The sequence below is a fragment of the Gasterosteus aculeatus genome, chromosome 20 (genome assembly GCF_964276395.1).
Source record: "Gasterosteus aculeatus chromosome 20, fGasAcu3.hap1.1, whole genome shotgun sequence".
NCBI lineage: Eukaryota > Metazoa > Chordata > Actinopteri > Perciformes > Gasterosteidae > Gasterosteus > Gasterosteus aculeatus.
Window position 1 is genome coordinate 2,716,723 of NC_135707.1, and position 128,217 is coordinate 2,844,939.

The 128,217-nt window shown below is 47.8% G+C and overlaps 8 protein-coding genes and 1 long non-coding RNA gene across 35 annotated transcripts; 3 read left to right on the forward strand and 6 right to left on the reverse strand.

The window, feature by feature from the left end:
- The first annotated feature begins 9,098 nt into the window (after window positions 1-9,098).
- eva1ba (eva-1 homolog Ba (C. elegans)) lies at window positions 9,099-18,080 on the forward strand. Of its 2 annotated transcripts, XM_040164239.2 has the most exons (4): window positions 9,099-9,384; window positions 15,897-16,058; window positions 16,873-16,963; window positions 17,049-18,080. In XM_040164239.2, exons 3-4 carry the CDS (start codon window positions 16,897-16,899, stop codon window positions 17,459-17,461), a joined length of 480 nt encoding a protein of 159 aa, XP_040020173.2. In that variant the 5' UTR covers window positions 9,099-9,384; window positions 15,897-16,058; window positions 16,873-16,896; the 3' UTR covers window positions 17,462-18,080. The 2 variants fall into 2 exon arrangements, with proteins under 2 accessions (XP_040020173.2, XP_040020174.2); XM_040164240.2 differs by lacking the exon at window positions 15,897-16,058 and having other exon boundaries at window positions 9,248-9,384.
- Window positions 18,081-18,370: 290 nt separating this feature from the next.
- On the reverse strand, window positions 18,371-26,311 carry sh3d21 (SH3 domain containing 21). The gene is made up of 16 exons (XM_040164238.2): window positions 26,116-26,311; window positions 25,480-25,637; window positions 25,332-25,389; window positions 24,975-25,084; window positions 24,653-24,743; window positions 24,508-24,569; window positions 24,389-24,428; window positions 24,059-24,153; window positions 23,568-23,669; window positions 23,217-23,268; window positions 21,904-21,954; window positions 21,720-21,834; window positions 20,964-21,123; window positions 20,677-20,879; window positions 20,281-20,344; window positions 18,371-20,146 (listed from the first exon to the last, which is right to left on the reverse strand). Exons 1-16 carry the CDS (start codon window positions 26,117-26,119, stop codon window positions 20,117-20,119), a joined length of 1,395 nt encoding a protein of 464 aa, XP_040020172.2. The 5' UTR covers window positions 26,120-26,311; the 3' UTR covers window positions 18,371-20,116.
- A 1,318-nt stretch (window positions 26,312-27,629) lies between these two features.
- thrap3a (thyroid hormone receptor associated protein 3a) lies at window positions 27,630-40,534 on the reverse strand. 3 transcript variants are annotated; one of them, XM_040164235.2, is made up of 11 exons: window positions 40,201-40,534; window positions 35,855-36,031; window positions 33,079-33,933; window positions 32,081-32,749; window positions 31,471-31,643; window positions 31,154-31,265; window positions 30,857-30,941; window positions 29,601-29,782; window positions 29,338-29,509; window positions 29,113-29,259; window positions 27,630-28,991 (listed from the first exon to the last, which is right to left on the reverse strand). In XM_040164235.2, exons 2-11 carry the CDS (start codon window positions 36,004-36,006, stop codon window positions 28,800-28,802), a joined length of 2,739 nt encoding a protein of 912 aa, XP_040020169.2. In that variant the 5' UTR covers window positions 36,007-36,031; window positions 40,201-40,534; the 3' UTR covers window positions 27,630-28,799. The 3 variants fall into 3 exon arrangements, with proteins under 3 accessions (XP_040020169.2, XP_040020170.2, XP_040020171.2); XM_040164236.2 differs by having other exon boundaries at window positions 29,338-29,506; window positions 40,201-40,525; XM_040164237.2 differs by lacking the exons at window positions 35,855-36,031; window positions 40,201-40,534 and adding an exon at window positions 34,611-34,802.
- A 5,536-nt stretch (window positions 40,535-46,070) lies between these two features.
- Window positions 46,071-48,736, forward strand: LOC120811208 (uncharacterized). The gene is made up of 2 exons (XR_005710318.2): window positions 46,071-46,958; window positions 47,406-48,736. It is a non-coding gene; the product is annotated as an uncharacterized LOC120811208 (long non-coding RNA).
- Window positions 48,737-56,334: 7,598 nt separating this feature from the next.
- On the reverse strand, window positions 56,335-79,189 carry map7d1a (MAP7 domain containing 1a). 24 transcript variants are annotated; one of them, XM_078094494.1, is made up of 19 exons: window positions 78,735-79,134; window positions 70,820-71,026; window positions 68,955-69,023; window positions 68,177-68,197; window positions 66,313-66,476; window positions 66,046-66,157; window positions 64,913-65,017; window positions 63,758-63,880; window positions 63,521-63,675; window positions 63,236-63,363; window positions 62,463-62,689; window positions 62,131-62,374; window positions 61,427-61,607; window positions 60,637-60,741; window positions 59,749-59,799; window positions 59,593-59,653; window positions 58,876-58,945; window positions 58,399-58,619; window positions 56,335-57,214 (listed from the first exon to the last, which is right to left on the reverse strand). In XM_078094494.1, the coding sequence occupies exons 1-19, from the start codon at window positions 78,763-78,765 to the stop codon at window positions 57,204-57,206; spliced, it is 2,286 nt and encodes a 761-aa protein (XP_077950620.1). In that variant the 5' UTR covers window positions 78,766-79,134; the 3' UTR covers window positions 56,335-57,203. The 24 variants fall into 24 exon arrangements, with proteins under 24 accessions (XP_077950620.1, XP_077950619.1, XP_040021563.2 ...); XM_078094493.1 differs by having other exon boundaries at window positions 58,399-58,622; XM_040165629.2 differs by having other exon boundaries at window positions 58,399-58,622; window positions 62,131-62,371; window positions 78,729-79,114.
- A 6,946-nt stretch (window positions 79,190-86,135) lies between these two features.
- On the reverse strand, window positions 86,136-97,058 carry LOC120810951 (mitogen-activated protein kinase kinase kinase 5). Its single transcript, XM_040165985.2, is given in 30 exon segments — window positions 86,136-86,685; window positions 86,795-86,871; window positions 86,960-87,060; window positions 87,681-87,793; window positions 87,902-88,127; window positions 88,215-88,320; window positions 88,419-88,604; window positions 88,749-88,911; window positions 89,473-89,641; window positions 89,733-89,934; window positions 90,386-90,543; window positions 90,630-90,735; window positions 90,820-90,956; window positions 91,574-91,701; window positions 92,194-92,327; window positions 92,471-92,555; window positions 92,722-92,817; window positions 93,262-93,311; window positions 93,570-93,674; window positions 93,767-93,917; window positions 94,013-94,172; window positions 94,394-94,506; window positions 94,667-94,837; window positions 94,951-95,057; window positions 95,535-95,703; window positions 95,808-95,998; window positions 96,389-96,528; window positions 96,602-96,936; window positions 96,938-97,040; window positions 97,043-97,058. Coding segments are annotated over 30 exon segments (4,095 nt in total). The 3' UTR covers window positions 86,136-86,588.
- A 724-nt stretch (window positions 97,059-97,782) lies between these two features.
- Window positions 97,783-100,588, reverse strand: snip1 (Smad nuclear interacting protein). Its single transcript, XM_040165248.2, has 4 exons — window positions 100,023-100,588; window positions 99,716-99,848; window positions 98,765-99,318; window positions 97,783-98,633 (listed from the first exon to the last, which is right to left on the reverse strand). Exons 1-4 carry the CDS (start codon window positions 100,181-100,183, stop codon window positions 98,372-98,374), a joined length of 1,110 nt encoding a protein of 369 aa, XP_040021182.2. The 5' UTR covers window positions 100,184-100,588; the 3' UTR covers window positions 97,783-98,371.
- dnali1 (dynein, axonemal, light intermediate chain 1) lies at window positions 100,050-102,807 on the forward strand. Its single transcript, XM_040165249.2, has 6 exons — window positions 100,050-100,834; window positions 101,087-101,148; window positions 101,223-101,392; window positions 101,504-101,667; window positions 102,008-102,175; window positions 102,277-102,807. The coding sequence occupies exons 1-6, from the start codon at window positions 100,751-100,753 to the stop codon at window positions 102,310-102,312; spliced, it is 684 nt and encodes a 227-aa protein (XP_040021183.2). The 5' UTR covers window positions 100,050-100,750; the 3' UTR covers window positions 102,313-102,807.
- Window positions 102,808-102,811: 4 nt separating this feature from the next.
- gnl2 (G protein nucleolar 2) lies at window positions 102,812-109,372 on the reverse strand. The gene is made up of 16 exons (XM_040165247.2): window positions 109,103-109,372; window positions 108,646-108,730; window positions 108,438-108,532; window positions 107,866-108,005; window positions 107,371-107,555; window positions 107,112-107,178; window positions 106,862-107,020; window positions 106,629-106,742; window positions 105,781-105,909; window positions 105,328-105,432; window positions 104,980-105,138; window positions 104,677-104,784; window positions 104,080-104,588; window positions 103,780-103,871; window positions 103,450-103,529; window positions 102,812-103,284 (listed from the first exon to the last, which is right to left on the reverse strand). The coding sequence occupies exons 1-16, from the start codon at window positions 109,164-109,166 to the stop codon at window positions 103,141-103,143; spliced, it is 2,235 nt and encodes a 744-aa protein (XP_040021181.2). The 5' UTR covers window positions 109,167-109,372; the 3' UTR covers window positions 102,812-103,140.
- Between the last annotated feature and the right edge of the window lie 18,845 nt (window positions 109,373-128,217).

The window sequence follows — 128,217 nt, forward strand, 5'->3', positions numbered from 1 at the left end:
CTCACACACACACACACATGCACACACACATGCACGCACACATGCACACACACACACACGGACTGCCCCATCCAGTGAATACTTTGTGGGCTTGTAATGTTTTATTTTCCTCACGTGTCCTGGCGTGAACTCAGCAGATTGCACGTCTGGCCTCGCTGAGCCTGCAGGCTGCACGTTCCCCTCCTCACCCCTCCTCACCCCTCCTCACCCCCAACGCACTGTCCAAACACTCGGCGATTCTATTTCTGGATGCTGAAAATCCACCACGACTCAACCTGAGCGCAGACGGGTGGTGACCAGGAGGCCTCCTGCAGTTTACTTTATGAAGAAGACGGTTTCTTTTTTTTTGTCCACAAGGAGAACATTTTCAAGGTGAAGAGTCCAATGCAACTATATATACTGTGATGAATGAAAGGTATTTGAACGTAATTAACAGTCCATGCAACCTGATCAGGGTGAATCATTTGGTCCGGAATCCATGGAGACAATTTTCCCAGCTAGTCGTTGTTCTTGGACGTGGACGGTCTCCCTCCATCCCTTCAGTTCCCTTCATCCTCATGTTACAGCTGATGCTGCAGCGCCTCAGATTGGATCCAGAACGAGTCGGGTCGCAAAGAAAATGAAGTCGATGTTGTGGGGGGTCATGCAGTCTTGGTCTGCTTGCTTTATAGTCGAGCGCCACAGCTGCAGTGCTGGAATTTCGTTCTCTCGGGGAGGGGGGGGGGGGGGGGGGAGTCTATTACATTTCAGCCATTGAAGCAGAGGACGGGGATCTGATGGAGTGAGCGTGGATCAGAACGTGTGAGAAGGACGGTGTGCAGTTAAAAAAACCACACGGGTTCTTCGCTCATCTAAAATCAGTGCAATTAAAAAGGTCGAGGATTGAACACGAACCGATAGCTGGCAGTCCGAAGCTCGCCGTCTCCTTTCCTCAGTCGGTGCAATTGCAGCATTATCACATGCCTGTTTTCACAAAATCCTGCATGCATTAAACTTTATGTCACACTTAAGCTTTGGCCTGCGGGGTCCTCGGGCCGTCCTCCTCGTCGCTGACAAGCATCGTCCCGTCTTTTGAGCAGGGAAACTGATTTGTGAAGTCTTGCCCGTTTATTTTCTTTTCGCTGCCTCAATGTAAACTCCCTGACGATTACAAGGCAGGCAGATGGTTTCCACGCCGAGGGAGTCGTGTTGTAGCATTCCCCTGTCAGCGGAAAAATGCAAACGCAGCGGGAACACGCTCACGTTCACGGGGATGTAAGCACTCGCACGTATGCGTGCACACACTTTAAGTACTGCTTGGTTCACTAAAGCGCTCTCCCAGAACTCTGAGGCCTTGATTGGTCAAAGTGCTTCAAAGGACCTTCTTTCGAAACTAAATTGTGGTTTCAATTTACATTTTGTCTTGAAGCTCGGTCTCCATCCACATACAGTGTCGTCTTATCCTGACCTGTCTGTGCAGACATGCTGTCATGTGAAGAACAAATGGTCCATGAGCTCTGCAGCTCTGTTCTGAGTGACAGTAATAATAGTGACGCTAACATATAATCTCGTCAGCACCTGAAGGAAGCAATAGATTAACGAGAGGGTTCTTTGAGGTGCGTTGACTGTGCATAAAAAGATCAGATTTGTCCTCCACTTGTCAGCACTTGTTCCACGGAGGAGGGGGTAAGTCATCAGGTTCTTTGTAGCTGCTAACTATGGTGTGCACGCATTCACTGAAGATCAAGACTAGATGTTAACAGATTAAAACTCTTCCCCCCTGGATAAAGCCTCGCGGATAAAGAAATCCTGCTGTCTGCTTCTTCTTTTTCCCGTCAAAGAAAAGAGGGTCACCCTCTTCTGAGCTTCTGAAGCTCTGTGAGAACGGAGACACCTGCTTCCCTAAAAACAACACGACGTTTTACGACCTCTTCCTTCATTCATTGAGTCCAAAAAGTGCAGCTCAGCTTGCTATCACATGTCCATGTGTGCGTGGACTGTAACTCCGGGGGCTCGTGTTCCGGCGAGGAGGTGAACGACCAGTAGGGCGCCCAGCGGCGACCACAGTCCGCACCAATGCCTCTGACGCCCCAAACTGTTGATTCAGTCGTCCATGAGTCAACAGTTCCCAGCAGAGGGGGGGGGGGGGGGGGCGGCAGGATGGAGGGACGGGGGAGAGGAAGTGCAATGGTGTCGAACGATTGCATGGGGCCCGAGCGGGTGACCCGCTGTAATGATTTGAACGCTGGCAGACGTTTGCGTTTGTGAACGATGCAAAGTTATGAGCCAATAAGGTCTGTTGCATGTGCATGAACGGGTCTGTAGCTTCCGCTCACTCGCACATCTTAAGGTGTCAGAGCCGTCTGATCACTAACAGTGGGATGTTTCCTTCGCAGTGCGATCGTCTTGCAAGGAAACGTCTCACACTTCTCTGCAGCACGGTCCGCGGGACGGTGTGACGGAGAGTTCGACACCTTTTTGCTTTGCTGGATTGTCGAGATGCACGTAAACGTTGTGAATCCGTCTACAACAAGTATTGTTTGTAGTGGTATTGATTTTTACTGCACTTCTCCTTTCACCTTTCACATCTGCTCTTTCCTCTCTTTCCCCTCCTGGCCTGTTTGGTCCTGTCCTCAGTATGCGCTGTGTGTGTGTGTGTGTGTGTGTGTGTGTGTGTTGACTTTCAACCTGGCTCAGCGTCACGGTGCCCACCAGCAGCTGTCTGTGCAACGTGTCATTATGTGGATTACGCTCCTCCGGGCTCCACCTTAATGAGAGGGAGGCGATGAAAGGCAGCATCTTGATGGCGCTGGCCTCCACCATCGGACACACGGCGCGCACACACACACACGCACACACACACACACAAAAACTCTCCCCCACGCAATCGCAAGAGGGCATCTTCATCTTCAGCCAAGCGCCTGTTCATGTCAGACCTTCACTGTGGGAAAAGCAATGAGTGGAGGCTGGTGTGTTGACGCATTATCCATAGCGGTTTGCATGTCATTATGTGCGGGCGTTTCAGAGCGCCGTGCTCCCCGAGGCGTTACAGTTGTTTGTGGTCAAGAGCGATGGATAAAAGAAAAAATGGCGGCCCGCCACACATCTCGGTCTGGTGTTTCACATCGGCTCGTTCCACGGCCGTCACGAACGCCGGCGAGGGCTTGTGTTTTTACTTGGTGCCTGTGGGACAGTTCAGGCTCGAAGACGTTGCGTCTAAAACTACTGGAGGTGTTTGTATTGTGTGTATATTATAAGGCTTCAGGAGTAACGTGTTCACCCATCCATTAAATAAATATATACATGAATACAAGAACCTCAATGTGCCGTCAATCCTCAAGATCCAGCTGTTACATTGTGCTCACCAGATGTGAAGCAGATGTGTAACACATCACTGAAACATGTGCAGTCCAATGCAGTCATTTCCCTCAGAGAAGATTTCTGTTTGCTAACGCACACAAATATTTCATGTTCATAAAGACACGAGAGGCTAGTGTTAGTGTGTTGTTTTTGTGTACATTAGAAGTGTCAGTGTGTTGTTTTTGTGTACATTAGAAGTGTCAGTGTGTTGTTTTTGTGTACATTAGAAGTGTTAGCGTGTTGTTTTTGTGTACATTAGAAGTGTTAGCGTGTTGTTTTTGTGTACATTAGAAGTGTTAGTGTGTTGTTTTTGTGTACATTAGAAGTGTTAGCGTGTTGTTTTTGTGTACATTAGAAGTGTTAGTGTGTTGTTTTTGTGTACATTAGAAGTGTTAGTGTGTTGTTTTTGTGTACATTAGAAGTGTTATTGTGTTGTTTTTGTGTACATTAGAAGTAGTGTGTTGTTTTTTGTGTACATTAGAAGTGTCAGTGTGTTGTTTTTGTGTACATTAGAAGTGTCAGTGTGTTGTTGTTGTGTACATTAGAAGTGTTATTGTGTTGTTTTTGTGTACATTAGAAGTGTCAGTGTGTTGTTGTTGTTGTGTACATTAGAAGTGTTATTGTGTTGTTTTTGTGTACATTAGAAGTGTCAGTGTGTTGTTTTTTGTGTACATTAGAAGTGTTAGTGTGTTGTTGTTGTGTACATTAGAAGTGTTAGTGTGTTGTCTTTTGTGTACATTAAAAGCGTCAGTGTGTTGTTTTTGTGTAGAAGTGTCAGTGTGTTGTTTTTGTGTAGAAGTGTCAGTGTGTTGTTTTTGTGTAGAAGTGTCAGTGTGTTGTCTTTGTGTACATTAGAAGTGTTATTGTGTTGTTTTTGTGTACATTAGAAGTGTCAGTGTGTTGTTTTTGTGTACATTAGAAGTGTCAGTGTGTTGTTTTTGTGTACATTAGAAGTAGTGTGTTGTTTTTTGTGTACATTAGAAGTGTTAGCGTGTTGTTTTTGTGTACATTAGAAGTAGTGTGTTGTTTTTTGTGTACATTAGAAGTAGTGTGTTGTTTTTTGTGTACATTAGAAGTGTTAGTGGGTTGTTTTTGTGTACATTAGAAGTCTTAGTGTGTTGTTTTTGTGTATATTAGAAGTGTTATTGTGTTGTTTTTGTGTACATTAGAAGTCTTAGTGTGTTGTTGTTGTGTACATTAGAAGTGTTATTGTGTTGTTTTTGTGTACATTAGAAGTAGTGTGTTGTTTTTTGTGTACATTAGAAGTGTTAGTGTGTTGTTGTTGTGTACATTAGAAGTGTTAGTGTGTTGTTGTTGTGTACATTAGAAGTGTTAGTGTGTTGTTGTTGTGTACATTAGAAGTGTTATTGTGTTGTTTTTGTGTACATTAGAAGTGTTAGTGTGTTGTTTTTGTGTACATTAGAAGTAGTGTGTTGTTTTTTGTGTACATTAGAAGTGTTAGTGTGTTGTTGTTGTGTACATTAGAAGTGTCAGTGTGTTGTTGTTGTGTACATTAGAAGTGTTAGTGTGTTGTTTTTGTGTACATTAGAAGTCTTAGTGTGTTGTTGTTGTGTACATTAGAAGTGTTATTGTGTTGTTTGTGTTGTCTTGTCTATTATTAGGAGTATAAACAGGATGCCGTGTCTTGATGACGACGGATTTATTTGTGTGTTCTGCTGACAATCACAACGTGTGATCTTCTCACCAGCGGTCAGCGGAGACGACGTGACGATGAAATCACAGCCGATGATGGAGTCTGGCGTCTCTTCGCGTCTCCATCAGCTGGGCTCTTCTTCGCGTTCACCAGCGTGAACGCTGTTAACGCTGCGACCCGAAGTTCCAGAGCGTCGATTCAATGAAGATGGAAAATATCAGAGAGGCGACGAGCGGAACGTTTCTCCTTCTTCTCGCACGGCCACTTGTTGCACTGAAGGATTTGTCGTCGCTAACTGTTGTTCTAAAGAATACATCCATCGATGTGTTTAGTGCGTGTCTGTTTCGTAACGCTCGACCCAACAGGGAGGGATGCACGCCTGAAGGAAGGTCAATGGGGGAGGCGAGGGGGGAGTCGGGGGGGGGGGTCACAAAGGCTCAAACATTCGGACAGTCAACAGATGCTCTCTCTCTCTCTCTCTCTCTCTCTCTCTCGGATGTCTTCTTCTCTTTCTGTTTTTCGGTCTGAACATCTGATCGTCGTGTCCCATTATAGCATCTGCCATTCTGTAAAAAAAAAAAAAATGAAAAAAGTTGTAATCCTCAAAAAATGCGCGCTGCAGTTTTTTCCTGCAGTGGAAGCCAAACTTTTGAATTTAGCGACGCCCAACAGACCGAATGTAAAGGGTCACGTGTCAGACGAAGTGTCCATAAAGAGTTCTGAAGTAGGGCTTCTTGCTAAATTATTGATAGTCTGATTTATAAGACAAGACAAGCAAAGACACTTGAGACAACGGTTCATTATTTTAATGCAGAAAGGAAAATGGAATCATTTCATTTGAGCGGCTTCCATGTCTGGAAATGGAAGCGTGTTCCTAGCATCAGCATTTCATGAAGAAGACGTAAACACGGTGCAACATTGTTCCTGCTTATTTTGGGGCATATACTTAGCATCATTCACAGTTCCCCCCTGTGGAAGAAAGCCCGTCATTATGCCTCATTTCTAAATAGATATGGCGTCTCGGTGCCGCTGGCAGAATTTGACCAGAGGTGGAAATAAATATTCATTATCTCGGACTGCAGCCGACCGTTTTCCTCTCCGCGGGGGTTCGACTCCCTCTCTGTGCTCTGCGCCACTTAATGTGACTGGCTGCTAATAAACTTAATCCGAGTGTGTAGAGGAATCCACTGTATCCTCTACATCCAGCACTTCAAGGCTGCAGCGGGAAGCTAACAGCTAAGCTCAGTAACATGCTCGCATGCACACAGAGAGCCATTCTTAAAATATGCGAAACAAGACGGGTTCATAAGAGAGTCGTGGCCTCCTGCGCGGCCGCCGTGATGTGCACAGCTTCAGCAATAGAAGCGTTATTTGAGCAGTTTGAATTCTATTTATATTTCACTTCCTCTCGTGACATTGAAACACCAACAGAGCACGAATGCAAGATGAAACCTGACTGTCATGATTTCATTTAATAAGAGGAGGTGGGGAGGAAGGGAAACCATGTCACCCCGTAACTTCTCCTCGACTTTTGCCTGATGGAGTGAGTCGGGTGGGGGGGGGATCACCTCTGTTATCAAACAGACCCCTCCCTTCAATGGACTTCTCTCTCTTCAGCAGGTTAACAATATGATATAAGACCATTGATGACATTTACAAGCACACAATGGTTTTACAAAATGGGGATCCCGCGTGTCCCATAAAGGAGCTGCTGCTGGCAGATATGCCTGCAGTGAGTCTGTTTTAGGTGTGTGTGGGGGGGGGGGGGGGGGACAAAAACAAAGGGTGTGATTACCTGAAAGGGAAGACAGGACCCATCTACGTTCGCCGAGGAGGTTTTAATGAGCAGTTAGCCAATGCCAAAGCGAGCTTCTTGACAACCTCCATTAAATAGACAAAGCCCCCCCCCCTCGTTCCCCCTCCTTGGTCTGCCTATTTTGATAACTTTTGATAACTCTATAATTAACATTGCACCTTGACGTAACGCTTCGTCTCAACGCGTGTTTACAGTTTGATCAGAAGAAGCACAATGGTGACCCTTCCATGTTCATCTCATGTTACAGATGAGTCATCAGCGGGCGCTGCTTCGTCCCGTCCCGTCCCGTCCTGTCCCGTCCCTCCGTTTGAGCAAAGGACACGAGGACTGAGCATCAGTCGTCCACATCGGATCAGCACTTTTCTCCAGGGAAGGAACCCGGTGGTTTGTGATCTGTTTGCACGTTTGCTTCTTTTCAAAAAGCTCTTTGCACCGCAACCAAACATCACCCTCACATCACACAAGGGCACCGCCCCCCCTCCCTCCCTCCCCCCACCCCTTTGGAAAACGAATGTGGGTGAGGCGAGACTGCAAATATTAACCCCGGTTGAAGACGGAAGTTGGCTATTGTTCCCCGGGAGCCTGCATCCAACGCGTCGCCTCGCTTCACGCCGGCTGCGTGGACGAGTGCTGTCTTGTTTAAATATCCACACTGCCCCCCCCCAACACACACACACACACACTTGTTCCCACCTGCGAAACAGAATCTCCCCACGTCATCGGCTCCACGCCGCTGCACCGCACCGCGATGCGCCGCGTGTTTGCATGGAACAGAGACACACGTGTCCTGGATTTCCTTTTCTTTCTTTCCTGTGTGTGTCTCTCCGCTCATCGGACCCCCGAGTGGTGCAAGTGGTGCAAATCAGCCTCGGGGACGGGGGGCGGACATCTGGCAGCCAGGAGAAGATCCGGGCAGGAAGGCGATGAACCGTGGCCCTCTCTGGAATCAGGGGAATCAGGGGAATCAGGGAGGACATGTGATGGGAAACCGGTCCAGTATTCCACGAGTATATCGAGTCGATAACAAGACGACACGCCCGGCTTCTTGGGTTTGAGGGAGCAGGTTTTGTGAGGGGAAACATGTGGGATGGAGAGCCGGACGTTCTTCCGAGCCCCAGCAGGGTGTAGCACAGTAACACCTCTGCTGAAATGAAATGGACGCTTGATTTCAGCTTCTCCTCCTTGCTTTTCAGGTGAAGAGTAAACGTCTCCCGGCCCTCCGCAGCGCTTGGTGGCCACCGGGATTTACAGCATGAGCCCGCGGTGACTCTCACGTCCCGGAGAGACGTCGGTTTGCGAGGCTGTTCATAACACGCAGGACTCGGTGTGCGCCGTGAATTCAAATTTTAAAAAACGTCCTGCAGTTAGAAGAATATAATTATCGTTGTTGCCCCAGTTGTTGATGGTTGATCATTGATGCAATCTGCCAAAAGGTTTTTTTTGCAGCCTGCAGCTGTTAGCAATTAGGATGTCAACTCCTGCAGCATGGGAGCTGACATTTTATTGAGATTACATGTTTGCTGTGTTTTGTGTGAGGCTGCTTCACCAAAACCATATGGCCTCAGCTTCATAGCTGCACCCTGCAGAAGCATTTCTGAAATGTGAAACTTAAGGGATTGTTCTTTGCATCGTGAGCATCGTGGCAGCAGAGGGCCGCTCCTAAAACGCACCGCGTGACAATATATCTGCATCTTTCGACATACAAGCTATTATTACCCTTCCCGTCAGCACGACGTAGTTAATGTTGCATGAACACGACTGAGTGTACATGAATAATATCAAGAGGAGGATAAATGTGTCTCTTTTTATTCTTCCTCCACATCCAAAAGAACCATAAATTATAACCTGCGTCCTGTAAAGAAAAATATATCCTCAGCTAGCCTAGCTTAGCACGAAGACTGCAAACCCTCTATTGTCGCCTCACTTTTAACTAAAAAAAGAGACGATTGTTTCTGCTTGTTGTAGACAAAGAAAATCACTTATGGTAAAATCGGTCTTTCACAGCAGGACGTCTCAGCTGCACATGTTGTTGTTTTCCCGTCACACTGAACTGTGCACGGAAAAATAAACTCAGACTCTCTGCCTGCAGTTGCTCTGTGCCGGTTTCCTTAACAACAGAGGGAAAGAACCCTCAACCCCCCCCAACACACACACACACACACACACACACACACACACACACTGCTCCCCCCCCCTCGTCCCTCCAGCTTGCCCTTTTTAGGCTGTTCCTCTTTTTTTCCATCTGAAAGGGGGGAATAGTATGACAGCTCTGCCTGCTGCTTGTGGGTGGGAGTCGGGAGAGAGAGAGAGAGGGAGAGAGAACTCTGTTACTCACCCAGTCTCCAACTTTGAGAGGAAGTTACCACCTCTTCCCCAGACTTTGTACACACACACACACACACACACACGCTCATCTGGGTTTTAGCAGAGCAGCAGCAGGGAATCGACCGGAGCAGAACAGGACTGCTTGTGATGCTCTGCTTCTTCCTGAATTTGGAGGGAAAGAAGGTTCCGCCCGAAGCCGTCTGTGTGGACCGAACCGTTTCAGGGGGACGTTTCTTTTCATCACGGACCGGTGAGTTTGACAGTTTCCCGTGCATGTGTGTAGTGCCGTAGAAACACAGCTTTGTGTCACTCTACTTTTACAATGGAGGAACTTGTAGTTTGTTTTGCATCTCATCAACTGCAACGTTGTTTACAAGGAATGTTTTAGACAACTTTTATATCTGGTTTCAATCACAGCAGCTCCAATACGTTTTTACTTGTGATTGTTTATATTTTCAATATTTTATTTTTTTAAGTGTGGTCCAACATGAGAGTGGTTAAAGCAGAGTAAACCTCTTCATAGAGCCCTTTTGCGAATGCTGTTATGGAATGTTAACTGAATCTCATTATGGTGTAACACACAGTTAAATAAGCAAAACACCCGTCCAAGCAGCGTAGTCCTCCATGTGTGTGTTTTCTGCGTGCATTTAATGTACCGTGGCCGAAGAGCAGCTGATGCTGCAGGTACAGTTGAGACAGGATGGCGAAGCCTTCCTGTGCAGCTGCTGCTGTCCGCTTACCTCGTGGTGATTGATTCATTGACACTCTTCTACACGCAAAACAAACATCCTGTCGCGTTATGTGTTTTTCGTAAGGCCAGAACGGCCGGGATGACAGAATGAGGCGTGTGCACATGGTGCACATGGTAGGCTACACATGGCACATATGGTGCACATGGTAGGCTACACATGGCACATATGGTGCACATGGTAGGCTACACATGGCACATATGGGGCACATGGTACACATGGTGCACGTGGCTTTGTTTCGTTTTCAGCTGTTCCCCCCTTTTTTTAACGTGGACTCACGGAAACACTCATAGGACAGCAGGTGACCATATGCTTCGTGCACCCGTAGCTCCCCCCGTCAGGGAAACGGCCAGGTGAGGGAGGAGGGAGGTGATGGGTGGAGGCGACGCGTGGGCCTCGAGCGCTCTCAGGGGGTCAACTTTAACTCGTCGCGTCCAGGTGGGCCGGCATCACCTCAGCGGCGCTTCCTCCGGGCGATCAGATAACCGCCCATGGGATGAGTGGGAATGGTTGGCTGAGAACCGGCTGGGACAAGGTCACCTCCGGGTTAAACACGCCAGCAGACTTTTCCTTTTCCCAGAACCCCTCCGACCCAGTTATCAGCCGGCCTTCCTTATCAGCCCCGAGGATGGTTGTTTTTGTCCGCTATTTACCCAGAGGTCATAGCTCAGACTGATTTGAACTGCGTGTCCAAATTCCGACCGGTACCAATCGGTGCGCAGGGGGAGATACCGAAAGTTTAACTCAACAAAGCTGAGATCATTCAGGAGAAAATAACCCCAAATAAACTCCTAAAGCAGAAAGCACATCCTTCTTAATTATCTACTTTAGCATAAATGGGATGATCTTCTACTAAATGAAGACTTTCAAGTCATTTTCTCAACAACAACTATAATAATCAGACCAGTCGAGTCGCACCAATCATCATCTTCCGGTTTTAAAACCTTCATAAATACACGTTAGACAATGAAATGATGGTTCAAATGTGAATCCTGAGCTTATTGTCACTTTTAAGACCTTTCGGCCTCCTGACCTCAGAAGCTCCAATCTCCCTGACGTTGAGTGACCAGGAGGATACGATGGAGTGACAAAGAAATCGAAGTTGATGAAATACCGTCTTGCAGCGCTCCCTGGTAGCGGCCTCACCGGTCCGGACGCTCGCCGGCCCACATAGACGTTCGCACGCGCACACATAGTGTACAAGCATGTAGCTAGACACACAAGAAGGCATTTGATTCGTGAATATTATGACTTCATATATTTAATACGGGTGTAAAATGGTATCAGTGAAACGGTGTTGTCCCAAAGTGAAGTTAGTCACAGTCTGGATGCAGAATCAAACGAGACAATCGACGCGATTCCATCGCTGAGAAGATAAGAAGCTCTGATATCTCTTCTTTTCTAGACCGTATTCTTCCGATCAGCCCCACGAGCAAATGACTAACACATGACATTCCTCAGCCCCGAAAAACAATGACAAAGTGTTAATTCCATCTCCTCCCCTGAGACACGATGCCGCCAGAAAAGACCCATGAGCAGTGGTTTCTGTTGGATCTGCTTTAAAAAACATGATGTCACTAAAAGACAAAAGAGAACACTGACTACTGAGCAGAGGTCTGTAGAAGTAATGCAGGTCCTTTGAACAGCAGAAAACAGGCCACCATCCTTCGCTTCTACTGCACAATACAAACCAAAATGTCCAACGGAATTTCTCAACCCCCCCAGCGTCACCATGTTCCCGAGGTAGAAGGAAATCTACAGAGCCAAACGTACAGAGGGCACACGCGTGTTTTGTGCCACGCCGTGATCCGCAGAGGCCGTGTAATTGATCCCGTGTGCGGCGTCGGGCGTGCTGCCGGACGGCGGCCCAGATCGATGAGAAGCCCTGAGATCACGCCTCTGTTTTCGTAACGTTTTTTTTTCATCACCCGAGGAATGTTCATATGAGTCAATATGAAGATACGGGAAAGTAGACGGACACACACACACAAATAAACCTCGGCAGCAGACACACACACACACTTAGATGACGACGGCGTGAAGGCGGGACATGGCATATCTTTGATTCGCGTAGCACAGCGTTCGGGCTCGGCCTCACATCAGGAACACATCTGGGTGCTATTACCCACTTGCCCTCACCCCACGGCTAAGTCCCATATCTCCCGTTACCTGCCACGGTCAACACAATGTGCTCCTCACAGGAGACGCGGCGCACTGTGGTGCGCGTTTCATGACCTGGAGATAAACAGGGATTCATCGGGGTCAAAGGTCGCAGTGACTCTGAGCCAAGCGGGCGTCACATCGGCGCACCGGGTTCGTGGTGCATTTACAACCTCAGCCCCGCTGAAAAAGTCAAATGATAACCAGCAGGACGATGCTCCACTGGTGAGATGCTTTGTTTACTGCTTGAAACGTTTTTTGTCCTTCAAGCAGAAGCTGCTGTTCATTGAGTCAAGAAACAAAGCCAAAAACGTCAACGCACAAAGGTTTCTCTCAGCACGATATCGAACAACACACCATATTCAATAAGCTTTGATGCCATTGAATCCTCTAACGGTACTCATTTGTCACGGTTTGAGTGCTGCACAACCAACGCAGGTTTTCATCTCGATGCTTTTCCAGTTAAAACACAATCAAGAGAAAACTTTAGAAGTTGGGCAGGATTCGAAATCATTGGAGCTGTTGGTCGTAGCAGCTGCTCAGCTGTGATTTAATGTGTGTTCGATTCATTGCTTTCACCCACAGCGAGTGTTGAGTGTTGATGAGTGGGTCTTTTTTCACGTCCCGATAATTGAGGTTCAGCGTTTTAACTGGCGAGGGTTGGCGTCACCCAGTCGGTGTGACCTCTGGCTGGAGAGAAGGGAGGAGGGCCACTCAAACCGGAGTCTGCTTCTCCTGCTCCTCGTCTCTCTATTCTCAAACACCTGGTCTTCCACACCGACGGCCCCCGCGTCCCCCGTCCTGCTTACGAAGCCACAGTTCTCCTCCAAGTCACATGACATGGAGGACTGGGTTTGCACGGCTTGAAACCCGAGAGCTTCACGTCCAGAGGAACCTGGAGGAGCCGCGGCTCTTACTTTCTACAGAAATGTCCATGGCAACCTTCTTGGATGGGAATAGAGCCTGCTGTGGCTGCGCCACCCCCCCCCCCGCTGAGGTGAGCTTCCACCGGCGCCTCGTGGGGAAAGTAAACGTTTTGGAGTTCCATTTTGATTTAGTGCGTGAAACCTTCTTCTGGCCCGATTGCAGGTGTGTGATACACGACTTTTAGCACATTACAGTTTTAGATTCTTCTGCAGTTCGAAGGTTGCTCAGCTCAGTTCTCCATGAGTCAGAGAGTAACTGTGCCAAGGCTGTGATTCAGTTTATCTTGGCGGAACATGCAGAAGTTTCAGAATTTGCACCGCGAGCTGAAAATATTGAATAAATTCCCCAGATTGGCTTGTTTGATTCTGTGCATCATTGAATCCCGACTGCTTGTTCTCAGCGGCAGCCAGAGAATCAGGGCAGGGACGCTTAAATGAACCCAATCCAGAGCAAAGACACTTCGTAAGATGCCATAAATACCAACGGCTAACGCCGTGACCTCCACCGGAGCCTGTGTGCGGACTTCACTTCATGTTTAAAACGTGATCACAATCAATATTTTCATTTTGCAAACCAGAGAAAGGCTGCACGCCGAGCCGGGAATTGTTGCGGCTGCACTGAAATTCAAGGTATTTAAAATATTCCTTTCTCCATGCGGCCTGGCGTGTGTCATCACAATGAGGAAAAAAACGCCGGCTTGCTCTCTTGTGTAATCTGAACTTTTCATCTTCGGGGTGTATAAAAGCAATGTGGCTTGACTCCCTGCAGAAATCCTGGTGAAGGGTTGTGGATTTCCCCATTGTGCAACGACAGCATCGTGGACGGGTTATGAAGGAAGCACTGGTGTGAGCTTCTATTCCGTTGGGGCGGCAACCAATCAATCAGCTGCAGAAAGCAGCTCATTCATTCTGTTTTTACGTACTTATCTCAGACAGCGACAGTGACCTGACGACCTGGATGTTGTCCCTGCGGAAAAGAGACAAACCCTGCGGGAAGGGCAGCGCCGTTGTGGTTTTCTCCAAGTGCGCGACGACGAAATACGGGATAGTTTGGTGCTTTTCTGCAGCTCCTCAAACCAAAACAGTTCACAGACAGAAATAGCGTTTGACCTCTTCTCGGGCCACAATGTGTATTTATGCTGCCGGCGGCCTGAAGACATTCCCCCGTCTGACCGTCCGTAAATAACCCGCCGCGGACATTAGCCGAGCTAACCAATGGCTTGTTTGCTGAGATTACTTTTTGTTTTGATTTAATATGGGATGAAGAGTTTTCGACGTGTGTTTCCTGCACTATTTAAGGCCTGTCAGGATGGGAGATGATTTAATAGGCAGGCAGGAAGGGGATGGCTGAGTGTTTGACCTCAGAATATGAGGCCGGGGAAGACAAACGATAAGCTAGCAGGGACAAAAAATAGGACTAAACATTAACGTCACAGAAGCTCAGACAAGGCGCAGAGTCACGTGCCGCCGCTTGTCAACCCAGTGGATTGTCTTTTGTTTCATGCGCTCCATCAAACAGCATAAATTATGTTTAAGATGTTTAAATGAGCTCCAACAGAAATGCTTTGGAACTATTTTTGGAAACTGCAGGTTTTCCGCACAAAAAAATATGAGCACTCCCCAAAAAATAAAGTGAGACACTTTACACTTTGTTACATTTTTGCCAAAGGGACAAAACCGCTAAATGTCTCATGGGTTTGTTCTTTTTTATTAATCAAGTCGCCATGGTTAGTGTCAGTAATGGATTACTTCAGGATCATTTGTTAAAAAAGACGGTTGGTTTCACTCATAATATTTACCAGGCGTTTTATATTGCAGCTTAAGTTTTAGTAAAACAAGATGGGACCAAATTCTACACTAAATTGCCGATGCATGTTGTAATTGAGGCCTCATTTTCAAGGCCGCGGGGCAGGGCAACATCTGCAACAGGAGAAGCCAGTTGGGTCCCTTTGCGTAAATGTCTGAAAGCTGAGTCACGGGACGGTAAGGCTCCATAGCGAGGAGAAGGCCTGTTCATAATTTTACCTCTTGACGAAAAACAAAAGGGAAAGGAAGGAAGCTGGACCGGAAGTCCGTGCGTAGCTCCGTCCCTACGCTGCTCTGCAGAAACAAAAAGGCCCATCGTCTCGCTCCTGCGGGGCGGGAGGGGGGGGGGGGCATGTTACCATAGTGACCCCCGTGTCGCTCAGCCCCCCCCCCCCTTCCCGAGCTCTGTCTCGCTCAGGCGCGTCGCAGTGTACACACAATGCAGCGAGAGTCAGCGAGATCTAAATCCGCCCTGGAAAGCACCGAGGCTCCGTTAAACCAACCACAGCTGGCAGGGGGACCGTTCACAGGCCTCCATCCCTCACCTGCCGCGCAAAGCACCAACCCCGCCAGCTGTTGTGGCCCTTTTGTTGGGTCTGTGAAAGTCATTCCGCGAGCCTGCATCCTGCTACGGATGTGAGGGAAGTTTTAAACTACGGATTTAAGCTCTTGTTGTACTAAAATTACAATCCTGTCTGAGAGAACATTTAAACAACCATGGCACTGTAGCTTTAACCGTATTTCTCCAACTCCAACTTCTGTGGCGCCCTGGTGCAGTCCAACGCGACGGCGGCATTGACTGCCCCCTGCGTGACGGACATTTAGTTTACAGTCAACAAAGCCTGGTTATAATACTAGACTTTGTGGCAGTATTGGATTGCATTGAGCTGCATTTGCGTCCCCGCAACGTGGAGAACGTGCATTCCTGGGTTTCCCCCCCCCCCCCCCCAACCCCCCACACACAGGCTCAGGGCGGCACAGTGGAACCAGTGAGAAGCGAAAAGCCTCCTGCCGGAGCGCGTATCCCTCCACGGCGCTGTTTGCATTGCAGACGCCTCACTGGAGTCTGGATCTAATGTGGCTTGACGTCGGCCTGTGTGTTGTGTTCGCTCTCTTCGCAGCGGCGGCCAAACGAACGCTTTAGCCTGAGGACCGAAGATCGCCGCGGGCCCTGCTCCAGCAGCGAGGCAGAGGAGGACAGAGGTCCTTTTGCTTCCATTATCTAACTCCTCTCACAGCGAGAGCTCCATCTGAGGACCCTGCTCCAAAAGCCTGGTTTTGTGGTGAGCTTTTTCCTTTTTATTTTACACGTTCACTTCTGCTTTTTGCGTGAGACTGTTTGTTGTGTTTTAAAGTCCATTAGTGAGCCGCATTACATGGGTTGAAGTGTGTGGTTTTATGCCGTCGGTAGTTTGGAAGTAAATGCAAACACAAGTTGAGGACATCCAGATGTTGTGACGTGACACGTGGTTCGACTTAGAGGTCAAGGTGCTCACGTCAGAGCGGGACGGCTTTAGAGTTCGCCGTCATTTCACGCGAGCGTTCATTTCTCTCCTCCACTGCACTCTTTGTGATTCATGGTGCAACACCGCCGGTGGGGGGGGGGGAAGCAAGCCAGAGTCAGCGGGATGGAGGAGTGGGAGGGCTAAACACCCGATAGGACGTCGGGAAGCGTGAGGATTCCCGCTTTGAAACACAATAGAGACCCTCAGACCGCCCGGATGCAATGAGGACGCGCGGCCTGAACGTCACGGACAAGTCAAAAACATGCTGCTCTTTGCCTCTGAGCTTCACAAAATCATCCGGGAGTCCCATCAGGCAGGAAGGAGTCCTGAAAATGACCCTTGACCCCTTGATGGAAGGCCGCCGCGAATCAGAGAAAACAGGCGCGGCAGGCGGAGGGCCGCGCGCCCCCCAACGCGTCGGTGATCGAGCCGCCACTTCAGGAGGACACAGAGGAGCTTTTGTTGGGCACCTGGAAGCGTCGCCCCCGTCCAACACTCAGCGGGTTGGACGCCCGGGCGCTGCTCAGAATGTGACACCGGAGGAAGGATGTTCGGGGAATAACAGTAGTGCCGCGCGTGTGTTGTTTTCCAGGTGGGAGGAAATTCAAAGGTCGCCATGGACGTGAAGAAAAAGGAGATGGACCTCCTGAGCAACAGCATAGCGGCATACGCGCACATCAGAGGTAAGTGCAGCGTCGACGGACGGCTCATGGCGAATGAAGTAGCAGCACTTTACGCCACTTTTCTCCATGTTGTTGTTTCCCCCAGCGAACCCGGAGAGCTTGGGCCTTTACTTCGTGCTGGGCGTCTGCTTCGGCCTGGTGCTGACGCTCTGCCTCCTCGTCATCCGCATCTCCTGCAAGCCGCGGGCCGACCTGGCCGCCGCCACGCCGGAGAAGAGGCACCGCAAGGACGCCAGCGAGGAGGACGACGAGGAGAGCGAGGAGGACGAGGGCGAGGACGGCGAGGAGGACGTGGAGGCGCCGGCCCCACCGCCCAGCACGGAAATCCCCGTATCAAACGGGACGCTGAGCGTCAACGTGTTCACCTCGGCCGAGGAGCTGGAGCGGGCTCAGCGGCTGGAGGAGCGGGAACGGATCATCCGCGAGATCTGGAGGAACGGCCAGCCCGACGTGCTGGGCTCGGGGACGGGCACCATCGGGAGAGTGCATTACTACTGAGAGACGCAAGGCTTCGAGGGGGGGGACAGACGTAGACCTCGGGACGGGGGGGGGCGTGTCCCCCGAAGCCTGTGAGACTCAGATGCAAGGCAGCGTCGTGGAGACGGGACAGCGGCGGTGGGACACTTTTACGCACTTCCCGCGTAGCGATGCTTTTTTTTTTTTTTTTTTTAACTGGACACGTGAAATATAAAGAGGTGTCTTGAAGACTGATTGGTCCATGTGGACAAGATGCAGTATGAATGTGGGCGCTGACGGGACACTCGAAGTGATCCGTCTGTTCACATGTACGGTGCTTAATGACGGTCGAGCTTTGTTAGAAGCGTAAAATGAAAGCATATGTTCGGACAATGTACTGTATGTATGTTGCAATGAAGAATCTTTTGTTTGCAGCGAGGACAATGTCCTCTTGGGAAGGGAAACACTCTCAGGAGTTGGGAAAAAGGAAGGAAGTTACACACAAACATATTAATCAATGTGGGGAGTCAAATTCCGCAATTTGACGGAAAGAAAATAACGATTGGTAACTTTAATTTATGAGGGAAATTAAATCCATGTTGTTGTTTTCAGGGTTAATTCCACCAAAGGAAATGACAGGATTAAACTATTATGCTCATTAGATCCTTTGCTGTTGTTTCTCTTCGTATTGCTTCGGGCCATTGATCTATAATCAAGGCTTAAAGTTGAGCGTTGGTGAACCATTTTTTTTTACAGACATGCACGGCCCCCAAAAGGCAAATCCTGCAGACATCCCCATGGCAACCAAGAGATCCCCCCGGCAACCAAGTCCAACCTGATGAAATTCAGATATTTAGGGATCCAAGATAATACTTTTTTTTTTTTTATGGACTTTCTGGACTTCCTGACAGGGAATCTTTTTTATTTTTCACATAAACAGAGATTGGCCCACACGTTCATGCATTTGGAATGATCATTTTCATTTGACAGGACGCAAATAAGATGCACATGTGATGAGAGAGGCGACATGTCCGTGCTATGAAACAATACATCAGTAAAAGGAAGCGAGCATCAGCTCCAGCAAGTCACACTTCTGAACCGCATCACATCGTGTGAAGCATCTCTGCAAAGGCACAGACGTTCCTTTATGTGAATTCAGAAACCAGAGAACACCACCCTGTAGAGCGATCTTTCACATTTGGCCACTGATTTAATTGATCACGTTTGATTATCGTGGCCAAATTTAAACTTGAATATAAAAGTGCACTAGCTTTGGGGTTATAGTTCCCCTTAAAAATGTTTTCTTTAATATGCTGCAGATTTATCGCCCACGTCCCGTGAGGTCATGAAAATAAACCTTTCTGCATTTCCCAGCTGCTGCCTGTGTTCTCCGTCAGCTCCGCTCCTCTTTCTATACTTCTTTTTTGGATTTGACCTCTAAGCTCAAAAATGCTCCACTTATCAACCCTCAGTTTTCACTTCTCCAAACAGTCCCAGCTTACTTCTTTCATTACAAATATATCACACTGCTGTCGAATGTAAATAAACGGTGTCCTATTATATGCAGCCCGTTGTATAAGCAGCATCCTTCATCACTGACAGTATAGAATAAGTTAGAGGTCCCTCGTTGAATAAATTAAGCTATTCACTTGTTTTTGCAGAGCTCCAGAAAGACCAAATAACCTTTTGTCCAGTGGAATTTATTTCACCCCCGTCTACGAGGGAATGTGCACTTAATGACCGTTACTCGACACAGATTTTGAAAATAGTTGGTTCCCAGGGAAGTTTTAGAAGTACCCGGTCCCTGATGAGTTACAGCTGTTGTCCAGATGCGGCTCTTCACCGCCACCGTTGGTGGAAAACCAAATCTATACTACACTCATTCAAGTTAAATGTCTTGACTTATGGTGCGTGAGAATAATGTCTCTAAATTCTCTTCTCTCCTTTGCATTGATCCGAGTTCAGGGTTTGCAGAGTGAGTCAGTTTTTCTACTCAACTGCAAGAAATGCAGCCGGTCACAAACTCCCTTGAACTCCTGATGTGTTTCAATGGTGATTTTTTAAGTTTGTTCAAAAAAGGCCTCCACCGATAACATCAGTGATTTGCGTACGTCTAAAAACATTTGTTCTTTTAAATTAAATGAGTTGTTTTGTATGGTCACAGCGTTCACTAAAAAGTTGACTCTTTATGTAGAATAGTCACAGTGCCCCCCAGTGGATTGATGCAGCATTACATTCTGCCGTAGAAAATCAGCTCCATTAACATTCAAGAAACAAAGCCCTTTTACATGACTCAAAATATAATTTTAGGTCTTTGCAGGCAGACAACACAGTATTTCCTATGGACTACTGCATAGACATGTGTTAAAACCATTAGAGACCACAGTAAAGGTGAAAATGCAAAATATGAATTTACAACCCAGAGTAATCGCATTAGAACCGACATGTGTCATTTCCAGCATTTGAATATGTAAAAGACCCAACCAGTTCATCATTTCAAAGTCTTTGATTATTAAGTTTCTCCAGTCGAGTGCAGGTTTGGGACCATCCTGTGTCCAACTACACCTCGTACTTCGGCCCTTGCTCGTGTTCCTGCAGTGGGACGGCTCGGTCGTCTTCTCCATCCCGATTGCACATCAGAAAAATGTTTATCCAGCACGCAACCCCCACATGACGCAGACGCAGCCCGTGTCGGGATTATTTCTTCCTCATATTGTGCACTTCCTCCTGCAAGAAAAATACATATTCTATTCAACAATACATTTTTACCACAGTCACGATCTTAACAACCACAGCTTCCGCATTATCTTCTCTGGGCAGAATGCCGAAGGCACAAAGTCTGATGGATGGAAGTCGCTGACCTGCAGCGTCTCTCGCTTGTTCCCCTCCGCCCGCAGCTCTTCTCTCACTTCCTGCATGTCTCGGCTGATGAAACGAGACAGAAAAGAAACGATGAGTTTGATTAAATGGGTCAAGATTTACACTACCAGTCAAGTCGTATGAATAAATACATTAGAAATGTAATACATTTATAGTAGCGATTAATTAGGTTGAAATAGAAATGACTTTCATATTATTCTTATCCCTCTAATAAAGCACGAGTAGCTTAGAAATGTTCCAAATACCTTTTCAAGTGTCTATAATAAATGTTTTTTTAGACAATAGTTATGATTCTTTTATTTTAAACATCGCTCAGCCAAACTAAGTCATCTCTCAGTTCGAATCATACCCACGTTAGTAAAAATGACAGAACTCACTCGTGTTGTCTCTGCAGCAGCTCCAGAGACATCCTCAGCTCTCTGATCTCGGCCTGCAGGCCTTCCACAGTTACATCTTCTTTATGGGTCACAGCTTTGGGCCCCACAGGGACTCTCGGGGGTGCCGGGGGCGCCGGTCGAGCCGGCGGCGGCGTCTTGGGCGGTTGATCCGGCTTTGCGGGCGACAGGAGATTCGCTGTATCCTGCGATGCATTTAGGTGGCTCTGTAATACCTTTCCAGTGTTTTCCAGCCCGTGTCATTCTGTGGCCAATTGGGACAAACTTACGGTAACCAGGCCTGACGGCGGCCTCCTGTTGGGGGGTTTGGCTCTGTTGGCTGTAGGATGGCAGAGCTTCTCGGTTTGCACGTCCACGCCATCAAACTGGTCGGCCTCTTTCTCTTCCGGTTGTTTCGGTGAAACGGAAGCCGCGTCCCCGTTGGTGGAGCTGAAAGCAAGATTTAAAGCGTAAAACGCAACCATTTATGTCAAGAACTCAAATGCGGGAATCCTTGTTTAGTAAAACTGCAACGTGCTGCCCAGAAGTCGATGTCCGGCTTTGTGCAGGTGCAGAGAGCAGCCAAAGTCTTATTTTGTCACTTTTACAGCTTCAATCAGGCCACAATTTGTTAAAATGAAGACCGTTCTTTTTAGCTGGTTCTCCAAGGCGGCGGCCTTTCTGTTGTCAGTTATTTTTTGTGCGTTTTGCTCAGGAAACAGGAAGCGGGCTGCTCTCGTCTGTTCGGGCGCGATCTGACTCATCCTAGAGTTTCCACAGAGTCCCTAAAAAGGTCGGGCATCCTGGCATTCTTCTGTAAGGACGCCATGGCAACCGGCGGCAGCAACCAAAACCTTTGCAACATCTAAAAAGGCCCCGCTCCGAGGAGGGGAAAGTGTTCCCGGCGTTTCCTGGAGGCCTTTTGCTTCGGAAAAGGTTGCAAAACGAATTGCTAGTCAGGTCTCTTGATTTGGAGTAAATCTTTAGCGGCGTTGCGTGGAGACACACAACGTCAGCGTCGCACATTTGGCGTCGGCACCACTCACTTGGGCGAAGCCTTGCCGGGTTTGTCTTTGACCGGCGGCGGGCTGGGCTTGAAGGACGGCAGCTTGACTCGGTTTGGAGGGTTACTTCGCAGGTCCTTAACCTGTGGTTTATCATCTGTAGGTGGAACGCAGTCAATTACCCCACCGTAATATGATTATTACTACAAGCTACGGCCTTTTATACCTTTTATCTTTGCAGGACCGGCTTTTTCCATCGCTGAGCCCTCGGTCTTCTCTGAGAAAGTAGAAGTGGATCATTAAGTTGCATTTGGACTGCAGTGTTTTATAGGCCACCCAGTAAGACGCTCAGATCCCAAACTGGGGATTTAGTCAAATAGTCACATTGAGTCCGTTGGCCAGCTTCAAAATGTTTCCCTAAGCAACAACGCTCGAGTGCTCTCGACCAACGTGGCGTCATTGTGCGTAACTATGAATACGGAGCATTATTTCATCAAGGAAATGAATTTAGATCAAATTATTATCCTTCAATCAAACGGCAATCTAGACCAGTGGCATGGGAAGGCACAGATGTAGCACACAAGGTCACAACAGCCCCCCCTCCCTCCTTTCAAGGGTCTCAACAAGTCCAACAGAAGATGCGGAGGAGCAATTTGCTGCACACGCACTGTGAAGCCCACTGCTCTAATGCATGGCCCATAGAACACATAGACAACAGTGCTATACTTTGCACACAGCGCTGCATAACAGGCCGCTCGAGGACACGGGAGGCCTACCTCAAAGCATCGCGCGCCGTTCCCCCCCCCCGAGCAAACAATCCACACAGCAGAGGCGGCTCGGGTGCTGCTTCTCGTGCCGGTTGTGAAAAATCTCTGTCAGAGCTCTCCTCCGCCCCCCAGCCCCTTGTTTCCTCCAAGACTCCTGAACTGCGTCACATGACCGGTCTAACCATCCCCCACCTCGCTGTAGTAGTTGGAGACTTCCTGTGAAATCTTCTGAGCGTTTGGAAAATCTGCTGTATTGTTGTGGCGCGTAGTTCATTCAGCTGACTTTGACTTTATTCCCACCGTTTCCTCCCCCACAGAGGTTTTTGATGAGCATACATGTTGAGTCTCCAATACAGGAAAGAGTTGAGGGCCTAATTTGTAAAATAGGTTTCTATAATAATTTGCAAATTTGCAGGAGAATGCCACCTGCAGCACAAACAAACCCACATCCGCCTGTGTGTGTGGTTTGCTGATGTCACACCTCTCTTTTTCAAATACAAAAACGTTGGCGAGGCAAATCGTAACATAGGAGTTGATTGTCACATTAAATGCAGTAGAATAAAAAATAAAATATTTGCCTCCAAATTCAAATAATAAAAAAAAAAGAAAGAAAAAGAGAAATGCATGAAATGTAAATACTTATTATTTAACAGTGAAGGGAGTTCAAGTTGCTCTGGAAAGACATTCTGGGGGACACTTTTGTCTGCTTTCCAGTCAGCGCTCTGCAGCCAGGAGTCACGTGTCAGAAGAGGACCCTTAAAACGTGTCCTACCTGGGACTTTAATGCTGTTGTTGCGTGCAGGCGGTTGGTTTAGGGTCCCGGACTGGAGGAAGAGAAACGAAACGTTCAGCAGGTCGGCAAAGCACGTCCCCCTTGTGAGGCGTAAAAGGCGTCTCCATTTTGCACGTCTTTTCCACCGAGGGAATTTTCAGTGAGTAATTCGGAGAGGATGTCAGAGACGATCCTGACTCACTGCAAACTTGTTAAAGAAACACACATACCAGCCAGCTGCAGAAAAACCCGTTTGCCCTTTGAGTGTATTCAGAACAACAAACAGATACGAGTAAATCCAAAAAAGCAAATCCATCGTTTAACGGAAAACGCACAGCACTCTTCACTCACTTGCAGACTGGTAATCGGTGGGATCAACATGACGAAGTTATCAGGAAAGAAGCCGCAGCGTCCGTTCAGCTCTCCTTCCCACCAGCCTTCATCTTCCGTTTCCTTCACATGGAGATTAAACGCTCCAATTAGAGGCTCAAACAGGCCACGGCCCTTTGGGACGACAAATCGCTGCACGAGGGGTTACCAAGCGGTCAAGCGAGACGTAGTCGTCTTGTTATCGACTTCATCGTGGAATGCATGGCAGACACGTCCGCGTGTGACACGCAGTTTCACATGCATGCGTGCGAAACTGCAAACACCGCGCGTCACCCTGTGCGGCGCGAGGCGCCCTCGACAGGGACCGGTCGGACTGGACGGACGGCGCGATGCTCCTGCAGCGACTTCGGGGAATGCACGTGCAGGCCGAAATACGCGAAGGTGACATACCAGGGGGGGGGGGGGGGGAAGCGGGGGTTGGAACGATGCCAGAACGCGGCGACAAAACAAACCTTTCTCAGCACGACGACGACGTCGCCCTTCTTCAGCGCCAACTCGTCGTCTGTTTTGGGCTGGTAGTCAAACATGACTTGGCAACACTCCACCACTGAGGAGAGAGACGCGGAAGGAGGACGCAGGTTCAAAACAGAAAAGCATGCGACGAGAAGAAGAACCTTCGACAAAGACGATCATCTCATCAGGTTGGTTTGCAACCGTCACACAACCGTTGTGACAGGGTGAAGATAAAAAAAAGTTGTGAACTTTGCCCCCCCCCCCACTCCCCCTGAGGGATGTTCCACCGTGAGCCCATTTCAGGTACGACCAATTATCACCCCACTGACCGTTTTTGGTTTTGCTCCGCACACTCGTCCTCTGAGACATCTGCAAAAGGGGACAAAAAGGTGCGTCAAGGCCAAGGTTCACCAAGCAATCCCCCGACGCTCATTTGTGCTCCGCGTACTTCCTTGTTGAACATCGTGTCCGAGAGCTTGGGCCTCGTCTTTCCCTCGCTGTGCTTTCCGTCTGCAAGAAGAGCACCAGCGACAAGGAGTTACGTCGGTTCTTTTCACGAGAATACGTCCACCGACAGAAGTTCTGGGATTTACCTTTAGGGGAAACGAAAATTTCCTTGACAAAGTTTGAGGGAAATGCGCCAACTTGGCCGTTTTTCACGCCCATCCACCACCCGTCTTCGATCTGTTGGGACGAAATAAGCATCGTCACGGTGCAACAACTCGGCGTTAAACCTTTAACACACACACACAGCCTGGAGGTTAATTATGAAGAGAATATAATCCCCAAACAAAAACACAATGCTTCCCCCCCGGTAACCAAACAGCGCGCCGCGGCCGCTCGGCGCCATTGTCTGGTTATCAGGAGATCAGGTGCGAGTGTTTGAGCAGCGATAAAAAGAGGGGGGACTCGCACCTCTTTGACGATCTCTATCGTCTCCCCCAAAACCAGCTGCAGCTCGTCTTGGCTGACGGGTTCGTAGGCAAACGCCACCTCGCATTTCCTCGTGTGCTTCGCCTGCTTTGCTGGAGAGCGAGAGAGAGGGAGAGAGGGATAATTGCAGTGGACAGCGTGACGATCCAGGAGGACACGATGGCGCAGGTCTAATCCCTCAAAAGGACGGCGCGGCGTACATTTACAGCCGGCCCGCTTGCAGGATTTGTGTGCAACACACCAACCTCAAAGTTACAATAGACCATTGTGAATAGCACAGATATTGACTGAACTCATTGAATCAATTTCAAATGAAGAGGCGTTATTAGGAGGTTGTACGTTTTCTGATGCTGCGGGGTTCCCTCTCGCCACTCCCGATCAAATAGACCGGCACCTCCTTTCAGGAAAAAAAAAGAAAAGGTGGCACACGGTGAGACAGGCGGACACACACGGTGCAGCAGCAGGACGCCGCGTGCAGTCGACCGACCTTGGCGAAGTTGGCGGGGAAGATGCCCCGCTTTCCCCTCAGCTCGCCCGCCAGCCATCCCTCCTCGCCGGCCTTGGTGACGTTTACCACCACGTCCCCCATCCTGACCGTGAGCTCGTCTCCCGCGTCGCCCTCGAAGTCCACCAGCACCAGGACCTCTGCAGGGGGGGCCCCCCCGCAAAAACGGGGCAGAGAGAATGAGGCGCTTTGCACGGAGCCCGGTAGGCCCAGTTCACGCGAGAGAGACGCGTTGGGACGTTCCCAGAGCGAAGGCGAACTCTGAGCCAGCGGAGGCCCACGGCAACGTTATCCTCCACAGTCATTCCTTACAAGCAGCGACACGTTTTCAAAAAAAAAGGTGGCGTTTTCCAGCAGCGTTGGAGAACATATCATTAAATCAGAGAGAAGTCTGCCAGCGTTTGTGGGATTTCCAATGGAAAAAAGAACATCTGGTACATGGAAACGCACAAATATAAACACTACGAAACAGCATCTATGCAAAGTTTTATTCGCATGCAAAATCTCAAATCAAATCACGTGACTAAAACCTTTTGATCTGTTCATTACTTTGATTTTCAGATCCTGTTGAGGCGATTAAAACATACACAACGCACAAGAAAAACAACCCCAACTCACCCATGTTCTCTTTTCGGTCTTTCTCCCTCAGATTTGAACGTGTAATTCCTTCTCAAAGCAACAAAAGCCACCCGAGAAGGAGAAGGAGAAGGAGAACCGAGAGAGAGAGAGAGTGCGGTTGCGTTATCTCAGACCGAGAGCCCGTCTTCCTACTTGTCAAACATTAACATTGGGCAAGTTTCCCCGAGGCGCCTCGTGACGAGTCAACAGAGGAGTACAAATGGTCACGCGGCGCAGAGAGGGAGGGGCCGGGGGGGGGGGGAGAACAGGTGAGGGGCCGAGCCAGAGAGGGGGGAGAACAGGTGAGACAGGTTTGCAGTCAAGAGGACAGCAGCTACTCGGTGAGGCTAAAAAAAAAAAGATTTTAAAAAAAGGAGCATGACGACAAATTCTCAAGCAGACGCCTTTGTGCCGCGCTCAGTCATGACGTCATTGCTCCGGTGCTTTGTCAAGTCTTCCCGTTGAATGTCGGTGAGCAGGTTCTCTTTGATTCAATCATCCGCGGTGTGTCAATGAGGCGGGTTGTCTTTTCTTATCATGAGTATGACAATGAGTATCGTGACTTTGTGTTTGTCGCGGGGGACGAACACAGGACACATTTACACACAGAAACGAATATTTCTTCCCCTCGGTTTTCAAAAAAAAAAAAGTTTCTGTTTATATGAACCCGCATAAATGCGGCCCCCCGGACGCCATCATAACTACGCCAAACCTGTGGTGGGCAGTGTAACGAGATGGATAAAGACATGCAAGCCAGTTTTCAGAAATCTCCACTTTGGCCGGAGTTTTTAGAAATGGTGGTTTTCCGTGATAAAACCTCCGTTTTTGTGTAAATGAAAGGCCAAAACGCATGAAAATATACGCGTTTTCCCATCGTGTAAACGGGGTCTCGGGCTGAGAAATGAACACGACACGTTATCATTGATAGAATCCTGCGCCAATCTTAAGATAACTTAGAACAGAAGCTGGTCGTCTGAGTGTGTGGGGGGGTTAGACTGGTGTTTCTAAAAGGTACCTTGACCCCCCACCAAAAACCTTCACCATACACATCCATTCAAACGGATCGGCCCCGCCCTGTTGATTGACTGGCACAGGTGTACTCAATCAACGGGATTGCACCTGGAGATCGAGAGTGAGGTGTCTTGTCCGAGCTGGACGTGTAACAGTACATCAAATAAATACAATGGATGTAAATACACTAAAGCCCATTTAATAACACCTTTTAATATTTCTGTCTGCGTTGGTCTTGATTTTTTTGAAGGTGCAGATAGTCAGACATCAGATCCCCCTCCTTTTGCCAGTTTATATTTATTTGCTGCAGTGTTTCTGGGAGAAATAAGTCTGTTAAGTGACATTTACAACCAGCAGATCGGCACCGGCAAGTGTTTATTCACTAGATGGACGGCACTTTGTCAACTTCCTCTTTGGTCAAACTGTAAAAACTGGCTCCCCATTAATGATAAACCTGAATTTCACTTACATACCATCAAGAAAAATACACCTCAAAACAAACATTGATGTCATCAGTGTCTCTTTTAATTTACATTCTCTAGGAAAAGAAAACAGTAAAAACAACCATTTAGAAAAGCAATATTTCCCAAGCAGGTAACCTTCAAACAATAAAACGAGAATCTCAATCTGGAGGCCGGCATTACACATAAGACCAGCGGACCCGCAGCAAGGCACAGGGACGTGTAATTCAGTTGGGTGGGCGCTTAAGCAAACAAAGATAATCCTAATCCTACACTTTTTATTATTCAGAATTATCAGATAAAAGCACTAAAAACGCACTGAAGCCTGTGATCTATAAACTTGTGTTGAATAAACAAATGCTCCTATCTATCACGATGGAAACACAGTGGAACACAACTACAGTTACACAACCGATTAAAACAGTACGGGAGAAAAGTTTGCAAAACGGCGAATAAAAAAACCCAGCGAAATCAACGGCATTTATTTGCAGACAAAAGTCCCGTCGAGCCAGTTAAAAAATATATATAATCACTATCAACATTACACATTGATTAGTGGTTTAGAAGATCAAGCGCTAATGGGACGTTAAATGTAGTTCTCCTCATAGTAACAGTCTCATGTGGTGTCAGTATCGAAGGACAACAAAAGACCGCCGAGCTTAACCTTTTGACCCCGTACAGTTTGGTCCCGCGTCAGATCAGGGGCTTTTGTCGAGCGGCGCGTCGGACAAACGGCGATGTTTTTGCACCAGCATGAACTACGGTGTACTCGTTCTAATCAAGACACAGCTCAAAACAGCACGCCGGCTTTTAAAAAAAATCATTTCCCTTGTAACCGTTTGCATAAGTAAAAAGGTACCGGCTCACTTGATCTTTGATTTAATATCTCTCGCTGCTTGAAAATGTCAAATTTAGGTAGTAATTTTCATTCCTGTGAGGAAGGAGTAAAATTCCAATCCAACCAATTCAAAGCAATAAAACATTTTAATATGAATCCAACTTTTAGCAATTCTAGCTTAAAACAGTGCTTCTACTAGTTATGACCTCGTGTGGGAAATCGTCCCGTCGAGTGAGCGCGAACATCCTACATCGAAATTAAGGCATAAAAGAGTCTCGATTTGCATTCTTGAACCCATTGCTGTGGATAAATATCCTTTCGGATTCTCGCGACGCGGAAGAAAATGAAGATTCCCACAGCGCTGCTTCACCGGCTCAGGTGTCCTCTCCGTCTTTGTGGTCCTGACGCGTCTCCTGGTGCTCGCCGTTGACCTGGAACTTGTTGTCGTCGGCCCATTTGGGGCCGCCGGTGTTGCGGACGATGAATCGCGCCCTCCCCCGCGAGAAGCTTCCGCGTCCCCGGCCGTCCGCCGCCTTCCCCTCGGCCTCCCGCTCTCTGTCGTCGTGCTGCGAGAGTAGAACAAAGGGGGGAGGAGGGGGAGAAGTTGAAGCTCGCGCTGGGTTAGAAGAAACGACCCCATTCAAACGATGGGAAACCGGAGGCGCGATTTGCGCGAATCAACCCTACCAGGAAGTATTTCCTTCTCTTCTCGGTGTGATCGGCGTCCCAGTCCTCGCTTTCGGGCTGCACGGCCACGTGTGTCGTCATGTTTCTGTGCGAAGAGCTTCCCCGGTAACTGCCTCCGTTCCAGCTCCGCCCGCGAATACGGACTTGCTGCGGTCAAACCAAAGGATTAGGAAGCGAAGTGAGGGGCCGTTCCTCTGTCCATCCGACATCACGCATTAAACTTACAAATCCTCCACGTGGCCTCCCCCGTCCCACCGGTCCCGTGGGCTCCGCTTGACCCGGCTGGGCCCGGTCGCAGCCTTTATCTTTGGGATCAGACGAGTCTTCTTTGCGGGACTGAGAGGCCTCGGAAGACGAGGAGGAACTTGAGCGAGGGCGCTTCTTCTGACTTTTCCTACTGGAGAAAGAGAGTCGTGGATGGGCGCCGTGGGAGACGCAGGTTAGAGGAACACATGGGAAGGTAACTGGCGCACGGCGGTCGCACGTACTTTGACCTTTCGCTGGTTTGGGAAAGCTTCTCCAAGGATCCGTCCCTGCTGGAATCTGGGGAATCTCCCACATCTCCGCCCAGATCCTGGTTAGAATCTCTGTCGTGGGCGGGACATTTTTTACGGCGCTCAATATCCAAACGAAGGTCCATCGGATCGCCTGTTATTTTTTCTCCGCCGTCCTGAGACAATCCAGAAAAAACAAAGCAAAACGTCGTGGACGGACCTTCGGAAGAGCACGCAGATGCAATCTATCTGCGCTCAGTCGAGCTGGTTCCTAAACTGCAGACGGCTCCGGAAAATAAAAGCAAGCTTTGCACTTTGAGGGGCGAAACCCAAAGTTTAGTATGTTTTAGGATGACCTTTATAATCTGATCTCCAAAGCAAAGTTTTAGATTGCTTTTTCTACCTTCAAAGCAGCTATTTAAATATAGTAGGAAAAGAAAAGGGAATCCATCACTGTCAACGTAGTCTGCTGTTTTATTGTGTCTTAAGGTTTAAAACGTCAAAGTGGTGCGTGCGGGAAAATCACACACACTTGCTCGTCTTCCACGTGCAGCATTACGCCCTGCAGCCGTTGCATGTGCACAGTGACTTGTTTCCTGTCTCAAGTCACAGTGAGGTATTTTCCTACTGAACTGACATCAACTGAAACAAATAGCTGCTCATTAGGTGGTAAAGCGATCTATGAACTTTGAGGAATGCTTTGGGAAAGGCCTAAACGTTTGGTGTGACTAGCGCGGTTCTTTGACAACAGGGAGGAGAAAGAACGCGAGACCGTTAATGCTCGTTTAGTCTCACTCACTTTAACATGTTTTAATAGTTATCTGCGCCTCGTGTTTGACCACGTGCCCACGCGCATTGATAAAGAAACATTGTGAGTGTTTGATTGAGAGTCAAGCACGTAACATGAGCTCAGGTGCATAAAGTGTGCTTGCGGTTGGTTAATTCCGTTGCTTATTTTTTATCAAAGAATACTTACGAAGACGTTTGCTTAGAGTCCTTTTGAACAGCTGTGGCACAGTGGCTTCCGTTTCTGAACTTATACGCTTCGTTTGCCTCGGTCAGGCTTGTGCCCACATTCTAAGCAATTCACCGTGTGTGAAGGCGAGATATAACCAACGACAAAGTCAAAGTGCCTCATTCAGCGTTTGTTAGACCTCCACAGAGTCGGCCTAAAGGCATCTGGGCTCGTTTGCTGTTCTTTGTTTTGTTTTGCTTTCCAACGTACTTCACTCTGCAAAATGTTCAGTCACCTTGTAAGTGCCATCCTCTGAGTTTTTCATCGCCTCAAAAAGCTGAGAGTGTTTCTGAAAAGCTCTCGGCGAAACGTCAATTCTCCTGCGAGGAGGAAACACAGTTAAGACGAGATGATCGAACCCACAGAGCAAAGGAAGCACCTCAACGAGAATGAAACTGACCTCCGCCCAGCGAGAGACAAAAAAAAATAAGCCGAGATGTTTTTGGTGAGAGAAATACCTGAAAGCTGTTAAAAGAGGAGGAGGAGCCCCAGCACGGAGAAGGTGAGCAGGTCACTCGATGGGCGACTCTACCTGTGTATCTCTGGGCTTTTCCTCGGCTTCGTCATTTCCTTCTCCGCGGCTCGTCTTTGGTACACGGTGAACCGCTCGTTTAGAGTCATGGCGGAGGATGCAAAGTGCTGAGCTGTGCAGGGACGAGGTAAGGAACAGATGTTAAAGGAGTAACTCTGCTGTGGGAAGTAAAACCAGAGTAAAGCACTTCAGCTCTGAATTTGTTTTTCCCCCGAACTGAGGATTTTGAACTCTTACCAAACCAAACATGGAGATATTTACTACTACGTTAGAATAGTCCGCCCTGGTAAAGACAGGCAGAAGACGTGAGGACCGACCTTTGACTTGGTGGACAATGGTGACGATGTGTTGAGCAAACAGCTCGGAGGGACTTTTCCGTACCGGAGCCGCTTGAACATGTTGAAAGATCGAGCGAAACTCCTGATCCTTTTTTGAGGACTGCACAAGATCTTGAGACAGCTGTCGCTCCTCCGCTAAAATATCCGAAGACCTGAACATGAGAAAAAAATGAATTATGTATTTTGCTTATTGGGAAGAATATAAATGTATCAAACTATAAAACAAGATTTAACATTTATTAATCGCGATTAATGATATTTATCATATATATGATATGATGTTATAGTTGTTGTTACAATGTTGTTTTTAATGAATGTTAAGTAATGAGTAATCACTCTAGAAAGCGTGTATTTCAGACACCGTTGTTTAATTATTAATGTTAAACACTAAACTACACACATTTGAAGTAATCAAAGGTACGTTAACTACGTTAAAATATTTTGTCGCATTAATCTCGGCCACATTAATCGCAGAGATTAACGCGTTTATGTTGACAACCTTAATCCAACCACATCAAACCAAAAAGATGATCCTCTCCTCGTGAAGCCACGTCTCCACCAGGGTCTCCAGACATTGCGTCATGCTCACCTCATCAGGCTATCTCCAAGGAAGTCCATCCTGACGTTTAATTTGGCTTCTTGCTTCCTCGACGACGTGAAGTCCTCTCCCCTGAGCTCTCGGTCAGAGCTCCTCCTCCTCGCTGGTGGTGGTGTGGAGGACGAGGTGGAGGGAGATTTTGCCACCTTCCTGGCTTTGCCCCCAACGTCGGGGGACAACCTCTCACATTTTCTCGCCAACTCCCTCTTGGCGAGGGCGGCCGCGACGCCCGCTGCTTTCCCCTGCTTTCGAGTGAGATGAACGTCCTCTGTGGCGTCGCGGTCGACCGCCCGCGAGAAGGTCACATTCTGCCACTTACCGAAGCGTTCATCAAAGAGCTCCCCGGCTGACTGAGGGACCTTGATCTTCGCCTTTAAGGACCCGTCCCCGTTGTGCCAGTCCCTGTGAAGCGGCTTTAGATGAGGCTTGTTCACCGCCTCTTCCTCCTCCTCCTCGTCAGCGGACAGAAAAGGAGAAGCCTTCAAAAAGCTCCTCAGGGACACCTCGGCATCGGGGTCCTCGCTGTACTTCCTGGAGTCCGAGATAATGGTGGATGGTTTGCTCTTCATCCTCACTTGCTCCATGTCCACGTCATTCGCTTCGGTGTTCTTGCCGTTTTCAAAAGCTTTAGCTTTTTTTTTTTTTTGCTCCTCCAAAAACCTAAACAACGACAAGAGATAAATAGTTGTATCTATCTGACCGTGCAACTTGTGAGACAATGAAAAAACTAGCAAGGTGTTAATGTTCAACATTTTGAATGTACTTTTTTTTCCCCCTGGTGTTTTTTGTGAAGAGTCTAATTTAATGCAAATTAAAAATGCAAATATTCACAATCTACCCTTTAATGGTAATCTGTTATGTCTACTCAATGTGACAGAGAAAAAGTCAGTGAGGCACATGACTCAAGCCATTATTTACCCCATATCTGTACATCTATAAAGTTTGTTTAGTCCTATGAAGCAATCAGAGAAGCCTAAAAGCATTCTTACTGTCTGAAGGCCACAGATATTGCTGTTTTATCTCCGTCCAGGTACTCCTCGCTGGAGAAGAAGTCGTAGCTGGAAAGCATCGGATTCAGACCTTCGTGTAGTATCTTTTTGGTCGAGGATGAACTACTACACGCCATCTTCCAGGAGGGGGCGCCGTTGCCGATGTCATTTGTGACCTTAGGGGAAGGACCGGACTGGCTCGTCGTTTGGCTGCTCTGACCAACGGCGGCAGCAGCAGCACAGCTTGCCCAGGGACTCGCTCCCTTTGGACTGCCGGTGCAGTTCCCCTCTTTGGCATCTCCTTCCAGCCCAGCGAGTTCCCCTGGCTCCTCGCCTCCCCCTCCTCCCCCCTGAAGCTCCCCGGGGGCACAGAGCTCCTCTTTCTCGTCTTTGGGGCCCTGGTTAGTCTGCGGCACGGTTGGCTTCCATTTGGGAGAGGAGGAGTGCGAGGAAGAGGAGGAGTGCTGGGAGTGCCTGGACAGCGGCGAGGGGGATCGGTCGGAGTGGTTGGGGGGCCCGCGGGGGGGGCTTCCCGAGCGCTGCTGGGGATTGTGAGGGCGTCCTCGCGGCTGGTTCTGCTGCTGTGGTCTCTCGGGGTACTGCTTGTAATTCTTCCAGTTGGGGCGGAAGTTGTTGTTGTTGTTGTTGTGGTTGCCGTTGTTGTTGTAGTTATAGCCGCCGCGCTGGTAGCGTCCGCGTGGGAAGAAGCCCCGCCCTCGGCCCCTGAAGTTGAACGGCCTCCGGAAGCCGCGGTGGAATCCCCGGAACTCTCGACCGTTGTGGGAGCCCCTCTGATACTTCTTCTCCCGGTGATGAGACGGAGAATGAGACCTGGACCACGACCGAGACCTGGAGCTGTGAAGAGGAGCACGTGGACGTCCCTTAATAGGTCACGGTTAATAGATGAGATCTCAAGAATAAAAAAAAATCCAATCTAACGGAGGACGTCCTGAATCGGTAACTCAAGCTCTGAAGATCCAAGACGCTCTCACAAAATGTAACGTACGAAGAGAACCGACACGGTGCAACCAGGTCACACAGTTTTTTGAAAGAACGAGATGTTGGCTATTGGTGCAGTAAAGAGAGGTGGAGACTATGAAACGATGAAGGCCCCTGAAGATAAGTGCACACAGCGACGACCACGTAGAGAAAGCTTGAGCTCACGTTCTGATGCAAAGTCGCACGAGGCCACACGGTGTCTCTGCTGCACTTCTGCTAAGAAACCTGGTGTCATTCTAGACGGCGAACCTCAAACACGAGCTGCAGATCGCACCCCTGATCCGGCAAGTCCTCTTCAATGATCTGGATCACGCCAGAATGCTCTTTTTAACCGCTTCCACAACTTTCCGCGGACCTCATTGAGAGAAAGTCCCAACGCGACTGAGACACGTCAAAGTAGTTTTTCTTTTTCAATGAGAGTCTTTTAACACAAAGACTTGCTGAAACGCGAAAGCACATTTACATACATGCCGGCAAAAGGGGCCAGAGCAGCATCGCACTACACGCAAAGACTATAAAAAAAAACGACTCACCCAGTATGTTTTTGCATTGGAATACAGATCGAGGAAAGAAAGCGGCGCACTGAGCCACACTGCACACCCACATTGAGAGCTACAGACACTTTGTCTCCTCTGGCCAACTGCAGCGGCGCACAGAGTCACATGGACCATCCGAGGGAGGAAAGAAGTCTTCTACTCCAATCCGCCATGGCTGCCTGCTACACTGGCTGCTCACTGTTACTGTAAAGTACTATAAACGTCTCGCCGTGTCACATGTGATATGACTTATCCGACTTAGGGGACTCCTTTCGTGTTTTGCTGCAGTCTGCATCTGTGGCCCGTTTAACTAGTGACTAATAGAATATATGGTAACAGTCTAAGGATTCGTTATTAGTCATCAGCACGTGCAACATGTTGGAGCTGTGTTTCTCCTAAGACATCTAGAGGGATCATACGTGTGAATTTTTGCATGCGGGCCTGCACAGTTCTGTGTGACCGCGGAGCAATTTGCACACGAGACCAGGAAGAATAAACCATTAGATCCCTTCCGTGTCCCTTCTTCGTGCTCGCTTCAATAAGTGCCGGCGAATGAGCCGCACCGGCATTTCGTCAACCTTCACTTCCCTCTTTTTTTTTCTTTTTTTTTTTCCCCAACATCGCATCCAGCAGATATCCAACAAGCAGGACCTGTCTGTGTAAGCAAACCAGCCGGCAACCAAATCCGCACCTTCTGAATGGAGATTTTCATGTGCCGACGAGGTCCGTGAATATGAAAATATTTTCCCACGAAACATAAACTGAAACAACGTCAATTAACAAAAGGCCCAATTGAGCTCTTTCTGAAACCAGAAATTTCCCCTCGATACCGAAGCGGAGGTTTGTTGTTGGAGTCCAACCGAAACGCATCAATACTCTTCACGCTCTCAAGGTCCATGAGAACCAAAGTGATAAGGTCGAGGACGAGAATCAATTCACATGTCGCCAGCGGGACAGCCCGACTGCAACAGGACACAAAGCTAACAACGCCGGCACAGTGGGTCTACCTGTTATCTTTTTACATGTCAGATCTTTAAGATTAAGAATCAGAGTAGAAACGGGATGATCGACACTGACTGTCGATCATGAAAAGGTTGATCCGCTGCACCTGCTGCTCCGTTGCTTCATCACACTCATTCTCGACACTGAATACGTTCAGCAGCCTTTTGCTCTCTAACTTCACCACACAGCCGATTAGCTTTGTTGAGGAAAGGAGGACAGTTCACAGAACGGGACCCTACCGGCGGTGGCGCTTCCTGGAGCGGGATCTGCTGCGACTCCTGGAGCGGGAGGTGGAGCGGGACCCGGATCGGGACCCGGATCGGGACCTGGTGCGGCTCCGGGACCTCGAGCGGCTCCGGGACCTCGAGGCGGATTTTGTGGCTCTGGACATGGCAGGGCGGCCGGCACACCTCAAGCTGTCGCACAAAAGGGCGGTTGCAGACGAGTCAGGAAGAAGATATATGTCCCATTACCATTCCAAGGCATTGGCTGCATAGAATAAACAGTAACCATTGACTATGACCCAGGAAGAAAACATCTAAATAGACAAAGTGAGGGAAGAGTCACGGATTGAGTAAAGATGAGTCCTCTGAGATGCACTTCAGAAGCTGAGGGAAGAATCGCAACAGCTGTGAAAGAGGGAGAAGGCGACCGTGCAGAGCATCCAAAAAGAAGCAGCTGTATTCGCTCGCTGCTCGTTTGCATAGTGGGCCGTCGTATGTGCGTCATCTGACTGCTATCAGTCGCGGTGGGCGGCGCGCTGGAAAATTGGGTGATGCTGAAACATTCGCTGTGCAGTTTAAACCCAAATGAGAAATACCAAAAGCGTGTTCGGTACTATTTTCCTTCACTCACTGGATTCCCTGCAATGATTTTCCCGTAAACAAGAGGCAAATCTCCACAATGCACTGCGGGCCTCGTCCACCACGGCACACTTCTCGTGCCTAAGAGAACACATATGGCTCGCGGTATTCCAGCCAAACGCCGATCGGCTGATCATTTTAAGGAGGTAATAACCAAACATGTGATTATGCCCCTGAAACGGCAGGCAAAGCCGCTGGGCCGATACAAGTTTGTATTTTCATTGTTCTTCGGCATTAAAGGTGCTGCTGACTGTTGAACTGGGCTGTGAAACCTGCATAGTTCACCTCACTAGATGTGGAAATAAGTTTATTTCCTCTGTAGCCAGTTTACAATGTAACATTTGCATGTGGTTTGGTGATCGGCTGTGAATCTGCAGACAGCCCCTGCACACGATCATCTATGACACATGATCCCCGGAGTGCAGGGCCAGGGGTCAAATAAAATGTTCTTTCATCCTCTTCAGGGACTTTTGGACGCAGGAAATTGCCGAGCGCAACAAAAGCAGCGCGCGCCATCGCAACGAGGGATCCCGGCGTGCCCCCGCAGCTACTACTTTGGAGAGCGCTGAAATGCATCCGTCCCGGGGCCGGGGCCTCCACCTCGCGCCCTGCGGGCTCCCCGCGCTCCTCCCTCCCTCCCGGCGGCTTGTTGTTTTTGGCTTCCACGGGATCATTTCCTGAGGTTCCAGCCTCAACAGGCCGTCGGTTGAGCTGACGGTGCACATTTCGCTCAGCCGTGCCCCTCTTTTCCAGCACATGGTGGAGAAAACGGAATGATGAAGGAGTCCCACCAAGTCTGCTTAATGTTGCTTTAGGGAGCAGGGGAAGTTGTTGAAGATTAGGAAGAATTTATTGGCAGAAATGGAATATACTGTTTTTATTCCCTTGAGCGAAGTATCTTTTTTGGAATGAGCCATCGACGTGTACGTACGGAGCCATTCTTCCTCAAGGAACCAGTCACGTCGCTTTGCCATAATTCTACCCGTTTTTTACAGCTCACAGAGGGACGGGTGCTCGATTGGTTGAAATTTGCACCGTCGCCACTAGATGCCACTGAATCTTTTACGCCGCTCTCTAAAATCGCATTGGATTTTTCTACATTCCTTGCAAAGGTTGAAAATGAAACATCATCAGAAACTCTGCGGCTCACCAGTCAAACCAGTTCTGAATATGTGCAGCAGATTCCCTGTGAGTAACTGAAGCGCCTCCGTGCATGCATCGCATCGCGCGACCCAGCTGGTGGTACGGAGCGGTGGACGTTTGTTTCGTTAGCGTTCCTCTAGCTGCTTGGTGGATAACCAGCTGCAGCTGTCCCGCCGCACGCTGTGTGGGCGCTCGTCCCCGAGGTCTGAGCCTCGTGGTGAGCCAAGTCTTTAGTCTCTCACCACTCGGTTTGCATCCAAAGAGGCCGTTACGCACATGTCCTACTGTACTCGTCGGGGGGGGGGGCGTGCGGCCTCCCCCCCCCCCCCCCCCCCTTTGCCACATCCTGAACGGTGAGCCGAACGCCGTTTGGGTTGTTAGGTGACCAAAAGGATAAACTTCCCTCACAAAAAGCATCATCCTGAAGTTATCTTCACCTGGTCACGCGTTAAAACAGGTCTGTTGAGTCGAGTTCTAATGCTGATGCCTAGAATAGAAGTTCAGGGGACACACACTTGATTAAGAGCCCCCCCCCCCTCCTTACGCGTATGGAGCGACAGCTGTGTAATCCTCATCAGCTGCCTATTTCGTGTAACAGCAGAAGTAGCCCTGATCAACAATGGTCCAGAAACCCGATACAGAGCTCAAAGCGTACGAGAAGAAACACCCCACTCATCGCTAAGACTCGGAGGCCGCAGAGGCAGCTGGAATCACACTTTCTATCTATACGTACCCCCCCCCCCCCCCCCCCCCCCCCCCCCTCCCTCACCAAAGCCTCAGCAACTGTCCCTGGCACAATCGTGCGTTATTGAAATGTGGCGGCCCCTCTTAGTGCTCCCCCAAGACTCTCCCGCGTGGCACTTAATGCATAGCGGAGCCGCTGGACGATAAACCCTTGAGCTTCCTTCGTGGGTAATTGAATAAAAATAGAAGCTTATTCTGGAACAGCCTGAACCACGTGACCAGCGAGTGTGTGTGCGCGCTGCGTGTTGTTTGCCTTCAGGGAGCCGCTGTAACTGCCGGCGAGACAAAACGGGTGATTTCACGCAGGGATCCGGCAGCACGACTATTTGCTCATCGTCCCCGATGACAGACGAGGACACCTTCGTGCGGGACGTTGTCCTCGGGTGAATCATTGGCGATAAAACACTAAGTGTTTGTGCAGTTTTATCGTCGTTTAGATGCATAGTTGAAGGGCATCGTCTGTCGCTGAGGCACCCCCCCCCCCCCCTACACACACACACACACACACACACATGCTCCTCCGCTGTCTGTCATCACCACATTTGTGGATCTCTGCTGCAGAGAAGAGGGAACCTGTCATTCCTAATGTCTCTCTATTTCGGTAAGTGGGGAACAGCCCCATCTGCCCCCCCCGCCCCCCCACCGATGACCACGGGTCGTAAAAAACATATTTCTAAAATGTGCACAGTTGTTTGAGTTTTCCAGCGTCTTTAAGTCTCAGCGTGAGAAACCGTTGGCGTGACTCGAGTTCATTTCGGGTCACATGTTGTTCAATCTTTCTCATTTTCTGCACCGGCTCCTCCAGACATTAAAATGTTGTGCGTCTTGTGTCAATGTTGGCAACACATTGAGGCCACATGCATTAAATGAAGTCTACATAAAGGTTATCTAATGCTACTTCTGTCTGTGCAACATGGGCACACCTTTGTGTGTCTACGTCAGTGCTGCTGGTGTTTGCTTCAGAGAGTCGACCTCAACCGAGACTCGCGGGAAATCACACGATAACGTTATCAACGTTTTCTTCTCTCTTGGGTCACCGGACGACAGGAATAGTTTCCTTTTTGAAGCGAGGAACCCAGGAACACAGGAAACTCTCCCGTTTCCCCGGAGTCTGAGACGCAATCCTTAGCTGGGATCGACATGTAGGGCTTGGTTCCAGGTTCTACATGGATCGACATGTAGGGCTTGGTTCCAGGTTCTACATGGATCGACATGTAGGGCTTGGTTCCAGGTTCTACATGGATCGACATGTAGGGCTTGGTTCCAGGTTCTACATGTTTACGGTGGGGGGGGAGGCAACTTGGAGAAACCTACAACCACAACAGCCGGAATAAAGTCAAGTCAAACAACTGGTGCACTGGGTTCCTCCTTCGGTCCTCCGGTCGGTTCAAGATCCCTAAACAAGTTCAAGACATGAACTTTGACTTCTGAGCCTCCAGCTAATTATTCGACTACTTCTCCACTGGTCGAATGACGTCACCTCCGTCCGAGGGGAACGCGTATCAGAGCCAGCGGGCTCGCGCGTTTGATTGGCGGCTCATCCTCCCGGAGCTTCCTCACGTGCACCCACCCGCACGCTCCGCTGTGCGTCTTAACGCACGCGCGGCGACGACGCGCTCATCGAGCACTCAACGCCGGGAGATCATGCGCGCGGTCACGCGCGTCACTGAAACGTGGATTCGCTGGTAAATGACGTCCCGCTTGCGGACGGTCCGCGTGCTGCCGCGCGACGATCCTTTTCCAAAACACACGATTGCGTTGACATGTGTCCCCCGTCCACGTCCCACCGTCCTGTAATCTAACGCAACGAATGGAGGGACGCGTGGACTACTCACCGGTCGGCGTGGTCCTTCGGTGTCTCCGCGTCACATCCACGCAGCAATCATTCCTCCGTCGTCTCCCGTTGTTTAGTTGTGCGCCCGCGCCGATGCGCCTGGCGTATGTCGGGAGCGTGCGCGCGCGTGCGTGCGTGCGAGAAAAGGGGGTGTGACGGCGGCTCGCGGGCTCGCGTTTCCCGTCCGCGTCCACGGGCGACTGGAGCGGAGTTCAGCGTTGTTACAAAGACACCACGGCGCGTGAAGAGGTCCTTTTGGTGACGTCACCCGTCCGAGCAGACGTCGGGTCCGTGATGGAGACGCGCTGTAGTCGCTGTCTGTCCCCGCGGGGGACGGAGCAGGACGGAGCGGGACACCTCCTCTCGGCATATTGGCACATTTATTGATGATAACGATACCCGATGAGAAACGCAGACATAAATACACACCTCGGTGATGATCATCACCTGTAGTTACCTAGTAATAGTTACCTTGACTAGGTGCATGAAAACACGTGATCCATTCAACTCTTATGAATAGATAGATAGATACTTTATTGATCCCTCAAGAGGGACATTTTGGTATCACAGCAGCATGTACAGGGAAGAAAATAGAATAAAAAGATACACATTATATACAATATAATAAGATAGAAATATTAAATTATTATATTAAATTAAATAAACTAAAACTGAAACTTATGTCAATGATAATAATTTGTAAAAGGAGAAGAGGAAGAGCCGCCACATCACAGCAGTACTGGGTTATTATTGTCATTATTTAGCCAGGGATGATTTATTGTAAAGTGTTAATAACAAACCATGCTTGCCATATTTAATGGAGTGTTTGTATTTGATGGTTTATTTTTCTTTCCCATTATTGTTCTCGATATGAATACCACGTGTTGTATGTAGATCGCTGTTGCAGCTATGCTCATTTTACAATATTCAAAGCACTGATGGCAGCAAGCAAACTATTTGCTATGTAAACATATAACGTGGCAACGTCCGGCTGAGCAGATACGTCACTTTGCAGAATTACAATTAAACCCACTTGTGATTCTTGTTACATCCAATTTGATGTTTTCTTATTGGCTCACAACTTTTACGCGTAATTTTAAGTCCAATGCTTTTGAACTCTATTCATTCAAGGGTGTTTTGTTATTTCATTTGACTTGAAAAGTATCGAATAATATTGTTATTATATCCTTTGAGAGTCACACAAGGCTTTGACTTGGCTTTGGCTTGTTTTCAATACCAGTATCAAGAATATTTTTGCATTGGAAATACATCCACCATTGTTGTGTGAGCAAAAACCGCTGATGCATCCTGGAAGCGCAGCTGAAGTGCTCATTTGATTAATGGAAAATGAGATTCGGTTTGTGTGACAGCACTTTGAGCGTGTGGCCGGAAGATGCAAAGGAGATTCGGCAGGAAGAAGAATGTTCGTGGCAACACGAGAGACGGACTGAGCTCCGTTTGAGAAGACAAAACACCAGCAGCCCACAACAACGTGTGACACGTGAGGTTATGCGTTTATAAATGTGACTTTCTAATCAACGGCTTCAGACTTCAGTGCTAATTTAGGTTATTAAAGTCACAAACCACAGACGTTTATTTGCCTTACATTCACATTCCCTCGAGCACGACGAGGACTCTTTTCCTATTAACCTTCAACGCTGTCTTTGCCGACAGCCAACAGTCGGCCCCCGGCTGCAGCCCCGGGGCCCCTTCCATCCATCCCTCCGTTAGCTCTGCATCGTATCACCACTGTCGCACGGGCTGGTTATTTTGGGCAATCTCTCTGACACCACTGATTCCACCTGCTGGACCTGTCCGTCTCCTCGCTGACACGCACGAACGTAGAGCTCCGGCGTTATTTCTAATTAACTGCATTCATAATCCCCCCCCCCAGGGGTGATGGACCTTGAGCCGCTTGTTGAGTAGAACTCACTCCTTGAGTGTGTGTGTGTGTGTGTGTGTGTTGTTGTTGAGCTGGATGTTGTAGTACTCTTCAAATCTGAACAACAATCCAATGTTGAAATGAGCAAATCCTTTCTTACATCAGGGTGTTAAATTGTTGCCGTTTTGTCAAAGCACGTTTAGTCGATTTAGTACAAGTCAACAGAAGGAGTTAAAGCCGTGCATTCAAAATCCTATTTAAGCAATAATGCACAAGGGCTGTCAGCTAAATGGAATTAAAGTCATTGAACGGAATGAGAAAATCCAAACTGTTGACTGGTGCTATAAACACACTCATTCTGCAGATGAATGGTTTTGGCATCAAATTGTTGGTACTGGTGCATCCAAAGCCCTGTTTTAAGGCTGTAGCCGTCGAGGTGGGGGGCCAATGATAACTACTGTAGTCTGACCTGCTTTGCATTTATTATATTATATCTTCTGTTATGTCCGATCTCCATGTGAAATGTTGTAGCCGTAACATTAACGACTGTAATGTAAAAAGGCAGAATAGAGTGGAAATAGCCTCCACCACAACCTAAAAGCCCCCCTTCCCCCTTCCGGGTCGCCCTCTAGCACACAACGGTAAGTCTGTCGGCCACACTGATGGTTTGTGTTCTAAATTCAGCTAATATTTGCATTGGTCGGGGGGGTCACATTTTGGTTCAGTCATTCAGATCCAGCTTCCTCACGCGGCATAAAACTCCCGGACACCTGCCCAGCGCGAGACGGATGTCTCCCTTGTCCCCTCAGATGTCAACGCAGCGACCAAACTGGGTCCGATGAGACAAACATGAAAGCGGGACAGCTGCTGGTGCGTCCCCGGCGATCCCACGACCTCGGCCCAGAGCCCATTAGCACCTTCTGGATGTTTCTGCACGGATGTTTCTGCAGGAATCCCAACCATCAGACCCTGCGTCAGCGAGGGGGGGGAGGAAGGCGGGAACAGAGGTTGCAGTAGTAGCTCTTTAGCGTGTGATTAGTTTTACGAATAACCAGAGACAGAAGGTAATAAAAATGGTTTCCAGCGATAGGAAATAGCAAAGACATTTTGTCCCTGAGACGCTGTCTCTAAAACATGTTGTTGAAGAGTTACTGTTGTCTTAGGTGAGATATCTAAAAATAATCTTTGAAATGTTCTGGCATCTAGCTACAGAACAATGTTTTAGACCCTAAAAGTTTCCACTGGACGGACAATACTCATTTTTTTTAGATAGCGAAACATCTGTAATACCTTTTCTGTATCTTGGTTCTAAGAGTGACGTCACCTTAATGTCTTTAGCTTCTAAATTCTTCTCTTTAGACATTTTCTGTATTATTTCTTTAGATTTATCTCATAATGAATATAGGTCTTATCCTATAGGTCCCACGTCATTGCTCACTGGCACTGATTCACATCCGTGTACAATAATAATTCCACTACTGCAGAAATACAAACATTTAATGTTGTTGAGAGGTTGAAATTCTTGCATGTGTTTCGTATTATGGGATTTATGGTCAAGGGACTAGATCTCGAATACGCAGCAGAGCACAAAACAATATGTTTCATGAACAAAGAGGCCAGTATGTTTAAAAGAAATGTGAAGGCACAGAATCAAAAAGAGAATCTGTCGCTACTCTCACTGGGATTCATTTTGACCATTTATTCCTTTCTAAATTACATATTGAATGTAAAATAATTACTGTGACTGGCATCCTTGTGGATTATTAGACACACGATATCAACCAGAATCGTGCTGGAAAAAAAAGAGCTTGGAGTTTCTCTCGGTTGCTTTTGTGAATGTTTTTTTTTTATTTTATTTTTTTAACCAGCAACCAATCACAGTTCCAGAAACCACATTCAAAGACAGTCACTGCACGCAATCTCAAATTTTGGTCTAATTAACTCAAAACAGCATGCGGCTCAGTTCATACTCCCTTTGTCTCAAGCGATACCGTAGCCGCTTTTTGTTCTGGGCCAGAACGTCCATAAGGAGAAGGACCTGCCCGCGCTCCTTTCTCCGGCCATCGCTGTCAGCAACGGATCCTCTTTCAACTAAATTTGGTTCTTAAGCCCCAACTTAGTCGGTGCCAGCGGCCGAGACCCAAATAGACGAACTCGTGTGACGCGGCACAGCAGCCTCATAAAGGAGCAGCTCTTCCTGCGCACGTTGCCCCGCGCGGCAGCTGGGTCAGTTGGAGTTACAGTGCGACCTGCGCCAAGTGGAGGCTTCTTGGTTGGAGGGGGGCGGGTGGGGGGGGGGGGGTGTCACGGTTTCCATGTATGAGGTTTTAATGAGACAGTACCGGGGTGGGGGTCGTGCTCAGAGTGTCGGCCAAACGGCCTTTTACGTGACTGGTGTCGACTGCCGAGCGGCGATGGAGCGCGTGCGTTCGGGGGGGGGGGGGGGGCGTTTCCCTCTAATGCGGTTAGATTTACGACGGCTTTGTCTGTGACCCGTCTTCGGAGAAAGGGACAGCAGGTGGTTAGGACGGACAAAGAGCCGGCGACGCCTAATAAACGACGAGAGAGTCAACGCGGGGTGTCCTTGGGCCACGCGGCGCCTCCTGTGGCATCTCCGTAAATACTGGAGAACTGGATCCAGTTTGTCGATTGCCCCTCTGCTATTTTACAGCTTCTCGAGTTTGATATTCCATCAGCGCGTCGGTGCAGAGAGCCGGGCTGTCTGGGCTCAAGGTGCTTATTACGCTCGAGGTGTGCTAGGTGACTATGGCAACACGTTGGCGAGTCTGACGGCGCTTTGCCACAGAGATACTGCAAAGCAGATGTTGTGGTGGGTCTCGGGGGGGCCCCCGCAGAGAGCTGACAATTTCCAACCAGTCAGTGCTGACAAAAGACCTTTAGGAGACATCCCACCTCGCGAATTCCAGACTATCTAAGCTCAGATATGGGTGAAGTAACAATGGTGATGGTAATCGTCCCTCCACACGTATTTGTTTGTGTGCGTGAAATGCACACGGGACAAAAACACCTGGGCTTCCATCTCAGCTCTGTTTTCTTAAACCCAAAGGAGCTTGATGGCCACAGGATGGGCTTTGTTGTGGAGAGCAGCTGAGGCTGACACCTTCCCCCCCCCCCGGCTCGGTCTCCTCTGACGCTGCAGTCAACAGAGCTTTTCCTACCGCCGCGCTCGTGCATTTGGTTTCTTTTACGGGGGGGGGGGGGAGCGCTTGCGTGCCCGTATCTTCCACCTGGGAGTCTTCCGTGGACGAAATCAGCGCCTGTGCGAATGCAGCCGACCTTTGGGGCCCCGTCTTTCTGAGCCGCCACTCTTCATGACGGCCTGTTGTCGGTTTCGCTTACGGTTAGCGTTCCGATGGAACATAATCTGGGGACAGAGAACGAGGCTGCAGATTCCATCATAAAACGTGCATATGGCAGCCTGACACCTTACTGACTTACTTAACCTTTTTTTAACCTTGTGGTACATTTGATGAACTTCTGCTGCAAACACTCACGCATATGACGAAATCTTGGGGAGCGGCTTATGGAATGATGAGGATCAAATACAGAGCAAATAAGCATAGGCGAAGAGTGTGTTTGTTCATTTACTCATTTACAAGTGTGAAGCAATGTGTTGATCCTCTCCCGCTGGTATTTATTGGAGGCTCTTTTTTTTAATCAAAGGTCACCTCCTTAGCTGTAACTCAATCATAGCAATGAATGAATGGATGGCATATTTGATGTCCTAGAGGTATGGGACCCGGGCCGGGATGCCAGACCCTTGGGCTGGTGTTTGCAAATGAGTGCCGTTGTTAGGAAACATAGACATGAAGAACTGCTTACTTCAACCACCAGCCTCCATATGTGACCAGACCAACATGCCAAACTGCGAGGACTGAATTACTGCTAAGAAAAGTATTATTTTTACTTGAAAACCTGTCCTAAAAGTAAAAATGATCATTAAGGACCATCTCATTTGATAAGATCATTAACGGCATTTATGGGTGAGACTGTTTTTGTTTTTTTCTAGGAGCAAGACTTAATACGTTCTTCGATACCTTGAGTTTTTGTTTAATTTATTAACTAAACATTAGTAATCTAATTAAAAGCTGAAGAACTCACCCTCTCTGTTCTGTTTTGAGAAATAACACTCGCAAGGTTTGGTTCACTAAGTGAAGGCAGATGCCCACTGCAGGGATTCACATGGACTCTACTACTAGTGGAAGGAACACAAGCATAAACACTCCTACAAATAAAAACAATACAATTCACATAATTGGATACACGCTAAAATAAATCTGCGTCATTTAACTGACTCTAAAAAAAGGCCTTCAGGAAATGGTGAGCAACCGAGGAATGCTTCTGCAGGACCACAGTGACTCATTTTGGGTGAAAAGAAAGAACACTCTGCCCTACAACTTCCGTTGGGACAGAACGGCGTCTGATGGGATGGCAAAGAGAGAACAGAACACGTCAAACATTCAATCATTTGCAGCCTGAGTCCGTTCAGCTCGCGGCAGAAATGCAGGAATGCGGCAATGAGGGTGCCGAACTGAGAGGCCTTCAGATCCTCCAGTCGCTGACCACGGGAGCCCGATGTTTCCCCCGTCGACACGAAATGGACCAAAGACGGTCAGACTGAACGTTCACTCGGCCACGAGTGGGTCGTCTTGCTTTTGTCGCGCGAGTAGCAGCTGATAGAAGTCAGTGTTTATCGAATCTAAAAAAAAAGTGTCCCCTTCCAACAAAGACCCTGCCGGCTGAGTTTGGGCGTAGTGGGCGGGGCTAAATGAGCCATGCGTTTCTATTGGTGGGTTCTACTTGGCTCTTGGCACACTAACGGGAGGTTGCAGCGATGAGTGACGTGTGACATGCAGGTACGTTTTTCATTAAATTGCTCTGTTTTGTCAGTTATTTGCACTTTGTTTGCACGTTGTTTGTGTTGTGGAGTTTCCTTTTTTTAGAGCAGGACCTGCAGGGCCGCTGTGTTGACATGAAGCCTCGGTTTAGCGTGCAACAAAGTTCTCTCTCTGCAGGGATGCATCAAACGCATTTAGACTGTTTCCACTCATTACTGGTCCTCGGTGTTGCTGTTCCGTTTACTTTGGCTCCATGAACGTTGTGTGTGGGACGGACTGACCTGAAGATACGAGTGGGGTTTGTTTCGGCAGACCTTAGCAGCCATTACATGAACCAAAGCACAGCGGAATGAACAGGAAGGCACCGCGTGTTCCACCTCAACCATCCCAAGCCCGTCTCTGTCTTTTGATGACGCCGCGGATCAACTCTCCCGCCGAACTAAAGCTTTTTTTTTTTCATAAAAGGCGCGTCTACGGTAGCGGGCGGAGGAGCGGAACACTTCGCCTTTGCAGCCAGTATGAAGATTGAAACCAGCGACCAGCTGTTCACAAGCCCACTTCTCGAGCTCAAAGAGGCCCTAATGGGATGCTGAGCGACATGCCAGAGCACAAGCTGCCGCTGCCACCAGCGGCACTTTCCAGCGGATTGAATATCGTCGACTGACAGAATGACAGATGCACTTTATTTCACCTAAAAAAGCCTTTAATGTAAATATGTACTTGTTTCTTAGAGTAATTGTTGCCCTCATGTGACCTTTTGTTGGCTGCCGGTTACAAACACGGCACTGGCTGCGGCTCGTGGTTACCGGACGTCACACAGAAGATCTGCAGTGTGCACACGAGTGCACAACGAGTGCCTCGAACTGAATGTCCTGTGATCCTGAGGAGCCCAGAGATATACGGCATTCATCATGCAACCAAAACGGCTTTGGCGACAGTTAAAAGGGACGAAACCGTTGACTTGTTTCGAAAACATCATCTGTGGGGATTTTCTGACGCTCTTGTGCGTGTTATCAAAAGAGGACGAGCCGACTTGTAATTGTTTTTCAGTGTGCTTGACCCCGGGGGAGAAGCACTAACGTATGAGGCGTAAGGTCTGTGGGGAAATCAGCACATGTCACACACACACACAAACACACACAACGTATTTTGCGTCGTGTCGTCTGTCAAGTCTTTGTTAAGTCGGTAATAAATAAGCCCGATGGGGATCAATGCTTTAACACCAATTAATACTTTTGTGTCGGCTTATTATTCTTGAGGACAAACATTAAATCCAAAGTTGTATCGCTTAATAAACCATTTCATGTGCAGACCTTTGTAATTATATTAACAAATGCCAGCGGATCAAATGACATTTGTCATGTTTGAAATGGAAATTGATTTGTTTCCAGTCTTCACACGTTCACACCTCTCAGGATCATGGCAGCGGTGGCAAGTCCTTCACTCAATAAGCCGCATACGTGAAGCTCTTTTTGAACGAGGGGAGGCAGAGATTCTGAGGAGGAGGAGGAGGAGGAGGAGGCGCTCGCATCCCATGTGATGTGCCAGAATCCCATGTGGGTTTGATTCCCTCTCACACTGTTACTTTGTGGTAGTAATTGTTTCCCAGAGAACTGAAGCCTTCACTGAAAGTACACACAAATGGTCGTGGAAAAGGAGCCTTAATCTGCATCAGATGGAGTGTAATTACAAAACATTCAGTCAACGCACTTATTCCTTGGCTGAAATATATTCTTTTGAAACTAATTAACACCTAATTTGGTTTTAACTTATTCATTAAATCATCAGCGTGCGGAAAGCTTTTTTTTTACATTTCTTGAATGGCAAACTTGGATGTTTAAATGTTACTCGCCTCGTGGTTTGCTTGGTTTCAACCTTGAGGAAATGGAAAATAGCGACATTGGAAATCTATCATTTCGATGCGAACTGAAAGAGTAGGAAGTTTTTTAGTTTTTTTGATTGTTTTCACATGTTGGTTTGGACAGAGGCCTTTGTGTACAATGCCCTCAATAGCTTTGTGAAGGCTGCCGAGGTCAGTTTGTTCCACGCGAGTCAGCTAACTGAGATAATAACTCATAACCTCATTCAACCACTGTAATGACAACTTACTTTTGACCTTAATGGAAAATGTTTGAAGGAAGGATGTAAATTGTTAAACTTTGTAGTTTCACATTTTCCTACTTTGTCACTGGATTGACCTTTAGCCGCCTCCGCTTCGTAGCTTCCCAAGTGCTTCACACCGTGTTCATTTGCAGTCTGGTGCTGTGGTCGTGACCGTCGGCTCATTGTGCTGCTCTTTACCTGGAGGGGTTGGAAGGACGCGTAACACGTCTGAAACGTCACGTTCATAGATTAAACCCGGTTGAGCTAACATTAGCCGGGTGCGCTAGCTAGCGTTAGCACTTCCATTCTGCACAATCCTCCGCTGAAGCGCATGAGTTCGAGCTATAGTTTTGTCGGCGGGTCGGTGTGTTACAGGAGGAAGGCGGAGGGTCAAAGTGGAATCGTGCTGTGAATTTATTCTTCCGCTATTACTTTGGTGAAGGAAATATGAAAAAAATGTCGCCTCCACTTCCGAAAAGAAACAGCTCCACCAGGACAAATCAAGCCTTCAACTCTAATTAATTTTAGCTTCTGGTCTTGATCCTCGTAGCTACAGCATGACATTTATTACATTCAGCAACAGGACACATCAGGCCGGTGGTAAAATGCTTTCTTTTTTTTTGTTTTCTATTTTTTTGTGTGGCAAAAACAGAGTGATCTCATTCTAAACCCATTCCAAGTGGTGCCAGGGGAAAATGCTTTGGTCTGAATAGACCCACTGTTCTGCTCCGTCCTGCTAGACGCCTACAACGCTCAGGGATGCTGGATCCAGACCTACTTTTGTGGCTTTTGGTTCTCGTCCTAGATTCAGTTAAGCTGCATTTCCCCCTTTTCTCATCAGTGCGACCGGTGCTGCAGAAACATGCACAGTCTGAATATGCACTCACTTTATTTTACACACAACGCAAAGATCAGCCACGTTTTGTCCCACTGGTCCCGTGACCCCTGTCACTCACGTTGACCCATGCAACATCTTTGAGCTCACTAACACATTTTACACAACGGGGCACAGCGAGACAGAGCAAGCAGCTTTGTCAGTGTTGCACCCAAGGCTGTAGGGATCCTATGGTGCTCGGGAATAGCAGCGGCGATATACTACACCTCTGGGAACTCGCAGAGGCACTCCGGAATTGTTCCTCTGATAATCAGGCTAAAGGATGGAATCATACCAGGTTCATTGGAAGGGGCACAGATGGTCTTAAATCGTCTCTCCGTTGTTTTTTGCTCTGATCTCAAAGCAACACATAAGTTACATAAGTTCGCCGTTGCTTAAGTGAAGCACGTGTGGAGTAATTTTATGCCAAAAGGACATCTCTGCTTTTTATTATTTGATGTGCTCCCGTTTGGCCAAGAGGATCGGAGTCATGCAACATTACTGCTAGCCGTGCGAAAGTCTGTCGCAGGGGAAATTCAAAAGATCCGGTTTAGTTAACAAGACGATTCTGGTCTTCGCCCAGTCTGTGTCTCCCTCGGCCCCATGAAGCCCAAGACTTGTACACAAGTTGGACTTCTTCTCTGCAACCAGTAGTCTTTGGGAAATGTTTTATCATCGTGGTGTGCGAAGCGGCTTTGGCTTGGTTTGTTCTCAGGGAGCGTTGAAGGAAGAGGAATAAAAAAAACAGATGCAACGGCTTGATAATTCATTTTGAACAGGGGATTGATAAACATCTGGACTGCTTTGTGAGAACAGGGTGTCAAATGAATCGCCCTGACTTTGACGTACGATGCCACGCGACTGTGTCCGTAATCCTTAATATCTGCACATATCTCCTGTAGGTCCCCAAAGCAAAGAAAAGCTGGGGGCAGGAGCTATGATGAGCTATGATCAGCTTTGTGCATTGCTTTTGAATTGTTGTTTTTTTAAAGACAATGAGATACACATGGGAACACACTGTGCTCCTCGTTGTGTTCCACTGCAATGTGCAATACGCACATTAAAATGTTTCCAAAAAAACACGTTGCTCCTCTCACTTTTTGGAAGCACCAAACACAAGCTTCTCTTGAAGCAAATACTCGTGTCTTAATTGATTTACAGGGCTTCATAATAAAATGCACTGTGTGTGCATACGCACACGCCCGTCTTGGCGTGTTGTTTTTGGAGTTATGCAAGTTCCCAAATGAAAGTCCAAAACTGTTTTAAAGTACCTTTGCCAACCCCACAGCTGTGTTGATGCCAACCCTGGGCAACTATGTCCTTGTGTGGCAATATCAGCAGGGGAGGGCGAGGGGGGGCGGTTAAAACCCTCCAGGACTCATAAACCAAGCCCTCAGGAGCTACTGGAAGTAATTAGGCCCATGCAACCCTAACGCCACTTCACCGCGCACAAAGAACAGCGCGTGGCGGCTTGAACATTGCGGGGCAGTGGAGCCGGTGTGGCGCAGACTCGGGGGTCAGCTGCCGCGTCGCTGAGCAAACAACACAATGAGAATCTGAGGGCAGCGGGAGCGGACGGGTGACTGCGGGTCACAAACCTGCCCCGCGGGGGGGGGGGGAGATCTCGTGATGCTTCTGTGAAAATGAAGCTACTCTGAAAAATGACGAGCGGAGGCTGGTGGGACGTCCCGCAGTCATCTGCTGGTGACTTTTGGTCCTTTCTGCGCGTCTTTAGACGGCACAGCCGCTCTACCGGTGTCAAAGCGATCGCCGTGAAATGTTGTAGGTGTGTGTGTGTGTGTGTGTGTGTGTGTGTGTGTGTGTGTGTGTGTGTGTGTGTGTGTGTGTGTGATGAGGATGAATCCTGCTGACTACAGAGAAATCTCGACGGGAGCTTCATATTTGTGGTTTCGATTTAATCTACTTTACACAACCAAATGACACGAATCAACTATTGTAGTGAAAAGTCTCAACCGCGTCTCAGTAAATTTCCTTGAAATTGTTCATGTCCTTGTGAGGTTTGGTGACCTTCTGACCTTTTAAGCTGCATCATCATCATGGGATCAAAAATAACAATTGTACAATATTTTGGTTTAAGGCCAAACTCCAATTATCTGCACTTTTTGTTATAGTTAATGATCAAATGTAAGCTAACAGGCACAACTCACTGCTAACATTACTGTAGACGAGCAGTATAATTACTGTAGATTGTTGTTTTTAATTTCCACACTGAACTAAAGTGAGGAGGAAATGCAACTGTGATAATAAAGGACACAATGGAGGCAACATTGCAGCCTGTGGTGCGTGTGATTTAAGCTTGTCACTCGCTTGAGTGAGCGAGAGGACTCCTCCTCTTCCGCTTGAGATGCATTTTCTTTATTGATCTAAAACGTATCTACGATAAGACTTATTGAACCACAGAGGGGAAATTACAGATTTAAAAGAATAAACGTGACACAAAACTGAACTTGGTGACATCGGTTTGATGAGTTGAGGTCAGTAAATGGAAGCAGCGTAAACGAGACCAATTTACAATCCGACGAGTAATGATATTAAATGTGTGTTTGCATGTGATGTAATACAACTATGTAAAACAACTTGTTATTAACATAATGTATAATGGGATGTATGATACGGTTTAACAAGCCGGTTCCTGATTGGTCCCTCTGAGAGACGCCTCGACGCACAATCAATCATTTGGGTTTATCAGCAAAGAGACAGAAGCTCACTCAGGAGCCTGACAGTCCCCCCCCCCCCCTCCACCCGGGACTGAAACTGATAAAAAGGGGATGTCGCATTCATTTGCAAAAAGGGGACTTTCCTCTCTGCGGAGTGAGAAACAGCTGTGTTCTCAAAATGTCCCGGAAAGCAGGCTGTTTATTTCATTTTAGTACTTTCAAAAGTGAAACAGGTGTTGGTTTCTTCTCACTTGCTGTTTCATGACAGTTTATGTAAACCTCTGTTTGCCCTTTTTTCTTCTTCTGTGACGCGGCGGCGGCGGATAGTGAAGCATCGCTTTGTTAACGGGAGGCTGACCTTTGACCCAGCGTGCTGTTAAACATCACCGCTTCCTCCCGCTGACAACTCAGGGCCGCTGGTCCATGGCCGCTGGTTGGAGGGCGGTTTCGGCCCCCCCCCCACCCCCCTCTTCTTTTCTCTGCTTCCTCAACCCCCCCCCCCCCTCTCGGACGGCTGCTCTCAGGTGTCATACAAACACACCCGCCGCCTCGGCCTCTGTTGTTCCGTCGCATTAGTGGAACGAAGGTGTACAGAGATGCGAGGCACTACGGGTGGGGCCGGTCCCAGAGTGGGGGAGAAGTTCTACTCTACACTGAGCCGGCGCTAACAGAGAGGATCTCCTTTCTGCTTTATATTTGGCTCCTCCTGTTACTCCTCACCACCCCCCCCCCCCCCCCCCCCCCTTTGGAGTTTCCCTCGATATGGAACAAAAAGAGAACCATCCAAAGGCCCTTCTTGTAGCTGGCGCGCAGCGTTTGCTGGGAATAATCCCGTGAACTGAAAATAACCGCGCCTGGGAGCTGGCAGGCTGCTGCTCTGTGTGCCGAATGGACGCTATCAGACTTTTAAGCTCCAAATTAAAGAGACAAGTGAGCAGTGAAACCAAAACTGCGTTTTATGGCAAATCTCCGGGGGTAGTTGCTTGGCTCGGTGGTTAGTGGGCACAGAGGCTCCAGGGATAATCAGCGAGAATCGGGCACTTTGTTTACCACTTTGGTTCACGGAAATTTCACATGATCATTGGACAAATTGCCTTGACGATTTGTCAAAATAATCATTTTTGTTAAGACTTTTTCATATACATCAAGACATTACATTTTAAACTAAACTAATACTTTTTTTCAACATACTTCAAAATACTATATCGTGATATTTAATTGCTTCTTTAGACGTATTATTGCGCAACTTTTAAACATTTGTCTGATATTCTTACATGCTATACTGTCACTGTTTTGTGATTTATTTTTTAACATACAAAAATGTTTAGGACTTTATAATAGGGGGGGGTTTTGTACTTGTATTATGAGTTTTTATTATTAGTTACAGGAGGCAGGAATTAGTTTTTAACATATTGACATTTTTTCCAAACATTTTTTGTCTTTACATAATTTTTTTTCCACTACGTTTTAACATCATTTTTTTAAACATTTTTTGAAATAATATATTTATTATATAATTTTTTTTTTTTTTGAGATTACATATTTTGACTTTTTTCCATGACATACGTCAACCTAAAATTTGACTTTTTAAAATAAATATCTTTTTACCTAATATATTTTGAGTTTCTTTCTAAACATTTTTTGACCTAATTTTCGGTTTTTTGTGTGTTTTTTCTTTTGGATTTCATTTCCCAACATTGAATTGCAATCATCCATTTTACTTTTACTTTTGTTCAACTTCGATACACTATTCCTGCGCATCGTCATACTATCTCCTGACTTCACGCGTAGACCTTCAGCTCTCATAACGTTATTGCAGAGACACCATTAAGGTCACCCTCATTTAGTGGAGCATCGTTCTTCCAGGAAGAACCTCAAAGAGTTTCTACTCCCCGACTAATCCAACAGCTGCCTGCTTAGACTCAGCCGCGCTCTTTCCCGAGTGACCACCCTGATAGGACGTGACGCCCCGAGGCTCTCTGGGAAACGTCTGAGGTCAGCTGCGGTATCAAAGCCCCCATCTGACGGGGGTGAGTGGGGGCTGTTCTCAAGTCTCCCCGTCTCCTGTCAGAATAGCTGGAAGGTCTCCGCTCTGACAGCTCGGGGCAGGATGGAGAAACGAGCTCGCCTGCTTGCGCCTGTCATTAATGTGATGCCGTGTGACAGATGCTGGAGAGAGCCTGTTGCTGAGCAAATAAAGACAGGTCAATGTGGGTGGTTGTAGGGGGGGTTGAATAAACGCTAAGCAGAGGTTGGGCCATGGGGCTTTGATGGTTACGATGTATGCGTAACTGTGGCAGCGGCGCTCTTATCTGGAGTGTGACGGAGTGGGCGCGCTCGCCATTCTGGGTTCTGCACATTTGCGAAATTCTCTGCGACAATGAGCTGGTTTCCAGAAGCAGGTTCTGTGCCGACTTGTGACTTGTTAGGATCAATGTCAGGCCCTTTACTGTGTTTTATATTGCGCTTAATACGAAGCCATCCATCCTCACCTGACATGATCTCCTTGGAGATCTTACTGTCCTCATCACTGAGGGGGGGGCGTTAAACCAGGACTAATCATTTTTCTTCACAGATCAGCATTAGCTTTTGGGTCCCCCTGCTGTCGTCCACTAGCTGAACTCAAGTATAAAGGGCTTTTCAGTCCTCATTCTGAGTTTCTTGGCGCTGCTTGGCCTGTAACTTTGCACTGCATCGTCGACACCTTCCTAAAAATAGTGCCCACTAATCCTCGAGCCCCCTCTCCCCTCTAGGGGGAAACGCTACACATTACCAGGGCCGCTCCACTCGGCCGTGTCCAGAATCACGGATTTCAAATGAATCTCCGGTTTTCAGCGGACATTCGGATTCTCACACTTGCATCGAACGCAGGAATCCAGAGAAATGGAGCGAAACAAAGACTTTTCTGCAACACGTTGAGCATCACCTCCTCGCTGCAGGGCTGCACCCTCTGGTGGGGTTGATGAATACAGCTTCTCGCAGCAGGTGGCCCACGGCGTGCTGAACCTGTCCGGTCGGCGCAGGATTGTGTCTTTGATTTCAGAGGACTGGCCGGTATTTATTTCCGTACATATTGCATCTTTTCTCACGTTAAAAGGGAAAATACTTGCCAGCACATTTGGACGATTGAGGGACAGTTTGTATGAATTGTGAGGACGATGCAATGAACCCCGTTTTCCAATTAAAACCACCATCCATCATTATGTTGACGGCTTTAAAACAAAACGAGGTTCTCACCGGAAATCTCCCTCACGTTCATCATCAGTCTCTTCAGGAAGGAATCAGATCATAAAGTCTTAGTTTCATTTTCATGAAAGGTCATTAGTTAAAACAGAGCTCTGAGAGGTTGTGTGTCGCCGGTGCGAGTAATAAACTGCAGTTGCCTTTCTCACGCTGCAGTAAGTCATCTAAAATCACTTACTCTCAACACGACGCCTTAGCGTTGAGGAGGAGAGGAGGGGTAATAAATAGTGTTTGCAGTACGAGGTCTCCCGCTGGCTCACACCGTGCAGAGGAAGGGGCGGCGGTGGAAACGGAATGCACCCCCCCCCCACCCCCCTGCGGGAGGTTGGTAAAAGGAGAGCCGAGCTGAACCGGAGAAGCTGAGCCACCGTTGTGGTGCGTCTCTAAAATGCGCTCGCAACGATCTGCAGGCGCTTCACTAAAGAACCGACACTTCATCGTTTGTGATTTCTTTTCTGCCGTAGTTCATCAAAGACCAAGAGACGAGGAGACAGCGGACTGGACAGCTTGCCTTTAATAAGACTTTGAGACGCTCCCACTGACGTAACGCACATCTGAACAACACACACAATGCACGGCATACACACGCATTGCAGACACACCGCGAGTCCGTGGATTCCCAACGCACAGGAGAGAGAACTTTAACACGCTTTGTCAGCTTTAGCCAGTTGTCAGTGGCGTAAATCCCCGTTTCTCGGGGGGTTTGACCTTAAAATGAGCCGTGGTGTCATTTGTGAAGTTGCACGCTCGTTATTACGACGAGTTCTGCGTGCAATCAATCGTGGGTTGAAATGAGCGCACACATTAAGAAGCTGTTGCAGCCATATTTCTAAATTTGGCTTAAAAAAAAAAAAAACTAATACAGGTAGCTTTATACAAACCAGGATGTATAATAGCCGTCTTTACTCTGCAGAGTAACTTTAACAGACTCCATTTCATTACAACTTTAAACCACAGACCTCCTTCGTCCATCACACAAGGTAATTTACATTATTCACAAATGTACGCAGCCTTTTATATTCATCTTTCAGTTAAATAACTAAAGAACAAAGAAAAAAAAAACACTTCCAGCTGACGGTCACTTTTACTCAGCTGTGCTGTAACGTGCACAGGATGACACTGTTGAGTATTAAGGTGCATGGAATCTATGCCACAAACATCTTTTACAAATGTTAACACTGATGCACCAACTTTTCTCCCCGTTCTCTTTTGCTCTCGAGTCCCCGCTCGTCCTCTCCTGTGGCCCGCTTCGTCCTCGGAGGGACCTAAGTTTGTATTTTTTGGGAAAAGGTCGACGCGGCACACAAAAGCCTCGGTGGGGAAGCTCCGCGGCGAAGGCGACGAGCGCTTCAACGTCGGGACATGTCACAGGACCTCTGTGGGGGGAGGGCACAAGAGCAAAAGGTTAAAGGTCAGCAGCCGCCGGGCATTAATCAACGCGAGGCCCTCGATGGGAGCGAGGAAACGGTCTATAAACCTCTGACCTGTGGACAAAACTAAACGCGGGACACGAGCAATTAACGCAAACTGCCTCCTGTAAGTGACGGCAGGGAAAGTGTCTGTAAAGGGAAATAAAGCCGACATGTGAAAACGGTTTGTGATCGAGCAGACCAAGAACATTCAAATAAAAACATGCCTTAAAATACAATGACGTCCAGGAAGCTGCATTCATTCCAGGTCTTGCACGTTAATAAAACTTTAACTTGGAGTTAAAAGTGTCCCGGTTTACAGGAGTGAAACATGAGAAGGGAGGCCGTTCACACCTGATGAGACTGTTAATTTGCATTAAAAGGTGGAGGAAGTTGGGTGATTTCAGGAAAGATGTCGGTGGGCAGTTTGCTTTACTCAGTATTTGGGCTAACAGGTGAGGATTAAGCTCTGGCTGTGGGGCGCTGCGGGCTGGAAGGGGGTCGGGCGAGGAGTGATTTGCAGTTCAACGGCCCCCGGGCTCTCGTTTCTAGCGGACGGGGGGGGGGGGGTCTCCTCGTCGCCTCGGCTATTCTAGGAATTCCTCGCTGGCCGCGGGCCCAAGTCGGTGGAGCTGCTGAATGAAAGCTGTCATCGGTTTAAAGATACCCCGTCCCTCTTCACCCTTCACTCCACTACTCCTTCCACGTCTCGTGTCTTTGGGGTGGATACACCGGACAGATGTCCCATGAAGCACAAGTTGAGGCTCCTGGTTGCTCCGGGCCGACGGCACTGACCGAGGGACCTCGTACAGCAGCCTTTACTTGCCAGCTCTTTAGACGGAATGAGTGCATTTGTGTTCTTGGTTACATTAGATCCTCCAACTGAATGTTGGACCGTGAACTTTGACCACCGAATTCTAACCAGAGAGATACAGCGGTTTACGAGAATGAGGTCAGAGCGACCTCAAAAAAATCAGATAAGTTTTTCATCAATGAATAAAAGTCGTCGGATGAATCTGAGCTACTTTAAATAAAGGCAGACTTTTTATAATCTAAAATCTAGTTGGGCCACCTCAGTGCCGATGGATCCTTCACAGAAAGGCGTGCTTTTCCTGTGCACACATACATATGTGCGTGCCCTGTGCACGTACCTGCCACATGCTGCGGCTTCATGGCTCCGGCCTTCTTCACGAACGTTTCCTCGCTTTGGAACGCGAGGATGGGCCCGGGGGCCGCGCTGCTCTCGCGGTGATCCCGACCTCCATTGGTGGCGTTGCCGTGATTTGCCAGATGGATGAGGTCTCCGAAGTGGGCGGCGTCTTCTGCGGCGGGTAAGCCGTTGTGGATCCCGTTGAGGGCTGGAGCCGGCGGGCTGCTGGAGAGGAGGCGCACACGGATAACATGAGAGCGTGGTTTTAGTTATGAAGACTCACACAGCGAATGAGTCATTCGCTCACGCGAGTCTCTCTAAAAATCGACTCCCAAGGAGCGCCTTCAAATCGTTTTTGGACAAACAATCTCTCCCAGAGCGGCTCCACGGGTTTTCCGCAGTGGCCCGGGCAGGAGGTTTTCTACACCAACATGAGCCTGATGACACAAAAAAAAGAAAGAAGAGGCACTACTTGTACCTTCCTTTGGCGCTCGTCTGACCCTTCTCTTGCTTGTTGACCTCTGGCTTTGGCTGATGATCAGCAGATGCTACAGGAATCAAAGTGATACGGTTATTTAACAAGTACAGTGAACCACACACGCCAGCATCACGCACTGCAGTAAGAGGCCGGCTAAAGCAAAACTTAAATAGGCCCCCGCAGCCCCCCGAGTCCCCCCGCGACCCGTTATTGCATAAGCAGTAACAGACAATGGCTGGACGTTTTCTAAAGGAAGCAGGCTTTTTTTCATGGGCTCAGTCGTCTTCGCCAAGTCCCTCAGTTTGGACAACAAGCCAGCGAGGACACATGGGTCCCGTTTTGCTTTAGAAGAACTCAGACAGCAGCTGTGCAGGATGTGAGGAGGAGATCTAACAATCCCTTTGTACAATCGGTTCTGGTGTGAGGCCGACGCAAACGGGAAATGAGGGAAAAAACAAGCAGAATGAAACAGAAAGCGTTTATTCTGACACATGGAGGAGGCAAAAGGAGAAGGTGCATTGACGGGTCAACTAGTCAAATTAAGTTCATCTAAAATGAGTCAGACGCAATCACAAATCTAATCCGCAGCTGATGGATTCTGTTGACTTTGTTTTAAATCCTTTCATTAACAATCCCTGCAGACTGAAGGCTCTCAGTGAGGTATCATGTTCCTGCTGGAGGATGTTCTCGTAACAAGCAGACGGATGTTCTGCTTACCTTTGCTGCTCTCTGCCTCTTTGTCACTGACGTTTGTGAGGGAGGAGGACTTGGTCTCTTTCTGTAAAAAAAAAACCGAGATAATTACAGTCAAGTTCTTATTGTCAAGTCACGTTTCAGTCTGCTGTCTTGGTTAAAAGTGAACAGCAGATGTACCTTGTCGCCCGCGTCCGTCTTGCGGGTCCTCTTCATGATCTCGTCCAGACGCTGACAAAAGAAAGTCGGGGGTGAGAGGAAGGAAAATGCCACAAACAAGCCAAACTTGTTTTGTTGTTATTTTCTATGCATTTTGTGCAGAGAGACACGACATCTGGGCAGATGTGTTTAGAAATTCAAAGAAATGAAGACGTTACAAATGGGGTCTAACAAACCTTCTCTAACTGGTTGGTTTAAAAACAAAAAAGGTTTTACATTTTCATAAGGGTGACGCAATATGGAGACCCAAAATGAGCTCACACACGCACGGCCGTGGCCTCTTCGCTGCAGACCGTCTGCCTCATGTTCACCACCTGTGATCCGTGATCACAAACTCCTCAAAACGTAGGACAGCCGAGTCACAGCGTGTTCCACCCGTTAACTGCGCAATTATTTGGGCAGAGGACATGCCGTTCTTCTGGGATGATTCCAGCACGCAGCCTGGTTTAATACCAGCCGTTATCGCATTAATCAGAGGATGGGGAGGTGGGGGAGAAAGGCTCAGCGACCACACAGATGAGGGGGGCATACATAGATGGACACGCACACACCTATGTGAGAAAGATCTGCAGGTCTCCATTATGATCAGAGTTTATATATAGCTCGGTGCTGGCCGCGGTCTAAGCCCTATTGAATCCTGGCATGCAGACAACCAATCCAGGATAAGCCAAAAACATCATTCATCTCGGTTTCAGGGACTCAACTTTCATGCCGGCTTTTGTCGAGCGGCATACCACAGAAAGACCACGACACACGATCTAGTACCTCCACTGAGGGACACGTCTGATGGGTGACTTTAAAAGCCGGCCCGAAGCAGACAGGGTGGGGGGGACAGATGTGCGGCCCTACCTTTTTTCTCTCCAGCCTCTCCTGCTCCTCCTTCAGGAAGTGTTTCTCCCTCTCCAGACGTTGCTTCTCCGCCTCCTCCCGGGCTTTAGCCTCAGCTTCCTCCTTCTGAAACACACGGGCCAGAATCCAGCCGGGATTTAAATGCCGGCAGGAAAAAGAAGAAAAAATAGAAACTCAGCCAGAATACCTTTTATGTAACACGGGCGTGGTGGCTTCCTGGAATTATTGTTTACAACCGCAAAAGGAGAACTTTCCTGTACTTTTGAGCCAGAAGTGAATCTATTTTAGACGCCTACAGCATAACGAGGCCCATTCAAAGCGAAATACAATACGCAAGCCTTTAGTTGTACTGGATCGCGTTTAACCGCAAATGCCACCTCTGAAGAAGACCACCAGAGGGCAGCAGAGCATAATCAACCATCTAGACAACGCCAGAGATGACCACATCACACGTCTACAGGATGAACAAATGTCCCGTTTCTACTAATCAAGCATCCCTGTTATTTTCATCCGCCCCTCCCTGGAAACATCAGACAGCACGTAGTCAATATTGAGCAATGGATATTTGACGAACTGAAAAGTATAAGGGGAGCATTCACCAGCTGGCCAGCTTGGATTCATATTTTCCTTTAGAAAGACAAAAACATCCCTCCGACGTAATACTGGAATATGCTTTCGGACCCGCCTGTTACCCAAGAGGTCAGTGTGAGCACCACAAACACAAAAGGTGTTTTTGACTGAGGAGCCGGGCCCCGTCGCCTCGCCGCCTTCCCCCGACGGGACAACGTACCTGCTTCTGCAGGCGCACGTTCTCCTCCTGCTCGGCCGCGGCCCTCTCCTCGGCCTCCCGCTCGTCCCGCAGGCGCTGGGCCTCGTCCCTCCTCCTCTGCTCCTCGGCCATGGAGCGCGCCTCCTCCTCCCTGAGCCGCCGCTCCTCCGCATCCCTGGCTATTCGCTCCTCTCTCAGGATCCTGAAAGGGATTGTGAGGTTGCGGGTGAGCGGCTACCACTTTGATTCCCCCCCCCCCCTTTTTTTAAATGTTCGCCTCATTCACCTTTAGTTCCCGCCTGCCGAGTTTGACATTGACGGGAAACCGAACTATTTACGGAGGTGGAAACAATCGGAAGTATGAGTGCCAACAAGAGATCACGCCAATTCCCGAGCTGTAAACAGCGGTTCGCTCGCGTTACGTGCAGCCAAGAGGCCGTCAAACTCTAAACGCTTCCACGCGTCTCAGGCAGTGTGGAGGCAGTTCTTATTAAGTATTGAATGTGATGTGACGAAGCCTTTCTGTCATTTTATTAATCCATTTTGTGTTAGAAATGGGAAATTGCTACATTTAGGTTACGGTTAAGTCGGTTTTGCAGCATATTAAAAAACAATAATATAATCAAAATAACTGTCTACAATATTCTCGACAGGGCTGAGTGGTAATGACGAACGTCATAAGGAGAACAGAACCCACACGTGGGGAATAACTGATAGAACCTCACCTCTCCTTCTCCTCCTGCTGGCGGCGCTCCTGCTCGTCCTTCTCTCGCTGCACTCGGGCCTCTCGCCGTCTCTCCGCCAGGATGCGAGCCGCCTCCTCCTGGCTGTTGGTGCCGGCCATGGGCTTGGCTGGCGTGGGCGATGACGCCGGGACGGAAGGAGAGGAACGGGCCGGCTCCGGTGAGGGGGAGGAGGGGGAGGCTGCGGTGGTTGCGGCCGTCGTGCTGGGGGGCCGCGGTGAGGCTGCTGCGACGGTTGAATCGGGAACAAACTCCATGAGGGGGACATCTTTAAAAACGAAATGATCCACAGCGCAACTTTTTCCTTCACTCACTCTTTCTCTGTTCGGGCGTCGCGGGCCGGCGGTGTTCGTGGGAGACGGGGGAGGAGGTGCGCTGGTCCATCCTTCCAGGGGCCCCGGCTCTTTTTGGTCGTCCTTTAGGGGTTGATGGGCTTCCACGAGCGGATGGAGGCCTGGGGGAGGCGGCGGGGCTGGGGGAGGCGGTTCTGCCCTTCGGCGCAGCTGGCGAGGACGGCCGCTGTCTCGATAAAGGACTGGGGCTGTAAGACGGGAGAATACGGGGGGGAAAACATGGGGCCAATGAGAAGAAGAACGCGGACGTCAGCAAACACTGAGACGCTGCATCACCGGTCAGCATCCCACACAAACAGGCTGAGCAGCTTAAAATAATCACCTTTTATAGTGCAGTTAAACGTGGACCTCTACAACTTTAAGCTGCCAATAACAAATGTTTCCATGATGCAACAATCTGCTCATTCTTTTTTTGCAATAGGAAAAATTCTATTATGATTTCCCAGAATCAAAGCTGTAATCTTCAGAATTGTTTGTACAAAGAGCAGTCCAGTTGGCAACTGAGAGCAACATTAAATGAGGAGGGAGACGGACTTGTTGCCATGCAAAGGGGATGAGGGGTGATGCCCAGCAGCATTGGTGGTAATAGAGCACAGGCTTTGGTGAATGTGGGAACAGATGGTGTATTTTCATAATTAGAGATCTGGTTGATTAAAATCAGCCACCAGGTTTATGGTAAATGACAATATGACAGGAAGAAAAAGAAATACAGAAGGATAAATAAACAGTTTCACCTGGGATCAGGTCTTTGCCTCATACTGGGTAGCGACTGCCTCTTCTTAAACACCTCTTTACTGATGGCATTCTTCTCCTTTTCGTTCTCCCGTTCCTTGTCTTTCTTTTCCTTCTTGTTTTTATCCATCTGTGTGATAAAAAGATGAAAACGAACGGACACAATGAAATACTTACGGCATAGATTTTTGAATATATTTGTTTTGGTCTCACTGTTTTTTCCCCCAGGTACAGACTGGTGACACAATCAGCTTTTATCTCTGTCATGGCTGCTTGCATGCACTTACCGGCGTGGAGCTCCGTCTGCGTGGCCGCTGGGTGATGTCGGGCGTGCTGGACGTCACTCTCCAGCGGTCGGAGCAGCGGCGGTGGTGGTGGTGGGGCTGGTGTGCGCAGATAGTGAGGGGGCTGGCGGAGGCCGACCGGGGACAGAGAGGAGAGTCTGTGGAGAAAAGGAGGACGTACATTTAAAGCGCGCCTTACGTGCACACGGCAGCGTCGACGCGCTTCGCCCTTCGACTTACGGCCGTCTTTGCCGTTGGTGAGGACACTGGCGGCACTGCGGCTCCTGGCGAGGAAGGACAGCGTCGGCGTCATCAGCCGGTCGACTATGCTGCTCTCCCACGGACTGAGCGCAGGGCTGCGGGCTGCAGGTGGGGGGGGAGAACACATCTGTTAAAAGGGATGGGTCTTAAATCGCTGTCCTCGATCGAACCACAGCTTTGCTTTCAGCATCTCAAGCTGATTTGAAATGTATCTTTGCAGCGTTACTCCTGAAATGTCTAAAATGCCACCAAAGAGAAATGAAAGTCACGACTCTTGCAGCAATATGTAAGAAACAAGGGCCCGATCATACAGAATAACAAGACAATAAGACACCAAAGAGATGATCGGAGGAAGAAAACCAGCTCAGTGAGTGTGTCTACTGTAACCACGGGCAGCTGATACGAGGCCGAGTAACAAAGGAGACTTGTCTCGACGGCCAGTCAGTTATTTATGACCACAGCCGTGAGGATACAAGCAGAGCCGAATCAGAGCGGATGTATTTTTTGGGGGTGAAACGTCCTTTTGTGGCCGTAGATGTCGGGGGACGCGGCGTGTTAAAGTGCTCAGGTGGAGAGGAGGAGAAACACAACCTGCTCCGGGCCTTTTTTACAACGCATCATCTCCTGAGAAACGCTGACTCACTCACTGACTTCACATTTCTACGCCCTGAATGAAGAACGGCTCACACCCACAGGATGAAGAAACACACCTCAAAGAAGTACCTTTAATTTAGAAACCGCACCCATCATCAGATCATTAATCAAGACAACATGAGAGACATCCCTTCGTTGAACATGACCACAAAAAGACGTGTGAAATGACCGCCACCACACAATGGACCAACAAAAGGTAAAACAAAAAGACAGCACAACAAAATGTGAACGCCGCGAACAACCCATATTAAAATATAAGCATGCAGAACAAAAACCCGACCCAGATTCTGGAGCGTCGACGAGAAGAACTCAAAGGGTGTTGGGAGACAGAAATGAGTCAGCCGGCAGCCATCGAGCAAAAATCATGAAGAGGAGCACAATGATGAACGGGGTCGGAGGTGCTGGCGTGGCAGAGAGATGGACACAGGAGGAGGAGGGAGGGGGGGGGGGGGGGGGGGGGCATTCCAGATGTTGCCTTACTTCTGCTGGGGGAGTTCCAGAGCGTAGCGGACGACTTGGACAGTCGCTTGTTTATAACAGAGTCCACGTGTTTGGGCAGGTTGACCGTTGACACAGAGCATCTGCCTAAGAAGCCGAGAGAGCGCCACACAGATGTTCACACAGGTCACATGGTTCAGAGTCAGAGGGGGAACCTCGGCGGCGTCCGGCGTGAGCAACAGTCCTGTGCAAAGAATAACTTTGCCTGCTGTAGAAGGTCAGTTTCACTATAAGTTTCCTATATGTAAAGTTTCCTTTCTCCCTGCTTCCATTCGTTAAACTATCTCGCTCATTTAGACGTGGAGAGAACCACCCAGCCAGCTACAACCGGTTTGTCGCTGCTGTCCATCAGCGTTTCGAGTGTCTTTACGAACTCTAAATGAAGTCTTCCCATAAGAAACATATCGAGGTAAAAGAGAAGGCAACGTTGCCGTTTTGTGATTCAACATCCCTCTTTCACAACAATGACTCCAAAAAGGCGCGTCAAGGAATGTCAACACTACCAACAAGACCGAACAAGAAGAAATACCCCAAGATACCCATTCAGCAGGGGGACGTAGAGAGGAAACTGAGAAACATACATCCGTGTCATCATTTTGTAAAAGATCCACGAGGAATCCAAGCAGAGTATATACTCCATTTAATACACTGCAGTAAAATCATGTCTGATGACATCATCATCATCATCGGTCAGCCAGCAGGCTTGTGAGGGAGGAAAGGAGGGAGAGCAAGAAGAGATCAATTAAAAAGGTCAATAATTCCCCGACTAGAGCTGGAAGTTGAGAGGTTGGAACAAAAGGGGACGGAAGCATCCGTCAGGCTGCTCCGTCAAAACAGCATTTCTACAGTGACACTTTAGCCAGTTTTCTGCAACTGATGCAATAAAGAAGCTGGAAGCATTCTGGCGTTGTCAATACTGTCTGATCATGATCATAATGTCCCTGAAGTGATGTTCAAGAGTTCAAAATAAATAAATCATTCACAGGTCCGTTACAACACTACTGACAAACAAGCTGTATCGACGGCACTGATTCCAGCTGTATAACGCCCATCGAATGAGTTCTCAGCCGCTTATTTCACGAGGATGCGTCTCCAGGTCGGAGCGGCGGTCTCACCTTCTTTGCGGCTCGAGTTCTGGCTTAGGGCCCCCGCCCAGGACCAGCGCTGCTGGCGGATCTCTGCCCACGTTTTCTTGGTTGACCTGTGGATGGCTGCCTCGTAGCGTTCCTGCACACGAAGCGATATCAGTTAAATCGACTGTCTGTTGCATCAAAGGCAATAAAAGGAACGGTTGGCCTGAATTCAACCGCCCAGCTTAGTTTCTACATGGAAGGCATAAACATTTCACCTCCGGGTATCAGTGCAACATGAGAGGAACATACTTTATTCTTCTCCAGTTTCTGTTTCTGTCTCTCCTCCAGGGTGGCTCGCCGTTTCTCCGCCTTGACCCGCTGTCCCTCGAGCTTCCTGCGGCGCTCCTCCAGCTGCTGTTCCCTCAGCTGCCGGGCCTTCTCCTCCTTCTCCAGCCACTGGCTCTTTTTAGCAGCTGAGATGGGGCACAGAGCACGGCCGAGCGAGTGAGACTTTTGACAAAGTCCTTTCCCTCGGTTGGAATGGCAGCCATTTGAAAGTGTGTTGAAAAGCAGCTTTTGATCATCAAGGTCCCTCCGCCTAGATCCCCCTTTGTGTTTGGGGAAAATAAACTAAAAAGGACTTGACTTTACATCTGAAGAGACACTAATGGCCCACGTCAGCTCCAATAAACCGCACACTTTGATATGGAAATCGTGTTGATGTCGCTGAGCCTCTCTCTGTGCGCGCACAACTCTACCACTACAAAAGTAAATCCACCATGAAGAACGGGCCTCTGCAGGGACGCCGCCGTAGCGCTCTTAATGCTGCCGGATCACTGCAGAGATGCTGGAGGGTTTAAGGGATTGGAACACTTTGGCTTTAACACCAAGGCGCTGCTCGCCAGCACGGTGCAGCATAGAAGGTATCTGCTGCAGTGCGCATCTCGTCGCAGCAGCGATTTTAGGCAAAGCCACATCTTCACCCCGATGCAGATGGTGGAGTTTATCATTTATCTTGCCTTTTGGTGACATTCAGTCACTCATGCAGATAGCGAGTGATCTGCTCTGTCCTCTGTGATCAGTGCAAACATGAAGCATTGAGACCCGCTGTACCAGTAGATCATCATGAGCAGAGAGCTGCTCCAGCCCACGCGCATCAAGTATTTAGACTACTCCACCAAAATAGGCAGAAGAGGAGCTTCTCTGCTGATACAAGTCGTCCAGAGCTCCACTTTAACAGCCGGCATGGATTTCCTATCGTGGCCCGTCGCAGACCAGTCTTTGTAGTTGATAACGTAAACACAAGCTTTGGCCAGATCTAATCTTCTACTCGAGTCTGACTGGTTATTTAGATCAGACCAGCGCCATCTGGCACGTCCTTGTGATCGCCCAATTAGGCCGAGCCGCGCTACCAAGTGTGTCAAACTCATCTTATTGCCCTCTGTCACGCCACGGACAGCACCAGCAGGATGGCTCAAAAGGTGTCTGTGTCATGTGAGAAAATACACTGTGATAATTGTATATATTATATATATATATATATATATATATTAGGGTTTAGTGACTTTGAGGAAACCGTATGAAAGCGAAAGAGAATGCGTTGGACCTGCGCTTATTGAACTTTCAGTCGAGATAAATCTCTTTAAAACCTCCCATTTCTGCAGTAAGATGGGAATCTTACTGCAAACCACATGTCGGCTTGCGGCATGTGGTTCCAACATGTCGTCTCCGAATACAGAAATCGAAAACATTCTGTGGTGTGTGTACAGCTGCTGATATAAGACCGGACATTAGGCCCAGTCTCTTCAGAACCAGTACATTTGTTCATGGTTAATGGATCTATGGTTCTATGCCTCCATGAGGTTTATGAAAGATGATCTCTCTAATTTACATTTCTAGGGCAAAAAAAAAAATCAATCAATGTTTATTAAAATAACTAGTTTAGAGCTGGACAAGATGAGCAAAAGTAAATATTGTCACTCTATTATCTACTTGGATAATAAAAGTACGTCCCATCATGGCCGACTCCTTATGTGCTTCAATGACTCATTATATTTTGGTACGTTATCAGCTTATTGTCCAGCTCTAGTTTAAACTACTGAACTGACAGATATGACAGAATGATTTGAATGGGTCACCATCACCACCATTTACACACAGGTGAGTGGCTTACCTTGCATCAAGCTGAGCTCTTCTGCAGGTGGGGGGGGGGGGGGGGTGAGAGAGAAGACAGAGGCAACTGTCAGACATGCAAAGCAGTGCACAGCCAGCGCGTAGCCCGGTGACAGAGTGACAGCCGGGTGTGAAATAGAGAAACGAGGCGATCCGCTATCAACTTACACAAAGAAAAGCAATTTCACTTGTCGTATTGCTCAAGTGACGGGCCGGGGGGCGAATTCACATTACGGGAATTCAAGTTGGGATCTGAGCTTCGATGACTTTCTGTGCAGTTTTTGAATAACATCAAGTTGTAAGAGATCATGTTGGGGGCTGATAACTAGAAATGATGTATTAACCCATATAGATACTATCCTTAACATTTTTGTCAATGTGAAGAATATCTCCATATGATTCCAAATATATCAACTTGCATTTTTGTGGAGTGTGAGCTTAAGCGCCGACGTGTCAAACAAACATACGACGAGTGTTTTGGTACAGCTTACTTCAGCATGCGTTAAAGAAAAGGGGTGGCGAGATCAGAAATAATTGCCTGATAAGCGGTTAGCTTAGTGGGGTACGCGGCTTCGAAAAGGTCCAGACCCCCTTTTATGCAGAGGCCTAAACTACCCTTTCATCCTCTCGGCGCTGCGTGTGGAAGGTGCACGTGCACGTGCATGCCATCTGCAGCCAACACAGCTGCAAGTGTAAAACAACCACCCTTTCCACCCCGCCAGCAGGGGGAGCTCTCCTCCCAAGTAGCAGGCTTGTCCTGCCTCGTTTCTTCAACTTACCGAGATATTTGGCCTTTTCCTCTCTCCGCTCCTTGGCAAGCTTCTGCCTCTCCTCTGCTTTAATGATGTCTGGGGGGGGGGGGGGGGGGAGGAGGCAAAGAGGGAGAGAATGTGTTACTAAGGTGTCATACATAAGTCCAGTCAATCCACCCCATCAGATTTCACATGATGTCTCACCAAAGCACCCTCCCTCCTGCAAACTGCAATAAATTCAAGGAAACGTGCCACAAGACGATGACAGGAAACCGTCCACAAAGGGCTGTTTGGGGAAAATATTATCTGTGGAAGTGAATGGAGAAGCTCCAGTGCCATGTGGATACGCGTTTGACTACTACTACTCAAATCAAATACCCCGCATGCCACATGGACTGTGGCATCGCAACACGCCAACTGCACTCTTTCATGAGCTCGCTCTGCTTCCTGGGGAAGATTAAGTGGACAAATTGACCATTTACAGCTTTTGGAAATGTGAATAATGGCTCTGATTTCATTTATTTGGTGGGTTGAAAAACAATCCAAGAGCAAATGAATGCATGCCTTCTCATTATTGAGTACAAGCTTATTCATAATACAAAACTGCAGCCTGGACAACGTCATTCCTGCAGCGTGTCAACAGCGTTGATCTTTCGATAGAGACGTTGCATGAAGGACTATCTCCACAAAGCAGATGCTCATCATCCAACGCAAACGGACCTCGTCCCTCAGCAGTGTCTGACGGCAGGTTGCGTGAATCACAAACACGAAAACAATCTGCCGCGCCGCCTCCTTTAAGAACAACCTCTGACCCACTGTGATATTTATAGGACTATGGCTCATGTGAAGATAAAAAAACAAGCCGGCTCAAAAAGCCCTGCAAGGTGCAATGTTCACGCACTCAAAACGTCAGCTCGCCATTACTCACTTTTAGATTCGGAGTAGAATGAGAGCAAAGGGTCTCCTGTGTAGTGTGACGTGCGACCCGCGTCGTGCACAGATACGAGAAACAAGAAACAACATGTTTACGTGACACGAGCCACGTGAGGAGCCAATCACCACATTCCCAGGTTCTGTGCTCTTGGTTTTTTTTAGACGGGACAACTTAGCAGAAGCAGCAGCCTTTCCCAACTGAACTGCAAGCCTCACTGTTTTATTTGAATAATTAAGCGGCTTCAGAGTACATTTCATCTCCATAAAATCCCTCTAAAAAACAGCGGGAAAGGAATTTGTAATATGAAACAGGAAGCGTGCGTCATTAGAACCAGCAGACTGAGGACTCAACTGCACATTTCTCTAAAATAGACCAGGCTTTGGGAAATAAACATATCATAAACTCTTGATATTACTGACACGGGCTAAGGTCATGACAAGGAATTCAAACTGGAAGTATTGTTATCATTTTGAGAGCTGTTTGGGGGGTTTATCAGTGTCACCTCAGCCAGCGGGAACAAGGTCCGTGACCACAGTGAATGGATTAAGGGGTAAGGAATAAAAAGGGGGGTTGGGGGGGGAGAAAAGAGGCTTACACTCCAAAAATCCTCAAGCGTTTTCCCTGGAGGGCCCTGCGCCGTTAGCCCGCGGCTGCATGGACCCACGCGCTAATGGCTCGGACTAAACGCCCTCTTTGCCTCTCGGAAACGGGATTCCTCGGCAGGTTGCCTCCCTTTCCTTAAGAGAAAAGTGCCCGCCGGTGATCCGTTTGCCCACATTTAACCACAACGTATTCTCTACCGATTTCATCCTGCAACCGAGGCTCTACTGGATTCAGCTTCCCGTCTGAGATGCTGAAGCGTCGGCGAGGCGGCCTGACTTCCGTAGACTGCAGACGCACCTCAATAAGAACGCTGCTTTGTCGTGTTGTTGCGTTAAAAGCTGTCATTTCTACGTACCCTTAGAACTTTTCAACCTGGGGACAGGGGACGCAGGTAGAGCAGGCGATCGGGGAATGACGTCAGATTTTGTGGGCGTTGTCAATCTCCAATCAGAATCTTTCTTATCTGGAGACTCCATTCTCTCGGCGTTCTCCGTCGTCGGGGGGCTACTCTGCCCCTCCGGGTCCGGCCTCGTGGGGTTTGTGTTCAGAGCCGAGAGGGAAGCTGGTTGGAGAGAAAGACGCAGGATCAAAACAAGCACGCGAGGTGAAAGGTCAGACGAGCAAATGGGTGGAACTGAACCAGTCGCCCTTCATTCCTAGTTTAGTGTGGATGATGTGAGCGTCTTTACTCGCTGCATGGGTGGGGAGGAATCCATGATATGCTAGGTTTCCTTAATAAGACATGTCATAATAACCAAACGGAAACGAGATAATGAAACCCGACGGCTTCTTACGGTTATGAAGCAACATCCATCGTCTGCAGAGACGACACCGTTTTCCAAGCGGTCTGATGCTCAAACTCTACGCCTCATATCGTTTTCCACTCTGACTGTAATTCATCGACAGAAGGGCCCGGCTCCCTCGCTGAACAAAACACAGTTAATTGCATTTTGGCATCGTGATTCTATTGAGGTGAATTTAACTGCTTTGGAAAACAGAATGAGAGGGATCATCTTCCCAGAAGCAACAACAACAACAACAAATAAAGAGTCAGACGAAGCCCGTAAGTTATTTTCTCCACGGTGATTTTAAAATGTTCCCCTGATAAGAGAAGAGCCGGGCCGGTTTGTTGGGACAGCAGCTTCACTTACAGCACCGTGACTCACACTTGGCACGCCGCTGAACTTGAATGTCCTGCTCAAACATTGGTTCGGCCCGGCTTTGACAGCCAGACAAAGACCCTCGCGGGAGGGACTCTTGGCTTTGTCCACTCAGCAGCGAACCCCCCTTCGCTCCCTGGGGAACCGTGTTTGAGCACAGTTCCTTCTGCGCAGGGTCTGGAGGTAAATGCTGGGGCACTCAAGGCTTTTGAGTCGTGTACAGGTTGGTTTTTAAAACGCGCGTGTACGAATAAGTGTGGCCCACATAACAGACCAACTTCTGAGACGCCAATGCTTCGTAGCACTCGGTGAGGTGTGAGGAGTTCAACGGGAAGACAAGACATTGTGCTCCCCCCCCCCCCGTCGAGGCGCGCCACTATTAAACAAGCATTCCTCGGGCAGCGACGGGCTCCGGCGGAGAGGGGCCGCTGTTGTGGCGGCTTCATAGCAACGGGACGGCGGCCAAAACACTGCAATGACAGCGACGGGGGAGAGGAGGGAGGGGGGAGTGCAGCGACAGTAGCCGAGGTGCAACCTTGAAACAAAAAGGAGTCGGAGTTCTGACAGGCACCGTGTTGCCTCACATCCTGAGGAAGTGAGAACCGGAGTCCCTCGGCTGGCCGACGGCACCGTGGGGGCGAACTGAGCCGACTATCACCCTGAACTATACGTCCGTGATGAAGAGAGAGACAGCGTCGGGGACACCGACAGTGAATACCAATGAAAGCTGAAGCCCTCTGGCACGCGAGCTGAGAGAGAGGATTCTGAAGGGTCCAAAACAAGGCCGGATTGATTCAGCACTCTGACTGAAAAGCCCAATGTCGTTATCAGGTTTCCAGATAAATATAGTAAGATATAATTTTTTTTTTTAAAAGCATAAACTAGAGATTTGAACCAATAAATATTTCTTGCTTTGCTCAGTAAATGGCATTACACCCTAAAGAGATGTTTTCTGGGAAATGTGTATGACAAAACGTTTCATGCCTTATAGCTGCATGTTGGTCAGAAACAGTGACTCAAATCAGGGCCTGTGTCCCGGGCTGCCGACAGAGAGAGAGGGACAAGTGCATTTGGAACAGGTTCTACACTGTGACCCCTTACAGCAAACAGGGCTTTGAGGAGAACGCTTGAGTAATATTTGCACAGACGGGGCGAATGCGACGCCAAAATCTGTTCAGCAAACAATGAGCTCAGTGTTTATGACTTCTTTGTAACAGACTAGCAGAAACGGCCTGATGCTAATGGCATATTTAAACAACAAATACGATAGTGGGGGTCGATGTGTGGATCAATTTTAGCATCAGAGTAACTGCCTTGTTGCATATCTACACTGCGCCTTCCCACAGGCACCCAGGAGCCGACTACAGCCAAAGAATAAATCAATGCACACCATCAAACCTCCTGAGACACAGGAAAAAAATGCTTTAAGTCCTCTTCACAATAGTTGCATCGACAATTCAAACATAATCGTACAAAACAATAGCTTGATGAGGTATTTGGGATATTCAACTATCAAATCGAAAGAAATCATACCCATATATCCCAGATAAACTAATCTATTATACTATAATCTGGTGGTAGATCTGAAATCAGTGCCACATCCTCCTAATCTTCAGTCACAGGAGGTTCAGTCATGTTCAGCATGCGGTCCGTGATCACTGAACGTCACGCCGTCACCTTGCACCGCGGCTCAGTTGGCGTGACAGAGTCTCCCGAGGGTGCCACTCGAGCCGCAAGTGTCCAACAAAGACCAAGACCCTCATTCGATTTCCGTGACCTGCGATAGTGACACACTGTATAAGACATGTTAAAGTCTGCAGGAACAGCAGAGAAACCCCTTCCGAAGTGGGCGTATGCTCGCGTGCACAAGCACAGCGTGGGAGCAGAAGGGCAGGTGGAGAATCAGCAGGTAGTTACAAGGCTGCAAATGTGCAATTTCAAATGTCGGTTTGTAGAATTGAAATACAAGCTCTGCAAAGTTCGGGCATTGTGCATCTCCTCTCAAAAAGGAGATTTAGTACTTTACAGTTTAGCTGAGGACGTTGTGAGCAAAGAGCCACGTTGGAACTGGGAAGTAATGCTGCCACACAAAATGTGATTAAGCAGAAATCCAATTTCACAGCATATTTTTTTGGTGCTAGCATGTTATAAATATCCTCACTGCTGCCACTGTGCTGCAGGGGTATAAGAAATTCAAATGTAATTATTTTAACAACAACAGAGTATGAATATTTATGCACAAGAAATAAGATTTCCATCAAAAAGCAAATAAAGAAGGTAGAGGGAGAAAAGGACCGGTCCTTGGAAGATCACGTACCCGTGTCATAACGGAAGCACTTTGACCTCCACACAGCTGTCTGGGCTACGGGATCTCATAAAAGACAATAAACCACATGGCTTTTTTTTTCCTACCTGTCCATCAACGCAACAGCAGAGCCGTACATCAGGGGAAGAAAGCCGTGCGTCCAACCCAAGACGCCAGAGCACATGACTCACCGTACGGCAGAATCAGCAAACTCTTGTCAGCACATTCTTATGAATGGGTTTGCACGTTAACGGCTCAGGGAGGATACGCGGTGAAAACAGCAGCATCGATGTGAAACACAAACTTATCGTGAGTCGCTTTGGATAAAAGCGTCAGCTAGATTAATGTAATGAAAACTAGCAGACCTTCCCAGTCAGAACGGACACAGTGCAAATCCAGTGAGCACTGCAGACGTTGCACCAACACAGTGTGCGCTGTAAAAAAGAAGTAGGGCAAGACATGGAATATTTATGAAGGTAAGAGCTTCACTCTTACGCACTTCCTTCTTTGTCTCCGGCCAAACAGAAGAAAGGAGGCGAGGAGTTAAACGCTCTACTAGACCACCGACGGCAACGACCAGAGGAACCAATAATCGGATCAAAAATGATGGGGGACCACGGTGAAGATGCAGCACATTCGGTTGAAAAATGGAAATCAGGGCAAAGAAACAGTATGGAGGCCCAGAGTGTGAACTCAGGAAAGTGGGAAAAGGGCGGTTACCCCCCCCAAAAAGGAAAGAGGAACTCGTGGGAACACAGACAATGAATCTGAATCTCATTTGGGATGGGCCATGGGACTAATGAACTACCTCATCGCTTACTCCCCCCTAACCAGTCCCCCTCACCCCCCTCTCCCCCCGTGGGGTCCCTCTTATACACACAGGAAGCGCAGTGTAAACAACAAGCACCCACTCCACGCCAGACCAGGCGCGGCGTGTGTGTTTAGAGACCAACGTTTTCATTAGATGTGCTTACAGAGGACTACAACCGAACACGTCCTTAACTAACTAATCCGATCGGCAGTCCAAAACTCAAGGAGGATAAAAGGATATAAAAAGGGAAATTTAAACAACGTTTTTCTTGGTTGAGATTGGGAAAGAAGAAATACCAATATACTCGCAGATTATTCTCTCTTGGAACGACTCTTTAATTCAGCCCTAAAAATGAATGAATTGAGAACGGGTCAAAGACATCTGAGGGAGCCGCTCATCAGGCCACAGCGGATGTGTACTTAATGGAGACAAAAGAGCTTTCGCAGCAGAACTACCAACAAAGTTGAAGAGGCTCCAAAAGGCCGCATACCTTTTCGCCGTGTCAGTCGAGCCAGCAAATAGCGGTGTCCATCCCATCACCTGGGCCGGGCCCAGAACGTCCATGCATGCGCCAAAGCCGCGGCGCTGATGGAAGGAGGCTCTGCTAATCTGACCCAGCGGCAGCCCCCCCTCACCCCCGGGCCCCTGCATCTGCCGCTGCCAGCATCTCACCCCAACATAGGGGGGGATAAGTAACCGAGACAGCCTGACCAAGGGTGGGGGGGGGGGGGGGGTGAATGTCAAAAACCGGGCAAACTCGAAGCCATTTTCAATGACATCAGGGGAGGAGGAGGGACGGGCGCACAGGCCGCCATTCATAACGGGAAGCAGTCCACCAGCATGCCGGTCAGTTGCTCCTGACAACCTGCTCCACGTCCCTTTTGGGGGTTGGGAAGTGACAGCGTGATCTAATTCCCACTGATCTCAATGGGGAGGGGGGGGGAGGTTCTACTCCCCCGTTACGGTTTGGTCCAAACGGGGTGAAAAACAGTAACGTGATGAAGGAATGTAACGAATGACCGATGGGAAGCTTATATCAAATGTTCCATACCGGGTGAACACGTCCAGGGGTGCGTGAAAGCAAAGCGTTGTCCGACTGGTCATCAGCGCCACGCCGACGATCTCAGGTACCTCTAATCCCCTCTAGGAATTTCCCGCTCTGCGTCCCTGCAACTGGTGGCGTGTTTTCAAAGGGTTGTGAGTGTGCGTCCTCAGCTTACTGTGCCGTCTTTCCGTATGGTTATTTTCGTAAACACTACTTAAAGCAAAAAATACAATCTGGTGCCTGTTCAACATACAATTACACCCAACGGTTGTCATTAACCGGATTTTGGTCTCCCCACACAAAAAAACCCCAAAACTTCTCTCTTTGGGTTTCATAATCACAGGTAACTATGACGATTCGTGGCGACGTCCAAATGCGTCAACAAGAACATGAAAACATTTCCTAGAAAGCCTTCAAAATGACTCAAGTCCCAATGGATCAAACAATGGCTCAGGAACACATTTGGAACACCTCCAAAGAACGTGGAGGGCGATCAAGCGGTGTCCGCAGTGTAAAATGCGTGCCCTTTAGGTACCAGGCTAATTTTAGCCGATCGGTCTGGTGACCGGAGCTTTTAGACGGCTGGAGGTATTTTCAGACTGGGAGAAGGGAAGAAGGAACAAACGGCATGGTCCAAATCGAGACTTCCCTTCCCTCGTCCTTCCTCCACGGTCCGGGGCGAGAGGGGAGCGGCACAGCCGACTGACCATACTGGCGAGTTTCTGTCCTCTGGTCTTAATATGTACCTTTTGCATGTCACGGTTTTAACGCATATGTGAAGCACTGCCAATTGCCTTTGTACAGGAAGTGTGTTAAATGAGGTCGTCTTTGCCCCCCCTGTGGTCCTATAATGTACATCTGCATTGCAGCCCTACTGGTTACTGAGTTATGCAAGAAGCCAGTTCGTTTAGCGTGACATGAATATCTTAAAACTACCAACTACCAACTCTGAAGCCAACCAACAACCTATTTCTCAGATTAGCGTTGCTTTTAGCCAGGAGCCAGAACACGCAAAAGCTTCGCTGTCTGAACTCTACGCCACAGTGCTGGCAGGACTTCAGTCGACTCAGATGTTTGTGCTTCTGCGTTCTACCACTAAACTCCATAAAATGTGCTGATCTGGGCTTTGAGCATCTTAACATGGAGGAACTGGAAAGCCCCCCCCCCCCCCCCCTGGTCTCAAACAACAACAAAACCGCCTGAAGCAGTTTAGAGGAATCATAAATTGATCTCCACACCAAAGGAAAGGTTAAGAGCACTTGGTAAAGTATAATGATGCAGTTACTTTAATCCTTTCGGCCATGCACACCTGGGAAAACCCGTTTGATGGGTGAAGCAATCTGTGATTGCAGCCGTGCGACTTAAAAGGATTAATCTTGTGACATTATTTTCCTCCCTCGAATATAGAAATAATTAACTTCACTGCATAAATTACACGAAGCTTCAAACAACCTGCGTCACTCCACCACCGCGTTGCTCGCGATTGACCCCTGGGCCAAAACAGAGCTGCTATCGGGCTCCATCATTAGACAAGAGGGTCTCAGAGGGCCGATGGGATCCTGCCCACTGCTTATTTACAAAGACACTAGCGCAGCGCTCTCCAAAATGGGACGACCCCCCCCACCCCCGAACACCCACATTACATAACGAGTCCTGCAGATGTGTATAGCTGGATGAACCCGTTCACCGCCGAAACAGGCTTGTCAGCCAAAGCTGGTGGACCCCGCCACATTACATGAGAGACGAGGAGGACACGGTGATGCGGGTCCCTCTGTCCATCCTCCGTGTCACCGTAGCAAGAGCTGATCTTTCTGCTGTTGCTCTGACGAATCCTAAATGACTCATTCCAGAAAGAAAAAAAAAAAAACTTCATTCTTAGTGATCGTTGTCGGCCAAGCTGCCGAACTGGGAAAACAACACACGGAGCAAAAGGCCTGATGTCATCTCTTCTGCCGTGAGTCACGGCATACATGACGACCGCCTTCTCCCGCCTCTACGGTCCCAGGTGATCTTATTCAGAACAATGGCTCTTTAAAATAGGCACTCCGGGCCGACGGTGAGGATTCCCACCAAACGGGTGGAGCACATCTCTCCTGCTGCTGCTGCTTGATGCAGAGCCAAAACAAGCCGACCTTCCTCCATGTCAGCAGGAAGGAAGTTTTGTGTTTTCACAAGGTGGGGAGGGGGGGGGGTCACATTGTGTGTCCCCCCTCCTATTTCAGAATACAGATTCAAACACGAACAAGAACAGTTGCACATTGGCATGTACCTGGGGTTTGTCCATCTCGTCTCAAACCGAGACGTTTGTCCTTACCGACGGGAGCAGACGTGGCGATGGCCTTAAACTGCACGATCACATACAATGCAGCGACTAAGCCGGATCTTTATCCCGAGCTTCTCCGTAAAAAACCTCCTTGGATTCAGGAGTTGGTTGATGCACCAGAAAGATGCACCTGTGCATAACTGAACAAGTGCGAATATAGAAAACAAAAGTCCCCTGGTAGAGGAGGATATGACGGGAGGGGGGTGTCAAGACCCCCTGCGACTGCATCATGTTAGTGGACAGCTAAACATAACATATGGAGGGTGGGGGGGTACAAGTCAGATTACCTCATCCACCGCAAAGTGTGTTGTTATAACCCTGAACCCTGAGCCGAGGGAATGTCAACATATTCTCCATAAAACAGGTCATCGTGTGCCGATTAGATGAAGACTACGATCTGGTTTGAGGTGAAGACGTTAAACTGCGCGGCGGTTATCTACCTCCTAAAAAAGGGATTATTAATAATTCATTCGGATTAATTCCTTCATTCTCTTTCGTTAACGGCGTTTAAAAGTGAGCCAGGCAGCGGCTACAAAGTCAACCTCGGCAGGAGCGCGTTTCAGTCCGTTTAAGCTGCACAGGTGATGGACGAGAGGTGCACGCGCCCGCGCTGAGCTTACACTTACGCGTTGATCCCGCCGCGGCGTCCTCCTCCATTTCGGCGGCAATGCGCTCGCGTTCAGTTCTTTTGTTGATTCAAACAGGCGAGTTTCGGCTCTTCCTCTCCGGCAGTGCTCTCATTCCTCGGGTAGAAAGGAGGGGGGGGGTTACTGGTTTTGGGGGGGGGGGGGGGGGGGACTCGGAGGAGTCGTACCCGGTGAAGGAATCCCTCCCGAGGGCGACCGGGCGGATCAGAAACGAGGAGCAACCCGCGTCTGGTTGTTCCGGAGAGAAGAAGCAACAGGGGGGGGGAAAGAAAGGGTTCCGGAGGGAAACCTCGTAAGGAAAAAGGGAGAAGGAGCCGCGAGCGAAGTTTCTCACTCTGCGACCCGCCACAGCTGATGCTGCGCTCGTGCGTACGGTCCGCTCACCGGCCCTAATGGGCCGTACCATTACGAGGAGAGGAGGGGGGGGGGAGCAGCTACATATGCTATTCGTCACTACTTATTATCTAGATATAACAGTTATGGAGTGCATATACACTAACTATGAGCTATAAATGTGCCCATGTTATTACCTTAGTACACTAATACGTATAGAAAAAGTGAGTAGAATCGTGTTTCTCTCTGTTCTGATTGTTTGCTACACCCACAAAACTTCAATGATCCAACAGCCAGTTCACAGGTCACTCAATATACATCTTATTGTCTGCGATGTGTTTTTCATTGGCTGAACTGCATTCAGTGTTCTTTAACTAACTAATCTAATTAAATGCAGTATAAGTAAATAGTGAGTTGATATGAAAAACTATTATATTTACTGTTTGCAACAAAATACTCCTCATAAAAAGCATATAAAACCATTTATATTATCCTGGATAAGTCCCACACTGAATATTACAGCCGCTGACACCAAACAAACTTTTTGAAGCAACGTTTCACCCTGTAAACCCTCCTAAAGCAGGCTTCAAGCTTTGCTTGAAGAAATTGTGGGAAGATGTTATAATTGGTATGCAGACAACCTCTGAATTTCCTTTACATAAAAACACAAACCACGAAACATCACCCTAAAATCAGTAAAGTCACTTTGGCGGAGAAGATTTTAAAATGATTACGGGTAACCTCACGAGCACGCCTTTCACAGTTGCGTGTTGAAATGCTTTGAGATTAAGGAAAGCTTTCTCACTGTCAGCAAGACTTAACCACATGTCCGGTTGATGACTTGTATGGGCTTTATATTTTAGTGTAAAGGGACACCTGGATGTTCCTGCCGACGTTAGTAACATCTTAGATAACCCAGTTCAACACATACGATTTACCAAGGATGCTTGTTACATCACAGTTTGGGTGCTGCTGCAGGGTCTTCTCATACACCACCTGTGGTACTCAGAGCATCTGCCAAGGCGGGGGCTGGGCCAGGGGCTGATCGGCACGCTTGAGAGGGGACGCCCCGTCAAAAGGACTCCAATGGGGATCCTTTGTGCAGCTGTTGAGTCATGTTCACCCTTTAACCCCCAAGAGCCACCTGCCACTGCAACTGGAAAGTGGGGGATTGTGAAGGAGGTGGGGGTTGGGTGTGCACGAGTGTGTGGTTGGTAGGTTTTTGCCAAATTGAAGCCAGAAGAGTTTCAAAGTCTGATGGTGTTTGTTATCAGAGGCTTTTTTTTTTTTAAATGTCCTTGATTAATTCACAATATGACTCAAAGAAAATTTGCACAAAGATGGCAACCCCCCCCTAAAGTCATCAAAGGCTGCTGGTTTTAGTAACTAATTTAATCACAGATAAGAATAGTGCTTTGTTTTACTGGTTAAAGGAGAGCAGGAAGCGTCTTGAGCGCTAACAAGAGATCAGTGGCTTCAAATCGTATCCAGAATATATTTTGTTTTCTTACATGACCTTTGTTCTCAGAAGAGCTTTATGTATCAGTGATGCTTAACGTAATTCCAAAAGATGTGAGTCATAGGCTGCTCATTTACTTCAGGCTGATAAATAATATTAATGACAGAAGAAAATAGATTATGTTATATTTTTAGTCCTGGAGTCGATGGAGCTGATGATGACAGTGCTTAAATGTGGAGAGCATTAACTCTTATTTTCTCTGCAGATGCATATTTTCAGATCATGTTCTTTAACAAATACAACACAAATACAATGTGAATACGTACAAATTAACCTCTGTGGACTGAAGCCATTCAGAATATTATGGTTAGTGTTGACCTCTGTGGAGAAAGTCTAATTCTAATCTCAAAAATTAGATCAGACACACATTAACATTTATCCACCCTAAATATAAAAATACATGCAACACTTTGAATTTAAAACAAACATTGAATTTAATGGTTTATTTATTTTATTTCGCTGCAAACATACTTATCTCACACAATATTGGCTTTTAATTTATAAACCGTGATATTTGAATGGAACACATGTAACATGATTGAGGAGATATGACAAAAAGTTGGGTGGACTTTCTATTGGTATATTTTTCCAAAACAAGGTAACTAACCCTTTTTAATGGCCACGCGACTGTATTAAAAATAAACCGTTACTGTTTAACCTTGCACACTAGACCAGGCGCTTGAGTCCCAAGTCCCCTCTACGCTGTGCTGACGCGTCCTCCAGCTAAGCTGGATGCAAAAAGCCTCCATCGGCTGCATGTTAGATGTGCTGAAATATTCATATATTATATAGACTTATTACGTAATTAGTAATATACTTATTAGTAAGTTATGCGGACTGAAACAACACGTGATGAAGTACATCTTAGTGCATTGATCTGTCTCCCTCATTACCTCTAACTCATGGTGAGCTCTGTAGGAATGGGTTAACTCCATTTGAGAAGCACTCACTGCGCACAGGAAGTGGACCCCCCCCCCCCCACCTCCTCCCCCTGCATCCATCCCTCATTGATCAAGAAAGGACTTGATTTCGGAGCTGCAGCTGCAGTCCCCTCTTAACACACAGAGACTCCCATACACACACTAACACATACAAACAAACAAACAAACACCTCATTAAACCGCCGCTGATAATCACACGGGGAATAAGAGAGTTAACAAAAATAATGACACCTAAGTGGATGCGATTGCATCAGTGATCCCTGAAAACAGGGGGGAGACAACTGCAGAGATAAGGAAGCAGAGGGGAAACAAAAGCTCAAAGGAAAAGGAAAAGGGAGTTTGGATCCAGCAAAAGGCTCTTTGTGACGACGACTGATGCCGCCGAAGACCAGAGAGCCGCCAACAAGGACTCATTTGTGGAAAGACATTCTGGAGAGTGATGCTTATCCTCCATTGTGAGTCCTGTACTCTTTGAGCAGGACCCAAGAACAGGAATGAGGGACAGTCCAACACTATGGACCGCGTGAGAGCGCTGCTGTATCCTGCCAGCAAACGTTGGGATTCATCTTTTCTGAAATCTTTGGCATTACGTTGCAGAATTAAGAGCTCCTCTGGTCGCCGTCCGATGACCCCGGTCACCACCAGCGCCGGCAGTGAGTCCAGAGGTCAGGCGATGTGAAGGACAGGGGTCACCCTCAGTCTGGTAACGGCCAATAGACAGAAGGTAGGAGCAGCCAACGTTATAAACTGAAGACAAATGGTAGCGTAGAAGAGGGCTGGTGAAGCATCGGGTGGATACAAGGTACGATAGATAGAATCTTATCTATCTAAGACGTTTAGCAGAGACCGTTTTGCACTTCAAACATGTCGTCCATTTTTTCATGTTTGGGAACGCAACACCATTAAGGTGTCTGAGCTGGGTCAGAGGTCACCTGCACCTGTAGGGGGGCTTCGGATTCATGTCATTTACGATCGTGTTGTCTTTTCTTTCCCGTAGTTTGACGAATCCCATGTCACACTGGAAAAATGTGCGTTTTAAGAGAGGACGGGAGAGATAGTGTGGGAGCGTTCCTGTTTTCTTTGTGTTTCTCTCTAGGGTGCTGGGGGGAAAAAAGAGCACCGTTCAGGCTGAAACACATTCACTTAGACTGCCCCTCGTTGTGGACCGGGGGGGGGGTGGGGGGGGGGGGGGGGGGGGGCTTGGACTTGAGCTGGGAGGCCTCCGTGTATTGGAAGTCGTGTAACATTTCAAGAGCCTCGGATTTTCATGCCCGACGACCGAATGTCGAGACTATCAAAGTGAAAAACAATCGGTGGGGCCGAAGCCGTTTTGTACTGCACCTCCAAAAGGCTGGTGGACTCCGCGAGCACGATGTCGCCACACTGACGTCACTCAGGTTCCTTCTCTCTCTCTCTCTCTCAAACAGCAGGGCGAGCCGTGACGTAATGGCCTAAAACGTGCTGTCTGTTAGAAGCAGGGCCAAAACACGTGGGGTCGGTTCCTCTCTCCGCCCCCCCCCAGGGCCCCTCTCTATTCTCCTTTTCCTCGTCTCCCTCCCTCACCCCCCCTCCCAGCCCCTCCACCTCCCTTCTGCTCCACCGCACCCTCTGTTAATGAGTCGCTCCATTTCTCTACACCCGACTCCCAGCTCGCTGCCAATCCCGCAACTGCTTCAATAATAGAAGCCCCTCCCCCCCCCCCCCACATCTCCCCCACCCGTGCTTTCGTTTCCATGACAACCCACAATGAGGTGGGAGGGAGACTGGAGTCGGAGGAAAGCAGCAGAGACTGGGAAAACGTGAATGAGAGGGTGGGAGTGCCTTCGCTTGACCCCTGGTTCCGTTTGTATAGAAGGAAAGAGCCGGAGTTTCAGCGCGAAACTACTTACTGAAATTTGCAGTGATTTTCAAAAGAAAAAAGTTGCAAAAAGGCTTTATAGGAGTAACAATGTAAAAAAAAAAAAAGTGATAAAGGAAGAGTGGCCGAAAAGAAAAATGTAGCGTGACAAAATCTGCAGGCAAAGTCAGTGGTTATCATCCTCCATCAAGCAGTTATTGAGATATTTACTGGTGGACTCTGACGTTCCTGTTTTAGCCACTAGCATGGCCACGGAAGAAGGAGACAAAGAGAATACAAAGGAAATAAAAATATACAGTACTTTCTACTTTCACAAGATGGGCACAAATTCATCAATTACCTTAGGAACGGTCTCGTTAATGCTAAAAGGTCAAAAGGTCAGTCCTACGCCATAGGAATCATTGACGCGGTGTCACACGGATGGGCGGCCTTGGGAGAGACACAGAGACAACAGAGACAAACAAAGGGGGAAAAGTCTCGAGGTCACGCACATGCTCTTACACACTCGTATGCACACACACACATGAGATTAGTTGTTTTAATTCAACTCCCTGGATTACAGCCAGGATTAATTCTATGGACTGGTGAGGAAACATTTATGTCCTGCTGTAACCGTCATTGCTGTGTGCACACAGTGCCTTGGCCTATTCTTACACGATTATTTTCCCAAAATGATTTCAAAGAGGTAACGTGAGGTTATTGGCTTGATTGCTCGTAAAGAAATCCTGAATCAAAGGTTCCAGCGGGACACAAACAATTACCGGTTGCATAAAACATTCCTTAAGGACGGCTGCTGTATGTAAACAAGTATCTAGTCTCACATTTCAGAGAGGTAGTCCAGGATTACATTGTGCTGTTTATTCGCAGGTAGGAATTCCAAAAAGTACGTTGTCCGTGTCGTTACTCGGGAAACATGAGCTCACATGTGCTGCCACGTGACGGCAGGAAGCAACGGGAAGACTGAACCTGACCTGATCTGCGTGAGCACACGCAGGCATGTGGGGTGCACGTTTACACGGACCTCAGCCGTAGAATCGCAGCATCCAGGCGGTTAGTGAGCTCAACGGCAACCCGCTAGCGACGATCTGATCTTCAGAGCAGGAGTAGAATTCTGACTCAACCCCACTTCTGCATTTTTTATGTATTCGGTCGAGTCAAATTTAGCTTTGCCTGTGCGTGTTGGCCCGAGTTGCGTCCAGCACGGTGGGGTGGACACGTCCCGCGGGAGCTGGCAAGGAAGAGGGCGAGCGCAGTAATCCCCGAGCTTGTGGGCCTCCCGGTGTGGCGTCCTCAATCCCCCCCCCGAAGGCCCTGCCAAAACCCCCTCGACAGCAGTCCTTATTATTCGCCTATCAGTGGCTTAGCCTCGCCCCCCCAGACAGAACAGAGATAGAGGGATTCACTGCAGACCAGAGGAGGAAGAACAGAGAGACACTAAAGACGAGACAAACCGGGTTCACCAAGAACCCGAGAGTGCCGAACACGACAGCAGCCGCGATATGGACGTTATTAGCGGTGTTTAAAAGATGGTTCACTTGGTGCTTGAGATGAAATTCTTCCAGATAACAATCATAAAAAGCCGATCCGTGAGCTCCGATGTGCAACGGAGAGACGCGTGGACACGGTTGATCTCACGGTTTTATTTTAATTCGAGAGGAGAAATTAACATTAGACAGGCAGACAGGTATTTTGGAAAAACAAATGGACGAGCGCGTCGCCGTCAGTAAGATTAATTTATTACAGAAAAAACCTTGCAACCTCGGATTTGCTCATTCTGGATTATTGTAGAGGTAAATCATCTTTACTGTGAGTATTTGGGCTAAAAGGGATCCGAGAGGTTTTCCTTGAACTTTATTATGCGGAAGGAATAATAAATATTATAAATCTACTAAGACAGGAAAGGGAGATACTACTCAAACATTTTTGGAAGGTGTTTTTTGAAGGTGGTCTGAACACACTGCAATTGATTTTAATTACTTTGACCGTAGGTAGAGAGAAACTGAGCATATATAACATAAATAATCACTTAATATAATCACTTAACAGACACCCAAAGTCAAACAAGGTCATGTAAAAAGAATATGAACGACAGTTTAGCTCAAAACTGAATTATAATTATATAACTCCAAGTGCCTTGATTATCAGGTCTCTCGGCATGGATTTCATTTAACAAGCCTCTGCTGTGCTGATCACTATAATGTGATAACATCCTTCTGCCCCCACAAAGGACCACTGAGGTCACCACAACTCATCGGGAATTACAGATCACATGTGCACAACTATTGTTCCCCATCTCCAAACGCCCCGATTCTCAGCTTTGCCTCCACGCTTATTTCCTACAGCAACTGAAGCCCAACTTCCGAACTCAATACTTGAGAAAAGTGAGGATGGAACTAAATTATTCAGGAGAAGAATGTCGGACATTCGAAAAGCAAAAACTGCACTGGCACACAGATCCACACACACACACACACACACACACACACACACACACACACACACACACACACACACACACACACACACACACACACACACACACACACACACACACACACACACACACACACACACACACACACACAGTCGTTTCTAAGGAGACGTCAACACTGTGAAAACAGATGAGGGAACACGTGTGGAATTTTAAGACCGTTCACCACCTCATCACTTGTTCCAGCCCACATCACGCGCTCTCTTCTACAAGCAAACGTGCAGATAAAAGGCCTCTCTAAGAGATCGAAGGTTTTTGTTTATTCTCTGAAGGGGTTTTGACAGCATTCATAGTAAAAATTAACCTGGTTTTCTCCCAGTACAATAATAATAATAATAACTTAAAGTTTTCTGTAAAACACCGTTAAAAAGAGTCACCAGAAGGCTACATTACACAATCATAGATACACACGGCATATTTATCGGTCTGTTTGTAGATAAATCAGTACCCTAAAGACGTTAAGTCGGTTGTCAGTTGTCTCATTAGCCAAAGCCCTGAGAAAATGTAAAAAAAATAGCATCTGACTTAACATTTTAACTGTACCTAAAACCAGAAGAAATGTTCGATATCTTCTGGGGAAAAATACAAATATCAGTGTCCGACAAGGCAACCGGAACGTATCCCGCTTTTTGTCCCTGCAGAGACGGTCCTCCCGATAATACTGTCCTTTCGCGCACAACACCAGCAGCCGTTAGAGGAGAGTGTCCTCGCTGTCCTCATTGTGTGTCCTCAGCGGGGTCTTCCTACGGGCGCTGATCGCCGCCCAGATTCTGCACAGCATGCCACATCTGAAACAGCCAAAGAAGTCCAAAGTCAAACCTTTTCAACAGCAGCGCCGCCGCCGCCTTTAAGGGCCCGTTTGTTTCTGCACGGGCAGCTGCTGTGCGGGCAGCTCACCTTATTCCACAGTACATCAAGTCTTCCCTGGAGGCAACGTACAGGAGACAGTCCAAGGTGAAGTCATGAGCGAGCAACTAGAAAAGCAGGATCGGACGGATTAACAGCGGGTGGATGCACCAACCATGGAGTAAGAAAACGCGGCGCTCTTAAAAGTGAGTTTACCTTATTGATGGTGTTTTGATCTACGGGGAGGGAATTGAGCCAGTCCACCAAAGCCTTGGCTTCTGGTTCGGAGCTGTTCTCTGTGGCCGGTGCACATCCGCCTAATAACGTGCACAGATTACAAACAGTCAGACTGGTTCAAATAACAGACGTGTTCTGCAATCTCGTGGGTTTAACGTTAACACACAAAAACAAAGCAAAAACCGGCACGTGAGCCGTGGCTCGGCGGGGCCGGCCCGCGTAATCACTTCCCAAACTGAAAAGTCAAGTTCGAGCACGTTAGCCGACGGCTCTCTGACGAGCCAGTCGGGCGGAACTCCAGAGCCTGCAGCCGGGGCGTGGTGGGGATTGACTGGTAAGTGTTAAGAAACACTAAGCAGCATTACCGAGCGTATCCGTAATCCAAAGAGGGCTTGGTCTCTTCATGCGAGAGTCCTCATGCTGCAGCTTGTGCAGTTAAGCTCCCGACAGAACCCGTAATGCTGACTCCTCACCAGCGCGGCAGATTGAGATGTTTAATATAGCAAGATGATTTAGTAGGTTCTTAAAAACCACCAGTCAATTAGTTTATATATATTTATCACAGCATTTTTTGCACTCTGTTCCCTGCAATGTTGTATTCTTGTTTCCAATGACCCATTACCCCATCTACATACATTTGACATGAGGGATTTGTATCAGGTTAAACTATATCGGTGTGGCTAAGAGAGAGAAACATTACCCTCAGTGACTTCAGCTCTCCTCAGTGCATCTATCTGCTCCTGCTTCCTCTGGACAGAGTTCCTCAGCAGCTGCTGATATTCTCTCTCCTTCTCATTCAGCTGACTTAGAAGTCTGCAACACAAACTCTCAGAAGATCAGAAGGCAGCAGAGCAACTCCGAGGTCTACTGCCCCATCGCTGCGGGTGACTTTACGTTAAAGAAAGAGGGCTGCACGCTAACCTGCCCGTCTCGAGCCGCAGCTCCCTCAGTTTCTCGCTGAGGGAGCTGCTGCTGTCTGCGGGCGAGTCGGGTCTTTCCACGTCACACGTGGACGCCGTCTGCTCCGCGTCATCGGGCAAAAACACCCCGTCGGGGACAAGAACCACAGGGGTGTCCGGGTCAGCAGACTGCTCCTCAGTATTGCTGTCCTCCGTCTCAAACGAGGACTGCAGCTGGAGTTTCAGCTCTGAGATGTGGGACGGAGGAGGATAGAACAGAAAAATAAGAGGAGTCCCACAGTACGGAACTTTTAGTGGACAAGAAGAAGCTGCACCTGGTAGCAGCACAGTGATAGCGTCCTGCACGGCCTGCCTCAGCAGATTGTCCAGGGCAAACATCCAGTGAGGTTTCACCTGCTCTTGCCTCAACACCTTCTTCACCTGCGTACACACACACAGAGAGAGAGAGTTTGACGAGATCCGGGCTGCACGCAGCCGACGTCTGCCGTCTCCCACTGCGGAATCCGTCTCCGACTTACTGCATCCTGGAAGCTGAAGAGCACGGCCTGCAGGCTGCTGGGCGACACTGCGGCAGAGCGCATGGCGGCCCGGAGCGCCTGGAGGCGGCCGGACAGCTGCTTCCGGTCGGGGGTGTGGATGTTGTCCCGCAGGCAGCTGATGAGCTCCGTGATGTTGTCCGCGGTCAGCGCTGTCCCCCTGTCATGCTTTTGAGAAATAAGTGCACAATAAAACACTGTACTGATTCGAACCTTTCAATCGGCACGATATATAAAAAAAAAAAAATTGGCTGAGCGTCCTGTACGCGTTATGTATGAAGTCGTGTTGCATATGAAGTCATGTCTTTATACCGGAGGGACGGACTCCAGTATGTTAGAGACGACGAGGCTGATGTAGTCGGTGAGGACTCGGTGCAGCGTGGCTCTCCGCTCACTGTTTTTTCTCAGCATAAAAAGACCCATGTTCTCATCTGCCGAGGCGGGACTGCTCATGTCCGACGGGTCCTCTGGTATTCTGGACAGTAGAGGGCAACAAAGAGACCAATCGCACAAGATCAACGCACACAACAGGGACAATAGAGAATAAATGAAACAAAACAAATCTACTGGAAGGCTACTCAAAGAAATCTAGATACAAAAAAAATATATTAAGAATAATGTGTATATAATAAATAACGCTGCGGAAGACCTATTGAAATTAGAATTAGTATTCTAATTATATATATATATATATATATATATATATATATATATATATATATATAAATCAATATAATTCTATAAATGAATATTATTTATTAATATTATTACTTTCGTCATTATTATTCTGGGCAAACTTTGAGCTTTAAAAGGTTTGCAACGAAATCCGACTTGACTCTTTTGGTGATAGGTGCTTGTCAGTAAACTGCTTTTGACACAGTGGCATTAAAGCCAGCCTACGCTTAAACAGGAAGCAACCTCGTCTGAGAACCAGACTGAAACCGCTGTGTGGTGTTCCGCTGCCGTAAGAAGAGTCTGTACAAGTGGGGGCCGACTAAGAGATCTTGATCTCCTGTTGGGCAACAGCCCGACTCACGACAACAGGCTGCAGGTGCTGGGGGGGCTCCCGGAGTAGTCATCCGCCCCGCGGAGGGGCTGGTGCCTCCTGAGGTCCAGCGAATAGGACAGGTCGATGGAACCCGAGTACGAGTCCGTGTCCTCCACCAGGATGGAGATGGGTACGGACAGGCTGCGCTGGTAGTCCGCTGCGAGACACCCCCCCCGCCCCCCGACGAGATCGGTGTTAGGAGCGAGCGAGCGATAAAGTGCGGTGTCGGAAGCGCGCGGGAGCCTCACCGGCAGAGACGTGATCCACGGGCTCCGACTCCTGCGGCGCTTTGGCCCGCTTCCTGTGGGACGGCCGGAGGTAGGGGTCGCTCAGCAGCTCGGCGGAGGAGGCTCGGTCGTCGGGTTCCGGCACAAAGCACTTCATGATGAAGGCCTTCGCCTCGTCCGACATGCACTCCGGAACCTTGGGGTGGATCTTGAACATGCCCACCTCGATGGGATTGGTAAAAAGTAAATTGTTCATTTTTGAAACTTCCCCTCGGAATCGTTTAAAAAAAAAAGAAATGAAAATATGGATTATTTCTGCATCAGGAGTCTGGAATGATGCTAACTGCTTGGTCATATTAAATGGAGGCAGGTTTTAGGCGCAGTAGTGCTTCAAGTTAAAAACCAACCACACAATAGCAATGCTAACATGCTAATGTTAAACCAACCACACGATAGCAATGCTAACACGCTAATGCCCATCTCAGTCACTTTCTTGGTTCGTTTATCCTCAAGGAGACAAAACTGCGTGTTCCAAATCTACCGGCATCCCATCCGACGGTTTTAAGACATTTCAGATCGGACCAATAAAAGCGGGACATCACGGATTTTCACTTCAAAACACGAGAAATTATGAAAACGCCACAATCCGCGTGCGCTAACTTTTCCTTGGTTACCTTGAACATTGCTGCCTGAGGACTTCCCAGCTCATGGAAGGGCGGTTTGCCTGTTGCCATTTCTATAATAGTGCACCCCAGGGACCAGATGTCGGCCGGCTTCCCGTAACCCCGAGGCCCCTGGTCTATGATCTCCGGGGCCATGTACTGGAGAGTTCCTATGGAAATGGAAATGTAGAGATTGGTGAACTGTAAATGGATGAAACAATCCAGCCATACATTATCAGTAAATAAATCGACGTACCAGCAAATGTCTCCGTGCAGGGATTGATCCCTGCTAAGCGCTTCGAGGTTCCAAAGTCAGAGATCTTCAGCACTCCGCTGTACGTGTTGATCAGCACATTGTCCCCCTGCAGCAAAGACACAAAGGACACTGCCGTCTTACACCATGAAGCTCACTATGACGCCGTTTGTCCCCTCCGGGTCCCACTCGCCTTGATGTCCCTGTGGACTATCTGATTGTCGTGAAGGTACTTGAGTCCGTCCAGGATCTGTTTGGTGTAGAAGGTGATGGTGGCCTCGTTGTCCTTCAGGGGACCCCACTTGGAGCGCAGGAGGGAGGACAAACTTCCTTTGAGATTAAGAAAAGTGTAAAATGATGTAAGCAGAGTCATTGTTTTTTCAGAATTTGTGTCACACTGTGAAAATATAGTGTGTAAAAAAAAATAATAAGTCCCGTCCCGGCTTCATGTGGCAACACCGCCACCGCCGTTTGTTGCACGCCGCTGTCTGAAGACGTTTCTTTCTTCGATGAGCCGGATGTTGAAACCACCCGCTTTCTAGCGAATGGCTTCCAGTTACACAATCACAATGTGAAACCACATAAACAACACGAACCAGACGGCCACTTCCCCCACGATTAACAAACAGGCATCGTCCTGCGCCGAGGTCACAGTGACTTGGGAAAGGAGCAGGGATTCGTCACGTCAGCCCTTCCAAGAAGGCCACGAGTGTTTGGGAGCCCATTTTCATTTCAGAGAAAAGTTTCAAAAGAAACGCATTTCATTTGCTGACCTAGTGACCAGTTCGCCAATGTGCAAATATTTGCTTGCGCAACACTGACGTATAAATCCACATCTCTGTGTGATACAAGTGAGAAAAGGAAGGATTTTGGCATGAAGACGTCCATTTAGTAGTGGACAGTTCCAGCTACACAGAGCAGCGTAGGGTTCAGTATTTAAAGGTTACCTCCAGGTACTTCCTCCATGAAGATCTTGATGAAGCCATCCTGACTGACGGAGCCGAGGTACTGAACAATGTTCCTGTGTTTGAGCCTCTTGTGCAGAGCGATTTCCTCGTGAAGGGGCTGCGAGTACCTGGGAAAGACAAGACGTGTGTCTTACAAGGTCAACGGCACAACATCCTGCAGTTATTGCAGTGTTGGACAAATCAGTTTGATAGCGGTCAGAAAAGTTGAAGATGCAGCATAAATAAAATAAATAAAAGACAAATAATGTTTTGTTCAGTGTATAAATCGGTAGAGGTTTGAACAATCAGGTTTATATGTTGAGCAAATAAAACAAACTTGAAAATAAAATCGGATGTCACATGATGACAGCGGGAGTCTCTCCAGTACGGCTTGATTAATACAACAACAAACAAAAAAAAGTGATTTAAACGTTACATTTCCCCTCCGTTTATCCACACGACATGGAATGAACAGGGTAAACACTCATCAATCTCCCGCAGGATTCCCACAGCGGGACCTGCCAGGGAGGGGGGGGGGGTCTCTGTGCCAGATCACTCCCCATTAGGGTAACCGTGGTGCGTCCCCCAGTCGGGGGGTGAGTGCGAGTGTTTTCTCATACGTGCGGTCCCTCTCTGGGATTTCCTTGATGGCGATGCGCACGTGGTTGCTCTGGTCCCTCCCAGCGTACACCACCCCGTAGGTCCCTTTGCCCAAGACCACCTTGTCGCCGTTGTCGTTGGTCTCGTAGATGTACTGCGGGGAGAAACCCAAAGAATGCGTGGCGGGTCAGGAGGTGTGAAACGTGAATGTTTAAAGCACACGAAGAGATATTACCCGCGGCGCAACGCGACACGGGAGCGTGACTGTGTTTTCGGGAACGGGGCACCGAGACCGACCTCTGGGATTCCCTCAGCCACAGGGTCCTGGTCCCGGTCGGGCTGCTGAGCCAGCTGAAGCAGGGAGTTCACCAGCTCGCAGAAGCTAGGGACAAAAACAGAGGGAGGAGCTAAATCAGGCACGTGTTATTGGCTAAGGCTTCTGGGAAATTTCCGTTAAAATGAAGAGAACGCCACCGACGTCAAGAAGAGCCGGGGAAGAGGTGACCCATTAAAAAGGTATATGATCTACATGCAAACGTCATCCTCACCCTTTACAGTGAAGCTCAGAGGGGAAGCAGAGCTGGAAGTCATCCGAGTTGAAGTGGACGTACAGGAAGCAGCTCCGCTCATCAATCTTTGAGGCACTTTAGAGGGGAAAAAAAAAAAATGCAAATTTAACCTTGCTACGGTTACCGTGTCGAGCTCTGCTGAACATAAAGGACTGTTTACCCATCAACCCGCTCTGCTGAAGGGGGATGGTTGCAATGCGAAAAGGTATCAGCTTTGGGATCGATTGAGTCAGTAAATGCTGATGAGCAAGGCATCAAACACAATACCAGCTGATGGACGTTGTTTGCTTTTGGTTTTTCTGCAGCTCAGCACATTACTGTTTTTTTTTTTTTGGCTGTTTGCTGAAAGTTACCCGGGCGGCAAATCGGCAGCCAAGGCGAGGCCAAAGTACACGGCAACCTCTGACAGACACGCTCTGTGTTTTGGGTCCTTCCACCGGGCCGCGGGGGGGGGGGCGGGAACACACCCAGAGCTCACAGATATTTGAGAGCTGTTGGCGCGTGACGCGCTCCGCTTACCTCACTCCTCGAATTGCAGAGGCCGGGAAAGTCCACTGGTGTAAGCCTTTCTGCAGAATCGAGGGGGAAAGCAAAACGCAGGAGACAGCATGTTGTGTTGAACGCGGCCGAGCGGAGAGGGAGGAAACAAAAAGTAATGAGGTATGAAGTCATATTTTTCCACACGCGGTGAGGCCAGAGATCGCACCCACCCGATAAAATAAATAATAAAAAATAAAGTAATCGTTATGGGAAAACTTGTTTACCCTTTTATTCTGCATTGGGTGTGTATGGCGGGTGAGGAAATGCGCGACACAGTGCTCACAAACCTCTAAGGGCGTGACGTGTTCCAGCTGGACGGTGCGACTTTGGTCCTCCTCGCTCACACACACAATAGCTGGTTGGAGGACTTTGCTGGGCTCCAGAATGAGCACCTGAACGGCAAGAAGTTGACATGTTTGTAATGGGAGTCAAAGTGTTGCGTCCATTGTGATGGATCGTGTCAAAGTCCTCAGTGGGGACTTACTGGGCAGCGGCCTGTGGAGTCAGTGGGTTTACAGGCCTGCAGAAGCAGCTCCATCCAGAAGTCCATGGTGTCCTGTTTAGCGGATTTCACCTCAGGTAGCTTTGCAAACTGCCGGTACAGGATGTAGGTCTCCATGATGGACGCCACGTACCTGAGAGGAACTCGTGACTGATTAATCCTCGTACAAATAATAAGTAAATGAAACCCAAATGCTGCAGGATTACTATCTATGAAGAAGTGCCTCACCAGACCGGGGCCTGCAGCCTGTAGAGTTTTTCTGAGGCCGCGGTGACTTTCCGATGCTCGTTGACGAGGATGTTCGCTCCGAGGTAGAAGCCGACGTCCCAGTAGTTCTTCATCTTCTCCAGACTTCCCTTTCTACCCAGCAGGGTGCTCAGAGTCACACCTGAGCACAAACGTACCAGCGATTACAAAACGACAGAAACGTTCCCAAACCAACAGACGTTGTTCAGCACTTTGCAACGAATGCATGAAACATTTACACCGCGGCTTTTTGCATCATAGGAAAACCTAAACATGAACTGTAAGTAACCTAAAGTGATGATGCCATTGATTATTATTTGTCACTAATTCTCTCTGATCAATAAAGCAGAAAGCATTACCGACCGGTTTTGCGCAGCTCGATGGAAGTGTCGAATTCATGTCCAGCGACCATCAGGAGGACCACGTTGTTGATGCCCGAGTGAAGAGTTGGCTCCGTCTCAAAGGCCTTCCCATACCTGTCGGGTAACACAAAAGCACCAGAGAACTGAACACCAGCACCGCAACGCAAAATGCACACTGCAAACATATGCAAACCTGCAGCAATTCTAAAAAAGGGTACGACTGAACAGGACACAGTCGGTAAGAGCAGGTCCCAGGACACACAAGCGGTCGTACCAGTAGCAGGCCTGGTCTCTGCTGCCCTGATCCGTGAAGCCGGAGCTCATGAACATGTCTTTGTAGATGCGTCCACACAGGCAGTAGATGTCCGACACCACATTGACCCCGGACTCCACGATGGGAAGAATGACCTCCAAGGCCTTGGCGCGATCGCCGGACTTGTTTCTCCTGGTGGGACACAACTTGACTTTGTCAGTGGCGAGGAGCTTTAACAAACATCCTTTATATATTGTACAAACAAAGAAGCGTTGTTGACGTGTAGTTTAATGCGTCATGGGTACCTGTTTAGAGCAAATATGTAGGTAAATTTGATGTTCTGATGTTTTGCTACCAGACACGTGGGCAGGTCGTTCAGCGTCTCCACCAGTTTGATTATAGCGTCGTAGTCCTGGGAAGAGAGGGCGTAGAATTCCAATGCGTTATTTATATCTAAGAGTTTCACTTTGGGACAGTTGTGTGTGTGTGTGTGACATCGTGGCATGAGCATGAAAATAAAAGCACAGCAACATTCATCTTCTATCTAAACCCACATGGAATACAATCTGATCCGGAGTCATTCGGGTCATTTACAGGCTCCCACATCAGTTTGCGAACTCCAGTTTTTTTCTCAATCAAACACTATAAGCAAAAAGACACGCTGGGCTCTGCAACCGATCTCGACCTTTAAAGATGAATGAACAGGAACAAATAGCCGAGGGGGGGGGGGGGGGGGGGGTCGATCCCACATTCCTCCTTCTGGTGCTGCGCTCAGACCACGCCCCCTCTGAGGCCTTCGTGTTGACCTCAACCACACACACACGCGCAGTGAAAACAGCGCCGCTTGTAGCCCGTGACCCTTCACAAAGGCATCCAGTCACACACACACCTGGATGTCCCTGTAGGACAACAGCAGATTCATGACTATGTCGGGGGTGAGCAGCTCCACGCTGTCCAGTCGTTTCTGGATGCGGCTCAACTCCTCGCTGAGCGCTCGGCCGCTGAAGCGCTCCCGCGCCGTACGGATCTCGTGCCTGATGGACTCCTGGAAGTACTCGCTGTGGGCACAGAGAGGGATCGGAAAACACAATCTGAGATGATGACATTGTTGTTGTTGTTGTGTTTATTTGGCCAACCAGCGGGGCGGTGAATGACGCCCGACCTGGACTGAACTTGCACATTGTTCAGCAGATGCACCATCCTCTCCACCAGCGGGGTCAGCAGGGGCTCCAGCTGGAAGCTGGGCTGCATCAGGTCCTTGATGCCGCTCATCATGATCGTGGCGTCGCAGGCGAACGCTTTGCCCTGAGGCGACACCACGTACGGGATGAACGTGTACGTGCCGCACTGCTCCTGGAGGAAGGGGGACACGCACACCACATGGGGACAAGTACACACAATTGATTACCTCCCGATCTTATATGATCTTTGACCTTTACTCTGTAGATGATAGGAGTACAAATCGTTCTTATCTCGAACTCCTGCATGGATTGCATTGTTTCTTTTGGGGGGTTTTCTCTGCTCTACATAATTGTACATTTACGATCTTTGGATTCTGTGCATCTAATGTCGTCACATCTGGCCTTTGTCATATTTCTACAATTATCAGCTGCTTATTTGAGAGATAAACACGCGGCATAAATTAACCGTGAGCCTCTAACGGCTCCATCATCTCTCTCCCAACAACAACAACAACAACAACTAGTGGATACACTTCTGATCGATAGCTGCGGATCTCGTTACCTTGAGCGCCTGCACGTCACTGTCCTGCTTGTAACAGTAGAGGATGATGTTATTGGTCATGCTGAAACTTTCTCTCACTCCCAGGTGATAATAAAGGGAAGGCTGGCACAAGGAGTCGCTCATCTCCACCACGGCCACATCTGCGGGAGGGCGGATTTGGGTTAGTTCGCGTAAAATGGATGGATGACGGGTGATCCAAAGGACCCCACTTGCCTGCGTTGTAGAAACTATCCAGAATGTCTGTGGCGCCCAACGATATTCTCTCGAACGAAATAGTTTTGAAAAGCGCGTGCGCGTCGGCGCACGCCTCCTTCAAGCAGTCCACGGTTAAGTTCTCCTCGCCGCGCGGCTCCGACGCGTCCTCGTTCACGATGTAGGCCACGGACACGGCGCGGGTCCGGCTGCGCGGGGAGGTGAGCGGTTTCCCCGCGCCGCTCGGGTCCACGGCCGAGGCGTCCTGCCACAGGCTGCCGGCGGACACGCGCACGGGGTCTTTCCGGCGCTGGTCGTGCAGGCTCATTCTCCGGCGCTCCGTCGTGTACATGCTGCTGCGCGCGTTTCACTCCGCGGGACCTCGCGGGGAGAAGACGGACGGACGGCTGCGCGGGTTGCGCGTTCGCGTAGTTCCCCAGGTGTGTCGACGCCCACGCGCGCGCGTATCCACTGTCATTCCCGTACTCGTCTCCAGTCGACCCGCCCTCCTTCCCTCCTCCCCCCTCCTCCTCCTCCTCCCCCCGCCCCCTGAAAGTTCGAGTGAAACTGAAGGGAGACTCTCGCGTGACCTCTGCTGTGGAACATTTTGGAACTAGTTTTTGCCACCTCGCTGTCTGTTTTTGAGGTCATTCTGTTGTGTAAGTGTGGAGGCGCCGTTTGTAAAATGTCGCACGTTCTAAAATCCGGCGCAGTTTTGCAATATTCATATGTCACTTTTTCAAACATTTAGAGAAATTCATGTAAGAACTTTTCCAAGGATAATGTTTGGCAGTAACACAAAAGTTGTTAAATAATATAAATGTCAAATGTTAAATCTAAATGTTAAATGTAAATCTAAATGTTAAATGTAAACGATAATGCTAAATGTAGCAAAACTGCGGCAGGATCAGGCAAAGGAATCGTGTCTTCACTTGTTGCCATGTCTGTTTATTTCATTTACTGCAACCTAGAATAAAAAGACTGAAACCGAAACTTAAATATACTGCGTGCTCTGGCTTTTAAGACAATATTTATATAACTTTCTGCAGTCCCTTGCCGTATAAGGAAAGAACAAGTAAAACCAAATTGAACCCAATAGATATGCAGCAAAGTTTTATGAAGACGTGTCCAGTAAATATTCACTGTAAAAACAAAATGCACAAAGCTCTGATGAGGTTTCACAATAAACATCAAGTCCAATGCAAATTCCCACTGTCTTTATTTACAGTACACAAATGCTTTCGTCTTCAGAACAAACAAACAAAAATAAAAATGGGAATACATACAGCGTTGATGGGAAGCACATTACAGCATCAACTATTTTTTCCCGGCACTACCAAAGCAAAAAAAGGCAATATGATTACAGGTTGTGTGTCTGTATTGGTTTACTCTAGACAATAATGCGATTCACATTCCACGTATCGTACGTTGACATTTACAGCTGGGACGTGGACAAAAGATTGGCCTCCTGCTAGACTTTGAACTGAATCCAAAAATATATAATTAACTATTGTATTTAGCGAGTTTTTCATCTGGCACAGAGCACGTTGTGTTGTGAGCACTGTCGGATGTCGGAAGTTTTGAGTCACACAGACGTTACACAATCGACCTGAGAGTAGGGAGTCTTCTTCGAGACAGTTGTGGCAGGTTTAAGCAATCGTTCGGTAATTACAGAGTATACAAACCGGCCGTGTTCTAGTATGAAAGTCCCACATTTACCGGCTCCCTTCCGTTTGATGGAGACGTTTGACCATGTGAAGGAACTCTGGTGACGCAGCTCACGGAAGCCATTCACTCGTCGAGGCCCTCGTCGTCGTCCTCTTCCCCCTCCGCCTTGGCGTCCACCTCGGTTGTATCTGAAAACTCGTGCAGGAGGACGTACTCGCGGCTGCTGAAGCCAAACTTGATGACGTCTTTTTCCTTGAGCTCGTAGTAGCGCTGGCCTTCGATGCGCTGATTGTTCAGGTAGGTGCCGTTGCCAGAACCCAGGTCGATGATGTACGGCCTTACCCTGCGGCCGCTGGTGCCGTCTGCTCGCGTGAACGCCATCAGTCTGCAGAGAAACAGCCAGAAAGTGTTAATAATACCGCAACAAACGTGTAATGCAACAAGGAGTCACAAATTGAAGTAGAAGCTTTCTGAAACACAGCAAAGTAAAACACGAACTGATAATGCCAGTCTTACCGATACTGGAATACGGCGTGTTGCTTGGAGCAGGATGGGTGGTCAATGGGGATGTCTGCGATTTTTCGCTGACGCCCCAACAAATAGGCACTCTGTCTGTGAATGTACATGACGGGAAGGGCCTCGTCGTTCTTGAAAGGGTACAGCCGCCACCTGCGCTTTGGAATGCGAGCCTCGGGGGGCTCGTTGTACTTGATCACCTCCCCCCGGAATGTGTTTGTATCCTCGGTCAGCGCCCCTGAAAGTTCAAAGTTGGGCTTCTCTTTCTCTGCAGGTGGGTCGCCCGCTCCTTCGGGCTCTCCCAGATGCGGTTCTTGGGTTTCTTCCCGGCGCTGGCGGTTTTCCCGCCGCCGCTCGTTGTGCTGCTGCCTGTCGGCTTGCTGAGAGGCGAACGCGCCGCCGCCTCCTCCACCGCCGCCGCCGCCTCGCTCCCTCGGCCGTTCTCGGCCACTCTCCCGCGGTCTGTCGGATTCCCACCGGCTCCGCCTCTCCTCCGGCTGATCGCCTCGCCGCCGCCGCCGCTCATCGCCGCCAGCCCGGTGCTCCTCCCGCTCCTGTGAGAGTTTTTTGGGGAAGGGGGAGATTATTGGTCCATTGCAAGCTTGTACATTTGGAGTTGTTTGGAGTCAATACCGTATATTGTAGGAGTCTACATTGCTATGTCATTATTGTATGTGGGACATGACTGAGGACGTTATTGTAATTACAATAAGAGCAACAACAAAAATTATAATTGACACAAACCATTTAAGGTAGGGATGAGTGATTTAGTGAGACACTAAATTACCATTTGCAGGACGTGGTCACGTGCGTTATATGACAATAGACATTGTGATTCCTGTGTAAAAATGGCTGTATACCGACACACAGCGGTATTCACTGTATGTGTCCAGCAGCAATCTATCATAACGCTTTAAAGAACGGTCTCTTCGGGATGTGGAACCTACTCACCCGCTTTACTTTGCCGTCGGCCCCGCGGTGAGGGGGGGAGCGGCTCCGCCTGGTTCTGGGAGATCTGCTGCCTCGTCTGACGGGAGACGTCTCTCTCCTGCCCGGGGAACGCTCCCTCGGCCGGGCGGGGGACCTGTGCGCGGAGAACCCAAATAGAGGCAGCGAACGTGTTAGTTTGTAGTTGTTGTTTTTTTTAAAAAGGGCTACGTTTACAGGTTTACAGATATTAGTGAGAAACGACCCACGTAGTAAAAACACGCGGTTAAAACTGAGTCACGTGGTGACCACTGATCCGAGGTAACGCTACCTGCTCGCTCGCCGCCTCGGTGGACTCGAGGCGCCGCTGGATCTCGACCTCGAGCGGCGGGATGTCTGTGGCCTAACGGGGCTCAGTTGCTCCTGCTTTATCTGAACGTTGGGCTCGCGCTCCGGTGACGGCCTCCTCCGGTGTCGCTTCTCTTTGGTCATTCTGATATGTTGAAAACAACCCAACCGCTATTTAACTAAACACGCATCGCCGTGTTAACAAAAACAAAAGCTAACTCGCGATTACAAACTTCGACTGTTGTGCTCAAATTACTCACTTCCGCTTCCGGCGGTGCGCCGAGAGTTTGTGTCAACGGGGACGCGATCAAACTTCCACTTTGGTTCCGTATGAATTAATCTCTTATTCGTGGGATTTTGCTTGAAGTCGGTCTTTTATTTAAATGGATGAACTGACTTTTTAACGAGGAACATTTTAGGCACACTGTGAGACGGGAAAGCCGAGTTAAATTGTATTTGCAAATATAAACCCAGCAAACCATCAGCCATATGTGTTTGTAATCCCGACGGTTATCCATGTATATTATATTATTTATATCAAGTTCCTATAATGAGCAGTGCATTTGAGAACCAAACCGCCGAATCCACCCGGACACATTTAAATGGGGCGCCGAGACGCTGTTGCCGTGACAACTTTTTGTCATATTTATTGAACCTATTTTACTACGCTTCTGATTTTAGTGTACAGCTTGTTTTCATAAGGAATACACAATGGCTAACTGTACACCATTCGAGTGTCTCGTGAAATACGAAAGTCCAGTTTTGGTCGAAAGATCAAACAGAAAATCAACAACGGTGAGTTTAAATAGTAACGGCAAAAATGGAGTAACGTTAACGTTGGATTGATGAATTTGTGGCAAGGAATACATGGAATAAATACAAACTATAATGTAAAAATAATAATAATTTACTTAAAAATGTCATCCGAATCATTTATACGTATCAACTTTAGTCATTTACAAGACCACAAAAATGTGATAATTAACAGGAAACTATTTGATTATATTCATATAACTAAAAGGAGATCTAAGAATGTAAACTCCGCAGCCAAAATCCGATGACCCCAGGCAGGAACCTAAAGAGATCCTCAACCGCATCCTTCCACCCAGGTAGAGCTCCAACCACCAACACTGTCCAACAAGTACGAAGCGCATTGTTATTTATCTCGGCTCCTGCGTCGCAGGGAATGGATGGAGGGAGATCAGCTGTGGGAGCAGCAGGTGTCTGTCGCACCGAGTACCAGAGAAGACGTTAGTGGGCTGGAGGAACTGCTGGACATGAAGCTGCAGCAGTGGCAGGCCAGAGGAACAGGAATTTGTCCCCTCCGCAGGAAGCTCTATTCCCAGTGCTTTGGTGATAAGGAGGCCGAGATCGATCGATTCACCGAGTTACACGTGGACGTTGCTAACCCACATCACCGTTAACTCGGATCGCCCGATTCTCCTTCTCTTTGCTTTCTTCCAGATGAGCTGATCAGACAGGTGACCGTCGAATGCACTGAGATGGGTCTGCTGCTCCTGAGGGTCAGAGATGAGATTCAAATGACTCTGGCTGCGTACCGGGCCCTGAGTGACAGCAGCATGGCTTTCGGAATGAGGAAAGCACTGCAGGCGGAGCTGGAGAAGACTGTAAGGACAATCATTTATTTAAAATGAAGTCTGGGTTTATTGTCATCGCGTCGATTTATGGTTTTATCGTCATCTTTTGCTGTTTGTTAGTCTGTCAAAGCACTCCAAGGGTAAATAATGAATAAAATAATATGTCTGAACAACTTAAATACCCTGAGGAGCCCTTATCTCAAATGCTGGCAGCACTTTAGCGTAACTTAGTAAATTTTTCACTCATCCAAAGCCATTGGAATACAGTTATGAACTGTTCTTCACTAAAGTATCCAGCAGGGAGCCCCATTTCCCATTAAGTGTAAAATAAAGAATACCGCTTTTCAAATTTGTCTTTGAACATGCTTAGATTTACGACCTGGGGCCAGAAGAACGTGAAGACCTGAGGAAGCAACTGAACCAGCTGACAGCTTACAAGAAACATTTAGAAAAGAGAGAAAACGAAAGGCGACAAGTGGAGGAGAAGATTCACACACAAGAGATTCAGTTCCTGAAGAGAATCAACCAGCAGCTTAAGGTGATGTTTCTTTTTAAAACACTGTTTTAGATGTAGAACCATGAGAGATTTAGAGTTATGTTCACACGCCTTCAGATTTCTGTTTTTTTCTTCCTTTTCAGGACCAATTGTCAGTGATCATTGAAACAAAGAAGTAACTTTGCCTCCATTTCCCAGAAAGCAACGCGCTTTCCTGTGAATTCTTAATTGGTTTCAGTTGTAATAGATTTCTTAATACTAAAAGAGAAAATGTTTTGGAAGCAGCCTACGACTTGTGTCACAATGTCTACAAAGCTCCATTAGATAATCAGTCCAACATCATATTTTACAACTGTTTATTTAGGCTGAGGCGATCGCTGAACCTCATCTGGAACGCCGGTATTTATTTAATTTGGCGAAAAAATGCCATGAAGTAAATATTTGGATGTGGTGACTTTAGAGGCTGCGTTGTGGTCGCTTATTAAGTTGTGGTTCTCTTTTTAAATCTATGGAAGTTCGTTAACTCTTGTAATCTACAAAAATGTTTAATACATGATTCAAATCTTTCCAATACATTTCTCCTGTGTTCTTCTTCACACACTCTCCATTTCCTAGGACACAATGTTATATTGGTCTTTTGCCTTGTTTCTAAATGAAATCGAATATAAACATGACCAGTTGGAAATTTACGGGTATTTTATTACAGCGTGTAACAAGTACAGTCCCCCAAAACTATACCTTTCTCTTGAACATCAAGAGAGCATCACACCTGTATATGACAAATGAAATGTCATTTAAAAACCGTCCAAGTGGAAAAGACACGATGCAAAGTCGTCTCCCAGAGAGACGGCGAGGAGGAGGAGGAGGAAGCAGCCAGTGGCCGTTTGATGAAGACCCTTCACACTTAAGTCAGCATTCCACCTTCAGCCAACTCGGCACTTTCACCACCAGCGTGACCTTGTTGGTGTGTGTGTGTAAATAGAGGTGCGGAGTCGTTCGTCTCCACTCTAGTGCTTCGGCCGTTTGGCCTTGCGGCCTTCTGTGGCTGCTGCCGGCGCCTTTCTGTTCTTGTTCTTGTTCTTCACATTATGCGTTTCGTAATAGCGGACTCCAAACTTCTTGGTCCTCGTAGCGCGGTCCGCCGCTCTTCTCTGTGGAGAAAAACAAAAACATGAGCGTCAACTCGACCTCATTCCAGTTCCATGAGCGAGTCAAGTTTATATATACACAAAAATATCTTCCGTTTCCTGTCGCTCTGGGGGTTGGCTGATATAACCACTGCATCTATAGATACAGTACATCTATACCATGCATACCTGTTTAGACGTCTGCCTGGGTTGTTGGGCGGACTCCTCGTCCTCCTCAGCTTTCCTCTTCTTGCTCTTCTGTTGTGCATCTGAGTTCAAGCAGAGAGTGAGGAATGGGAGTCGGCGCCTGGCCGGATCTCAAAAAGGTCAACTTGACCCACCCGACTTGTATTGCTACAGGCAAATACCGCGCAAATCACTATTTATGAATTCATGTGTCAAACATATTCAATGCCAGTAAGACGGCTTGCTTGGGAGCTTTTTGTTTCGTTTCCGAAAGAAATGTACAAAGTCTAAAATAATTCTTTCCCAACATCGAACACCACACCCTTGACTGACCTTTTCTTCTTTCTTCCTTCGCCGCTGCTGCCGCCGCCGCCTGTTTAGTCTTGATGTCCTTGCACGCTTTGTCGGACAGCGCCTTCGGTATCCTGTATGACGCAACAAAGCAAACGGTCAGGATCTGCTGCGACATGGACAGTGGTCGTCTACGCAGCTGCATAGGAAAGTTATGGTCTCATGCCGACGGGCTTAAAGGCGACCAGCTAACACGCACGGCCGCCGCCGCACGACTTCACGTGACCGGATGAAATAAATCACAGAAATACAAAAACGATATCTGGTGGAGAGCGGACGGACCGGATTGCAGAGAAGCGATTGGATTTGGCCCGGTCCAGGAAGTGCTTGTACTTGGAGATCTTGTTGTCCAGCTCGCGGATCACCTCCCGGGAACTCTTGTTGCTGTTTGCGTTGCCGGCCGGAGCGGCTGATGATGCTGCTTCTTCTTCTTCCCCCCCAGGCTCTCCATCAGCTGGCTCCACATCGGCACCGTCTTCCTCGCCACCCTCTTTTCCTTCTTCTACCTCCTCTTCTTCTTCACCATCCTCCTCGCCATCAGAGCCAGAGTCCAGGTCCAGGTCGGGCATTTCCACAGGAACCAGGTCTTCCTCATTGAACTCCGGCGCCACGTTGATCTTGCCAAAGTTCTGTTTCACGTTAGACAGAATCTTCGTGACCTGCTCTTTCTGTCTCTGCAGCTGCCGCTCCTTCTCTTGCTCCTCAGAGGAAGCCTCCAGATGGTCTGGCTGCTCCTCCTGCACTTTCTCAACTGCCTCGGCGGGTCCTTGAACTGGCAATTTGTCCTTGTCCTAGAAGAACGACAGAGACAAAACACGGGTTGACAACACGGGACTAGGAGAAAAGGTCATTCAGCGATGAAACTGAAGGACGTCTTACCACTTGATCCCCCTCAGGCCCCGGGGGTTTCACGAAGAAGGGGATACGCCCTCTCTGCCAATCATTCAGCACCATCTTGGAGACCGTGGAGAGATCTGGCTCACCGCCCTGCAGGAGGCCAACAACACATTGCTCAAGCGAAGGGTTTAAACTAGCAGTCGACACGTTCAAGCGGAAGCCACAACTCATACCTGTAGGTGTGCTCGTATGATTGGCTGTATTTTAAAACGTTTACGAAATACATTCAAACTTGAGGCAGAGCCTTTTAAAAGGAGCCAGAAAACGAAGGAGGAAGATTCAGACCTTTAGAAGTTTCCCGGTGCGGAACGCCAGCTTCTCCAGGAAGTTTTCAGCAGAGTTCCAGGAGGGGATGCGGTAGGTCTTCTGAATGTATTCTGGCTTGGCCCGCTCCAGGACCGCCTCAATGTGCTCCTCAGGGTTCTTGATCTTCTCCACTTGAACCTGTGAGAGGAAGGGAGGGAAATAGACGTGGAGTTTAAGATTTGGGCCGGCAACCTCTCCGTTACGGGGACTACTTCTGGAAACGGTTTCTATTTGCTGTGCAGGTGCACAAATGATTCTCCTCCATTGTATAATTGTAATTGTGTGCACGACACATATCACAGAATGTGAAGAAAAATAAAGACTTACCACTCCTTTCAGGACAATATCGGATTCACTGTCTTCTGAAGGGTAGACGACGCCAGGACAGTCTATGAGGAAGATGCGCCTCATCAAAGTGATGTACTGCCACACCTAATAGGAAGAAAATAATAATATCTAAATGATTGAATCCATTTTTGGTTCATCAGACGTCCTAATGTAACGTCTCACTCTGCGCCCAAGTCCGTCTGTCCTCCGGTCGACTTCTTGTTGCTTTGGCCAAATTTGGACACACAACACATTCAACATTATGAAACCTGTGCGCTGTGTGTGTAGTCGAGGAGTTTCAGGGTGTGGGAATGAAAGATGAGCTGTGAAATAAAGGAGCCTCCAGTTTCCTGTGTTCCTTTCGACAAGAACCTACAGCTTTGACACGCTTTCAATGTTGCTACTAATCCAATGTTTGCATGCCGTTGGCACGGCAGAGAGGACCCTTTGTACCTTTGTTTCTCCAGCGAGGGGGGCCACGTTGCAGACCTTCTTAGACCGCAGCGTGTTGATGACCGAGCTCTTTCCCACATTCGGGTAGCCGATGAAACCCACACTGATCTGCTTTTTGTCCGTGTGGAGCTGTGGGAGGCAGAAAAGAGGAGTCAGGATGTGGCGTTTCCTCAGCAGCCTCAGTTGGTCCTCGAGTCATGGAGGTTATTTAAGACGGGGCTCTTCTGCAATAAACCAAGCGGACTGCTCATCGCTCCAGAGACACGTAGCAAAAGATATCCGTGAACAAGAAAATCACAAAGCCATGCTATCCTGCTAACTGAATCTCATCTCAGCCGACAACGGCCTTACAAACAACAACCTAGAGTCTCTCTACATTCATCATACAATCCACTCGAGAAAAACAGCTCTATCTACGAGCCCTTTACTGTGAAGCTTTTATTCCCCTTATATCACAATAATGATACAATATGTATGAATCAATGAACTTTTATAAACTTCTAGAATATTAAAATGTAAATAAAATTAAATGTATGAACCATTCCAAGCAATAAACTATGTAACTTTTGGATTGTGCAGAATAATGAGGACATTGGAGAACCAAACTCAAAGCACCAACATCTCGGCTCATATTCGGTTTTCATCAGTAAGTCTATAAATAAGAAATAGAACCCTCATATATCAAAAGGTTCCTTCATTTCAACACATGCGGCCAAAAGCAAACAGTTTTGTTGCAAATAAAAAAAGGATTCCACCAAGTGGGAAATAAGGTGATGAACTGAAAGGTTTTGGTATCTGACTTTCATTGAAGCAGTCACTGGTTCTCTGAACCGGCGGCGTGTGCTTACCTTGCCAAACTGCCGGAGCAGCTGGATGAGGGAGCCCTTCCCAAATGAGTTGGTGAGGCTGGCGTGGAAGGCGAGAGTCGGGTACTCCTGGGATAAAAGAGCCACCCAACGTTTCTGGTCCAAAATTGAGTGGAAACAAAGATTTTATTTTTCATCATACAATGAAGAAACAGAAAAAAAAAACAAAGTCCGAAATAGAAAGGAAAAAGATGAACATGTGGTGTATTTCTTACCGTGACCCAGGCAGGGATGAGGTCGCACTTGTTTAGAACAAAGATGAGATGCTTCCAGGATTTCTCCTTTTTCATGTAGTTCTCGATGCTCTTGGAGCGCGTTCCCATGGGATCACGGGCGTCCAGCACTTGGATGATGACATCAGACGAGTCGATCACCTATTAGAAGAAAACCGTCAGAGCGCCCCGTGACGCATGACACGTACCTCCTGTACATCAGCAGAATGCGGTGCAGAGGAGGACACGTTACCTTGTAAAGCTCCCCCCAGATCCTCTTGGACTGACCCTTTTTGAAGATTTCTTCACGTACTTCCACCCTGTCGTAAAAAGCAAATAGAACTGGCGTCAGTGCTTGAAACGGAATTAGTTATTAATGAATTATTCTTGAGTTGTGGTCAATAATGTGTCCTGTGAGGGCCCGACCACCCGGAAGTCGGATCAGTCCATTCTAGAGGTCAGTTGAAGCAGCCAGCAGAGGATCGATAATTCTACATTTTAGAGGGTCTCACCGGACCCCGGTGTCCTCAGTCACCAGGTCTCTGTCCTTGTCTGCATCGTAGGTCAGGGCCGAGGCGGCAGCCTTTTCTATCAGGTCCTTCACGTCCTCCACCACCAGGCTGGGCCTCTTCCTCTGAGACTTGGGCCCAAATGTGGTCTCAAAACCTTCCGTGTCTAGGATGTGCACCTTGGCGTTCTGAAGATGGACAAGCAAAGAAAACGATTAGACTCACAGCTGCGACTGTTTCTTTTGTTTAACCGTAAGCTACATGATAGCGCCGGTGATGTGACGCAGTCGCTCCGGACAGAATCACAGAACCGGTACACACAGTAAGAAGACCTAAATATGATACTACCATACCAAGACATCAAGCGTTCCAACGGTTTTTAACCACACGCCACGCATCTATGGCAACACTGCCATGAGAGGTGGGGACGTAGAGTTTACATGGATGTCAGTTGGACAGACGGTCCAGTGAAAGAGGCTTTCCGCACTGTGTACTCACATGAGCCTTCACTCGATCGTGCAGGAGGGACATGGGGAGTTTGCTTGGTCTCATCACCACACGATACGGATCCTTCTGCACGGCGCCCATCTCGTCTTGGAACTTCTGAAGGGACGACTGCTTGATCACACGGGTGTTTGCTGAAACGCAGAAGATACGAAACGGGCCGTTCAGACGTCCTGTTTCTCTAACAATCCTGTTCAGTCCTGTTCTGTTTAAACGTAAAACAAATTAAGAGGCCCGGTCTGTCTTGAATATTAGTTCTAAACTCTGTAAACCAAAATAGATGTCATTGTTATTGTAGGCAGGGAGACACGCTACCCGCTGAAAGCCAATGAGAACATGAATAAAAGCTATTGTATCGTATTGCTACCAGAAAGTGCCAATTTGCAGTGGTGCATTTAAGATGATGTTCTTAAATTAGTATATTTCTTAAATGTTGCAAACAAGGTCCGGTCGAAAACAAGTTTGGGCAAGTATTGCCCATGGTATGATTTGCAGCTTCCCCGCCACTGCTACCATCTCAGAGTTATTTATATATATATATATTTTCTGTAATAAAATGCACTTACTGAACCACTTGATGTTGGGTTCCACTCGGGCTACAGTCCCTGGAGTCACTGTGGACTGGAACTGGAGGGGTCTGATGACTTTCCCACGGTCATTACTGGGAACAGGACATCAGTGTGAGTAGAAGCACGTATTGCTACATTTGTTGCCTCTTAGAAAATGAACAAGCCACAAGAATAAAAAAAAAAAAAAATCTCCACGATGAAGTACCGTCTCTGCTTCTGTCTGTACATATTCAGGCGTTGGATGGTGGATCGGTCCCTCATGTTGTGTCCTCCAGCCCCCTTAGCTCGATCTGTGAAATACAGCGACAGTTCGTTTAAAAATCCAATAACGCAACACACTTTGCTTTTAAAAGGCACCTCGGCGCAGTGAGGGATGAATTACAGCAGCCGAAGCGTCAACACGACACATACAGTTCAGGTTAAAGTTGAATATTTAAACGTCAGATTGAAATGGCCTAACGTCAAATTATTACAGCATTAGCTGTGGTAACATCGAGTTGACTCAAACCAAACCGTGTTTTTATTTCAATGCATTTGCACACTTGTTGTCAGAGACTCGCTCGGTGACAACGTCAACCTATAAATGTGTTTTAAATACAGTTCAAGAGACGGCTAGCTGCGATTAGCATTAGCAGTAAACAAACGGTGGTACGTTAGCTCACCGGGGTTGCTGCTGGAGGACGATTTGTTTATCGAGCTCTTCCCCTTGTACAGCGGCTTCACCATTTTCACCGCTCAGTCGGTAAAACCTCACAGGAGAAAAGAGATAAAAGGCCACGCGGCGGTGTCGGAGGGCCGAAGAACGGACGCTGTTTCTCCCTTCAGCTGTAAAGTGAACACCGTACACGTGCCGTTACGGCGAAGCAGGAAGGACGTCATCGAAAGAGCGACGGCAAGGAGAACCAATCAGAGGACAGTATAGACCGGATGTGCTGCGCACACCCACGGTGTAAAAAAAGTAATGTGAAATGACTTCATGTAACATTTAAATGAACAATATATTATGTAACCACGCATTCTTTGGGGGGTCGTGTCCCGGGTCGTGTCCCCCCCCAATATTGAGAAAATACCAATATGTCCCCCCAAATATAGAGCTGAAAATATGTAACTTCCGTTACATATGGGGGACATTAGTTATATGAGGACGGGTGGGGTCATGTACATATTTGATGGTTTTGTGAATAAAACCGATACCGTTCAAACAAGTAGTTATCTGGAAATGACAATATATCTCATTATTCTCTCCCGACGTGTTTATCCTGCGAAGTAAAAGCGCTTCTTCATCAGCAGGATCGTCCAGGAAAGGACGCGCCATGCCCGAGAAAACACTCTAGTCTTTAACGTAACAGAAAGCTTATTTGTGCATATGTGGAAACTGCGCTAAAACCCGACTGATACAGAGTAACGGACCCCTGATGAAAATTATATTTGATTTCACTCAATGGATTATGAAAGATTTAATGTTTAAAATCGTCTCAAAGAATTACACATTCATATTTTCCTTATTTTTGTCATTACAAACAGTCCTTGAAAAAACCCCCATCAACAGCTAATTGAAGCACACAAAAATAAACACAATTTATCATACAGACATATTTGTCTAATATTGGGGAGGGGGCAGATGACAGAGCTTTTTATAAAATGTCTTCTTGAACATTGTGACATATAAAGATTAAGATTAAACCCTACTTAGGACCCAATATCTAAATGATAATCTATTGATTCATCCATAGAGGCGGCGAGCTCAGTAACATTAAAACACACCTGACACACCATTAAAACACACCACTGAGCTCTTTCAGACTTCCATCTGCAACTCCACAAGTCCCAGAGAGCTCTGGACCCCCCCAGAGTCCAGACCAGCTAAGGTACCCCTCACCTGCTCCACCTGCATACATCCACATGAACCAACATCAGCTGTACAGACGGAACTATGTGGTGAGCAGAGAGGAAGGTTCTCCACCAGGAGGAGACTCTCCGTCCTCCAGAGAACACAGAGACACTGAGGAATCAGAACTGGGCCAGAGGAAGAAACCAGGATAAAGAGGTTCAGTGAATGTGGTGCTGAAGGTGTGGAGGTGGATCAGTGTGCCAGAGGAGACCAGTCAGACCAGTTCTACACAGCAGCTGATGCCAGAGGTTAAATCTGTCTGGATGATCAGGATATGACATAAGTCACCTTCCTGTTGTTGTCAGTCAGTTTGAGTTCTCTGTTTACTGTGATTTTTTAAGTAAAACCTTTTTTCAGTGGCGTAGAGGGCAACATTCCAAGGTCCCAGGATCCTTTGAAATATTGGGACGACCAAAAAAACATACCCAAACTTCTTCCGGCTGTCCCTACAATTTCTGTGCACACCAGCCTCCTCTGTGCCATTTCTTTTGAACAAAAATGTATTTAAAAAATCCTCTCCCTCCCTCAAAGACAAGTGAGCATCCTCACATTCGTATGCAAAAGATAAAGGTATCAAGATATCATTTTAAACTTAAATTAAGATATAAAATACAATAACTTAAATTATATTAGTGTGTATACACTGGGTTATTAAATCAGTGTGTCAGTTGCGGCCATAGACATATGTAAAGGCATCTAGGCTTTATATATAACATCTAGTCAACTAGCTTGCCTGTAATGATTTTTAAGGTCCAACAGGTGTCAGTACTGAGCAACACAGTGATTCATGAGGCCTCCTCTATCCCATCTACCCATCACTAGCTTGAACATATTAAGCAGCATTTTAAACACCATGAAAGTTAATGGAACATCTCCGCGACCATTGGCATCTTTGGACGGAACCGTTGAGTGAACTTGGAGCGTCTTCTCTCTGCTGTTTGTTTGTTCGAATTGGATGAGGACCTCCGCGTCTTCACAGATGCTCTAAATCAGTGACAATGATCAGGTGACAAGCAGCCGGCTTGCTGCTGCTGGTGCACTCTGGGAAGGGTAGTTCTTTGAGACTAAGTCCTGAGATTCAGCTCCACAGTGCCACTTTTGTCTGTCCTGAAGAAGAGGCCCGTATACTCTGGTCCATCTGGTCAAGAACAGATCCGTATGATGTATGATCTTCTCTGACAAAGATTCCGGGTGGAATGCTGGGTTAGGTTTTCATTTGAAAGGTCCAAAGAACAGATTCCCGTAATGGACCTGTAGTTCCTGTCTGAGCATTCTGTCTATTTTATGAATATTGGCTACGACGTCATCAGTAACGTAAATTAAAGGAGCATTTCAACACACTTTTCAGAAGTCAGTAAACATCTTATTAAGGCAAATATGGTTTTTACCATAAGGTGCAGGTTGCTAGACAACGAGAGTGATGGAGAAAAAGCTGACGATGCAAACAAACTTATCTAGCGTATAGGACCCGCATTTAAGTTCATGTCCATGTATTTAAATAGCACATTTTTGTTCTTTTTATTGGCCCCCTACAGTTGAGGCGGCCGCCCCTATAAGTTGGTGCGATTGGCGCATGGTGGCTGGAGAAACGGGCTGCGGCAGATACCGTCTTTGACCTCGGGCCTCGGCCCTGTGACCGCGTCTGACGCCGATTGCAGGGCTCTCAAGTGTCACGCATTGAGCGTGACAGTCACTCATTTCGGTCTGTAGTCACGCACTCCCGCCACGCATCCAATTCCTCACGCCAAGAAGCGTCCGCGTCTCCCCCCCGTTGGCCGTATAGCGTCCACCCCCCACCCCCGACAAAATGTCACTCCAAGTTTTCTTGAAAACTTGAGAGCCTGCATTGCTCTACTCTTTCATTCCAGAAGAGGGTGCAGTACATTATCTATTCGGGTGCCCTGTTGAATATCTATGGCCTCATGTTCTGACTTTAGACCTTCATTACCCGAGAATGCTGCTATTTGCAGACCCGACGAGAATGAGATCATGAGAAATTAAAGGAAAATACCTTTTGCACGAGGAAAGAGGCAAGGTGGAATCGTTTTTCATGATGAGGGACGAGGCAGGGAATATTTGTAATATTGAGCTCATGGGTCCAAGTATCACTAGTTCACCAAAAAATGATTTTATTTATTCAGTTGGATATTCCATTATATGTGTTTTTGCCCAATATAAAGATGTAATCCTGGCCTTGTTCTGAACACTTCAGATATCCAATCCTATTTTTGTTGTGTTTAAAGTAACCAGTGTCCTCAGTGTAACCTATGACCTTGCTCATGTATACAGACTGTAAAGCCTTCTGATGCAAATTTGTAGTCTGCGCTTTTGGGCTGTACAAAATAAAAATGATTGAATTGAATTGCTCATAAAATGCAACCGTAGTCAAATAAAAAATACAAATATATGTTGAAAATACGGTGATTCCTGTATAATAGTTAACCTGGCTAAGAGGCCGGCCAAAAATACTCCCAGGACAATATGATTTTCATTAAGGAAGAACTTATGCAGGCCTTCGGCTGGACTCTTTGACACCAGGATATACAAAAGACCGAACTTGTCTGGTTGCGATGACGCTGCCTTCACAGTGTGTACGATCCGTTACAGAGGTATGAACCGGCGCCAAGCAGGCAGCTTCGGAGAGACTCGGGACACGACGCACCATCCAGCATCCAGTTTATACAGCGGCGAGACCAAGGAATGTTCTCTGTTCACTTTCATACAGCTGGGATTGGCACTGACTTCATCAGCAACACACTGATGGTTTGGCAAGACGTTGTGTTAAAATGTTCAAATGAAACAGAACTTGCCCGTCAGGGGCCTCTTTGCACCTGATTCACTCACTTGAAGGCCGTCAAAATAGAATAAAGCTGAACTCTCACATTTGGTGCGGTCCAATGCGACACAAGAACTTTACTCATTGGCTTATTTGCATGAAAACCCTTTAGCGAAGCGAGACATTGCCACTCCGAAGACGGACAGTCCACAACATCCGTGACAGATTGACCACAAGTTATGGTCGATGCCCTCAGCTGTATGAAGAAAGCAGTCGACTCAAATAAAGCTTACACGCAATTTCTTTATACCACTTTTGTACCACTCAAGCAGCTTTACGCCTCAGCAGCTTCCTTCTCTGTTCTTTGATGCACGTTAGCCAACACACGAAAGCATAAAGTGGTACAATAAAAAAGTTATTTTCCTCACAAAACACAACTAGACGATGTAAAAACTCTCCCGATGGCCCACGACAGCCTGTTTCTGTCCCACTTGCTGGGCAGCACTAGCATCTGATGAAGTTATGGTAGAAGCTCGCATATTGATGCTCAAGGCCCAGATTGTGTCGTAAAGATTTGCTGTTTTTGGCAAAGAAGGTGCGGCTCCAAAATGAATTAAGTGCCGCGAAGTCCACTTCTTGAAATAGTGGCGATGAGATGCTGGGATTCTGTCTATGTGAATACATATCTGTAACAGGGATATCTTTGATCCTCTCTAAACAAAACCGCCAAATGAATCCGTGAGAAAAGGGAACTAATACAAAAAAAAGCAAACTGTGTTAAAATGGGACTCTTAATGGAAAACAGTTTAAATCTAACACATTTTAGAAGAGCACCAAATGTACCCATCATCAATAACTCAATTAAGCTTCTTCCCAACTGCTTGGAAGGGTTATAATATGCTGCGGCATCATAAACGTTTGTCTCTTTACTTTGTGAGAGATACCAGATGCAGAAGATTTCAAGTACTCAAATCTTTGTGAAATCCGCAGTGCACAGTGAGACGGAAACAAGAAGGATGGGGTTAGTGTGACGGACGCTGCTCCAACGAGTCGCCACAACTCTTCGCGTTTGTGCGTTCGAAACGTAATATAATATCACAGCCCGGGTCGCTTGCCAAGTCTTCGTTTAGAATCAAAACTGGAAGCGGGCGACGGAGCGCAGCCGGTCGGAGGAGAGTCGACAAAGGCCGGAGATCGCTCATCGTAGCTGCCGGCTATCAGTTAGCGCGGTTTGCAAAATATCAACCTGAGGGTGGAACGCGAATAAAACCCCCGACGTCGGGATTCATCTTCTGGAGACCATGAATGTTTTTTTTTTCCAAAATGCAACGGCAAGCCAGATATTTACATCCGTGTTCTTTAGATATTTCAGACTAAATCATTAGTTTCTATTGAATACTAGAAGCGTAATGGTTGATTACGAAGCCTTTCTCTTTCCTGGTCCTTGTGTCACTTCCCAGACATTAAACATACAGGTCTCTAAAAATTTGGCTCTGAAGACAATCAGAAAGGTCACGGAGCGCTGAAGAGTGTCTTCACATAACAGCCACACCTCATTTATAAATACAGAAATTAGGGTCAGCTTCAAGAAGAGATTAGACACATTTAAGATCACAGGGATAAAAAAAAAAAAAATAGGGAACGATGGGAAGAGAGAACGATGACTCATCCCCCCCAAATGAAAAACAATCCTGGAAAAACCCAGCTGGATCTAAAATGATGCAATATGTTGTTTTTCAACAGAATATGTTTGATGAATGCGCAACAGACTCTGTTTATTTTCACCAAAACATAATCTTTTACTTGTTTAGTTCGTGGCTTGTCGCGGCCACAAGTTTCACACCACATAAATCACAGCATAATCTGTCGGCGAGGCCCTGTGGGAGGCCCTCTAATGAACGGTGCTCACGAGTGCTCATCTTTGGCACGTGAGCCGCCGTTTACGGTTGCGATAAGCCACAATAAGGTGAAAAGGGACCTGAAACCGCTAATCAGGTCACATTACGCACAGAACATCAACGTGAAGGCGAAATATTCACTAATATCCGACAACAACGGTTAATCCTAATTGCATTTCTCACATTCTGCATAATCTGTTCCCAACAATCGGTCCGCAGCTGAGAGCCACCTGGGATGTCAGTACGAATTCCCAGGGTAATCCTTCTGCCGTGCCTCCGTTTGAAGGACGTATCTTAATGACGTTTATAGAAAAATGTGCTTTTACAAGAAGCTAATGGTTACCTTATTTTGGTTAGTATTTTTCCTGACAAGATTGATATCGCTCAAGAAACATGTGGGAGTTATTATGAAGAAATAGGACTTGAAAAGTCCGAATAACAACCATTTGAGGGGATCTTTGAATCTTGACTGACTGACCTAGCAGAGGCAGTCTTGTGTCTTACAGTTTCCACGGCAACGGGACGTTAACAGCGGGTTCGTCCCCCTCGCCTAAAGACAGGGATAAGTAGAGTCAAAGCCCGTCTTCCTTCCTGGGGCCTGAGACAATCTCGTGGGCCTGAAATGTCTCAATAAATTGCGGAAAGACGACCATGAATACAAGTAACCCTAAAATGATCTCATCTCCCGATAAGACAAAAATGCGCGTTTCTCAGAACTTTAATACCAGCCGTAAATCTGGATGCACCAAACCAGGTCCGTCTTCAGTTCATCCGAGACAAAAGCCTCGCTGCTCGGGTCAAAGATGAGCATCAGGCCCCTCTTTGCCCCCGAGGTCTGTGCACTTTAGTTTCACCTTGGTGGAACCACGGCTTGGACCTCTTTCGAGTGCGAGCAGCAGGGCCGTCGGATAAAATGTAAGCGTTCGCACGACCAGTTTCAGGTCGGGCCGCGTGCCACGGTGCGCCTCGCCAACAAACTCCTCCGCTTGAATCCAAACAGTGTTCCCCCCCCCCCGGAGGTGGGCACCGCCGCCCCTCTCCCCCCCCCGCCCCCCCCCCCGCTCTGCTCTCCTGAGGCCTTTCACTGAGGCGGCTTGTCTCCGACAGCTTATCTGCTGCCCCTTTCAATTCGATAGGGACAACAAGAGAAGCCTATTTCGGACGGAGGTCTGTGTCCCCCCCCCCTCCCTCCCCGGGGCCGCTTACGGTCGCCGCTGCATGAGCTCATGAAGGGATGTGGAGCAGCACTGTTTCCTACGAGCACTCGGAAAACACAAGCGATTACACACACACACCGATGTGTCCAAGGGACCCCGGCTGGTGAGGATCAAAGGCAGGCTGGAGACCACCTGGAACTCGTCTTGGCAGTAGCCAACTGGCCCGTAGAGGGGGGGGAAAAAGGCGCAGAAGCCTCTCCTTCCCGTCCCGATCTTCGTGAGAACACGGGGCTCTTTCATCGAGGAGCCGCCGTTGCTTCCGATGTGATTTGTTTTATACAACATGTCCTCTGATACGATCTAAGTAGGGCTGAATGTGGGGGGAGGGGGGTCGCCGTTGTAAAACACTTGGTCACTGTGGTGTGGACCCCCATGAAAGCTCGCCGTCACACCGCCATATTACATCTACGTCGCAAGACTTGCAAGTATATAACGTATTAAATCTATCAAAATGAGTAGATGTGCTTGATGCTTCATGCTCACATTTTTTTTTTTTAAATGAAATTGCAATCATCACAAAGATAACAGCAACATTACACATTGCAATAAGATTATATTGCAATTCAGAAATAATCATTTTTAATATCTCTTAAGTCGGTCTAAAAATACTGTGAAAGTTAAAAAATATGTAGAAAACTGCAAATCACAAAGAGACGAAACCAAAGTCATTTAAATGTTGGACCATTTAGCTCTTTAATTCCTATCTATGGGCCAACAGTCTGCTTTGGCAAAAACACAATCCCTCTTTTCTAGCCTTTGCCAGACCTACTCAGATGTGTACTGAGTGAAGAGAAACGACAGGAAACATTTGATTGCAGACGCAGTGGTGAAAAGTGGTCTGAAAGCACGAGCCAAATATGAATGGATACAGATAACATTTTGTACCTAGTACAAAAGTATACAGCCTCCAAATTACACTAATAACCATTTTTTGGGGAGCTTTAGTCTCCATTGAACATGGCGCAGCTTCAAGAATGAACTTTTTTTCCCCCGGATGAACTACGGTAGCACACGGGAGCAAATAATGCAGTTTCGTTTTGATGGTTAAAAGAAGGAGCAGTGACGGGTTCCATAATCTATAACTGTCCCGCACTTGTATCCAGGAAAAAAGTTAACGTATACAAACTCAAAAGGGAGATTTCTCAGCTATCAGTTTTGTTTGTTTCTATTTCCATTGCCTTTGTCAATGACACCGTTGCAGATAGCAAACCGGTCTCGTGTTCCTGCGCAGCAGCGGATGTAAACGCTTAATATTGTGACACGTTATGAGTTACCAAGAGAAACGGGCGCGCAATGTTTATTTCCACCCGCTCTGGATTGAAATGCTGCGCGTCCCACGACATTACTACATGTGATTGCTTTCCAACTATGTTTCCCTCGGCGAACAACGCGGCGTCACTCGGGTTTGGATGTTTCCTTTAAAGGAGACGGGACAGTTTAGATTGAGCATCAGGGCGTTCAAACCTGCAGCAAGCCGACAGGACAAGGGACGGCAGCAGGGCCCCGTTGCGCAGCTCACAGGCGTGTTTATCAGAGAGCCGCCTTGGTCCTGCACGCCGGGACGCTTCAGGAGGAGATCATAGCTAACAAGATGCCGACGGTGAGGTACGAGGGTTGAACCGAGCGACTTCGCAGGGGCTCTTCTTCAACAAGCAAATGTCTTTTGTTCGTTTGCAACCACGTGGGAAACAACAGCGTCCCCACTTCTCCAAGCGACTGCAGCATCAATCAAGAAGCCAGAAATATGCTTTTCCATCACTGTGTTTGTGCATGTAGGAGCCGAAATGAGGAACTGCTGTTAACGCTTAGATGTCTGACCGGGTGAGCTTGATCCCTGCATCCACCAGGAAGCACTGAATCATGGTTGCACATTTAATTCGTACTTGTTCGCAGCGGAGTTTGACTGTTGAGCTGCCGCAATAAGTCCATGATGAACTGCAATTAACACATCGGAAACCAATCATTGTCGAGGCTTGGCTCGGCGCATTGTCCACAAATACGCAAAAAGGATGATTCATACCCCCCCCCCCCCCGGAAGGCCGCAAAGAACACTTCAGACCCAGACGGCCTTTTAAAATAATTTCCTTAATGGGAGGCTCAACTCGGCTCACACATGGCAAGAAAACTTCACTCGAATTTTAATGGAATGCTTCGGTCGCCTCATTGAACTCCACATGAAATGGTTTTGCAAATGATGACGGCCGCCCCCCCCCCGTCCGGCCCCCCTGCCACGAGCCGTGTGAGAAAGTGAAATATCGGCTCTGACGGGGGAGTCGGGATGGAGGGCCGACCTGCGTCCGTCTCCAGGAGGAACCGAACCTGAGCCTGAAGGAATGTTCCAGGGGAACGGATCAGAAGCCGGGCCCGCACACCATTGTGAAGGGATTATTGGTTCCCATGTCGTCCCTACGCCCTCTAACCCCCCCCCCCCCTTCCACTTCTCCACTCTCCTCTTTGTGCCTGACTCTGCTCCCCGGGTCCAATGAGCGGTGAAAATTGGGCTGCGCTCTTAAAAGATTCATGTCCATTAACTGCTTGATTCAACTCCCGTGGTGTTCGTTTGACCCGTTTTGGCACATTTCGCTTCCAGGACGCTTTTGACCTCGGTTTCTTTCACTTACTCGTCCTTCCTCTCTAATTGTCTCAGTTTGACCCAAAGAGAAAAGGAACATTTTGCCCGTTGGCTGCAGTTTTGGCGCCGAGGCGTCGCCCGGGCCGCCCGCAGCGCTCTCTCTCTCTCTCTCTCTCTCTCCGCGGAGGGCCGAGGACCCGTGATCTATCGCCGAACTGACCCGAACCCCCTGTTTTGGTGATGAATTGACTGAAGCGATCCAACGGTGTTTTCTAACTGGGCAGGCGAAAAAAAAACAGCGGACTTGGCTGCCCCCCTCCCCTCCTCCCCTGGCCGTCTCGCCGTGCAGTTTGCGCTGAGCTTTGTGGTGTTACTGAGGTCGACCCGACTTTCCCCTCCCTCCGTCCGCCGGGAGGACGAGGAGAGATGAAGACACTCATCGCGCTGCAGCGTCGTTTCTGCACTGGGGTAAAGTTGCATTGAACGTCTCCCAAACCCCGGGCCTGGTAGCCTATTTATGTGCTCTTTCACGCCTCACCTACTTTAGAAAACGTTCCATCGTTTACGCACCATTAAGTGCGCTGTAGACGCATGTGAGGTTTCCTTGGACGGCTCTTTCCAGTCTCCCAACCTTGGATGCAATTTTGACACGTTTGTGACGGAATTTCGTCTTCGTGGTCATTCATTATTGTTCCCAGGCAAATATGGAGAAAAATAATGTTTATCGAGAGTAATTGGCCAACAACGTGTGTCCGTCAGCGACAACGTGTGTCCGTCGTTGAGGAAATACCAGGACAAAGACGCTGATGTTTTCAGGAGAGACAGGCCGGACGGTCACGTACGTGTCCAACACTTGACCTTTCCAAGTATGTAAGCATGCATCTCTACATGAGGCTTTGCACATTTGATATTTTTTTGACTTGAGGAAATGCTAAATTGTGCCGTTTTCATTATGCTGTCGATTGCTGGTTAAATTGTTTCTTTCTCTAGGCTTTTAGAATCGTGGCTACGGCTCCCCGAGGGGATGCAAATGGCCGTGGCAGGTAGCTTCTGGTTTTAGTGACATTTTGGAGTTGGTCGTCCCGCCGTCCATCGGACGAGTCACGTCTTTTTGACCTGAAATGCAGATGCATAAAAAAGGGGTCAGCGTCTTAGTGTGGGTGCCCTTACGCTGTATCTCCCCTCTCACCTCCCACTTGAACCACATCTGGAAGGAATCAGCTAACGGGACGAAGGCCGTGAAAAATTAAGAAGCACTTAAAACTGAGCAAAATATTTGAATTGAGGCAGCAGATAGTGTGTGTGAACTACACCTCCTTGCAGTGCAGGAATGTGGAACTGGAGAATCTGTGGAATATGCATCCCCCGTTTCCTCTCGCTGTGCTCCTCGAGCTCCTTCAGGGCTTTGTTATATTACACAGAATAAACGTTGGTCTTCTTTGAAACATGTAATGAAATGAGAAGGCCTTCTGCCACAGCTTACCTTGTTTCTATGCTGTCACGTGCCCAGTTCACGTCTAAAGAGTCAAATAAAGTATGAACACAGGTTTAGACCAGCCAATGCCTCCTAACATTTAGGTTTAAACTGTTTTTGCAAGATGGACATCGGAGGAAATTTACCGTAACTCTCCTTTTGACTGAGATGGAAATGGCAATATCAGAATATACAAATCCGCAGGTCAGTAGGGTCAAACATCTGCATTTGTAAGCATGTGAAGTGAAGGATATTTAATGTCTTAACAACATAATAATGGATCCACTTGAGACGACTTGAATGGATTTTAGAGGTCCTGAGATCAGTGCCCTTTGGGGGAGGGGGGGGGGGGGGGGGGGTTGATGGCATCTGATCATTCAATCTACAAAACAGATATTGCGCTTTAAGAATTCTAACCAAAGTGCATTTATGTTTCTACCTTGGTGGAGCCATGAGCTATTTTATATAAAAACGTTGCAGTTCTTTAACCACACCTTTAATCCAAACATCGTGTTGCACAGTTTAATCTGCACAACACGCTCTGGTTAACGTATTAGCATATTTCAAGGTTGCACCGGGTCAAGACAACCTCTCTGGTTTGCAATGGCTTAAGTTTCCATAAAACAGCCAGTGATGAAGTTTGGGTGGAAGCTGTGTTTGTAATTTGTCCATGGGAGCCTTTGACAGAGGTTGTACAAGTTTATATCCAACCACAGCGATGGCAGCATTCCTGCTTAGTTCTCCAAAACGTTCATCTCACACCAATACGATTTCATTTAGAGGAATCTCTAAATGAGAGTAGAAACCGATCCTTTGGCTCCTCAACAGATTCTCACTGGCACCTTTATTTTTCCTCTCGCAAGCAATCAGCTATTTGATCCTCCGTCGAGTCCACGAGGCCATGAACTCAGCTATTGGAGTGCGAGCAGCTCGTGGACGCTCAAAATGACTTTCAAGCCCTCTGAGAGGAACCAAATATCGCTCTTTTCTTTCCCCTTCTTCGTACCTACGAGCTCGGCCGTTCTTTGAGGCTCAACTAGAAGTTGGCAGTTTATTCAAGGAGCGTTGGCAACGCAGATGTCGGCGGCGGATGTGTGACGGGCTCTGATTTCTGCGCGGTAGGGGGGGGAGGGGGGTCAAGCGGGGCTGTTGAATCATGGTGTTTACTGCAGAGTGACATAGAAAATCACTAGCACATTCACATCGCCAACGCGCAGCCGGTTTGCCCGCACAGATGGGGAAACGAGTCCCATTCACAACTTCTGCCTCTAAACATCGTTCGAGTGGGAGAGACTCAAAGAGTGAGAATACCAACACGAGCAAAACAAATCACGCCGCCCGCTGCGGCACTTGACCTATTCCACCTCATTGAGATGGTGATGAAAAAAGAGACGGCTCACACACACACACACACACACACACAGTGAATCAGAGACGACGTACACGTAAACCCTGTATTTCAACCACAGAGGCAAAATATATATTGGGAACACAAAGTGTACGTTAGAAACAGCACAGAACCAATAAAACCGCCCGAGGACTTGCTCTCAAAGGCCTGTTCTTGTTCAATAGTTGGCAGGGAAACGCAGCTGTCCCGTGAACACGCCGTTACACGCGTGTTTTCTGCAATTGTCATTGGAGACCTTCCGAAATGCTTTTCACTATTATGAGAATATAAACTTCCATTAGGTTAGCAGAAAGCCCTTAGGAGTTGCGCACACAATGGTTACTAATTGGCACGTCGCTCTGCAGGTTACAAGCTCAGGCTGCCACGAAAACCCGTGTTGTGACTCCACATGTTTTTCCCGTGAACGTGTTGAAAGGTGTATTTATTGAACTGAGGCTAAAAGAGTTGTTTCAGATGGCTCCGATTCATCAGCCAGATCTGACATCTGTTCCTGGCTCCACCAGGGAAAAAAGGACTTAATGTGATTATTTTGAAGTGTGTTTTCAACGGCCTTTCCAATCCTAACAAGTTGTCATGTGTGTGCAGCGGGCAGGTAGATTGCACGCTGCTGCAATCTGATCCGCTAAAAGACCTGATTGCCGTCTCTGGCTCATAATAAGAAACATGCTTTCACTTGGATTGTAAACTGAGATAAAAGACGTATTTGAAAAATACATTCAATGCATATTAGAGCCAGAAAAATGCATTTCTTTACCACGGGAACATATGAACATATAAGAACATATGTTAATTAAAGGATTTGGTGTTAATCATTTGAATACTCGGAGAGCAGGAGACGGACCCGAACGTGGACAAAAGATTGCAAAATAAGAGTCCAAGTTGCCAAAAGGTGACAGATACCCAGAATTCCTTGCAGCACCAGACTACGCATTGATAAAGTGGGCTCGTGTAAACAGCGAGTGACTAATGGGAAAGTGGGAAAAGTCGAGCGAGAGGTCGGGGGCCTGCGAGGATAACAAGATGCAGGTGAAACTAATCAGGACGGAAACACAATCAGAAGTGACGGGGAACAAACACACGAGGGGGGAAAGGATGTGAGAGTGTGTGCAACAAGAAGGGAGGTGGGTAACACAATAAAATACACCAAACACCAGTTATTGACCTTAATCGAACAAAAGTCAACGAAGAGGGACATGTTGCGAGGTTTGGCTCCACAAAGCACGCTGGAATGTCACATGTTATTAATTGCGCATGTTTGCAGGTTATCAGAGGGCACAGAAAAGAAAGCGATAATTGGCGTAATTTTACTCATTTGATAAGCGATTAATCCAAATTTTAGGTTCACAGCCCCTATCTGAGAAAATGATTAGTGTCAGGCGCAGCTTGCCTCACACTGCTGGCCACGAGCAGCGGCGTTTCCACATCTCTGTTATTCATTCCTTATCACGGCTTTGTTAACAAAGCGTGAATATGGCGAGTGTTTCCTGTGCCTAACAGCTGAGTTTAAAAAGAAGAAACATAACAAAGACACTATAAAGGTCGTGTTTGCTCATGTGGATTTCTCCCATTAGATGGAGATTTCTACATTACTTTATAAATGACTGGCAATGAGTCTTTATATCTATCAATAATCACCTCATGTCGGCTTTGAAAAACAACTTAAAAGACCACGTCTCCCTTTTTTGTTGCGTGGTTATTTCTGTGAGTCATGTGCTGTTTTAATGTGCGGCCTTTGAGACCAACGCGTTTCCTTAGATGAGCTCAAGGCTTTTTTCTCCAACTATTACCACGCTGCTCCCTCCCCCGTTCCTTATTTGAGAAGGATTACAACAGAATGTGGGAGGATTTCTAGTATGTCTAAAAAAAAAAAAACAGGGCCCAGGGGCCACATGAGGTTGCCGGCGAGTGAACGCCACTTAGTAAGTCAGTGATTCGCGCGGGGAGCGGCGCTCTGATGTTGTTGAATAAATGCATTTAAAGGGATTTAAGTTGGATCACGTGACTACTTTTTACACGTTGAGTAGCTCCACCTGACCTCCATCTCAATGCTACCTCGTGTAGGACCCGTTGAGTCCCTGTGCACCACAGCTAGAATCAGATGCGTGTGGTTAGGATTTACCTTGATGGCAATAAACAGCAGTAACAGCTGAGCTCCTGTCCCCAGGGGGTGAATGAGGACATGAAGTGTTACAGCACTTTGAGTGGTCGGAAGACTAGAAAAGCAAAATACAAGTACAATGCATTTACCATCAAGTAAATGTTTGAGGAAGCATCTATTCAAATTGGATTTGATGTGTTTGTGTCTGCGGATCCGCTGAGACGTCTGGTGCCTCGGGTGCTTCTTTCCACATTTCCCTCAATGCTCCCTGGATCACAAACCCAACTCCAAGGAGAAGAGCTCTGCAGCATCGGCTCATTCAAGGTGGAGCGGAGGTCACATGACTGACCTTTGTAAACATGACGTCCTCATGCTGGCATCATCAGACTGTGCTGTCAGGGGTTTTCTGGCAGGTTTAGCTACAGGCAAAATGTGACATTAATACTGCTGTGGACATCAATAGGATTACTCATCTAAATAAGGAACAACGGGGGAAGACCCCCGTTCCCTCGGAGGGAACAATACGCAAACATAGTGTCGGGTTTCAACACTACACAACCACAGCAGCAGCGAGCACAACTGCTGTGTTACAAACGCTTGAATCGACGGTCCGTAAAACAACCACCAAGTTCCAGTCGCACTATGACCTCACTCCTCTCCGGGTGACACGGACGTCCCGGCGTCGAGGTGAGCTGTGCTTCGTGGCCTTGGTCGGGTGACACGGACGTCCCGGCGTCGAGGTGAGCTGTGCTTCGTGGCCTTGGTTGAGTGACGGCCGCGTCACAGGGGGGCTTCCTTTGGCTTCATCCAATGAGGAACCAGGGATTGACCCGAAACTCACACACGGGGGGAGGAGGGAGGTTGTGGCGGGGGGGGGTTATGGCCTGGCTCCTCCGTTGGTGCGGTTCAACCACTTCAGCCACATGGGGAAGTCCCGCTGTTGTCCACAGATTTCAAAGCTTCTCGTGTCTTTCAACTGACCAACTCGACGGGTTGACGTCGGGTTTCATGGGCTTTTGTCATCACGGGGATTATAGTCGGAAATGGCAATTACATCTTTCAGCAAGTCCGAAAAGACATGAATACATGCAAAGAATATGGACCTACCCTACGAAGAAAAACATTCTCATGTTTATTTGCTTCTAAGACCAGAAAAGTAGAGCGACTGTTTCTCTGCGGAACGTGCCGCCAAACACAGAGACTACAAAGGAAGCTGATGAGTCTACGGGTTTCCTGCGTAAATGTAAATGAGCAAAGGCTTGGCTTGGCAACACGCATGGAACCGTGGCATTGAGAAAACGACGTAGTGTTGCCCGTTAAATATCGGCTAATTTGAGCAATGGGAACGAAAGACACGATAGAACCACTTTTATCATTATTAAACAATTTGAAAGGAAAGTGTAAATTAAAGCCGGAGCCGTGTGTGCTGGAAAATCTTCTTCACAGCTAAAATATTGCAGGAATGACTGCGTGTCACACAGTGGTGACGGACGGCCGTACTTAAAGTCTTTTGTCTACTAAGTTTAGACACTTTGAGGGGGCCCCCCCTTTTCGGTTTCAAGCACTAATGAACTCATTAGCCCGCGGGAGAGAAAAACACGGCGGCCTCGTGGAGACGCTCGGGAGGGTTTGAAACAACGCCAGCACCCTTTACATCACGCGGGACGTTACTTGTGATTAACACCCTGGACAGTTCCAGAACATCTGTGGGAGGCGATTCACGGTCGAGTGAAACATAAACAGTATCGTACAGCGAGAAGGAGCTGGACTGGAGTCCTCCGATATGCATCCTCATTATCTCACTTACGGGGCCGTCATAATGATTATTTGTATCCTTTTAAGTTGGGAAATGATGTCGCTTAACATCTGGCATCTATGGACAGCAAATTGACATCCGTGTAAATGGGGCGATTAAATTTATTTCAGGAACATATTAAGTAGTGAGATTGAATCTAACTGGATTTATTTAGTTTGGAGTGGCCTGTTTCCAACAATTATTGAGGGATACGCCAATGGCTCTGCATACGTTTTTGATGAACACCAGTTACAGTGAATTATATTGATTGGAAAAAAATGTCTCTCTCTCTCTCTACATATATTTATTTATATTTGTAATTTTTTTCTTCTTTTTTTTTCTATTTGGATCAATGGGCTGAACATGTAAATGTATCATTAATGTAAATTGTAGCATCTGCTGTCAAAGCAGTTTGTCACGAAAATAGAAAACCACACATTTTGGTAAATAATATGTCTATCTAGTATATCTTCAGTGCTTCATACGTTATACTTTGCTGAATTGAAAAATAGAAAACTATTAAAACTCTAAAATTGAGTTTTTCTACTGGAGGAAACGTGAAAAGTTCCACCACAGAGAAGAAAACTTGCAACCGGCTCCAAATCAAAGGTCAAATGTTCAATACATTCACACCCTTAGATCTGCATTGAATTTTTCTATTGATCTGTAGCACTTTGTTTTATTACAAACCCAAAAGAAACAACATGTATCCAAAGATTTTTGGCTCAAATCAGTTCTTCTAATTCTTCTGACATCCACAGGTCACACGTTGGACGCATACTGTATATCACCCTTCCAACACGGCTATTAAAGAGCCACACTTCATCGTGCATATTTGTGTGATGGTTATGAGGGATTGCACCGAAAAATAGACCAGACGCTGGCGTGTGATTTCCTTCGAGGCGCTCCATCATAAACACGCAAGGCCGCACATCACATTTAATTTGACAAAATCAAACATCGGACAGAACTGATGCCACTATTTTACCAAGCCATTATTGGCGCGTGCATTGTTTCACATCGGCGGGGTTTTAGTCGCACCACAGGGGGGGTTAACCATAGAGTTATGAGTTTTCTTTTCATGATGGATGGAGTACACGTTAACTGACGATTAGCTCAGCATTCATCGATCCCGAAGTACTGAAAGATCTCGTTTTCGCTCCAATTATTAAACCTCTAAATCCGCCGTGGTGACGGAGAAGTATTCACAGCGTTGCGTAGTCGTCTGACCACGTAAGGAGAATATCCGTTGACAGTCGACCCTCACGAACCGAGGCTTTGGACTCCGCACGTTGTTTTACAAAGGGCGGGTGGCAAAAAGTCAAATACCCGACTTCGCTACTCAGGAAAACAGGATAACATGGCAACGTTTTTGAACCTCAAGCCTGAAAGCTCCTAAATCCAGTTGTCTTAAGTTGAAGAGTTTGAGGTCTGTACCCCACATCTGGACTGTTCGAAACATCTGTTGCGGTCAAGCTCCTCGCCTTGAACACTCGCAGGCCTCTTTCACTCCCTCGCGCGATGATGTTATGTCTCAAATCTTCATGTCATGAGACTCTTTCACCTGGTCTGAGCTCACGTTGGCTGATGCCCATGAACTTAAACTTACCTTTATCGTAACGTGTATCACACAAACCCCGATCGGATATCGGATGAGTACCTAGAAAACGTACATTTAATTTATTTACTTTGGGACTTTTCGCTCAGTTAAAACGTCTGTGCACCTGGTTCGGATTGTCTGAGAATAACACAAATGTTTTTGTGTCATCTGAGAAGACGTCCAGAGGGGGAATGTAAATATGGACTTTTCTTAAATAATGGGCTGCTACTTCTTATTTTTTGCTGAATAAAATAGATTTATTGCATTTTTCATGCCGACGCCTCGTCTGGTCTGTGAAAAATATGCCGTGAATGTGATAGAAATTCTTATTGAAAAATAGCAGCCTATGAATTTTGACATTTCTAAATCGAGGTAATTGCACGGATGGAATTCGATACATTTAGTTTAGTTTTGTGGTATTTTGTTGAACTTTGTGTGACGAGAATAAAGGAGTTCATTTTTGAAGGAGGGATTGGCACTCCACATACTTTCATACTGATATTCCGATTTCTGAGCACCAATATGGCAAACACATGTTGGCAGCGGCCAACTTTCTGGGCATGTTTCTTCTAATATCATCAATCTTTATTTTCAAAGAAAAAAGCTTCCCGCAACATTTGAGCAACACACACATCTTTTTTTTTTTACTTGAAAAACAAGCCACCCAGGCTTATATTTAAGCTTTCCCAATCATGATAGATGTTGAACGCATTGGTGTGATGAATTGCAATGCGGTACGATTACCTTTTTTAAACAAAATCCCAGGTTTTTCAAAGCTTCATATATTTTGGACTTGGCCAGCGATCAGGTTGAAGAAACGGTACATCAACATATTTTTTCCCAAAACAAATGCGGTCGTAATTTCTAGCCAATCACGATTAAACAACATTTTCGACCTCACACCGGCACTACTTTATAACCACTCGCACCAATTATGAAATGTCAGAGCGGCTAGCGAGGTTTCTCACTCCGTCTTTCCTCTCCTTCATTTACAAAGCTGACATATTTACCACCATCTGCCATGATATTGGTTCAAAACCAGCTTTCG

Excerpts from the sequence above, each read along its gene's own strand:
- eva1ba (XM_040164239.2), top strand. The coding sequence starts at position 16,897 with ATGGACGTGAAGAAAAAGGAGATGGACCTCCTGAGCAACAGCATAGCG. Across the intron at positions 16,964-17,048 it reads GGCATACGCGCACATCAGAG|CGAACCCGGAGAGCTTGGGC; the intron begins GTAAGTGCAGCG and ends TGTTTCCCCCAG.
- sh3d21 (XM_040164238.2), bottom strand. Across the intron at positions 23,670-24,058 it reads TCGTCGTCGTGCTGAGAAAG|GAAACGGAAGATGAAGGCTG; the intron begins GTTTGTTTTGTC and ends CTCCATGTGAAG. Across the intron at positions 20,345-20,676 it reads CTGCTGCAGAGACAACACGA|CCGAGACATGCAGGAAGTGA; the intron begins GTGAGTTCTGTC and ends TCGTTTCATCAG.
- thrap3a (XM_040164235.2), bottom strand. The coding sequence starts at position 36,006 with ATGTCCAGAGCCACAAAATCCGCCTCGAGGTCCCGGAGCCGCTCGAGG. Across the intron at positions 31,644-32,080 it reads CTTGGAGATAGCCTGATGAG|GTCTTCGGATATTTTAGCGG; the intron begins GTGAGCATGACG and ends TCTCATGTTCAG. Across the intron at positions 29,260-29,337 it reads GGAGGCCACGTGGAGGATTT|CAAGTCCGTATTCGCGGGCG; the intron begins GTAAGTTTAATG and ends GTTTGACCGCAG.
- map7d1a (XM_040165628.2), bottom strand. The coding sequence starts at position 78,765 with ATGGAGGAGGACGCCGCGGCGGGATCAACGCGTAAGT. Across the intron at positions 71,027-78,728 it reads GGCGGGATCAACGCGTAAGT|CTTCCCTCTCGGCTCTGAAC; the intron begins GTAAGCTCAGCG and ends CTCTCCAACCAG. Across the intron at positions 58,946-59,592 it reads AGAGGCAGAGAGCAGCAAAG|CATCTGCTGATCATCAGCCA; the intron begins GTAAGCAGAACA and ends TGATTCCTGTAG.
- snip1 (XM_040165248.2), bottom strand. The coding sequence starts at position 100,183 with ATGACCAAAGAGAAGCGACACCGGAGGAGGCCGTCACCGGAGCGCGAG. Across the intron at positions 99,849-100,022 it reads CCGAGGCGGCGAGCGAGCAG|GTCCCCCGCCCGGCCGAGGG; the intron begins GTAGCGTTACCT and ends CTCCGCGCACAG. Across the intron at positions 99,319-99,715 it reads CCGACGGCAAAGTAAAGCGG|GAGCGGGAGGAGCACCGGGC; the intron begins GTGAGTAGGTTC and ends AAACTCTCACAG.
- dnali1 (XM_040165249.2), top strand. The coding sequence starts at position 100,751 with ATGGCTAACTGTACACCATTCGAGTGTCTCGTGAAATACGAAAGTCCA. Across the intron at positions 101,149-101,222 it reads AACCGCATCCTTCCACCCAG|GGAATGGATGGAGGGAGATC; the intron begins GTAGAGCTCCAA and ends CCTGCGTCGCAG. Across the intron at positions 102,176-102,276 it reads GAATCAACCAGCAGCTTAAG|GACCAATTGTCAGTGATCAT; the intron begins GTGATGTTTCTT and ends CTTCCTTTTCAG.
- gnl2 (XM_040165247.2), bottom strand. The coding sequence starts at position 109,166 with ATGGTGAAGCCGCTGTACAAGGGGAAGAGCTCGATAAACAAATCGTCC. Across the intron at positions 105,910-106,628 it reads TGCTCCGGCAGTTTGGCAAG|CTCCACACGGACAAAAAGCA; the intron begins GTAAGCACACGC and ends TGCCTCCCACAG. Across the intron at positions 103,285-103,449 it reads CCAGGCAGACGTCTAAACAG|AGAAGAGCGGCGGACCGCGC; the intron begins GTATGCATGGTA and ends TTTTCTCCACAG.